The following is a 144179-nucleotide window of genomic DNA, read 5'->3' on the forward strand; positions in this document are numbered from 1 at the left end:
GCCAAGTCTCGTCAGGAAAGAAGGAAGCCCAAGAACGGCAAAACACGTACAGTATGTGTAGATGGGGAATCCATGCTTAGAAGTGGTGGAGATGTCCTAACAGCACCTAGGAAGGAGAAAAAATATGTAGAGGTTCTAAGGTAATTTAAAACGGAACCATTAAAGTATTAAAAGTCTGTATATTATGGTAACATTTGTAGCATTTTCCTATTTTATTTTCCTTTGTCGTCTCGTGCTTCATAACGAACTTGGCTACTTTGTGTTGTTTCTTCTTAAACTTGTTTTATAACCCGTGAAATGGGATTGTCTCCATGGGGCAGATTCACCAAGTGGACATTAGTGAAGGTGCTGTTCCACTTACAACATTAGTACCACCAGCACCAGACTGGGGATGACCAGGCGGCCCTAAGCACTTTGAGGCTCGCAGGAGCCAAACGATGTGTGGCCAACACTTTCTTTTAAGCTGCTGTTCCACCAGGGCTGCTAAATGTAAAGCTTTAGTAACTAAATACAGCATCGGGATTATCATTCTTAGTGCTGATGTATGCCCAAAACCTTCATAACCAATTTTGCTTCATTCGTCATTTTTTCAGGGAATATTTAATTGCCATGTGATACAAAGGCAGTTCCTCATAGGTTGTTTCCATGGAAATCAAACATATTTTTTTTTTGCGTTATTTTAATGCGACTAAACCATGACCAAGATGATCACAGACAGATCTGCTTAGGTTTATTTGCTTAAAGTGTGAAAGGGAACTCAATTAATGTTTTGTCTAAGTTTGACGGCTCCATAAAGCACGTCCATGTACCGGTTGTCACCGGATGCATGTGTATATGTGTGATGGTGTTGATGGGATTGGGGAGAGACTGGAAGGAAAACACATCGGGATGTTTCATTTCCTGCATCGGACATAAGAACCGTGTTGTTCTGTGTCACTCTAATGATGACACAGACCCTTTTGTGTGTCACCGCGTCCAAGTGACAGAGAGACCCACGTGTCAATGTCTCAGACTGGCTGTCTCACCCGTGCGAAGCAGCCTGTACGTTTTGTATTGACAGTCTGTTTCCCGGGGCTATAATTTACACTGCACCTTTCTCCGGGTGCATCTAGTGTCAGGCATGAATGGGACCTCCTTGCGACCTTGCCTGTGAGCTCACCTGGATTCGAAGTCTGGATGGCAACAAAGTATCTCAACGTGTGACATTTTCCTTGTACAGAACACATCAAGAAACTAATTACTTGTATCTGAGTCACTGGCTCGGGATCTGCGCTGGCAGTTGCCCAATTTTTTAGTGTTCCCACCCTGAAGAGAGGTGAGTGCCAATTGTTTGTGTAGGAAACACTGACCTAATACCACTTACACACCTCTGGGGGTTCCCCTCCCACAAGCCTCTGGAGGAACCCCTCCTGTATGCAATAAAAATACCCCTCCCATTTTAGGGAGCCCTCTTCCATAAAGTGCAAGGATTTCTTTCCTAGAAACCTCTGGGGATCACCGCTGATGAAGTCCAGGTGGCCTCTGCCATAACATGAATCCCTCGTCATGTATGAGAATTCGGTACATTTCTGGGGAGTCCTCTCAACATTTCTGGGGAGTCCTCTCGACATTTCAGGGGAGTCCTCTCGACAGGATACCTGGTTTTCGGAACTCCTTGAAGTTTGCAGGTGATGGCAGAAACAGGTAAGTCCCGAAAGCAGCCAAACTTCTCCTAAAACTGTTTGTCTGTAAAGTTGCTCTTCTAGAATCCGTTGGCTTATGAGAATTCCCTGCACGGCCCCCTGCAGTTTTTGGTTAAAGCGATCCTCTGAAGGAACACCCAAAATCTAGTATCTGAAGCATGCAGACTTGCTGGGATTTTGCACGGGATCCATGCTTGCAAGTTGGCGTACATAAAGGTTTAGAGGATACACCAAAATAAAACTTCTCTTGAATATTCATTTCAAGGTTGACCTTGGGCCAATAAGTGGCCAACAAGGCTGGCTACCAAATGTTATCACGATTAATGGGATATCTCAGAAGATACTTCTTGGGTTCTTAGGTGGAACCTAGGGAAACGCTTGGATGGGGAAATCCTTGGTGAGTGGCCACGCAAGCCTTTTTTTTTTTGTAAGTCTAGAAAGTTGTTTTATATTTTTTAAACTCAGAAATGGGATTTTATGAATAGTACGTGCGGCGATACACAGCACAGCACGCGAAGGGTTTACTGGAAGTTTTATGAATAAATGGTTCATGAAAACAGCAGAAGAACTCCTGCCAATGATTCTTGGCCTAAACAGTCCGAGCGGTAACAAAAACCGCCTTGAGAATCCCTCCAAACTTATCGGTTGGTGAGAAAAGCACTCCGGTGATGCTTCCAGAGGTATAAAAGTGTCCAGAATGTCTTTCCACTTGATGAATGGTCTCTAGGAATAAACGTAGAAGTTGGAGTGGAGAAGAGCGTTGGGACTTTCTTTTTCCCGCTGCTTGATAAATGTTTGATACGGACCATCGAGGTGGTGTCCCTTAATGTGTTCAGTAGGGGTGAAGATGCAGGCAAAGTGACATTCGTACTGGATCCAGAGTGTCTAGAAAGACATATTAAAATAAGTTATTTAGCTCATATAATGCCTCTTCTTACGAGCTGGGTGGACATTGGGCATTTGGCTTGAGCCCATGTTGGCTGCACTAGACTTCATCGCTAATGATGCCATGGGTTCATGATTTGTAATCACGTATCTGGTACACACAAAATCTCAAGATTACCATTTTATTATAAACTCTAGAGAACGTAAACTCTTCCACAACATACCCTAAGCTCCTCTCGTTTACAAACTGTGACAGAACTTTGGGGGCAAACCTCTCGCCAAAGAAATGCCCAGTGTTTCTCTAGAGGAATTGCCAGGGTCAAGAGTAGAGGGGGACACCAGCGAGTGTCCGCCATGTTTTTGAGGTTCATAGCATGTGGGATCATAACCTAGAGGACAGATCTATCAGGTGTGCATATGAATCAGTTCCACGCTGACACGTTTGTAATTTCAGATGACCAAGTCCAAGTCACGTGTGGTGACGGTTAGACCATGAACCATGCAGAGTTTCAGGGAGTTCATAGAGTCGTCTAATGCTTCTAGACATCGGCAAGTGGCCATCGGGCAACCTCCAACATACCTTCATTGGACAGCCTCCTTCAAGTACCTTCATCGCCGCTGGATTCTCATGGCCACGCGTTGCATAGTGTAAGATGCACGCATTATGACAGCCGTTGTATGTGATTTTTTTGGCCTCTGGCCTTAAAGCGCCACAATCCATTTTATTCCGCAGCCTGGCCCTGTGTCCTCATTACTTACCTTAGGTGTCTGCGTTCTTGGCATCACCAAAGTAGGTAATGCTTTAACTTATGCAAACCCCCGCCGAGTTGAATTTCAGACTGAAGCGCATGCACACCATCCAGGCCTTCATAGCTTCATAGCTGAGATGCTTCGTACATAGCTGCGTCTGGGTGGAGGTTATCTGCGGTGAGCTGTGACATTGTGTATATGGAATAAGTGTGTGTGAACGAGAAGCGTTGGGCCAGACGCGAGTGTTTGTTATAATGTTGGAGCTCTATGGAGTGCGAGCGTGTGAAGAAGTGCGATTTCCAGAATGTGTGTATTTTTGACGGCAGATCCCGTTTATGACGGCAGCGAAAGGAGACCGCGCCGCCTTCCGTGCGGAAGAAACTCACATCACTCTCAGCTACCTGCCCGAGAGCGGCGGACGGTCTATTCTCAACGACAGCCCGGTGGACGCAAAAGGGCCTGAAACTATTTTCCAAGCTTGAAGCAAACGAGCATTAATGCTCCTGAAAATTCAGTTTATTTGTTATTGCTTCTTGGCCAACGCTTTACCCATAAATCTGTCAGAATGAAATGTCTAAAAATTGCGATCTTTTGGTAATTTGATTCAGAGCAATGTTTGGGATTTGCGGTGAGTCTGAGTCCCGTTGCTGCCGTCCATAACATTTAATGGTCATTCCCTTTGATTTGTGAGGCTCTTTTTGCCTCCAATGCTTGTTCAAAAGGGCGCAGATGTTTCTTTTTTTTAGGAATTTTTGCCATAACGGAGATGTTTTCATTTCTTTTATTAGTATATCAGAGTTCCAAATCTGTTATTTTATGCCTCCTTAGTATTGTTCTGCTTCGGGTTTTTTTTTTAGAGAACGTTCCGTGCAGAAGGGTGTAGTTGTGATAACTAAAGTTGGTATCTCGGCATTTCCTTTCATTACCAACGCAGGGTCTGGGGCCGAGGGTAAGACGGGACAGAGGAGCGATTCAAGTTTGAGTCGTTAAAGTAGGAAAAATGGGCGACTCAATGGGATGAATGGTTCCCATCTATGTTTTCTATATGCGTTCATGGAAAAATAGGAATCAGATCGACAGATTTGTATATATATCCCCCAAAAAATTGGCAGAAATGGACATGGATAAGATTATAAACAGGTAGAGCTTGGTAAGTAGTGGAGACAGGATCTGAACTATGGAAGAGTAGATGGAGGGAGGTCTGGACCCGTGCCGGCAGCGCCATATTCTCGCCCCATCTTCGGTTCCAGTGGCATAACGGGTGTGGATAATGCCAGTCCAGCCTGGGTTGGAGGTAGGTTGCGTCACGAAATTTAGGGCAGGCAGGGGTAGAAAGGCCAAAGATCTCGGGGTATTAAGGCATAGCATACCCCCCCCCCATGTTGAGAGGGGGCATGGATTTATTTGGGAATCACGGCACGGCACTGAGTAATATATGTGTAGGATCATACCGGACGCATGAGTAATGCTGTTGAGGTTCAGTCTGGCACAGGTGACTCACACACCTCCCAAGTGTCCCTGATTAGGAGGGACAGTCCCTACTTGGGCCACAAATCCCCGTGTCCCACCTTCTCGCCCTATTATCTCGGAATAATGTCGGGAAGCACGGAGCCGGATAGGGGTGGTGTTACACCAAGACGCCGTCGTTTCTCATACATGCGGAGATGCATGTACGTGTAATTCTGCATTGTGACAGGCCCACGTGGACGACGCGGACGGCTTCTCTGTAACGCTTCCCAAAAAACAGGCGGCTTCTAAATAGAGGCTTGGATCTAATACAAGGAACATTTAATTTATTTTTTAACAGCTTTTTTATTGAGTTTTGCATATGCAGCCGGTTGAAGAGTAATGCCAGGTGTGTTCATTAATCATTAGCATTAATCATTAGCATTAATCATTAGCATTTGTATCGAGGAAGCAGGAAATTGCGTAACGAGATGAGTGCTGTAGGTGTAGTGATACACAATGCGGAAGTAATGCCCACGTGCTAAGCCAGTGCCATACTACACGTGTTTTCCAAAGGCGAATCTGAGAATAACATAAGCATCCATCCTCTTGTTGGCCTGATGGATAATGGGACTTGTATTCCTCAACAGCTTGAGTTTTAGTGAATGCCCAGAGCTGTAGAGCTATGTATGGTTGGGTGCGCCTACCATTAGTGATCGCTTAGCGCCAAGTGTAGGGCATCCCAGATACTTAAAACCAGACTCTGCGGTGTCAATGGACCCAGATGCTGGTCTGTTGGCCCTGGTTTCACTCATGATACTCTAGTGGGGACCAACTTAGGTTGGTCTGGTATAGAGGTGGGTGGGCAAGTAGGGTGTCTACTCCGCACACCTTCTTAGTCACCGGCGATAACATGACCTGTCTAGTCTGGCTTGTCTAACCAATTTTTAAGAGAAAAACTATGACCCTGTCCTCCTCCTGGCGATCACGGAGTTGATATAGTGCAATACCTACGGCTACGGCCAATATGGTGTGAAATAGAACTTTCTGAACTGTCTCATTGAGACTTTTTAGTATATTAATGTTTTTGATGTCACTTTCTAATGCCGATAGTAAAGAAAAAACACCATTTTAGAGGCTCAAGTACTTTCCAATCTGAGCAGAATATGACGGAGTCACCTCCAGGCGATACGACCCCTGAGAATCTGCCCTTCCACCCACAGAATGGGGTAAAAATCATGAGAAACATCCAGGATTTTGCAGGCGGAGGGACGGGAACGCGAACGAATCAAGCTGTATAAAAACCCATACCGCCAGCTTTTAGCTCCCTAAAATTTCTCCTGATCACGCTAAAAAATGCAGGCGCTAAGAGAGTTTGTGGTATATTGCTTCTAACATACTTTCTATTTTGGGAACGTGCTGTTTCCTGTTATAATTTATGGAGAATTTGAGTCAGTATCATATAAACCACACTTTAAAAAAAAAACCCAATAATTACTGCCTCTTTTAAGGAATTCTATAAGTGACAAATTTATTCATTTTAAATATATTTTTTGCCCAATTTTATGACATGAATGCACTCAACGAACCTCCCTCTGTCTCTAATGTTAAAAAAAAACATCACAAATAGGGTTTTTAATGAAATTTGACAATTTTAAGTCCAATTAATGGGATCGGATACAGTACAACCCATTGTTTTGCTGCTTAGAAAAGTAAGCCTGCGGAAATGATGTATTAATGGCCGTTGCCGAGGTCTCAAAGAGCTCGTCGTCAGTGAGAACCTTCCATATGTCCGCTATAATAAAATAGTTTTTGGGTACAGATTGACCCAAAGACAAGAAAATAAACCCATGAGATATCCATACATCTGCCCTGTGTTTTTCCTTGACGTCTATGTGTCTTTTCTACATGATTCTGTTGATATCTGCCAACTGTCCTGGGAACCAATCACAGCCTAGTTTTGATGCTGTTTTAAATCTCAGTCTCAGAATGTTCTACGTGTTCTTTTTCCCCGATCTACAGAATATTCACAGATCCTGCAAAATATTTATTTATATATATATATATTATATTCGGCTTTACTAAAACATCAAAGAAGGTCTGCCAGGGTAGGCATCACTACCTCCCCCTAGTGGCCAAGGCTCTTAATGGAGGCAAACCATGGGAAAAGTGGGATAAAAAAAAGTTTTCAGTGGGTGCTTTGGTTGGTTTGTGGCCGTTTTGGCATCAGAGAGAGGACCATTTGCCCTGTTAATGGCTATTCGTGTAGATGAGTAAAAGGCACTTAGAGAAAGAATACATAATATGCAAAATCATATATAAACCCATTTCCTGACATTTCTATACCCTCATACCCAGCAAACACTCCAAGCTCCTAGAAAAGAGGGGGTCAAATAGGGGAAAAGAGATTAGGGTCCCAATAATGGACACATTGGGAAATTAGGAATTAGCGATTCTCGAATAAGAAGTGCTCCGGGGGGCATCGGGAGAAAATCAAATCAAAAGGAAAAAGAACCAAACTCCTCGCTCTGTTCTAACCACATAAGCCCTCTCTTCATCGGGGGAAAGGTGTTCTCCGCGAGACGTTAACGGAAAAAAAAAAGCTGTTGAAAGTTTTAAAGAGGGAAAAAAAAAAAAAGAGGAACAACCCAAGTGAAATGGAGAATGTTGGAGATACGGTACATGGGACACGACGCTGAGTCATTGAAACCCTTTCTATACAATGTATCAGCGTTAATAATGCTCCTGTTAGCTGCCCAATTAAAGGGACACTCCAGCCATCACCTGCAGTTTAATGTATATGATAGGTGAGAGGTCCCTTCACATTTTTTGCAGAATCCCCCCCATATGCATTGACCCCTTCCCCGGGCAAACTTGTCCCCCGCTGCCTGCGCCCGCTTGGTATTCTCAATGCCAGTCAGCTCCAGTGCTGGCTTTGGCGAGGGTCCTGGGGGTCTTATTAGACTCTCCGATTCCCATGCACAGAAAGCTTGAGCGCAGGGAGTGTTTCCCCTTGTATCTCTAGAGCTGCAGCTTCTCCTAAAGGTAAGTGACCATTATTTTATTACTTTAATATGTCGTCTTGGGCACGGAGGCGGTCTGGGGGATGGAACGATTTTGTGAACATGTCTCACCGAAAAAGTCACCATTCTCAAACCAAAAGTCCAAAAGTTCCCAGTGTTACAAAAAAAATCCCCGCTATGGCAGAGTATGTTCTGTTCTTGGCATAGGATTTTAAAAAGCATTTTTCTGGGGAAAAAAAAGTTGCCAACTTTTTGAAGGTCCTCGGAGCTAGAAGGTCACACCACTCTCCACCGATGTTGTGTGTTACATTGCGACATCCCCCTGCCTACCTTATTTACTAATGTGGACTTCACAGTGGTCGGAATTTGGATACCTCCGAGGCGTGTAGGGGGTCCTCGGATTTTACGGACCTCCAACGTTTTTTGGGGCAAGAGTAGGCCCTTTGAGTCTCTAATCCGTAATATTAATTACTGGGTATTCACAAGGTGACATTGATTCATTGATATGTGAGCATTAATTTCACGTGTTCATTAACATGATCCACGACACAGCTATCTAAATCCAAAACAGTATATATAAGTGGGACGGGGCCCCTCAGCACAGCTTGCATGGGGGGACTCAGGAGCCCCTAGGCTGTCCCGATCCCTATGAGAGCTCTTGGCAAAAATATGTTGGCATCCCCAGAAAGCCGAGCTAGCCAATTGTAGAAAAATTTTCCGGATTTTTTCGAGGCAGGGTCACCTTTGAGGGAACTCAGCTGAGAATTAATCTTATTTTAAATTAGGACCGACCTAAAAAGAGAACGTTTGTTTGGAGGAGAGGGGGGGGGTGAGCAATGCCTTTGGCCAGATGAGCGATGTGTTTTGGCCACGTGGGCGAAATGTATAGAAAAGTTGTGTAAGTCTAGGTTTTGCGCAAGAAAGTATAAACAAAAGGAAGGTGTTAATTATGTGTAATATTGGGTTTTTATTGAGGGCAGGACAGGAACTGATCACTCGACTTGTTTAGTTTTTCACAACAGGTCTGCTACTCCTACTTAACTTCCATTCCTCTCTCCGCCGAGCTAATACATGCTTAGCAGATCCTCCGTGTGTTTTTCCTCTGACTATTTATTCAATCACCAAAAAAACAACAGTGGAAACCTTTTTTTTTTTTTTTCATGGCAACAACCAATCAGGACCCCCTGTTGTATCACGTGACAATTAAGTGTTCCTGGAAAAATGGTGAACGAGGCAAAATTTAACATGATTAAAGAATTCGTTCTAGGAAGGGTTTGGCCAATCAAGAGTACTCGGAATGGTGCTTCTAATGCCGGAATTCATTAGTAAACGTTAATGAATCAGCGGCTCGAAGCCCCAATGGGTGAAGGGACCCTTTGAGAACGAATGAGAACATAAAAGTTCATCTCTGTCTGTAGAATAAACGTCGCGGCCCTTAGTTCATCCTACTTCTTAGTTTAATTAATGGTGTGGACCCTGATAAATCATTTAGCACGGGGTCCTAGATGGTGATGCTTGTTCCCTCCGTCTGCCGACCTTACCTTTCGCCCTAAATCGGCTCTGAAGATCTCTCTCTTTCCTAAATGTTACATTTTGATACTTCCTGGAAAACCGTCGCTATTACCGCTTTTAGCGTAAATAAATGAACGGACTAAAACTACCTATAGCTTGTGCTTTTTCTTTGTCAATCTATAGCTCAATATTAACGGTAAGGGAGGCTAAAATCTGTGGCTAAAGGTGGCACAACTAACATTATTCCATCAGCTTCCAGCCCTGATGTTCTCTCCCTTCCTCTCGTCCTACTCTGCCAATGGCTAACCGAACCAATCACCAGCGATCAGCAACTTAACAATAGTTAATAGAGAGAGAGAGCTGGAAGAAATAGTAACGTCGTTCTGTACATCAGGAACTTAATATATTAAGATCTTTTCCATTATATATCCGTACTGCGGGTTTCTAATGGATACAACTTGATTATTTCATTTATAAGCAGGACTCCGTAGGTTTATTTCATGTACAGAACCTTAACATACTGAACCCACTTTAGTTAAGATGTGCAATGGTGCTTACAGAATAAATAAGCAGTATGGGAGCAGCCATCATAACTTTGTGTTGGGTAAAATTCTCCCTTTTTCACCATTTTAGGAAATAATTGGCACACATTATATAGACTGTAGAACTAAAGGTTTTGATGCAAATTTTTTTTTACCGTATCAGGCACCAAACAGCTTGTGAAGCTTTTGCCGATATACATTTACCCCAAAACACTTAAAATATATTTTAACTTTTTTTTTTAAATTATTTTTTTCAAGTCTTAAAAAAATTAAATAAAATATTATTTCAAGCAAAAAATTACTTTGAGAAATATGACCCGTATTATAATTTTTTGGGTGTAAATTCTGAATCTTTAGGATTACGCGAGTGCGTATTATAACCTAGAACGCAGTGCTTACCGTAAGCAGTGACAAAAAAACCTCACTTCTATACGTACCGAATGCAACCTTTTGCATCTTAATTTGTTCAAGGTCAGCGATTTAAAATAATAACAATATTGTACGGGAAAGGAAAAAAATAAATAAAAACGCTGGATTGAAAAGCACCGATTTTTTTCTTGCTACACAAGTAAAATTTCTGCTTATTAAGTTAACACAATTTCCACATACCATTTGGAAAAATAAACAGTATAAAGATGTTACTTTTTTTTTTTTTTTTTAAGGAAAAGAAAACAAGCCTTGAAGAATATTGGAAGCAGAAAGATCTTCAGAGTTTGGACTCGGTTTCCATGAGAAATTTCCCAACTCTCATCTCATTGTTTTTTTCGGTGGATTTTATTTCTTTTACCCAGTGTGGGAGTTTAACCCCTCGTACTCTGCTCTTGGAATTTTTTTATTATTTTTTTTCATTTTTATTTATTTATTTATTTTTTTGTGTGTGTATACGATAGGGTCAAACCCAGACAGAATGAGTCACGCTTATTAATGTTCTTACAAGGATTGGTAACACACCCAGTATCAACATCTCCAAATTTAAGAGAACCCATCTCCAATTTCTCCTCTTCTCCATGAATTTTTAGTCGAGGGGAAGGGAGGATGCTAATCCGGAAGCCATCTTAAATGTGGCCAATAAATCAAAACCGTTCTTGAACGCAAAGCCGCACATAAATATTATTTTTTTTATGTTTTTTTTTTTTTTTGTTTGTTTTGTTTAATTGGTAAACTGTTGTCAGGAAGGAACGTTGCACTTCGGGCTTAAAAAAAAGTTGTTAACAAAATTTGCTAAACATTTCCCTGTTGCTCCAACACCAGATTTTGGATCTCGGAATAAAAAAAAAAGCCAGTAATTGCATCCAAATGAATAAAACATGGTGCGTTTTTATATACAAAAGTTAAAAAGCGGGGATAAAAGCGGAGTTTGTGTTGTCAGATATCCTTTGATCTTCAATAGAAGCATCTTGGGAAAGATTCCCCACTATCAGGGGCAGAAGTGTTAGAGGGGGTTAGTCAATTTAGTTGTTTAAAAGGAGATTATTGGATGATCCAATCAACACTTGTAAATTCTGCATTGTTTTATAGTGGATAAATGCAGCCTATAGCTAGTGATATATTTACCTAGGGTATTGCCCAGATGCCCCTATCCGCACTGTTGAGTGCTAGGCTGTGGCAACATATGCCCCAGTGCTGGGGGTCTTAAACAGTATTTGTGGGAGTCCCCTCTTGTTGCTCGAGGGGTTTAGGGGTACAGCTCTACGCGCATTCTTTCACCTCAGCGCAGGAACAGACTGGGAATGAAAGCGAGAGAGTGAGGTGTGATGGAGCGAGTATGTTTTAGTGTGTGAAGTATGTATAAATGTGTGTTAGTGAGTGTGGGGGCTGGGAGAAGACTCAGCTTTTACCTGCTCCAGCTTTACCTGCCCCTAGGGCCAGAAGGTGTCTACCCTGCCCAGCAGTGTATGGCCACTTTGGTACATGATTATAAAACCAAAGCTTGTGGCCGCGCGCATCCAGCCGTTGGCCGCGCTTACGTCATCAAGCAGCTGCTGGCCTTAAAGTGCCAGGGCTGCTCCTTTATAACGAGTCGGGCCCTGGCCTAGGGCATCAGGCCCTTTGCCACTAAATCCACAGCTGCTGCTTAAGGGTCCGGTTACAAAGGAGATCTCTGATTTCCCCACTAGATGAACTGCAGTAGTTGGGGGGCTTCTTGTTGGATACTTTGCTTTGCTGCATATCTGAGAACTCACGGGGGATTTTTCCTGTGAAACTGGTTTAGTGAATCGACCCCTTGAAAGATTAAACGCATCTCTCGTATATATTTATATATATATATATATATATATATATATTCACTTCACATTTTATTTACGTAGTGGGGATTGTATACATTTTGGAAAAACAAACTCAAGCTGTCTGCGAGATATAACACAAATAAATCAAATAAACATTAAATTACTTTTTAATACAATGGTACGCTGCCAAAATTAACCACCGGCGGTGTATATTACTAAACACAAGACATAGTTTAACCAGAAATGTAATTTTCTTTTAAAATACAGTAAAAGCACTATGGTTAACTCGTTAAAAAAAAAAAAAAAACACCCTTCATTGGTAACTTACCATGTGCTGAATGCCGTGAGAATAATTGTACAGTGGACTTAATATGGGGTGGTCCTATACATTTAAAGGGGAACTTTCATATAAGAGGTTAAATCATGATTAATTGTTATTTTTTTCTTAATTTAATATTAGCCAATCAGTGGCGAAAATTTTAGGATCATGGAGGAGGAGGGCAGCTGCAGGACTACAGCTTATGCTTCAGGAAAAGTAATTTTTCTTCATCTGTATATGAATTTATTTTATTTGAATTTTATTTATTTGGATTTGAATTTTATAACATTTTTTTTATTAATTTTTTTTTTCTACCCGTCTTAGAAAAATGCATATTTCAGTACTCATAGACTTTTATTAATGTGGTATAAGCTTTTATATGTGTTTAGGTTCTTTTTTAATGGAGAGGAAAGGATGATTAAAAAACTAATTTAATATTCTATTATAAGCACTGGGATTTGATTATAAAAGAACATAATTATTCCTCTTTATTAATAGTTTCAAATGCATAAATAAAAAAATCTACATTTTAACCAATATGCTGAATTCTAATTAAGGTATAGACCAAAAGAGAGTTTTGATTTTGTGTTTTTGGCATCAATGTGGCTTCATATGCAAATAAAATAGTGAACATTAATTTGCATAAAAGTCAATATTAAGCAAGTAAAGCCAAGAAAAACAAATTCCTCTTCTTCTTCTATGAAGAATGAATTCATAGATCTATTTTGATCCGTATACACTAACAATCTAAACTCTGTGTACGTGATAGACACATTAACAGCTTTTACACTTCCTAATTTATGTTAATAATTCTTAATTGCCCTAACGGTAATTTTTCTTGGCTACGCACCAGTTCCAGAGACGTGAAGCCAAGCATCTACCCGGTAGCCATGTCATTTTATTTTAAATGTAGCCAAGTTTTCAATTTTTAGTTAAGCCCTGGTATTCCTGGGCTTTGTTTGGGATCAGAACTATTACACTTGGTTTCCGTGATGCATGCGCTCCGAAATTTCCGAGGGTCGGAAAGGGACGCTTTTGATTTAGGTGGTCTGGCTTTACCGCGATTGTGTGACCTATTTATATAATTAAGTAGGGAGGGGGGGTCAGAAGAAGAATAATGTATTTTATTTTAATTTCCAATAACATTCTATTTCTATACAAATTATTGTAACTTTTAGGGCTGTAGAACCGGGTGTAGAACCTTAATGTTCCAGTGCCACCATGAGCTCCTGGAAAAGAGGGGCATCAGGGAAGAGAGGGGGTAAAGCTACTAAAAGAAGGGACACATGGTATTAGGGTTTTGTTTCCCTTCTCATCCTTGAAGCCGGACATATTAAGATCACTTAGTCTTTCCTGATCATTTGTATCCCGCGAACCCTTTGCCCATCTTGGTAGCCCTCCAAAACTATCTCCAAAGTGTCAACATGCCTCTGGGGATGGGGGTCTCCAGAAATGTACATAATTCTCTAGCCGAGGTCTGACCAGAGATCCTAAAAGTTGTGTTGGCAGCGACACCAAGATTCCTAAACGCGCATTATTATTTTTTTTGGGGACGTTTGACATCCATGCCAGCAACGTGAATATAAAACGCAGTCCACAATAGGCAGTTAGAGCCGGCTAGCGCATAATTTATACAAATCGTTAGTCTATTTGTTGGGGAGCAGTTAAGCCCTCTTTTGGTTATATAATCCTGAAAGCAACACTGAATGTTAAACAGATATAGATGGGACTCCAACATACAGTGGAAAAAAAAGGTACTTTGTTTCCAATCGTCTCACACGCTTGGGTTAATTGTTAACCCCACAAAAGAATTCCAAAGTAATATGATTTTTTTTTATTATTATTCCTTTTTTAAAAAAATTTTTTTAACCAAAGCTTTCCAAGAAGGAAAAGTATATCAGTGGCAGTTTTTTTAAAGTATTTTCAGCGCCATCTCCTTTCCTGGTCATTTTTCTTAATGTCCATAAAATCTGCCAGTATGAACTTGCATGAAGCCAGTACGTTCATGAGACTTCCAGACACGGAAAGTGAGACAATGCACGTGGATACATAACATTTATTGTCATTTGTCACAGAAGAAATCATGTCACACGTTCAAAAATGAGTGTAATTCGACAGCCACTGGCAGAAGGCTCGCAATCCGAATGGTTTGGATGAGTAACCTCCCTTGTGTCTGGAATAGTGGTTAGTTGCAATGCACAAAGCTTGCTATTAGATGGTCTACAGAGTGTATACATCTCCTGAGTGTCCCTGTTTAGGTACGATAGTCCCTCATTGTCCCCCAAATCCCTCTTTCCTTGACTGATGACCCTCTTTTTCTGGGATCTCAGAATATTTGCTGGGTATGAATGTATCCTGGTGTTCTAAAGCTTTAAATCTCATAAAAATCATACCTTGGATCTCCCTACAGCCAGAGCCGGCCTTAGGTGTTCTGGCGCCCTGTGCGGACTACTCCTCTGGCGCCCCCCCATCCCAAAAAAAGAAAGGAATAAAAACTTGTAACAAAACCCCAATCACTATATACTACGCCAAACATTGTTGTGGTGTAGGCCTACCACTTAATTGTCTGGCTTAGTAGTAGGGATGCACCGAAACGAATTCTGGACTGAAACCGAAAGTGCAGCATTTACCTGGCCAAAACCGAATATGACCCCCCCCACATCATAAAAAAATCTAACACTTTTATTTAAAGTAAGTAACACACCAAAATAGGACAAAACAATTAAATAATATTATATATATATATATATATATATATATAAAGTCCAAAAATAGTTACCGGCACTCCAGGGACTTTCCAAATAACCACACAAACAACTTCGGTTTTCAAGTCTATATATATCAAATATATATATATGATTAACAGCAATCACATTCCTATCATGCCCAGGCATACCCAGATTCCAGGATTTACTCGCAGACTTGGCATGATAGGAGTATGATTGCCCTATCTACCCCTTCTCACTCTCTTCTGCCGTATCTACCCCTTCTCACTCCCTTCTCCCTATCTACCCCCTTTCCCCTGTCTCACTCCCTTCTCCCTATATACGCCCTCCTAACTATCTACCCTTTCCCTCTTTGAAGTTCACTTACCTTTCAGGAGTCCTGCGGTGGGGGTGCAAGGCCTCTGCCTCCCAGCTCTGCCACTGTATGGAACAGTATAGAGTGATGGGAGTTATGATGTACTTTTAGAGCATAATTAGATCATGAAAAAGACATTGGAAATGGTACAGCATAACACCCATCACTCTCACACACTTACCAATCCACACATATACTAATCCACACGCATACCAATCCACACGCATACATACCAATCCACACACATACCAATCCACATGTATACCAATCCACACGTATACTAATCCACACGTATACCAATCCACACATATATATACCAATCCACACATATATACCAATCCACACATATACACTAATCCACACACATACCAATCCACACATATATACCAATCCACACATATATACCAATCCACACATATATACCAATCCACACATATACACTAATCCACACACATACCAATCCACACATATATACCAATCCACACATATATACCAATCCACACATATATACCAATCCACACATATACACTAATCCACACATATATACCAATCCACACATATATACACTAATCCACACACATACCAATCCACTCTCACTGAATGCTTTCCTACCTTTCCTCTTTTCTCCTTACAGCTCCTTTTCCTCCTCTTCGTTCTTCTTCTTCAGTTCTTCTGTCTTCTTCCGGGTCAGAGGGCACGGACAGCGGTGGGCGCGGCTTCAGTGCTGTGCGCCAGGATCTGACAACAAACCCCGGCGCACAGCAGCTGTTGCCGCGCGGATCACAAGGGAGCGGTATCGGAGGTCTTTAACAGACCTCCGGCTCCCTTGAGTGATGTTAAGCCGGGTTCAAGGGAGATCCTTGAACCGGCTTAAAATCACTCAAGGGAGCCGGAGGTCTGTTAAAGACCTCCGATACCGCTCCCTTGCGAGCCTGCTCCTCCAGCGGCGGTACGCTACGGTGGCGGCGGCGCCCCCTGGAGTGTGGCGCCCTGTGCGGTCGCACAGGTCGCACACCCCAAAGGCCGGCCCTGCCTACAGCAACCAGCATGGGTCAAAGCTGAGTATTGGAAAGTAGACCCAACTAAGGTAGAGGTGGGACCATTGCTGGTGGAGAAGGATTAGAAGTAATAGGCGTATGAGTGTCCAGATCTACAACCATCATATAGAACTCTAAGGACTACTCCAGAAGTCCAGCAGGTAGCTTCATCTCAGATCCTTCATGGCAAGTTTGTGGAGTTCCTAGGTTTGGCAACATGTATAAATTTCCATCAAAGTATCGGGTGCATGAATGAATGAATCATAAAACTCCGCACAGCTCACAATGATGTGTATATGAATGGCTATTGTTCTAAATGTCTCACGGGTTACATGAGTAATCAGCAGGTAAAGTCCCATAGCCACAAAAATGTTCACCCATGGAGTTTTTGAAATATTGGAAAACAATAAAAATACCCCCCACTGACAGTATGAACAGTAGGTCTCTCCAACCTGAGAATTCTTCGAGTTAGCCTTGGAGGCTCCAACAAATTCTTCGGGGGAAGCTTTTATCCCAGGGTGTCCATGGGCAGTGATGGGTAAGAGCCCCCCCACCCGCAGTCCCATTCTGCCCACTTGCCCCCAGATGCCTGTAAGAAGCCCTGACCAAGTTGGGGCTCAGCCCAACTCCTTCCGCTCATCTACGTTGTATGGGGATGGGGTATGAGAATCAACCATGAGCAGAAGAGACTGTGAATTCTACAATAATAATAATAATAATAATAGTAAAAAGGAGAAGAAGAAGAAAAAGGAGAAGAAACATCATTATGAACGTAATAAAACTGTGATAGAAACCATGTTGTTGCTGTTTTGACCTTTTTATATAGTGTTTGGGTCAAAAAAGGGGCAGCTAGCCTCTTTTTCTTATAATAGAAGAGAGTCTTTTAATTATTGGCAATGAACGGGTTAATATACCCTTTAATCAAATCCAGTCCAGCAGCAGCCACTTTTAGTACGTTCATCATGTGTCATCTCGAGGATAATTTATTCGATTAGTCTTGTGTAACCTGTGTTTTGCTAGCTAGGCTGGTACCGGAGTAAACATCCCTTCAAGAAAGTGGTTTGGAGAATCGGTTGCCCGCTGTGGTTACTCCATAAAACATTTATCACAGCACCATCTATCCTGCGTCCCAACTTGTAACTCATCTGAGCTCTCCAGACTTACAGGTTCTGAGTACAATTCAAGACAAAAAAAAACAAAAAAAAAAACAAAAAAAAAAACGTTCCTGACCTTTTTTTTTTTGGAATTCCGACAGCGCTAACTTATGTTAGGAAAGTCTGAGTGCCGTACAGGGTCGTAAATTAGAACGAAGTCACAATTCAGAACCGGTTTGGAAAATATTTGGGATTTTTTTTTTGTTCCCCTGTTTTTACTTTTATGATGCAATCGACCTGCACTTAATGGTATTAACATTGGAATTTACTGCTTTCTGGGATTTTAGAATGTTCTAAATTGTTTAATGCCCTCTGTGAACTAGCGGCTCTATTTGTATCCAAAATTGTCGCAAAAAGAATGTTGGAAAGCATTGTTCAGCACACCTAGAATTCCTTTTTCAGATGTATATATTTTATATCTGGGTATAGGAAGGAATGCATCACTTCGTACTGAATCACGCCTTCCGATGCGACTACGACCAAACCTGCAGCACAACTCTGGAATATTCTGGATTGCGTTGACTACTACTGCTGCATATTCTACGACCTATATGTTCCGTATCAGAAATCACTAGGATATAATGTTTAAAAGAAGATGTAATAAATGCACGTTACCATAGAGTATCTGCTTGGAGAGGTTTTTAAAGGTTATCGTTAAAAGGAGGTTTTTTATAGCGGGTAGGAAAATGGGTAGATAATAGATATATTTCAGATAGTCCTCGTTTATTCTTAAATTCTAAATTTCTGTGTTTTATTCAACTTGTCCTGCATTGGCGGAGGGTTTTCTGCTGTCACTTGACTACATACAAGTGTGATGTTGAGTGACATTTCATAAATGTTCTCAATCTTTCTGCTGATCCATAATAATACAAATAATAATAATAATAATAATAATAAAAATAATAATAATAATAATAACACCATTGATTAGAAAGTATGCCAATATTACGAGGCATGAAGACCATTACCCCTTCTTTCAAATTCTATGTTACTGTTTTAATCCAGCTTTAGCATTTCCACCATTGTCCTGTGATGTTATGTGGCATACAGAAACATTTCATACGTGTTTTCTGATCCATACTACCACAACTCACTGTTAATAATAATATTATTAATAATAATAACATTATTAATAATAATAATAAAAATAATACAATAAAAATAAAAATAACATTTTATTATTATTAATAATAATAATAATAATAATAAAAATAATAATACAATAAAAATAAAAATAACATTTTATTATTAATAATAATAATAATATTAATAAAAATAATAATAAAAATTAAAAAAAATATATAATAAAAATAATAATACCACTCTTGATTGGTTAGTATGCCAAGATTTTCCGAGACGAGGCATGACGACCATTAACATTTCTCCTGGTATTTAATATGCACCTTATCATTTGGTTAGAGAAGACGGTGGTTCCTCTTATATTTATATCACCATAATGTACCTGGCTCATCGACAAACGTGGTTAATGTACTGTGTTCCTTCATTTTACTTAAATCTTTTGGTTTCGGGTCCCCGAAAACCTTTAGCCGCTATTGTGTATTTACGAAAAGTCTGAGGATTTGCGAGAAAGTACAGCATTCTTGGCAGTCGAGTTTGGATCTTCAGGTGATGACAGACACTAAGAAACCCTCTCGATTGGACAGCGGCTATTATATTACTACTTAGGTCCTACGTACAATCTAAGAGCATTTCCCTTCTTTAACTACGCTCCGATTAACAATCAAGTAATTCTATAAAGTTAAAAAGCTACCGGCCGCAGCATTCAATAAAACCAGGAGCTTAACATTAGTATTTTTGTCTTAAATACCACCACCGAGCTCCTGGCAGCCTCCGACTACTTTGGCACCATCTCAGATTAAACTCTTTTAAAAAACAAAATCATAAATAATTCCTATTTTTAACACATTTACGGTTTCCTTTGTGGAATTACCAAAAATAATGAATCTCTCTCCAACGGACCATGCTAAGAACATGTATCGATGATATATTGTAACGCAAACATATCATTTTGTCTTGGACTTTAGATAAATTCATCTGTTTTCCCTCTAATATGGCGTTCTGCACACACAAGTCTAGTCATTTTCTTCTTCGAAATGGGAAGTTTTCCACCAAAGGTGTCTTGATGAACCACAAAAGCAAATATAAAAGAACACTTGCTGCATCTACGCAAACTGACAAAATTCCCAAAAGTGATTTTGGCTCAAAATGCGATTTAAATGAATTAAACCTTCATCTGCCAAATCTCTTCATGGTCTCAGCTTCCAATCCCAATATAACAATTTAAGTGGTCTGATCTCGAAGGAGCGAGCTGCACAGATCTGAAAAAAAAATCAACATTTTCCTTTTTTTCTTTAGAATTACACCTTAAAACCCCCTAAAATTTAATATTTTAAATATAACATACTATTTTTATGGATTAAAATACATTAATAATTGATTTAACATATAACTGTACGTCAAGGTTCTAAATTAGAATATTGGATAACCAATAGGCAAGCTTTCCAAATGTTTTCTCTCCCAGAAAGCCAGTCAAATTTAATATTTTATGATATATACCTAAAATATTTGTGGTTTTTTTTGTAATAAAAAATATGTCTTCCAAATGGATACGACTTATGTGCGCCATACTGTAATGTTGAGTTGTAAGATCCATTGGTCTTTGTAATGGACCAGTCGGCTCGAGGTATATTATTTTTTTAATGTAATTTTTTAGTATTTAGGGATATCGTTATTGAAGCGCAAGTTGGAAAGTAGTAACAAGCGACACATTTATGTTTAAGCAAAAAATATATCCTTGGGCAATATAAGACGAATTATTCATGGGTTTGCACTGGCAATCTGGCACGCTGGGCATACACACCCGATCTACGTCTCCAGCGGCAAATCAGGTGCTACAGTAGGCAGGCACCGGCCGGATGTGCCAGGCCGCACACTACATGATCAGGCGACACCCCTCATTTCCACCTACATCATAGGCGTCCACCGGCCCTAAAGTGCCAGGGCCCTGGTTACTGTCCGTGGCTTATTCCGCAGTTCTGTCCTGTAAATTTCATACTCCAACATTTTCTGCCGCGGTATTTTCTGGACTTGCTCATAATAAACGTATTTCTCCCCATGATACATTCCCAATCGCTTGAATTCTGTTTTTCCCGTTGGTTTAGTTTATTGACCATCTGGACTGCAGTAATAATCTGACTTTGTACATTTATTGACCGTTATAAAATTGCAATACCTTGCATCTTATAGAAATGACCAAATACATAGAATGTGACAGCAGACAAGAACTTTTTGGCTCATCTAGTTACACCCTGTTTTTTTTGTTATCTATGAAATATGATTGCAGAATTATCAAAATTTGGCCATAAAATTTATGATGAAATAGCGGGGGAATCTACTACCCTTTTCAACAAACTACTGGTACTTGTAGCATGTAAATAGAGCTTACTAATGCACTTTTCTAAATGGCCAATTTCATATAAAATTATTAATTTGATTTATATAGCGCCCTCATATTCTGCAGCAATGTACAATGGGCATCACAACAACAATTTTAAGTCAAAGGAGCTTACAATCTATTTAAGCTCAAAAACTCAATGCGGGGTTCTTATCATCAACACATCAATCAACATCCATTGTGATTTGTAGACATACCTTATTGCTCCAAGAACAATTCTGTACCCAAAAATATGTTTAATGTGTTGGTCAGAGTTCTTTAACTCCGTGAAGGACTTGCCTACATCACGTTTTAAACGGTTCCCAGGTCCTCGCAACAGGACGGGCTCAGATCGAGGTTTATTTAGAACAGATGTGAAGGATATTCGCCGGCTGGTCCACACTGATGCAGAGTTTCTCAACTGAGGTCCTCCAAGTCCATGAAAACAGGTGGTATTTTAAACTAGCAGAGCGCTAACACACGCTGTTCAACCTGATCTCACCTGATCTGGAAGATTTGCAATCTTGGGGGAGAAGATCTCAGGATCTCCTTGACGAATAGATTTTTTTTTTGGGGGGGGGACCCTTCACTGGCACAAAATACTCTCTTACATCTGTGTGATCTACTAGAGATGGGCGTTGATTTCTTGCAGTTCTCACCTCCCACCAGCAGGTGTCTCTACTCATTAGGGCACTTCAGGCACTAATCACAATAGTGCGAATTTACACGCTTTCACTAACATTATATATATCAATTATATAAAATGATATATATGTATAATTTTAGTAAACGTGTGTAAGTTCTATACCTTTCATAGACTTTCAAAATGTCAAAAATTAAGCTCAAAGCCACCAAATATTTTTGGCCATATAATTTGAGACAGTTACGTTATACTGAGTAATGCTGCGACTAAGAACTTCTTCCTCCAAAAACATCATAATTTTGCCTTCATTTTGTTACATTTTTGGTTAGTTCTGAAAAATGAGGATATAGATTTTTTTACGGATAATGCTGTGGCGCCAATCAAAAAAAAATAAATCATTTTAGTGTTAAATTTGCATTTTTCTCTACCTGTCTCTTGTACTTATAACATCATTTTTTTTTATCGATTCAGAGCTCGTGGGTTGGTTGGCTGTCACTGTGTGTCTTTTGTAAAATATTTGAAAATTAGTTTTTTTCCTGTCTGGTGAGGAAATCAAAAGAAATGGAAAGAATTAGGTATAGGACCAAAATGCCCACAGGCTAATTAATGACTTGTTACACCCTCTAGGTATAAACCACTTTTTCCAAAATATCACAAACCACTTTAAATGGGAATTTCCCCAACATTTCTTATTACTAGTATCAGATTAAAAATATGTTTTCAAAAATATTGCGCTGTTGAAAGAGTTGTAGTTTTTGCCCCAAAATATTATGTTTTCAGGCAGCTGCATATGAGTTCTCACTCTGTTATCTGAGTCCGATCTACTAGACAAACCCCCCGACTCGCTTGTGGGGAAAAAGTAGAATGCCTCGGTCTTAATCACACAGCCAGACTATCTGACTAATAAAAGTCTATGGAGGAACGGACTTCATTAGCATTGCCATAAAGCATTAGCTCAGTGTGGTGTACTATAAAGTAAATTGTTTATTTTATTTTTTTTAACTGTATTTACTTTGTAATTTTTTTTTTTATTTTTTTTTTATTTCTACAAAGTGAATCTTTTCACAAACGGGTCCCATTTTGAGGACAAAGCAGGTGTTATTTAGATGTATTTGGTTTATTATCCCTTCAAATGGCTCTAAAAACTTCAACGGCACACTAAACTTTTCTGAGCGAATCTTGCCCACTTCTGAAATTTGTTAAAAAGCAGCACTTTCTGCCCCAGGAACCTTTCCTCTGCTGGTGTTTTTGAGGTAATTTGTTTGATTTTAGATCACGTGGCTTTTCGTGAATTACGCCATGAACATAAACCTATGTAATAAGTGCTTAGACATTAAATTAGGAAAGTCGTGGGAGGAGCCATCTTAACTTCCTGTTCTCAAGACCTGCATGATAACTCCTCCCCATAAAGTTATCTCTCCCAGTATAAAGTTGCTGATTGCTGTTGATTGGTTCAGGCAGCCATTGTAAGGGTGATGGGACAGGAAATTGATTAGATGACGCTAGTTATGCCACGTTTAGCCACACATTTCCCGAGGTTCATTTTTAAACGAAATCCCTTTTATTACATCAAAAGAAAGGACCTCTGAGGTCTTAAAAAAACCAACTCTGAGAATGTTTGTACCACAAACTTTTGGGGGGCAATAACTATATAACAAGCCGATTTTAATTACTGATAACCATTTCTAGACTACATACTTTTGGAGGCTGCGTTGGCTCATCCATAAAATTTGATAAGCGGAAATATATACATCCAAAGGGATTTTTTTTCTTCATTTTCATAGAATTTAGGGAAATTCCCATACTGACTGTTGAAAGTCTGTACATCGGGACCGTTCCATTAACTGGAAGACGGACCGTCTTATCTATGAACACGCAGTGTAGTCAGCGAAGTGCTGGTGATAATGATTTTGAAATAAGGGAATAATCAGTTTCACAGAATTTCATGTTTATGTAGAACAAATTATTTCATCATACAATTCGTGATTAATTATTTCGATCGTCTGACTACGTTTGTGCTGTGTCACTATAGGTGACATTAACCCTTTGCATGGTAACACCTTGACGCATTGTACCCAATTCTAAAATGGGGTATGCAGCTTCATGTGTGTGACAAATGTGTATGTTTAGTGGTGCGCTTGTTACCTGCTCTGCCTATAGGCAGGGGTGGCCCAAGAGGCACAGTTTGCCACCTTTGCCCCCAGGCAGAGCAGGTACGTGTACTTTCTTAATACAGATAACTTGGTGGTGGTACCCTCCGCCAGCGTAGCCCCTTAGAGATCAATATGGTAGATGTGGGTCAGCCATGAGCATCCCTGGAAACTTTCTAAATGAGCGGACCCTGAGATTTTTAAATATTTACCCTTTAATGGCCCGTCACGAAGATTCTACGTAACGACTCATCAAAGGCCCTACCCAAACAGCTCTGATACTGGTCGTCATGGAAACCTTGTCATTATTTAAGGATGCTGTTAATTGTGTCACTTGCATCAACTGTACACACTGGTAGCAAAAACACTAATTGGGAGTCCTAGGTATCATCCGATCAATGTAGAATAAGATTGGTTCAGCTCCGGACTGTTTGACCCTGAGAATCAGCCCCTTTACCCTGAGATTGGGGCAAAAACCCTGAGATTCCGGGTCAAACCCAGAGGGTTCCCAGGTATGATGATGAGTCCCTTATAGATAATGTACTCATGCTCTATACCGCAGCTTTGAAAGTTTTTCTCTAGGTCTAGGTCTGGATAAACGACCTAGAACGATGGTTGATACATTGAGTCCAGTTGGGTTAAACCTTATGCTGTACTTAATATGGTCCCCCCAACTCCCATGTCTAAAGATTTTGGGGGTATCCTTATTCCACCCATTCCCATCATCTCTGTCGAGCATCGTCTATCTAAACCCCGCTCATAAATCAGATATAAATCCCATTCCAAACTCTCATCTTTTGAGTGCGTAGACGTGCCCGACCCTGCCTTAATGCGGGACGATGACCTCCACTTTTATTATTCAATTACTCTAATTGTGTTGGACTTATTTCTTTTGGAAGTAAAGGACTATGTTATCTCAGGGAAGCTGAGATCCGGGGAAAGAAAAAAAAAAGCCTATTAATTTGTTTCCTGCCCTGAAGCCATTTCCCAATTCCCTCACCCAAACCCTTACAAAGGCTGCCCAGCTGCCACCAAAAAAGAGAGCCGTAATTTAACAAAAGGGAACAAATAATTTAACGGGGAGGGATAATCGTGCAGAAGCTGAGAACAGGAAGTTAAATGGCTGCCTGTTTTGTATAAACACAAATTAGGTTTCTAAGAAAAAAAAGTAAATAAGTAAATTATATATATATATATATATATTATAGATATTTTTTTAGTCTGTATACGTCATGACGTAGGTCTACATTGGGTCATAAGATGCATAATGTAAAAGATTTGTGAAAGTGACAAATCCACCTTTTTATTTCTTTGATTATCTTTTCTTCTTCTTGAGAGGTATATTCTATATCAGAGTGTTGCTTTCTAATGACATAGATTTGTTGTAACTTTATAAGGGACATAATCGTGTGTAATTAGCCAAATCAAGTTTTATCTAACTGAGAGAGTGGTAGATAAGTGGAATAGCCACTCAGCAGAGACGGTAGAGGCTAATACAGTGAGGGAATTTAAACATGCATGGGATAGGCATATGGCTGAGTCTCTAAAGCCGGAAAACGGCAGACTAGAGGGGCCGAACGGGTCCCAGATGCCATCACGTTCTATGTTCCTATGATAGAAAAGCATTACTAGTTCATCTTATTTGGATTCTTGTTTTGGGTCCAGATTAAACATTACCCAATTAAGTGCAAATTATTTATAGCCCTTTCCCTTAAACAACCCTCATTAGCGTTGTTTAAACGGATCTTGTTGCCGTCAATTTTAGCGGAACTAAATGTATTTATTAACTACTTTGTTTTGTAATCGGGGAAATTATTTTACAGATTTTTGGTTTCAAAGTTCACTCCAGGACAGTTGAGATTTGGGTCCGAATGCGGCCCAACCAGCATTATCAATTCCTGACGTTCTCTCCCTTCTCCTTCCTGCACCCTCCAGGCTGCCTGACCCAATCAACAACAATCAGCAACTTAACTAAAGGGAAGAGATAACTTCACGGGGAAGAATAAACATTTATCTGTGACTGTTACAATGGCTTAATGTATAAAACAGTAGAATGTAGGAAAAAGGGACAGATGGACTTAAAAGCCACGGCAAATCTCAAAGCACAAAGAACGCCTAGGAGATAAGACCAGGAAAATGCCAAGAGAAAGAACACATTTTAAAGAATGAAACAGAATTTTAATCATACTTGGAACTATATCAAACTGCATTTCGCTCCAATGGCAAAAGTAAATAGAATTCGAAGATTTGTTTATTGCAGAATTCCATTTAAATTATCTCGAACATTTTTTGTGTTTCTGAGTGTCTTTTGAAATAGGATGAGGCATTGGTTGTCTATTCCACTATTTTATATCCTTCGGATTTTGACGTTTCCCAGCTCGGCTTCCCTTCTGCAATTTATGATTTATTTTGACGTCGGTATGAGAAATGTCATTAATGCATTTTAGTATTTCTATTATTACTCAGACATTAATTTTTCAAAAGCGTGCCTGAACACCATGTACTAAGTAGATAAAAAGAAACATGTTGGTTTCTTTTTTTCGGGGGGAGGGGGGATGCAGTAAATATATACAGGTTTTTTTTCTTCTTTTATTTATGAAAATTGAAATTAAATTACCAACATAGTAGGCATCCTAAAATTTTATTTAATTTAATTTTTTATTGTTTATTAACAGTAAGATGTAACACAAAACAAAATCTATTTGAAAGACATATACCGGTATATATATATATATATATATATATTATATGTATTTTGTTCTTAAAATTAAGATGTAAAACAAAAAAAAATCTTTTTGAAAGACACAAAAATGAATGATTCACCAATTGTAAGCCACAAATGTTACATTTTCACAATTAAATATACATGATCGCTCTTCGGTAAATTGTCAATTAATGTCCAGGGATTAAAGCACTACTGGAATCCAGGAGCCATAAAAAGTGAATCTAAAAGACTCCAAAAGCTTCTCCCAGAAGATCAATTCCTAAAAAATCTAAATATTATATTTTTATAGAGGCTGAATACTGTATTATGGAACTGGCATGAAGATTATATAAAAGAGTGGTAGATAAGTAGAAAAGCCTTCCAGCAGAAGCAGTATACGGTAAGTGGGATTTAAACATGCATGGGGTAGACATACGGCTCCTGAATCTAAGATGAGACCAACGACTGATTAAGGTTTGAGTCTTTACAGCAGAAAAATAGACAAACTAGATGGGGCCTGATCTACGGGTCTGATCTACCATCAAATACCCAAGGCTGAGAAGAAGGGCAATGCATATATAGCACTTTAAAATATATAGCACTTTACAATATATAGCACTTTAAAAATGAAGAAAAACATGGAAATGCATATAAAATCTCGACAGAGTCTCTGATTACCAACATGGTCAATGGTACTTAAATGATGATGATGACCAACCTTACAATAATAGGTCTACCAAAATGTTATGGACCCGAGTCCGTCAATTTCAACCCTTCTACCTAACCTTTCTACTCTTGATCTAAAAGAAGGAAAGACAAGATTTTTATATGAAAAAATATTATTAAGTCTATCAGTTTGCATTGCGTTCCAAAGCTAATGATTCTGCTTGCATGGGGAGCTGATTGGCGTATTTTGTTTAAAGGACCCGTGACCTCACTCATTTCTGTAACAGGTTGAATTTAAAATATATATATATACATTTATATATATATATAAATATATATAAGGAGGCTGCGTTACTTACTCAAATTTCCAATTTTATGTATATTTATTTATTTCGTAAAACATGTTTCCTGGGATTCCGCAGATGAAGTCTCTGCCTTGCCCTATTTGTGATGTAATGGTTAGCATTTTGAAAGCTGCCAAAGAGTGTTATTGATAGCCTTGGCAATCTCCCATTCGGAAAACCAGATGTGAACTCGGGGGCGTTTCCGAAAAATGATGAGGTTTCAAAGATGGCATCTGCCTCCACAGGGTGGCTTAGATATCAATTTAGGATTCCTTGGGGTGATTGCTTTTAATGAAAAGGAAAATGTTCAGTGTTATTGGGTCACAGGTCCGCTTTCATCTTACATTGTGAGTATTTGTGACCATTTAAGGCAATGTTGGTGGTATTGATGATGTCATAAGCAAAAGACAAATAATGCCACTCTCAGGTGGATCTGATTACTGGAACAATTATTCCAAAATAGGGCTTTTCTGAAACAAGAAGTTGATATCAGATCTGAATTTAAAACCCGAACGGTGAAAACCAAAACACTGATATGTTCAACATGTATAGAAAATTATTCGGAAAATGTAAATAGGGTCATTAACCTTAATAAAGTAGCAACAGGGTGAATGGCATCAGGAGAATATAATACAGATACAATGAAGTCTACTCATGTAAGCTTGTGAGCCGGGACCTCTCTACCTAATGTATCGGTTTGTCTTAGTCTCGTAATTCTAGTCTTGTCTTAAAGCCTGAATATATGTATAGCAAGAAGCGCTGCGTAAATTGTTGGCACTATATAAATAAAAGATAATAATAATAATATTAAATAATATTATGTAATAAATGTTCACTGATAGTCAGCAAAATCTTTGGAACCATCATAATAAGCTGAGCCCTAGGTAATAAGTAGCTTTTGGGATGGTTGGCTGGAAATTGTAGCTCTAGAACAGCTAGAGAATCAGGTCCAGTAGTAGCACCAGATGCCCCAGGCAGTCAATGGGGAGAAGAGCATTGGGGTTTTCTTCCTATGGAGCCAGTTCCAAGGTCCAAGGTGGTGGTAGCTCTAGGTACTTTACCAGGGGTGGATTATTCGATTGGCCCCCAAATCCCTGGGCCCTTCTCGCTTCCTCTAAAGACCTTCTTGGAGCTCAGAATGTTTGCTTGGTATGAGGCTATCACAGTGTTCTACAGCCCTAGAAATCACAATAATTGCTGCAGAAATAGTACAAAATGGGTTTATATATTACATTTCGAAAGCATGCTGGCTTGGGGGGGCAGGAGGACAATCATCTCCTCCCAGGCACCTCTTCTTATACAGATTCCAAGAGTATAAAGAAGATTCCAAGTATGAATTTTAGAATATGCAACTTTATCCGTAACAGTCCTCCTTCTTTATTCTTGGATTCTCTTCTTAATTATTACCCAAATATTACTTTACAAAAATATGTTTCATATGGAAATAAAACAAACTTTGGGGCCAATATAGGATTTTAGGATATTATCGTATAGACAGGTGAATCGAGATCAAGGATATGAAAGTAAAGGTCATTCATATCCACCAATGTTCAGCTCATGTGGAGGTCCTCAAGATGTAAGGTAGACCTTCGATTTTTTCAGACTTCTCTTAAAACTTTTTGAACTTAACTTGGGAAGTTGTCCCCAGTGGGGTTTCGATGAGTTATGTCATCTTATTTCAGTGAGTCATCTTACTTTATCTTCATTGTAGACCTTTCTTCTGACTTGACAACCTCGTTATGTGTCACATTGCCTACAAAACATGTGGTCACCATCTGGCTCAATGGACTGCCTCCTTTTTTTCACTTGAACTCTTTCACGTCTTGTTAGCAAAATAGTCTATTAAATTCCGAACCCTAAGTTTAATCCCCTATTTAAAGTTTTGCACACCAAGCAGAAAAACACCTTTTTCAAGAAAAATGCAAAAACAGTTTAAATACTGTAACATAACATTTTTTTTTTACATAACCCGCCATAATCAGCATTTTCAGCAAAAATAATAATAAACAGATTTAAGGAAGTAGTATAGACGCATGTGTAATAAAGAGAACATTAATATTAATAGCAGTAATTATGACCAGTATGCTTTGGCTGTACCTTCTCCAAAGGTCACTGAAAGCTCTTTCTTGACAATAATGTTTTTTTAAAAACTTTTGCCAGCGTATTAGAGGAAAATACAATGATGTCCAATTAGAGGCTACAATGTCAGTTTACAATGGCTCCGGTTATCGGAGGCCAGAGATCCTGAGAGAGATGTGATTATATTTTTTGCACCTGTGCATTTTATATTAATAATCTGCCCTCAGATGAACCTACAAAGAAAGCCGAAAGAATTATTAGAGGACATGAAAACAATATATCTAAAGATTAATTATATTATTTAATCTAATTCTTGTTGTCCATAATTTTAAAATTGTTGGTTATCCTGTTACCATTTCTTCTTGAGGACACAGAGAGCAGAGCTGGGATGGTTGTCCCGTCAACAATGTTCCAGGTCAACCGGCTGTCCTGGCCAATGCCCTATGGATTGGGGCTGCTGGTGTGCCCAGAGCTGTGTGTGGGATGTAGGAGTGGGGCATTTTAAAGTTGGTAAGTATGCTGAGATGTGTGATACCAGGGAGGCATCTTGGATGGTGGATGGACTCAAGTTTTGAATGGACCCACCACCAATTCCATAGAGGGATGGACTGGGCAGGAGCAGTTGATGCTTAGGGTTTAAGGGTAAGAGGTGGTCTTAACTGGTCAGGGAGTGGGAAGAGCGTGCGAGCCTCTGGGACACGAATAGGTGTCCATAATTAAAAAAAAAACATATGGCAACCATGCTCATGATGCCAAGTGTCCAACCTGGGTGTACATGGATAGCGTTTTTTTAGCGTTACTCATGACCTCAAATTCCCATTGCCTAATTTCAAGATTCTACTTCATGATTCTTTTTATGTTTTTGTAAAGATGGATTATAACAGAGTAGGTTTGTACCAAGTAACCCACAATACAGGAGGTACCAAGAGGTGCAGAGAGGCTGGCCAGCTACCTGATTAGCCATGTTGGAGCTGCAATCGAGGTCTCCATTGATCAAAGGATCTCCCCAAGCAGCCCAAGCTCCCCACTGCCTGCAAAAATGGTATATTGCCCCAAAAATAGGGACTGTGTCAGGAAAACCGGGACTGTTGGGAGGTATGTATGAGCCATAGTCTACACATCATAGCACAAAACACACAAAAATGAGACGCGGAATAGATGAAACAACTAAGTGAGCCAGCCATGGGCAGAGGGCAGACACGCTGGAGGTTTCCCAACATTTTGGCCTAAACCGGCTTTCTCTGGGAATATTCTTGGAATATATTTACATTTTATTTGAGGTTGCAAAAAAATCCATCAAGGTCAACCATTTCTAAATTAATTTTCTGGTGTTATTGCATATTACGTCTGTTCAAAGACAGAGCACACCCTTTAACCCTTTCCAGCACTGCGCTAGAAACAAATTGTTTCCTTTCTTTTCCAACTTTTTCCAATAAGTGGATTTCAGTATGAAAAAGCGCAGGTCAGTTGGCATAAGCCGCTCCATAGTGTGCATTATGCATGGAGTTAACCCTTGTCTGGAGACCCTGGGACTGACAAACTCCTGCATTATATATCTCATGTCATACCTCAGAACTGTCCCAGTTAATGAGGGTCAGGCCCAATTCTTGTGGCTCCTTGGGTAAAGTGGATGACAGGGACAGGGCAAGTGCAGCATTTAGAAGAATAATGTATTATGTTTACACAGTTTAACATTTAACCCAATTTCTGCTGTTTCTATACACAATATAATGACTTTTGGGCTGTAGAACCTGTGATACCCTCAAACATTCCGAGCTCCTAGAAAACCTAGAACATCGGAGATTTGGGTCTGAAAGTGAGATTTACCTTCTGGAAATAGGGAGTCTTGGGACATATGATATAACTGGGCTTTATATTAAAGACATTTATCATCGGGCTTGGACAATATGCAGCACAACGACTGCTTTCTGCCTTCTAGTAGACTAGGCATCGGGGCAGTTGACGTTCACCAAGAACTGGAAGGTTACAAGTCGCCCCGTTTATAACATCCGAGCACCGGGTTCTGCATGTGCCCCGCTCCCGATGTTTGGACCATTTGGAGTCTGCGTTCCATGCCCGGCCCTCCCTTGCACCTCTCCTGTAGCTTCTGTCACCTGCGGCCACACACGAGGCGCTGGCAGCCCTGCTTTGCAGATGTTGTGCTCACATCTGTCTTTGCTTGGCTGGTGCAGGTTTGGGTAAAAGGAGGAGGGGGGGACTCAATGTATTACAGTCTGTGTTTCGGGACCGGCTGTGGGGGCTAAGTTTGGGGAGGGTGCCTCTGCGGGGGTTATAGATCGTGCTTTGCATATGTTTCCTTACTAATAAAACTCCTTCTGACCACACACAGCCCACAGCTTGGCATGAAAGAGCCCCAACCCCCCCTCACCCAAGCCTACATTAACCCTTAAACTATTTCACCCACCGTCCCAGTATGTCGAACCCTCCCAACAAATCAAACTGTGCCCACCATTCTGTATTAACTCTTACGCTCATTTTCTGCAACAATGTTATTAGCCTGGAGCCTCGCATCTGAATTTAGACTCGCGTCCCGCATTGGCCTCCCTGCTACAAGGGAATGTGCCAAAACCCCGCAAGACCTTGGTCTAATACGCGGATACCCATTAATACATGCTCTGTCCCCCCCTTCATTAACCCTTTTCTAGTACCCTGCCCCAACTCTGGCACCCACGGGGTGTAAAACCGCAACCTGGAACGCGGCTACTTTAAATATTTTCTGACTTTTTATACGGAATACATCAAGGCTCATTCAGATGTTATTACAAGTCAAAAATACATATTTGAGATATTCTGGGTGCAGCGTGTTTTGTGGCATTTCCGTTTTGCGGTGGCATTGCTGGCAAATGAGATCGTTTGTCAATGACAGACGTACTCAACAGCGCCGCCGCTAAGGTCGAAGGCTGCAAATGCTCACAGAACTCTGTATAAAATACTTTTTTAGGGTTAAAATATACATTTTTATGATGATGTTGCCCAATGGGGGGGTGGGCATCATTTTGTTTTAATTCAGTTCTGAAGAATATATACAAGTGAACTTGGGCTCTCTGCAACAGCGAAGTGATGCATAGGGATGGGGTTAGTGGTAAATAGACCTGAAAGGGGTGGCGAGGGGATGGGACCAGTTTTCACCACCAGAAGATCAAACTCTGCCCTGGTTTCTGGAGAAGAAGTCAGAAGGTTCTTGAGTATGGGCACAAGGCTTGCCCAATGAGCCTGCATGGTAGCCAAGCATCCTTGCCAACAAGCCTGGACTGGCCATCTGGCAATCTGGACAAATGTCCAGTGGGCCGACGTCAGATGGCTGAGGTCTCTTATCTTTGACCCAGTTCTTAAATATGTGGCTGTAGGTTAAATACATGTGGCCACACAATGACTGATTGTAACAGCGTAGCATGCAGCCACTCATATCCAGCCCATGGCCGCACATATGCCATTTGGTAGCCCTAGCTGGCCTTAATGTGCCCCAATCTGGCACTGCTTGGAAACACAAGAGGAAGAAGCTCTTGATCAACCATTGTCTCGCCTTCTGGCTTTCACTCATCCCATCCTGACCAAGCCAAGCATTGACCCGTAGCCCGAACCAAGCCTTCAATTATGCATTTATTAGAAACAACCCTGGCTGACGACGCCATGTAGTCACCCTACTGGAGAAAGATAAACAGGGCTCGGCTCTGCCTGTTACTTTTGATGAGCTGACGTTGGCTCAAGCTAACCCCAGAGTGCTTAGATATCCTACACAATAAGTAGGTGTCCCAAGTGACCGTAGGGGGCTCCGTAGGAGATGATTGATCATCATCATCATTTTAGAAATGATTGTCCAGGCGAATCTACCGACAATACCCCACACTCGCTCTTATACCTCAATGCACCGGCAAGGACTCTAAAAAGAACTTTAATCTACACGATGCCAGACTGCGATATGAACTTTTCAACTTCGCTTTCCGTACTCAGTATCTGTTTTATCGGTACCGCTCAGCAAGCAATCAGCGGATTAACCTGTCCCCTGCCAAGGACTACATATCTGTCCTAATCCCTCTTGCACCTTGTTAACCTCAACAGTAGTATGCACCAAAAAATTACTCATACTCTCCACTTTTTTTTTTTTTTTTTTTGTGCTGAGGTCATATTTCTAGGTTTTCCAGGTTTTTTTTTGATATTCTACCCAACGACACATGGCTCGCATTTCCCAATTTGCAGCAGTCTTGTGTAATGTGATTATGAAGTATCTCATAGACAGTGTGGCGGGTTTGGGAATTCAATGCAGGTGACTTGACAGACCTCACGTTGGCTGAACAAGGGTCTTTATTAAGTAGATGTGTTTACCCCCCTGACGCAGTTTCCGAAATACACCTGAGACCCGGTCAATTAGCTAGGAGCGCAGCTATGTCAGCCCTTAACCTCAATGACCATTTTCCTTCTTTACAATCCACACCTGATTCTTATAGGCTCCGAACTCCCCCCCCCACAACTTTTACTGGATTCTCCAATAAAACGGGGGCTAAAAGTAATGAAATTGTGTTTCATTAGGATGCAGAGAGCTCAGTCCATTAACTGGAAGAGGGCGACATGTGTCGCTTGGCTATATGGCACTGGAACCAAATATTAACTCCCTCTTTTTCTCTTTCCTCCCGTGAAGTTCCGCCAGTCAGGGCTGGAATTGTGTAAATAAATAGATATTAATAAGTTACAAAGTTACAAACAAAATGTCTTTGTAAAAACTAATGCCATCTAGTCTATCCCATTCATGTTTAAATCCCCTTACTGTATTAGCATCTACCACGTTCGCTGGGAGGCTGTTCCACTTATTTACCACCCTCTCAGCAAAATAAAACTTCATGTTCCATCTAAGCCTCTGGCCCTCTAGGCGGAATTTGATGGTGCTATATAAAGCAATAAATAATAATAATAATAATTATTATTATTATTATTATTATTATTATGGCCGCTTGTTGTGACATTTCTCCTTTGAAATAAACTTTTTAAAATCCCTTTATGAATTTAAACGTTTCTATCACATCCTCTCTCCTCCGAGCTGGACGTATTGTAAATGGCCCATCTTGTTTTTCTCCTTCTAGAGCAGGGGTTCTCAAACTGCGGCCCTCCAGCTGCTGCAGGACTACATCTCCCATAATGCTCCTTCAGCTAAGGGGCTGGCTGAGGAGTATGGGAGATGTAGTCCTGCAGCAGCTGGAGGTCCGCAGTTTGAGAACCCCTGCTCTAGAGTGTATTTAATGACTTTGTACATAGACGGGGATCAGACAGGTGAAACGGGCAGAACACATCCAAAGGCAACCGAAGACAGCCAGGTATGCTAAGTGCGTAACATACACCGGGACACAACGTCCACGTCTTCTTCATATACACCTGGGGGTGAAAATATACTTTCTTTCTTAAAAAGAAATAAATTTTCTTGATGACGGTCACATGAGCCGACTTGCACCTGAACATCCTGCCGTCTTTTTTGCATCATCACCTCTATCATTTTACTATCTAAAAACCATTGCTCTGTATCGCGCCTTTCCACATCATCTTCTTTCCTTTTCTTTTCTTTTTTCCGTTTAAATAAATTACCCAGCCTTCCGTTTTCTTGCTTAGCACACCCTGACGCATATTGAAGTTAATAGGTTTTATTATCTCGCTGACATTTTGTTTTCTGCGGGCCTCTGTGAATGTCTAATGGCCACACAGCTGACTTCAGTAGGTGGTCACTAAAGAGATTGTGCTACCTAAGCCGTCATGCTAGAGCGTGGATGCACAAAGCATTATCAGTATTATTATCATTATTATTATTATTAATAATATATTGGAAGAGGGAACTACATGTCCAACGGCTCTTATTCAAATTCTCTTCTTCTGATGGAATATGGACCTCTCAGGTCCTCAAAACTTGTGTAACTTTATATCTTTTATCTATGTTGATCCAATAAAATGTATCAACTCCAACTAAAGATTCCATATTCTCATACTAATACGTCATTTTTCATATTTGGATGCCTAAGTGTGACATCATCAGGAAGCGTTCCTGGAGAGGCCAGCTGCTAATGGTCCACCACCTGGCCGTTGGGCTTACAGGGCAATGGCGCTCAGCTTTGCGAGGTGGCCATGTAGGAGCTACCATGGAGGTCTGTACTCCAACAGCACTGACCTTCATTGATATTACAGCTCTCCCTGGGCCGGTCAGGGGAGATTGAAGGTTCTCCCCAAACTGGCCAATGATCCCCACTTCCCACAAAAGCGGGACAGAGGGAGATTGCCCAAAAATTGGGACTGTTGGAAGTTATGGGTACTGAGGGTGGAATAGGGGGAAGCTTGCTACAGAGCCTAAAGCTCAGAAATGAACTCGACCACCGCCCCATGCCTATGGTCACAACCCAACAGTTTTATTTCGGGATTTGTCATTTTCCTGGAATAGGCACTGCCTGAGACATACGAATCTCATGTAAACATACATACATTTAAAGAGGCATGTGTGTGTATCTCTCTGCCACTCCCTTACCCAACCATCTCGCTGAATGGCAAAGGTATTCTAGATCCGTGGATATCTGAGTCATCCATGACTCAGGGACAGAAGCTCATTAGTGATGTCATTTTCCACTTGTTACCTTACATTACAAAGTTAACTGACTCCAAAGCTATTTATTTTAAGAATAAAGCCATTTAAACCAGAATTTCATGTAAACCGGTACTGACATGACAAATAAATTACACTGCTTTTAAAGGCATGTAGGGTTTTTATGGTATATGTCATATTTCAGTTAATGAAATACTTTATTATTCTTATAATTTGTAGTTTTTCACCATAGGGTGACCAGATACCCCCATTTTAAGGGGACAGCCCCCAGATTTAGGCGTATGTTCCTTCTTTCTGTGTGTCCCCATGATTGTCCCCCTGAAACCCCCATATGCAAAATATGCATTTAAAGAGGTTCTGCATTCAATTCTACAAACACCCACCATCCATGTTACTTTATTAATTATTACCCGATATCAATTTATGCATAAATCAGGACACCTTTGTTAGGGGCGTGGTTAAAGGCGGGGCAGCCAGGTAAAGGACCACCCACCCACCATACTTGCGTTGCTCAGTTGAAATACTTGGTGGGCTGATCACTGAAGATCACAAGATCTCCCCAACCTGCCCATGATCCTCAATGTTCCCGACAGAGGGAAAGTGCCTGAAAATCAGGACTGCCCTGTGAAGAACATGATGGTTAGGATGTATGTGTATAAAACTCTACATTTGATATTGTCTGGACTTCTGTTTTGAGCCTGGGTTTTCTTTTAGATTCATTTATAAAGTCCTTACAGACGATATTCTCCGCGGCTTCACCAAAGTCCGGCATATCAAAGGTGACGACATGTCATAGTCCAGTATGTACTAAGGTCTGATAAGTGAGCGATAATCTTGTCATAATTAATACAGGGTGATTGTCTTATCATTTCGTTATCTGGTTGTTATGTCCTAGAGAAGGGAGCTTCTGGCAGACGGGGGGCCCAGGAAGGCTTTATCAGCTCCATGGGATGGATTCCATTTCCCATCATTTAAAGAGAGGCACTTGTGTTTTCGGTGGTGTGGTTAGAAGTGTTGCTAGAGGGCAGGGCTTTACCATAAATGAGGCATTTAGAATAAAAAATAATGTATTTTATTTATAAAGCCATTTCCTGCTGTTTTTTTACATATTATTAGGACTTTTAGGGCTGTAGAACCCTGAGATGCCCTCATACCCAGCAAACATTCCGAGCTCCCAGAGAAAAAGGGGCATCAGGAGAAGAAAGAGGGGCATCAGGGGAGGAAAGAGGGAGTTTGATCCCAAAGAGGGACTGCCTATCATAAGGATGGAAGCTTGGATGGTATGATACTCATTATTAGCAATGGAAATTCTGCCAACTTTTTTTTTTGCCAAACATCGGTAAAGTCTGCCTCTTTCTACTTGGGGTTTAAATGAAAAGCACAAGAGGGTGGTAGATACGTGGAACAGCCTCCCAGCAGAAGTTGTAGAGGCTAATATAGCGAGGGCATTTAACATGCATGGGATAGGCATATGGCTCCTGTACCATGTCATATAGCTTAAGATGGGACCAGTTCAGCTGGCTTATATTTGCGATTGTCACATACTTGTTAGCATTCTGAACAATGAGATACAATTACTTTGCTGGTTGTTGATCATCCTCTAGGCTATTGGTATTTTATATGTAAAACACATAAATTATCTATTGGGGAGAAAAAAAAGGCTATTATCATAGGCAGTCTATATTGGAATTACATTTACAGCAGGATTCCAAGAACTTCACCATGAAGAATTCCATTCTAGTTCCTACTAATACCTATTTGACTTAAGGCTTTGTTTAAACGTAAATAAGGTTTTGCAAAATTGCGTTGATAGATCCCGTATAACACTTAACGCATCTAGAAGAAAGATAAATGTCATTCCTCATTCAGAGCTTGGGAGAAAAATTACGCGCGGAATTAATTGGCCTCTCAAGACCGATTAATCACCGGCCGAAGTCGACCCTTCCTACTTCCTATGTATATCGGTATCACAAATAATTTAGATCTCAGACATGATCCGTAACGAAAGTTCAGAATAACGAAGTGGGGGTGAACGTTCTCAAATTTGTCTTCTTCTCGCGGAAGTCTCCCCCCCCCCCTTTCTTATTCTGGGAGATCTGTTCTTCGTCAGAGAGGAGCAATCCAGCAACGTCACGAGATGAGATTAATATGTCTTCTGAACGTACCATTTGAAAGAGCTGTCATCTGACTCACAGCTATGCTAATTAATAATAAATATTGTAGCTGCTTGTGTCTGACTGATAAGTCGCCCTCTCGTTAATTGGCTTCCTTTCTTTTGACGCCTTTGACTTGGCTGATTTGACATGTGGGGGTTATCGTGTGTCTTTGTCACACAATGAAGGAGCATCAGGACCATTCCACGCTCGTCAGGTCACACTCCGTAGACTTATGATATGAGACCTCCCAATAAAACCAGTCCAGTCCAGCGTAAAGAGCTTTAGATAAGTTACAAGAGCGAGGACTTCTTCTCCTTCTCTACCAGTATGTCTTAGGGGCCTTCACGCTATCGATTATTTTGTATGGTAACGCAATGGTTCTAATTGAGGGCCCTTGTGAAAGCAGATATTGTGAATTAAGTCACCTGTGTTCAAGCAGGGATTGGTGTAGCAGTGAGAAAAGCACCATTTGAGATCGGCAGATATCACGAAATCAGAGTAGATGTCAGCATGGGTAAAAAAATAGAAGAAGACCCCCTAGATCTCCCATACTCGGTTAAAAAGATTCCTTGATCTTTGTGCTACCAACTCAATTCCCCCTTTTATACTTTAACCGAGGCGTTTAATGTTTGACTCCGAGCCCGGCCTGTTTCCTGTCTTTGCCCATCTGCAGGCTCGGCTCTGGGTGATAACTAGACGCCCCGGTATCCGGAGTGGCACTGATTACCGTCACCCTCTTCATTCCTGGCATTTGCGTCCAGCAAGAGAAGTTGACCTTTGTCTACATTGCGCCGCGGCCCCCCCTGTCTGACGATGCTTCAGCTGACTCCCCCCCTCCCCACGTCTGTCTGTCTATACCCAGCCTCGACTCGGTGAGTCATCCCGATAAAATGCCCACTTTGATCCCACTCGCAGTTGGTGTGTTAGGTGACGTCCTGTAATTACCCCCCTTCTCCTGTCACCCTCTCCACCCCCCCTCCTTTCCGATGGCAGCAGAGCATGGCCGGCATTCCTCTCCTCATTGTTTTCGTGCCCACGTCGAGGCTTTCTGCGATCCGATACTTTGTCCTTTGAGGGGAAGCTGAGCGTGAAAGACCCCTGTTAAGTGCTCGATGATTGGCTTGTCTCTTTGAATTCACGCTCACTCCACCGAGACCGCGAGTCGCCTTCTAAAATTAGCGCATTGCTAATCTGCTATCGCGGCCCCGGCTTCCGCATCCCGCTTACAACAAGCGCGGGGAGAGGTGTTACGCGTCGTGACCCGTGACACGAACATTACCGCCGTGACATATCCTACAAACACCACGCTCCAGTTATAGCAAGTGCTGTAATGCGTCTGCGGCGGTCCGCGGGGATCAGCGCTCAGCCCGCGTATCTGTGGCTAACGACGCGTCCGTCGCTGGCTCCCACTTATAGGATACGTCAATTAAAATATTCTTCTTGAATCTGTCATCGCGGGGCAGGGCGCTGCCGCTCCGTGTATCTCAGCTCTCCTATCTGTCTCCGTGTCTTAGCCGGTCCTCGGCAGATCCGTCTCCACTTTGTCTTCTGATCACCGTGTCGTTCTGTCTTCCCTCCCCGCGATCCGTCCTCGGTAGCACTCTCTCTTGATAATATTACCAACAGCAATTTTTTTACTACATCTTCCAATTGTCCCTGTTTTTATCGGACAGTCCCTCTCTCCACCCTCAGTGTCGCTTTTTTTCTAGGAGCTCGGGGTGTTTGCTGGGTACGAGGGTATCGCAGGGTTCTACAGCCCTAAAAGAGAGAAGCACCAGGGAACAGGCTGATGAATTAAATCGTGCAAATAAAAGAGGGATAAGCAAAGCAGCCATTTTCTCTCTCCTTGGCGGCATACGATTTGTTATCCAAGGCTTGCGACATCTCGCATAGCTGCTAACAGTCCTGAATCTGCCAGGGTTATGCCCTCCGTATTGGTTCTCCCATATTTTCCCATGAAATAAATACTTGTGGTACTGTTTACTCCCTGGGTCATGGGGTTTCCTCACAATTTCAGGGTCGAGGGGGAAAATGGGCAGATTCTCAGGGCCGCGCAGCTTTCTTTCTGACTGCTTTATGTTCTACCAACAGCTAAAATCCCTGCTTGAACACAGGTGGCTTTATTTAGAATATCTTTAACTCCGGACAAGTCATGGTCTTCATATGAAATGGAATGCCCCCCCCCCCATTAGCAAGTCACTAAAACAGAATCTTTGTAATGTGCTCTCAAAGGGTTAATATTTGATTAATCTCAGGTTAATTTATCAAATTTCCAGGCATGTGTTTTTCTACATTAATATAAATATTAAAAACATTTAAAAGCTCCACCGAGTGCCGGCCCTCGAGGAACAAAATAGGTATCCATAGTCCAGCATACCTGGGAACCTGTGGGATGCGGGTAGGTCATCCCACTGATGTTGTGGGCGGTCCCGCTGACGTTGAGGGCGATTCTACTGACGTTGTGGGTGGTCCCGCTGACCTCGATGGCGGTCCTGCTGATGTTGTGGGCGGTACCGCTAGCCTTGATGGCGGTTCTGCTGACGTTGTGGGCGGTCCTGCTGGTGTTCAGGGCGGTTCTGCTGATGCTGTGGGCGGTCCCTCTGAGGTCACGGGACACGCGCTTTTGTTGGCAGGGAGCGGGGCGTGCCACATGGTGACCCGGAGACCCGGAGAAGCAGAGATTGACCCGGAGTTTCTGCGCGAAACCCGGGAGAGGTCCCATGTATTTACTCCAGTAATTAATCTGAATTATTTTCAGGGGATGGGTCCGTTTTTACCCCGTAGGATTAAACAGCCTTCGGCAGCATTAACAGTTCCTTTATTCTCCGTGTGGGAGCCATAAAATTGTTCCTCCGCTTTGGGTTTTTCTGCACACGATTTAAGGAAACCTTTCCATCCTCACGTCCTTCTAAGTGAATGTTTGGAAAGCGAAAAACAGAAATATTATTTCAAAGGCAACGTGCAAAAAAGGGGGGAAAATGACATTTATGAAATGAAAAAAACATCAGGACGCTCTGTGTTTATAGATAGTTTAAGTGTTCCTGGCTCGCAGCGAGTTATGTCTGCATTTAAAGTTCATTTATCCAAACGGCATCGCCGGCTCTCTGTATATGTGAGAGGTGAAGGACAGCAAGGGGAGGTGGGGAGAGTGAAGAGATGGAGGGAAGGAGGCAGGAGAGGGCGGGGGGATTAAATCATTTGAAGTCATAAGAAGTTTACAGCTTGTGAGGCAGGTTATTAGGAAGAGATATTAGGGGGGTCTCTTATAAAAATGACTGAAAGGGCAGCTGTCACGGCTTTTATCATAAATAAATTCACTTTCAGGGCGTCTTTGGTGTTTCTTAATTCACCTCAAGGCTGAGATCTGTGTCTGAAGGTAGCGTAACTTGCATTATCACATTAATCCCCCCCCTTACGAAGGCTACCTGAGCCAATCAACAACAGCCAGCAATTTAACATTAGGGAAGAGGTAACTTAATGAGGAAGAATAATCATGACGATCCCTAAGACGGGAAGTTAAGATGGCTACTCCCATTGTATACACAAAATACATACCTGGGAGCTTTCTGGCTTTGGCTTCCCGGAGCCCACCCTTGGCAGGAGGCCCCGCTGACCTCAGAGGTCAGTGGGCGGCCCTGCCGATGTCAGTAGGTGGTCCTGTCGATGTCAATGGGCGGTCCTACTGACATTGTGGGACACATGCAATTGTTGGAGGGGGAAGTGGGCGGGGAGTGGGGCATGCCGCAACGATGCTCCCGCGACCAAGAGATGCTGTGTAGTGACCCGGAGACTTGGAGATTCCATATAGTGACCCGGTGACTCCCTGTAGTGACCGGGAGATTCCCTATAGTGACCCGGAGATTCCCTGTAGTGAGCCAGAGACCCGGAGATTCCCTATAGTGACCCAGAGATTCCCTATGGTGACCCGGAGATTCCCTGTAGTGACCCGGAGACCTGGAGGAGCTTCACCCGGAGTCTCCGGACGAAATGCGGAGAGTTCCCAGGTATGTATATATAATTGTATATTAATATATTATGTAGTATGAGTTTGTTTAGTGAAAACAACCATAAAATACAGGATTTGGGAAAAGTGACAAACATAAAGAAAAAACACATAATAGATGATGGATTTACATGAACGTGTCACCTCAGCGGTTGACATTTGTCAAGATTTCATGTTTGTTTTTTGACCTTTTGACCTTAGAACATCCTTTCTACCAGCCTGCTCCCAACCTCTGATTACTGATTAGCCGCTCTTTCCGCATTTGGAAGAAAAAATGTGTATTTTAGTTTAATATATAAACCCATTTCCGTTGTCTTTCTATACACCTTATTCATGACTTGTCGGGCTGTAGAACATTGCGATACCCTCATACCCAGCAAACATTCTATTAGAAAGAGAGACACAAGGGGAGGAAAAGTTTGAGAGAGAGACTGGTTCTCCTAAAAAGGGACATTTTTAATATAGGACTCACACAAAATATGTTTTGCAAAGAAGCAGTGATTTTATACAGCACTGGAGGCACATTTTCTATAAGTATCCCCACTTAAAGGTGAAAGCTTCAGGAGATATTGTGAATGATAGGATGACCCTGGCAGCAGAAGTGACGGTGCGGAATATACGAGCGCCCGGGATGAGCACATATATGTCCTGAGTAGGAAGCGAAAATATTTAAGTCCCTGTTTTTCAATCAGGGAAAGGGCAGCCGAGATGAGCCGATGGCTTTTAATCTGCCGTCATGGTCTATGTTTATATACTGGTGACACATGGCATCAGGCGGAGCGAGTACAGAACATGTTCCTCGTAAACGCTTGGAATACTTCACGCAAGGTTCCATCGCGCAGCGTCTGTCAAGTTAGAAAAACTGCCGTCACTTCGAAGGCATCGCAAACGATCTTTCACCCCTAATTAATTGGCGGTCAGAGAAGGCATTCGGCATATTCCCATATGACCAAATCGCCCTTACCCAAGGGTAAGCCGGCCTGTGCCTCACAGCCGTGCCTACTCCATAAAGCATTGCGCAACAGAGTTTCACCTGCAAATGGCTACTATTGGGTAACGTGGTGGTTCTTTTCCTCTTCATTTTTTTGTTTGTTTTGGGGCAATAAATACAATAATCATCAGACAACCAGGCTGTCGTAAATATATGTATGGTACTTTACGTGTACAGGAGTTTTTGGACTACAATTCCTATTATCCGCCCTCAGTACAGGGTTCGCTGGGAGCGATAACTCACTCTTAGGATTTCAAAGCTTGGCAAATATCGTATCCTACATTTGAAACATAGAATGAGCTACAACTCCCATATTCCGAGGCCAGCCTGTTGAGGTGGGCCAATAAAAAAAAATAAAAAAAATTAAAAAATAAAATAAGGTAAAAAAAAACAAAAAACTTTTTTTTTTTTTAAACCACTTTGGAAAATAAATAGACTATGAATCTCCGAAAGCAGCCAGGCATCTTCAAAAAGTTGAATGTTACCTAACACGAAGAGAGGCTTACCTTGGGATATTTTGCCAAGAAATGACAGGTTTTGGAGCTGGGAGACGTCAATTCTGAAGAGGAATGAACCTTACACAATGAGTGCACTGTGGTTCCCATAACACACACGGAGCACATGCTGACATGTGTCCGGCTCTGATATCGCAGATAATTCTCAGAATTTCCTGCCTCCAGGGTTTGACATATAGCTGAAATAATATGTAATAGGACCCCAATGTTTATCAGACTCTTTGGCCCTAGAACTGTGGGGTCTTCTCCCACAAGGGCTTTTCATACATGTTTAATGGGAAGGATCCCACAGAGGGAGGTATAAACTCCTGCTAAGGAAAAGAGAAAGAACTTGTTCAGAGGTTTTTATTTTAAGGGGAAGAACCAGCATAGACAGAAAGGTGTATTGTAAATGGATGAGCGAGGGCGATGGGGACAAGAGGCGCAGATGGGTCCATGTCTGTACTTGGCAGTCAGCTTTCTCTACCTTCTGCAGGTCATTCTGAAGAGTCCGTCAGCCTGTACCTTCAGGGGATAGGGATTGTAGTTGGAAAACAGAAGGACGGTTATCATAGCTGGGAACTCTGAGGTTCTTTGCCCCATTCTCAGGGTCTCAAGTAGAAGGGGCAAATCTGAGCCTGTAGCTGTCTCCATTATATTCTACACAGCGCTGACCATACCTGAGCCTCCAAGTTAGTTCTTCTACTACCAGTATGTTATGGTTGATATACCTACTTGGATGCAGTTGACTCAAGTAATTGTATCTTTGAATAATGACAAGTCAAGGACAGGTATTAGAGCCATTTAGTTAACACATTTGGCAACTCGCGGCATATAATCTTCACTATGGGCTATTGAAGGGTTAATATTTAATGAGTCTCGGAGTCACCACATCTGGAAAGTTCCCAGGCCTGAGAATAACAGGATGGTGACTCTTACTTCATACACAACAGCCACACTGCCCCATCTTAACCAACGTGTACCTGGTAACCTCGGTGTACCTGATCCCCATCTCCTGTTCTTTCTAAGAGGCAGTCTGGGGGTGTGGCTGTGATATGGGGAGGGGCTTGCTGTGCTAGCCCTATTTAAACTTAGAATGGGTAGGAAGTGGGCCGGAAGTGGGCAGGAAGTTGGTGGGATGTGGCTGATCAAATGGTGTGACCAAATATCGCTTCCCCCATCTGGAGATTGTAGACGCCAACCGAGAGTCACAGGGAAGCAGTAGACTCCAAGTAAAACCTGGTAGGTTAACTTAGCTCATAGTCAACCCTCACATCCTACTGTATCAGCACCTTTCTGGTGGGCTGTGAGTTGGCTCACACTTTATGACCAAATCACAATAACCATTGACCGGATTTGCTTAAAGGGAACCCCCTCGTTCTGCAAATGCGTTCCAATCCCGTTTTTGTATCATACCCACCAGCAGCATGGCAAGTAACATTTAGTACAAAGTATAGTAAGGATAGCAATTTATTGGGAACGTCGAGAGCGCTAGGAAATTGCTGATAGGACAAATTGTTGGTTACTCCTTCCTAGAAGCTCCTTCTTCCAATGAACAGCCTTGAATTGGTCGTTGAACAAGTTTCTCCTTCCTCTACAGATCAGGATGTTCAATTGCTGGTTGACTGAACTCAGTACAACCTTCATTGTCATTGGTTAGTGAAGAAGTGGTGGTGTATTTTGGTCCAAGCCATTACCAGTGAGATATCGCAATATTGGGCAATTGGGGTTCCCCTTGAGCCACTTCTCATTGGGCCAACTGTTGAGCTCTTCATTATAACTGGCCCACTTAAACCAGACCTAGGGTGGCACCCTATTTAGATAAACCACTGTGAAGAAGGTCCTCCATTCACCATATGACATGATAGACAATGGCAGGGTGAGAAGCTTCTCCTTCCATCTTTACACGAAAATAAAAAGGGAGAGAGAAAAGGGATTGATCTTCATGGAGACAAGTAAGTGGAATGTTTTTATAAGGCTCACATCTGGCTTGAAGACAGTAAATTGTTGGACACCTGTTGAATGCATAATCAGAAATCACAAATCTCAATTTCACGATAATTTCCTGAAAACTCTGCATAACAATAATAGAAAGTCACATGCCGCATAAGTTAGCGATGCTGAAAATACACTGCTCGGTTAAAATTAGAAATAATATTTAAATAAGGAAAAGCTGCTGCAGTCCCAAAAATAGACTGAAAAATGTAAAAAATGTAAAATGTCCAATATGTTTATATTCACTGCTTTAATTGTTCATAAATAAAATTTTCCTAACAAAAGATGTCTACGCTGAGTTTAAGAATTCAATGCCTTACTTCCAGACCCAGATAAGGACTATTTTAGTAACAGAATTTGATGTAAGATAAGACTCTTTAGTGTCATCTTAGACTCAGGAGCCATATAGCTATCCCATGCATGTTTTATCAACATTAACCTGCAACTGCGACGCTCTCGATCATTCCTCTAATTTACGTAAAATAATTAGCCATTTGGCTTGTTCCGCCGGGAATGTCTTGTTGGAGAAGGACCACAAACGGTCTGCCATAAAGCAGAAGCACAGTGTGGTTTCTCAGCAGGATGTGATGTCCAAATATTGATAACCTAAAACCGAAAGTTGCCTGCAGATAAATTAAGTTTGTGTTACAATGACAAAAAAAAAAGACACTGAAGGAAAACATGAACAGTTTGGATCACTTGAACACAATCCACCCTTGGTAGGTGTTCTAGCGATCATAATTGTGACATACTTACAGGTCCTTAGGTATTCACTTTGCCCCATGTCTGTGTCTCACACCTTCTGACAAAAACAAATGACATAAGCGTATTATCCTGAGTGGGATGAAAAAGAAAAGAATTCAAAAAGTACAAAAAACTCCTATGAAGTCTTTGAGGACCCCGGATTTATAACCGCACTAAATTCTTTGTTCAGTCGTTAAAAACACCAAGTCTTGGAAACACTTCAAATCTAGAAAATTGTTGCAGGAGAAGAGAAGAAGTCACTTCAGCTCATCTTATAAAATCCATAACACATAATTACCTGTCTGCCGTGATATCCACTCATCTTCCTGACATGAAATGTTCTGAAAAGTATTACTCACAAGATCAAAGAAGCCATCTCACGAAAACAAATGACACCACCCACATCATCGCGAAGAAAAGGAACCTGTTGAAAGGCGGCTTCCTTTGGTGGGTTGTCAATCCCTTTCTGCTTTTTCATGTACCTTGAATAAAGGTATTATCCTCCTTAGCGGTAAGGTGACCCTTCTCTAGAGATCATTCCACAGCGCCCGGCGCAACACCTGTCGTGGAGCCAAACGGGGCTTTTTACGGAACTAAAGAAAAGATTGTATCAATTATTTCTACATCGATTGTTGGGATGTTCCGTCCTACTTATTAAAGGTGCGTTTTCATGTAATTCCTGGTACTTTTGAATGCCCATATCTTTCCTGGAAAGACTAAATTTGGCCTCAGTCATCATTTTTCTGGGAAGGTTTAATTGTCATGTGACAGAAAGGAAGGTGCTGATTGGTTGTTGACATATAAGCTGTTGTTACATAACAGGTGTGCTGTTTTTTGTTTTTTTTTGTTAATCCTTCAGAGGAAAGAAAAAAATGACAGGTCTGCTAAGGTTTATTCGCTTAACCCTTTAATGACATGTACATACTCAAAATGCATTGTTTTCAATGCGTTTTGGGACCGCCCATTGTCCTTAAGGGGTTAATGCTCTGGAAGTGGAACAGCATCTTTATTATCCAGGAATGTGGATAGCTCCCTTTTATTTAAAGAAAACCAAGCAAACTATTATTGTTTTTTTATTGGTTTATATAGCGCCTTCCTATTCTGCCCAACTGTACACTCATTAGAAGTGACATCATGGCTGGTGTGAGGCAACTCGTTGAGTGGATGTAATGACTCTTCACAAGGAGTCTTTGGAACTAGACTTTACGCTTGATTGTTTTCGTAAAGGAGACATTGTTTTGATGGTTCCCACGAATAATGACACCCAACCACAACAACGTCTCCTGCGTTTCACATAACCAGACCAACGTCTGCTCCACCACGCCAACCGCCGCTCAACCTCAACGTCTACTGCAGTGTGCCGAGAGCAGCGAGGTCGACACCGTATCATTAACACTGCCGAGCCGACACACATGGATCCACACCACCCGCCGTTGTCACAATTGTCTTGTGATTCCCGTTATTGTTTTATTATTTTGTCTCCCATTCACTTTTTCTGCCAGAATTGTGTTTTGGTGGGATGCCAGTTCTTTGAGCTTCCTAGCTATACAACTGTCTGTTTACTTTGGGCGATGTAACCCGAAGTACTAATTAGAAGCAATTTTAGCAGTTAGTGATATTTGTTATTTTGTAAATACTTTTGTTGCTGATCTCTAAGCATAGTTTTCTGCGTGGGTGGTTGATAAGTGGAACAGTTCCCCTGCAGAGTTGGTTGAGGATAGTACAATAAGGCCTGGGATAAGCATATGGCGATCCAGAATCTAAGACGAGACCAAGGACTGAGTCTTTATAGCGGGAATAATTGGCAAACCGGATTGGCTGAATGATTGTTATATATATATATATAATATATATATATATACTACATATACATGATTGTTATTGTTTATATATATATATATATATATATATATATATATATATATATACTACATATACATAGTATATAGGTGTAACACTTAAGAAAATATATGTTTTTTAAACTGTTAATTTTTTATCCAGTTCCCTAACAGTTTATTTAATATATATCCAGTACAAAATGCCGGAGGTATATATGATCAGCTGTTCTTTATGTATGCAACGTATAGTATGGCGCATCGTATACGTCTGCGGGGTATAGGAGCAGGTATGTTATATGCAGCCCGTTAGAAGGGAAAGGATTACTGAAGGTACTTTTTCTTTGCGCTGACTCGGATATTTCTCGGGTTCCCATAGAAAGCGGCGGTTCTGGGGCACATATTTTCAGAGAAAGCATGAGACCGATCCCTGTGTTTATATCTGAGTCTGCATCAAAGGGTTTATCTCTCCCTTTCCTCTGTGACCCAAGAGTCGAGTGATCTGACCCCCAAAAGCAATAAAGAAAAGTGCTCAGAAAACACAGCTTCGCCCGCTGTTTGCTCTCCAAACATTGCTCTGTGTTCAGGCCTTTGGTGCTGAGTCTGTTCCTGGACGGACTAAATCTGACCTCGCACACAGGGAACAGACTGCGCGCTCAGCTCACAAACACCTTAGCGTGTCACCTGCACCCGGGGGCAGCCCATGGCAAATGGGTTATTTTATCTGCTCCATCGGACGTGTCCGTGATGGATGTCAAGCCAACAGAGAACCACCTTCCGTCTGTCTTACCAGGGCAGTATCGTTGCCCCTCTGTCTGGGTTACCCAGCAGTGAGGGGGGCTGAGTTGTCCTCCATTGCCCCCCCCCTCCCGTGTCTATATTACCCAGCAGTGGAAGGGGCAAATTCATTTCCCATTTCTCCTCATCTGTTTGTGCTACCCTGCAGTGTTGCCCCCTCTCTATTTGCCATTTGCCAAGCTGGTCACCTGGTGGTCTCCCCCTCCGAGAAGGAGGGCTTAGGCCACAGTAGGTAGAAAAATGGCGCGGATGATCAGAGGAGCCAAGCCAGTATATCTGCAGTGCTATACAATGTGCCCAGCTTTCTTCTTCTGCCCCAGAGGATATGGGTATGACAGCTGGTTGGCGGACCTTTGTTCACTGGATGAAGGGAGATGGTTTACCTTCCTTCCCATCTCACCACATACCAATGCCCATGGCTAGACATCCCCCACTATGGTTGGCATTTCTTTCTTCCGGGCTAACTATGCCGCCTTATGGCTATCCCCCCCCCAGCCAATGCCCACCTCCTAATAAATCTATAGGCTCCCAAGAGAATAACCCCCTTCTCTTACCGTGTGTTCACATCATATTAATCATATTAATGTTATTGGTAACATTGTATCCTCCCCTATTGTAATAGCGCTACACAATGTGCTGAGGCTCTATAGATATAATATATTGTAAGATAACGTGGCAACGGTTACTCCTTCCTCATTCCTCTTTTCCTCAAGTTACAAGAAAAGACCCCTTTTTAAGATAATTTCACACAGATCTGTCATCCCATTCACACTTGCTTAGAAACGCTCACATTAGCATCAATCTTTACCTGGTTGCTAATTAGACGTTTCAGCTCCATGATATCAGCAACTTTTTCATTTTTCAATGAATGATTTGTTCCGGGAATGTAGGCGAACGCCATTCATCCGAAGGCCGTATTCCCAATTTACTCCATTTTTTGGAAAAATGTTTCCTCATCCACTTTCCATTTATACTGGTTTTCCTTCTCTGAAAAAAAAAAGATTAACGCATATATAAGCATATTTATCACTCAAGGTATATTTTCCTCTTTTCTCTGAAATAAAAGGCTCTTGTTTCATTTCTGAGAAAAAAATAATTACAACTTGAACCTAACCCAAATGGGATTGCCACCCACTTATTGTTTTTTTTATGTAAATAATTTCAGGTTCGGCATTTTAAACCCTTTACATTATCAAATAGAACATTCGTTAATTATTTTTTTTTTAATTCAATTTAAATTTCACGTTCAACCCAAATACTGGCTCGCAAAAACAAAAAAACTAGTATTTTCAGATGTTTTTGCACTTGGTTAGAGGCTCGTGCCGTCATAATGAGATCTTTTTATCGCTTTAAATGGAAAAAAAATGCTATATTTTGAGTCACACGACTTTCTGGAAATGCCTATAAATTGATTAATGGCTGATTAAATTAAAAGATATACCAATGGACGCTTCTGGATGCTTTGAACTTAGACTGCTCTGTGTTTTTTTTTTTAAACAGCTATGAGTCGTTCATGCCTGCCTCTTAACTTGCGTGTGATGTCATCACACACCATAAATATATAAGAAAACATTATACTGCTCTCATCAAAAGATCTACTGGTTTAGTCTCCAAGGCACCTTCTGGAAGAGGAACTGTGTCTCCTTGGGGCTCCTTGGTGTCCCTCGTTTCATGGGGCTCTTAATATTAAGGTGTCTATGCATGTATCGCATGGTCCTACACCAATTATACCATCATTAACCCCTTAAGGACAATGGGCGGTCCCAAAACCCATTGAAAACAATGCATTTTGAGCCCGTACATTAAGGGGCTAATATGCGTATGAACCAGTATTAGTTTGTATTAGTAAAAACGCTGTCATAGTAATTACAAAACAATCTATAAATTGATCAATTGGGCATGCGAGGCTTATAGCTCACTGTAAGTGCCTCATATGAGCAATTTTACACTTGGCCATGTGTAAGAAAGTGCTCAACAATTGATAATTGAGGACAGCGTTAATTCAAATATCTTGGATATCAAGGGGCTTCAGGTTGTGGGGATTTCTGTATGGGAAAAAAAATAATTAATCAATAAAATGTTGATTTTTTTTAATGGTGGTGGAAGTGCTTATACTGTAGGTATAGTAAAGTTTGAAGGAGAAGGGAATCTCCCACCATAGTATACCTTTATTAAAAATAAATGGATATTGCCATATCAGCCCAGGAAACAAAATGGTGGAAGTAGACACCTTTTACTGAGCCAACAGGTCTTTTCTTCAACTTCAGTGTCCATGTGAAGAAGAAACCTCTGAAGTCCCAAAAACATATGTAACGTTATTATGTTGGCCCACTAAAAGACATCAATTTTGTTGAAAGATTTAATTAAAAAAATATATTTTTTAATCAGAATGTAGAAATCTATTTAAATTGTTGCCTTACGTTAGGGTTAGTATTTGAATCTCATAGCAGTGTGTTGAGGCTTATAATTGCAACATTTAAACGGGCAGATTAAATGGGCCAAATGGTTCTTCTCTGCCTCCAAATTCTATATTTCTAATGTTCACCATAAAGCAAGATTCATCGTAAAAAAAAAATAAAAAAAAATTTCTACAATCAACGCCAGCCCTACCATGTGCATCTCACCGTTCTCACGGCGTTCACTTCAAACACGCGCCGTCCGACTTAAATTGGCAACTCTGCACCTGACAGATGTTCCATACCCTCGTGTTCTGCACCAAAAATCCTCAGTCAGCACCCTGAGCCTCACACCTGTGCCGCGCTCAGATCCGGTTACAGAACTTTATCTAACCCAAACTCAGCTGAGCCTTCTTCTGGATGAACGGAAGTGCCTCGCACAAAGAGAACAAAACAAATGAAATCCCGTGAAAAGAAATGGAAATAAACCGTCTATGCTTCTATGATGAAGAAGATTGTTTAGGGATGGAGAAAGTTGTATAAAAAAGATTGCAGAAAAGAGAATGAGATTAAGATGGAATTTTCATCCATGCTTCTTGTTTCTTCAAGATCCAGCAGGTGGCTTTTTGGTTCCTTTGCGAGTAGAACGTTCAAGAAAGGCTTTAAATTGTGTTAGAAGTGCATCCTTTTTGGCACACGCATGTTAAATGTGTGGATCGCTCCCGTGCCGTGTTCTTATACAGCTTAATGTTTAGAACAATGGTTGTGTAAGTCGTAAAACATGTATATATATCTATAGTGGGGTGGTCGGATGTACCAGAGCGGACAGTTCTGCAGCAAGGTGGTTAGTAGTCCACAGTCCAAGTTCACCGAGGATTACGCAAGTTACAGAAACACATATTGTTTCCACAGAAGTCACCAGGGTATGAATCAGAATTGGCTCCTTCCGTGTAATCTCAGGGAGCATTCCCACGTGAAAAGTACAAAAAAAAAAAAGAGGAACCCTTGCTAGAAATCATCAATCACTCGCCGTAACTGGTATATTCTTCCCGCACCGACCTTGAACCCGCCTGCTGTCCACATATCAATCCCAAAACAAAATTAAGGAAAATCAGTGGGCAATTCGGTATCATTAGCCAAACACAATTCACTTGTTTTCACAGATACTACAGACCCATAAGCCCTGTTCGTTTTTTCCCATGGCCCTTTCGGGTTGATGAGTTGGGTGCCAGACCTGTAAATGATCTATTTCTGCGTTGTTAAATTCCGAGAACGTTACTCTATTATTATATACTTGACCTGTCTGTAATCTTTGTTACTCTGGACCACCCAGCTCCACTTCACACTTTCCACTTCCCCGGTGATCAGAAAAAGAATCACTTGTCTGGCTCGATTCCTGAAGCCAAAGTTAATGTTTTTGTTGTTTCATCTTCATTCAATTAACTGTATGCCGGACCGCGAGAATGATAGGCAGGATCCGCTTAATCAGATTATCAACTGGCTGAAAGTATCAGAATTCACTCGGTATTGCTTCACCGCATTAGGAAAACACCAGTTAGATACATAAACGGCTAAGAGAAACATTGTATCTGCAAGGGACCAGTGCTGTCTTGAAGCCAAAGAGATGGTTTCCCAATGGATTCCTAATAATCTACTCTGTTGCTCTGTGAGGGGCTTCCAAACGCAGCCCATCAGACCGTGACATCATACCATGGCATCTTGCATCATTCAAGCCCACGCAGAACAAGCAAGCAGTGTACTGGTTGGGGCATTATGCTCATCTACACCTGTAATCTAGATCACAACTCCAGAAAAGGTTAACAAGTGGTAGGTGCCCCAAGGCCACTGAATTGCCAAAATATCTTTCCACGGCTCTGCTTTACCGTGTCAGCCATTGGTATGAACACCAATGTCCCAGATTTGTTAGAAGCGTTCTAATTTTTGACATGGATACCACCAACCTAGTTTGATTCTTGAGTTTCAATGTTTTTGAAGCATTCTCTCCTAGCGGTAATCGGCAGGAGGTTCTTTTTTCTTGCTCCATCACCGGTCAAGACTAGTGCTACGAGCGACGAGGGGTATGACATAATATTTTGTCATGGAGCAGAGAATCTACTTTTCTGCTGTCAAAAATCTAACACGAGGTAGCGGCCAAACAACCACTCCACCCTTTCAATGGAAAGACATGCAGTAGGATGGAGGAAAAACAGAAACATAGTGTCGATGGGGCCCCTGATATATGGATTAACCCCCCCTTCCATCGTCCCTCATTTTGCTGCTGACACCATGCCTCTACTACTTACATACAGACGCTACTCTCATGCTGAGAATAGAACAACGCTATTGTGTGTTGTTCACATTATGATTACATTTTTGGAATTTTCTCAAAACCTCAAAGTAATTTTTGTTGTAGAAAGAAAAAAAACCACAGAGGGAGACTGTGAACCAGAGACAGCGGAGGAGACAGGCGCTGGGCAATTTCATAAAGAAAAGTCCGTGGTGTAAAAGAAGGAAAAAGGCAGGAACAAGAACATTTCCCATTACAGAACGTTGGGAACTAGCCTACGGCTACTATGTGGGAGTTTCTGGCTACCAGCAGACACGTCTACAATGGCAAACGCATCCCATTTCCCATTGGGTGACTTAAAGTGATTTAAAGGACAGCAGAAACGTCTGTAGACACAAGGGAAGGTCTAGTCCTCAAGAGGTGTGAGGAGAGGCACCAAGTTAAATTTCCTTTAACCGGAAGCCCATTAAACAGCTGTTCCCATGAACTCCCAGGGATAAATATGTGTCGGCATTCTAAACCTTATAATACATTCTGTTGCCCCTGGAAGGGCCCTATGGTTGTCCAAGGGCCATAGGCAGTTCCCTAGGTTTCCTTAAGGATAATCTAGCAGTGTGTTGGGCACATTGTATGGCATTCAGTGGTATATTCTAGCCTAGGCTGACTAGGCCTAGGGTGGCACTTCCAGGGATGCGGCAGCCCTTCTGCCTCTTAAATGGGGCAGATTGTCCTATGTCCTTATGTCGATGACATAATGACATAAAGAATTCTATTACACTGTTCTGAGTCTTTGTGTGTTTGCGGCACCTGCTTTGTCTTTCAGTATCACTCTCGTTACCTATCCCCCTTGATGACCGCTTATTTTATTTCCATTCTTCAGCTGTCTGCGTGGAAAAAAATTTCAATATGGCGTCTTTCAGACGCTGCCATGATGTCATCGAACTAGAACGGATAAAACTTCCCCTTTAATGAAATCGCTTGCTCCCAAGTTGTTACGGGACATAGTCCCCTAAATAGGGATTCCCAGCTCGGAGGAAAGCCAGGAAAGGTGAAAGTATCAAATTTAATGACATTGAGATTCACAGCACAGCCAAAGGCATCATATTTTATACAAACTGGCACCGGCAGAAACAGAATGAACCTTGCAAATTTTAATGAGTTTGAATTGCCATAAAGTAGCACTTTGGTGTTCTCCGGAGGAGGTGGTAGAAAATCGACTTTTTTTAAAAAGACTAAATATATCTTTAAAAAACAGAGATTTCGGGCCAGTAAAACGTTACCAAAACATGAACCCGGCGCGGACAACATACACTTAAAGGTATAGCAGAAACACTTATATTTTAAAGTATTTCAGACAAGGCATTAACAGCGCAATCATTTTCTTAAACAATTTTAACTAATTAAACAGAGCAAACATGGAAAACAAAATATTAAAAAAAATTTTACATTATTTTTATTTTGTATGTATTATTAACCTTTTCCCCAAGTCTCAGCATTTTCACCCCAGTCTGATTTAATGATATCTGAGCATCTAGACTAGTGCTTTTCTCCTTGCAAATCACATCTCACATCCCCTGCTTGAATGCAGGTGATTTGCAGGTTGTTGGCCCCGTTGCAGTGTCATCTGTGACATGTCACTTTCTCGTCCCTCTCGGCACTCAGGTTGGATTTTCATTGCCCTCCTAGTGCCCTCTCTTCTCTTTTTGTACCATACAACATCGCTCTCACACACCACCTCCACCTATTAACTGCCACTCAACCTATTACCTTACATACCCCCCCCCATCCTTCATTCCCCTTCGGAACTCAATGCCCATTCATTCTAAACCTTGTAACGTTGCCCCCTACTTCTCGGATTAGCTTGTTAAGAAGGGTTGATCCAGGTATAGAGAGGATTGTCTTCTAGTTAAGCCCCTCTTTTCCTGAAGTCTCTCCTCTCCTGTCCCCTTTTTGCCCTCTTTTTCTCTTTCTATGTCACTCTGTTGGGTCTCTCTCCACTTCGTCTCTCTCTCTCTCTCTCTCTCTGTCTCTCTCTCTCCCTGCCCGGTGGTCCTAAAGATTTGCACATCCGGACAGAGCACAAACACTCGCGGCTCCCAGAAAAAACTCTTTCTCGGCCCAAGAGAGAGAAATTCCTCAGAAGTGATTCCAGGCATAGCCAGAAAGTGGAAAAAGCCAGGAGAAGAACAAGCAGCCTTTCTGTACATGTACAGACGGGAGGGAGCCGGGGGCCGCGCTGGAAGTCTGTGTGGGAGATGGTCCCCAAATCTGCGCGCAGAATACCCCGACACCCTAACGCAACGTGAAGAGCTTCGGGCTCCTTACGCTTAATAAATAAAGAGCGCAACCTCACAATACTGTGTCCAGAATACTAAAACATTCCGATACACGGAACGTGACACCCCAGAGATCCCCCAATCAGCTTAACCTCAAACATTCTATACATGACTATACGGAACACTGATGACTAATACTAAAATACATTATTCTCAATATACTGGACACGGGGACTCTAATGACTACACGCACCACACAGAGGAACAGAGTGTCTAATACTCTGACAGAGACGCGCAGAGACAGTCCGGCCATCCTATGCACTTTAATGTAGATGAGCGCTGATGTCCCTTTAAATTTGAATCAGAATCCCCCATATCCATTGGTTCCTTTCCCTAATCAATCGGCTAGTCAGGTTGGCCTTGGAGCTGCAGCTTCTCTCTAAGGAAAGTATTATTTTTCATTTTTCAGTAGGTTAAATGAATGCTTATGAAGGTACTTCCAAAGTTCATTGATTGTTAAGGAGGTCCCCTGGGGCACTTAATTGCCCCTTTAAATAGAGTCCCTACATTATTCTGTTCGGCCTATGCACAGGATTGCGTCGAGCTTCCTTCTTGCAGTAGAGCGTCTGGGGCTCCTGATCCACATGGGGCCTCAAGATTCCAGAACTGTTGGTAGCCATACGACGCCCAAATCCCCCACAAAAAATATTGCGTGTCCTGTGATATCGGCGGGACCACCGACGTCAGAGGGACCTCCTACCCCCCGTCCCGCAAAGAGGGTCTCCAGGTAGCTGGGCCCAGAAGGTTCCCAGGTATGGACCTGCTGCCTTACGCCTGGGCCTGGTCAGCCTGCTATACGTAGCTTTATCACTCTTGAGATGTCAGGAAGAGTTAGGGTTAACGCATATCATTACGTTACGCCAGAGAGTGATGTCATAGCCCAAATAAGCTTTTACGAGAAAAACCCCTCCGACGTGCAGATTTCCGCAGAGACATTTCAGAGCGATTGGCACACCGATCTGTGAAGATCACTGTTAAGTAGGTTAATCAATAGCAATTAGAATCAATTTATCAGACAATGGAGACAGACGTTAATGAATCCAGCGAGTGTGACAACCACACCATCCCATGCTGTCACGCAAAAGGTCAGACATTAGCACACATTAATGTCACCGAGGGACTGACTTTAGGCAGTAAGATGACAAGGCCCTGTGCTATTTGAAGCTCTGACGCCAGAACCCCTAACATTCCCAGGTCCGTGTGAGATCTGTATGTCAATTTCGGTCTGTGCTTAATTCGCCGCGTGCATTTACACGCCATGTAATGTGTTATTTCAGCCGTACACGATATATGCCAACATTTCCGACCGCTTATTTGAAGTTATTATATTTTGTTGTTACATTTTACTTTGTATTTCAGAGCTTAATATCACACCGACAAGCCTTTTATTCTGCTGTAGGCACCAAAACTGTGCGGCGAGGTATAAACTGTTTGCGTTACAATTTTCCGGATTGCGACAGTCATACCAAATAGTAAAATTATGAATGAAAAGGCATACAAAATCTCCATATTTAGTGGATATACAAGGTGTAGATATTTATCAGGTTTTGGCACCAAAAATATCCACCAAGAATAAGCACCGCATCCAAAGTGGTGTTGTGGAAGTATCTGCGAAGACTATTAATTTACTTTATACTTATCATTATCATGTGTTGTCCCCTATAATGATGTGTGGTGAATGAAGGAAGTTTGCATCACCCTTATTCCACCAAAGCATGCTAGACAATGTGTTCCTCAGAAGAAAAGACACGCGTGCTTTGGTGGAATAAATGTGTCAGGACTTGGTGTCCAACTTCAAGGCTGGAAGTTAGAAGAATGTTGACAGCACTGGTGTCCATGTAATATTCCTTCAGTCTAATTGAAAATTCCATAACTTCAATAGTTTCCATAGATACATCACTGATCTAGAAGGTCTTAGCACCCAAGTCCATGCCCGTCTTTGTATGGTCCTTGCCTTCAAAGAGCTGAAGAACACCGTTCCCCACATCCCCTCTGCCAAAGATGTTCTTCCTTGTTTGGTGGAAGATCAACTATCTCTTTTCCAAATTCCTGGGATTGTCTTCTGTATCCAGAATCAAGATTTTTAAATCAGCTTATTTATCAAGATTTTTCAATGTGAGCTTGAGGATAACCCCCAACATTTTAGTTCTTCGATAAAGGCTTGTTAGGACAAGCTTGACGTATAAGTCAACTAGGGTACATCACAAACATGGACCTTGATGAGTTCAATGCAAACTGGCTAAAGCTGACCAGTGAGTTGTTAATTTGCCAAGTGGCCCTGATATTTTTGGGCTTTCCTTATCTACTAGTTAGTCTCCTGATCCTGCTCTCAATTTTTACCAGATCCTCTATTTCTCTTGCGTTGTCTACTTTAACTTCTTCTTAACCATAGTTCTCATCTGTCTTGCTCTTTGCTAGGAACGTCCTTATGTATTTTCCTCTGGTTTCATCCAACGTGTTTCCAGGAATTCTTCTTTGTCCCATGCAACCTAAAATCCCCACCAGCCTTCTGTCCAGTTTTTTAAGGAGCATGGGCCATACCACTTTTGTTCGGCATATAATAAGAGACGTGGCATGAAGTGTTACAATTTAGAGGAATGTTCAATAGAACTGTGGTGACGCCTTGGAGAGTGGAATGCCCACAATTAATTCCGCAATGAGATGAAGCCACGCAAGTAAAATATACGAATCCATTACAGAAGGACCATCTATTACAAGAGGACGGGTTTATAAATGAAAGGGACGCTCTTTAATGCATATGATAGCTGGCCTAATATCTAGGGGGGGGGGATGGGGTGCAGCAATAAAGCTGAATAAACCAAAGCTGCCATATTAATTAAAAGATGATCTACTGATGCTATTAATGGATCCCATGAGCGATAAATATGGCCCTACAGCCAATAATCGATTAAACTCCCAGAAACATTAAAAGTGTTTAAGATTCCAATGAAACATTATTTCATTTGTTGGAAGACATAGCGTTCTTGCGTTTCAAAACATACTTTGCTCTTAAATGGTTTTCTCCTAGACGTTTGAGTTGACTGCCATTAATGTAAACGCATAATCGCACGTTAGACTGCTATAAGTTTGATGACCTGGAGGAACGAATCATTGAGTTATAAATTATCCTGGAAAAAAACCAGTGGAGCGTAAATAGCAAAGACAAAATGCTTCTTTACAAATTGAGAGATCTATGAGTCGCAGCCGACTGTCTGCTATGGCTGGTCCGGGATAACTTGCATGTTCAGGATTTTTCTCGAGGTTATTGTATAGGCGAGGGCTTTGTTGACTATATGTAGCCCGGTATCTTCAGAGTTCAGAGCTGGCCTATGAATTGGTGTTAGTTGGAAAACAGATTGGGCAAGACGCAAGGTGATTATTGACTTAGTGAGAGTTTTTCTAATTAATTAATCAAGCTTAGTATGGTTTAATTGCATGATAGACAGGGGCACTGTGTGTGTTGGACTCTGGCATGTTATGTATTGAAGTCCTCAGTTGGGCTTCCAGGATCATGGCTCGAAAAGCAACGTTAACCATAAATAAAGGTTACTTTCTAAATTTTCAGAGCTTGGATCAGCCAAGTGCTGCAGCGGGAGAAGATTAATCCAGGTCACCGCGTGTGCTTTGACTGCTAAGTGGATTTAGGGTGTTAGGGCGCGCTTACTGGTTCTAGTCCTATTCACGCCTTCCACAAAAGCAAGTGTAACTCAGCAGGATAATGCAGCTAAGCTATTGACAGTGATGTTATATGGATATAAAGAACTGATTGTTTCGGAGCCAGAAGCTCATTCACCGAAGCTATCGAGTTTTTCTCAAGTTTTCCAGCACCTGTTAATTCCTGTAGTATTGTGCATGCTGTCAAGGATCTTGACGGTAATCCCAGAAGCTCAGATCTCTTCGCCACTCCTTAGCCAAGGCATGTTCACGGAGAGCATCAAAGATGGCATCATGTCTTGAGTTCCATGCCTGGTCCTGCCCCGTAGACACAAGACGTTAGACACTTTGGGTCCATTGATGTCGACTCACCCTTTAGTCGTTAAAGTATACACATACAAATACACACATATGGATATATATATATGCATACAAATACACACACACACTCATGCACACATACACACAATGCTTACAGCATCTTCACTCCCTTCCTGTATGGTCCTTGAGTCCAGCAGGTCCCTCACTAAGCAGCTATCACTCACTGTCTCTGTGTGTCCATAAATGACATCACATGGCACGGGACCCAATCGGACATGTCAGAGGTATGGACCCTTCAGAACATCGGGGCCCTTGAAGATTTGGGGCCACCAATAATCCTGCCTTGGGTACCCCAGGCTAGCAACGACACGATGACACGTCAAATCAGCACGGGTTCGGTCCACCACTTTTGGCATGAGATGACTTTGGTCTAGTCTTCAGGCAGTGTCCCTAATGGGGACACCTCTGCATAACCATGTGATGGTTTGATGGATCTCCACTATAAATGCAGCCTGTCCCTTCCGCTGTGCTTAGTTGTCAGCGTTACATTGTTGCACGTAGCGTTTTTTGGCCTTTGTACTGACTGATCTTCTGGAACTCGACCTACACTGCGTAACCATTCTGGCTGCCAGCCCTGAACTCTTACCTGTCTCGTTATGCTTTCTGGTTTCACCCCTCGTTACCGAAATCTCTGCCTTAATCCTGCAATCTGGGCTTCAAACCCCAAAGAGCATTAAACCACACCCTTGAATATATATTATATATATATATATATATATATATATATATATATATAATCATTTGTGTTAATGGAGACACTCACAGAATATTTAGACAGAGCCGAAGTTGAGGTGTAACTCACCCGGAAATACTGTTATGACTAGAGGCGAGTATATAACTTACAACAGGACATTCTAATAAATCTATCTATATATATATATATACTTAACATTTCATTCTAGAGGCTGCTTGTATATAAAGTGTTACTGCTACACCAAGTTACTGTCTCTTCCGCTCATAAACGTTATCGACAAAATCACATTCTCTAGTATAAAAATCTGCAATAAAATGAACGTTTACATAGCTGTCATGATAAAAGCGTTAATGTTTCTGAATATTATTGAGTTGCTTAGCGACCAAATAGATATAAGATAAAAGTTGAATGTTATATATATATATATATATATATATATATATATATAAAAACATAACTATAGGGGTTTTTGAGTTTTAGAATCTTGCATCTATGTCGCTCTTTATAAGTCTATATGACATCATTGTCCACTGTTTAGGAGGGTCAGACCCTCTTTGAGACCCAAATCCATTTTGTCTTTCTTTCCTCGCCCCAATGTCCCGCTTTTCTAGAGTCTCAGAACATATCTCATGAATGAGTACAACCTAAAAGTCACACTTATGGAACATGAGAAACTAGGTTAATAAACTCAATTATGATAATAAAACACATTGTGCTGCCAAGCGTCTCACACAGTTACATAAATTACTAATCATTAATTCACAAAGTCACAATAAAAGTACTGGTAAAGCGCTGTTCCTAGCCCACTCCTCCCTAATAAGAACGGTCCTTCTTTGGTTTGCTTTGATTAGTGAGATATGGCCCTGTCTCATGTATCAAACGTAACAAATAACAACTAAGTCCTAGCTGGTGTTCTTTTAATATCTGTTCCCAAGCCATAACATTTCGTATGGCCTTCATCAGGACCAACTGTTCTTTTCGTTATAACGAATGGCTGATGGCTGGAGTTACCCTTGTGGAATGGAAATACATTTATTTATTTACTACAGCCACTCTTGGCCTTGAAAAGGTTAAATTGCCGTCACAAACGGGAATCTCAGATCAAGCACGTTCAGCCACCGTCAACACCAATGAAAGTTGAGATGGGTCGTTAACTTCAGCCCTTTCTATGTAAGCGAGGACTTCACAAGTGAGTTATGAAGCGTTTTTTTCTCGCCAAGAATGTCCAACAATGGCAAGGTGTTTACGTCTGAATGTATTAAATGCTAAGCTCCACTGTCAGAAGATACAGACATTCCAAGAAACATCTGTAAAGTCTCGTCTGGGTTGGCCGTAGCCTCAAGCCAAAGACCTGTTTCTCGTGGATAAGGACGATGCCAAGGAGACAGAGATGAAAGATACGGCGTTAACTCCAAAGGGATCCTCTGTCTATGTAGGATGGAGAAGTTACCAGTGCAGGACTAACCCTACAAACACGGTCACGGTCTGCTGTCAGGTAGCTGGAAGGTCTTGGAGTGCAGTCTTGCTAAACTCGCAGAAAATTATGCAATATTAATAAAACCAAATTTAAAGATTTTTTGTAATATTAAAATACAAACAAATATGTTCAGATTTACCACCAAAAAAAGCATACTCTGATACAGAATGAATGAAATGCTATCTGACATAGGTCGGAGTGGACCTTCGTAGAAGTCAACAATGGGAACCCAGCAGCACATGGGCATGGTCTCCAATGTAACTCAAATACAACATATATCTTATTTTATCCAGTTGCACAAATATAAACATATTTTAGAGTTTTATTTAACCAAAATATGGTGTAGAAGCCTAAATTGTCAGTAAAGAACCCATCAGACTTCAGAGAAGGTCCAAAGGGTCCATCCAAGTTGTCAATTTTCCTATTGACCGGCAATTTTACTTCTGCTGGAGGTTTATTCATGGTATCTCTGCGCTCTTTCTGGTTCTGCAAATTAAATGAATGCTTTATTTCATCTCATAGCCTCTTGAGCAATGTATTGAGTTATACAATTAAATAAGTATTTCTTTAAACATACTTTAAGAGGGTACGTCAAAGCACGCATTTTTCAAGCGTTTGTAATATAATAAGAGCTCGGTATATGGGCACACTTTGGATTTGGATGTGTCAACGCACAAAGGGAACAGTGCCACGTACATTTCAGTAGTAATATATTTCAGGAATAATATGCTTCAGGCCAGGATGGTGTAATCTGTCCCATTAATCCCTTTAACAGGATTTTGGCAAATGCAACAAGAAGGAGCCAATGAACTTGAGACAGTTTGAAGGAAGTGGTCAGTCTTGTCACTGTATTCCATTCGGTCTTTCCGACCAATCACGTAACCCGATCTTCTTCTTAAGGAATTAACGGATTGTCGGCATCGGCCAGACCTTGAAGTTGTTTAAGTGCCATCTATGAGGCCCAACGCCAACCTCAATCCTTCTACTTTCATCAAACTGCGATGGCGGTGTAATGAAAGCGCTTCGACGCTCGGAATCTTGGTTATAATTTTCCAGGTTTCGATGTTGGGATGTTTTTCAGATTAAGGTATTTTAGATATTTTCAGATTCTAGAGTGGCCATAGCTGGTTGGAGTCCATGGTGGTGGTGGGGGGAGTTTGAAGGCTATACCCATCAAAAGAACACAACAGATATTCCATAGAGCAGGATTGGCGTTGCCATAGAGCCAACTTTTTAAGGGTTCCACACAATGACGTTGGCACAGCCTTTGTAGTACCCCTCCCCCGCGCGCTCCACGGACTCCATGCAGCTATGGCCACTCTAGTCAAGTCTATATGGGGGCAAAATAGTAGGACGCCCTAGAGCTTGGTCTCATACCCGGTTCATTAGGGTATTGTCCTACTCAGGCTCCACTCACTTGTTGAAGCAATTATATTAGTTTCCTGACGTCACGTACAATCTTTCATCGTGGTGGATACCATTTGAAGCAAATAGAAGTGCTTAAAGCTTCATGAGTCTGTAGTGGGGGGGGGGGGGGACCAGCAGTTAGCTAGTTAGCTATCCAGCTCCTGTTAAAGTGCATCTCACATGACTCTCAGCCAGCCTTAAAGGGACACTAGAGCCATCCTATGCGCTTTAATGTACATGACAGCTGAGAGGTCCCTTTAAATTCCCGTGGTATCATGAGGGGAAAATGCATGGGGGAATTCTGTATACATTTGCCCCTTCCTCTGATTTGCTTTACGGCCGGTCAGCTTCAGTGCTGTCGCAGTGAACGATGCAGGTGGGGGGGTCTATTGAGAGCCGCGTGCGCATGCATAGCGTTCCATTGTTGAATAAGGGATGCTGTAGCTTCTACTTAAGGTAACTCATTACATTTATATTGTTTATTTTTAAAGAATGCATATTAAAGTACTCAGGGCTGTCGGTGACATAAAATGGTCCCTTTAAGGGTGCAGGTCTGGTTATACTCGGTCACTCTAATAGAACCGACAAAATGAAACAAAGTATCACCTGGAAAGGTACACGTGTCCAACCGATAATGTTTTATGGCGGGACGGACCTAGACATAGAGGTTTTGGGGGCATCTAATGGGAGACGTTTTAAAGCGCAGGCAGGAGAGCTACCTGCCGGCCACCCCTGATCTAAAGCAATTTCAGGAGGCCCATGCAAAATGCCTAATTTATCATCGCATGCACGTGCTAAATATCCACCTTCAATACGAAGCAGAGTTTTGGAACATCTCCATAAAAAGCCAGCGTGTCACGAGACAGATAAAAGCCTCCCAATTAATATAGAGGGTGGATGTTTTGACTCACAAAGAGCATTTACCCAAATTAGGATCGCTTACTCGGATTCACCCGGACAAGCGAAAAAGCGCAGGGTTTTTCGAGCTTCCAAACATCTGCATTCTATGTGATCAATTCAGTCTATTTGGATGGGTGCGTATTTTTAGTATGGATTGGTCGCTGTACGTAACTGTGTCTAGGTGAGCTTATTACCATACTCATCCACTGATACATACTTACACCATTGTGCACTACCTTTAACAGTGTATATAGGTGTGTGCTGAAATTACCTTCAGTATAAGCATGTAAGGTATTGTTACCGTAGTACATTGGGGTTCTTTTACTTGAGTGGGAGTTGGCAGACGAGTTTGCAGAAGACTTGCGCTTCCAACTCATTGAATTCAGCATGCTAACGGCTCATTTCTGTGCAAGAAGGGCTGGCCCACCATGATGCTGAGTTCAAAAGGCGAGAAGACTGAAATGTGTTTTACTGATTTAACTATACATTATACAGGGCCCACCAGGGTCTTTCTGCAGAAGGTCACTGGGGTTGGTACTTCATAATATAAAGTAAATTGAGCTGAAACTCTCCTGCCAAATCCATGTTTAGTGAATAAGCCCTTTTAAACAGATTGTACCTAGAATATTTGGCATCCTGTATGGATCCTATATTTGGAACCTCCATCCCCCACACATTTTGAAGTGTAAAAACACCTACAATCTCACTCACTCTTACTCATGCTCATTACTCACTCACTCTCTCTCTCAATGTGTCAATACCTTCTCCATCGATCACTTCCGTATCCCTGTCTCCTTTCGTGCACCTCTATTTCTTTTCTTGCCTCATCTTCTTCTGCCTTCTTTCTTCGTCCGGTCCCCCCCCCCCCCGGTATCAGCTCCACTGAACTGGCCTCAAGGAGCACTACCTCAAAAGGGCAGAGCCTCCACACACATCCCCCCCCCCCGTTTGGAGGAAAGTGGTGCATGGGATGGCTCCACCCTTTTGAGGAAGCACTCCAGGAGGCCTGGTCACCGGAGCTGATGCTGGGGAAAAGAGGCAAGAGAAGAAGAGGAGCTACATCAAATTCTATGCTTCAAATGAAATTCTATGAAGAACCACCAAACCCAAACCAATGAAGAAGGTAACAGCAGACATTTACTGATAAAATTAACATATTTGCCAGAATCCACCTCAAAGGCTAATTTTACTGAAGAGTACACTTGGTTCCAAAATTCGGTAGACCTTTACAACAAAAAGAGGAAGTTTGGGAACCAGGTGAGACACTTGTCTACCGAGGTCCGAGAAAGTTTGGTCAAAACTTCGACAGTTCCTATTATATATAAGCTATATTTACCTTCTTCACAAAGATACTCAAGTCTAGATAATTTTTGTGCCGCCTGATTTTGGATTCATCGGGATTAACTGATATAGTCCATTGCCTTGGAGGATCTGGGTCTACATGGCGTTACCTATCAGAGATTATGATGTTCGTGAATATGAGATAAATATCTAACTGGGGCTCGTAGCCATTGGATTGCCTTTGACCAAACCGTCCATCTTGCAAAAGAAAAAGTTCACGCCAACCCTTTTGGACTTCAGCACAGCGTACGCACGATAATGGTATGGTCCATGTAGCATCTGAAGACCTAGATGTGTATCGCCAGCAATGAAACGCGTTTACACATCGTGCCCAATTTTTCCATGTTTTTGTGCCTTACGACATAATGTCATCGACGCGAAGCGGCTGTAAAGAGCAAGCTATGCAGAGGGATGACTTTAAAAGGAGATCAGTCCCTTCCCACCGACGGTCTGGGGTATCTGCCGGCTTCATCTTGAACATTCCAAGGATGCGGCATCACTTCCAGGCAGCCTCCTTTGGCCGAGTGAGAGATAGCTTTTTGCTATCTTCAGCGTCTGACTTCCCATCATTGGCGAACGCCTGCTCGATCCTGGCTCTCCTCTCCTCCAGGCTCACTCTCCGATCTCATTCTTGCCATAACTCGGATGCACAAACTCGCTTATAAAATCCACATTTTCCGGATTCTTTCCGCCACCCCCCCCCAGGATTAAAATATACAAAGACGGAACGTGGAGTAAACAACATTTTTTTTTTCCTACTAATCTGGCTTTATTTTTGTCTTTCTTTCTGGTCATGGAATTTACAGTCCGGACTTTGAACTACAGTTACAAAAAAAAAAAAAATAAGATAGATCGCCGGGTCTCTCAAGAGAATCTGAAAACAGATCAAGCGTGGAACATCCTCTGGAAATAAAAAAAAAAAAAGAAACATTTTTTACACCGCCTTCCGAAAGTCTCGAGGATGTTATGTCTGCTGCTTCATACATGCGCAGCGCGGGGTGGATTTCATTCTTGCACCTGTTACTGGCTGTTACCTGTTACCTGTTACCAGTTCACGGCTTATCTGCAAGGTCACCGGTTAAAGCTCAAATAAAGGGTGGAGGAATGACACGATACGCCGAAGACACGCGTCGGTGTCCCATGGCACCAATATATTAAACCATGGTGCGTGAGCAATTCCCATTATGGACACCGCAGAGAAGTGGAAGCTTCGCGGCTCCTGATTTGCTTGTGTCGTATGATAGCGTGTGATGAAAGGGACAACACGATGAGCCAATAATCTGTTACTTTACTCCTTTGTCACCGGGCCAAGACATTGTGTTCTGTAGCAAACTATGTCTGGGGTGCTTACGCCATTTGTTGAGACAAAGTTTGTGTGCCTGTCCGCGTATTTATTCTAAAAAAATTTATATACACATAGTTTTTTTTTCCCTAGGTTTCCATATAAATTAAACAAAAATATATAAATATATAAATTTATATATATATATTTTTATATATATTTTTATATCTGTTTTTTTAAAAGTTTTCAGGAAAAAAAAAAAAAAACATTTTAGGAAAAAAGTATCTGGCATAGAGTTTCGCAGCGAGCGGTCAGCTGTCTGTGTGTGATCCTGCCGGCGTAAAAGGCAGACAGCAGTCCTGTGTGCGAGCGTGAGTGAGTGTGTGTGTGTGTGTGTGTGAATGAATGTATTACAAGAACATTCAGGCTGAAAGCTGGACATAAGGATTATTAAAATCACACATTTCACTATTTTTTTTTGTCTGCTGAATGTGTGCGGTCTCCGGTGTAAATAAAAGTCGAGTTAGAAAGATGGATGTGTTCGGTTTCTTGGTTTCATAAAGAGCAAAGTTCTAAATGAGAATTATTCACTGTTATCCGCCACCTTTTAATGTGACTACTGATAGCATTTTATGTTGTTAAATAAGGAATTAATTAGAAGAATGAATTTTGTTTATATGGTTTCATTTATAAACCCTTTTTTTTTGCTTTTTGGGGTTTTTTTTAGGGCTGTAGAACCTTGTGATGTCCTCATCATACCCAACAAACATTCTGAGCTCCACCAGCCTTGGTTAAACAAGACCGTAATCGTGGTGCGAAAGGTTCTGAATGCGGAGCAGTCCGCAGTAAGGTTCCTTTGGTTTCCATGGCGATTGCTCCACATTCGGAAGTAGAATCGCTGGTTTTTATTAACCGCCATGTCTGGGATGAGTCGTTTTGGAGATATTTTCTTATCTGTCTAACAGGTGCCTGGAATCTGGAGAATTCCAATGAAAAAGATAAGAGAGGAATCTGGAAATTGACATATCTAAAGAAATTTCACATATTTCTTGTGTTTATATATAAAAATCAAACTTCCTAAATGCATTAGTTAGGGTGTAAACATCTTGTGTGTCTTCCCAAGCCAGAAGTGCCTCAACATGCCTCCGTCGATGCAGAGATCTGATAAGTTAATGGATAGAGCGGTACTAACCTGCCTTCGGTTGAAGTTGATACATTTTATTGGGTCAAATAGGGCCAGACTGGGGATGGCAAAGCGGTCGTGGCACTTTAAGGCCAGAAGCCGCCAAATGACATCCATCTGGCCACTGACTGGATGCACGGGGTTCTCCTGTCAGTGCGCGGCCGCGCATACCCAGCCAGTGGCCGTACACTGCAGGACCTGATCTGCTGAGTGGCAGTGTTGGGTGAGTGTGAGTGGAGTAATATGCACAACTAACACAAGCTGAGGGCTATATACACAGTGTACACTGGCAGAGGATACAGGGTTCTATACACAGTCCGCGGATACAGGGTTTTATACACAGTCCGGGGATACAGAGTTATATACACAGTCCGCGGATACAGGGTTATATACACAGTCCGCGGATGCAGGGTTTTTACACAGTCCACGGATGCAGGGTTATATACACAGTCCGGAGATACAGGGTTATATACACAGTCCGAGGATACAGGGTTATATACACAGTCCGCGGATACAGGGTTATATACATAGGTATATGATACGGGGTTATATACACAGTCCGGGGATACAGGGTTATATACACAGGTATAGGATAAAGGGTTATATACACAGCCCGCGAATACAGGGTTATATACACAGGTATAGGATACAGGGTTATATACACAGTCCGGGGATACAGGGTTATATACACAGGTATAGGATACAGGGTTATATACACAGTCCGCGGATACAGGGTTACATACACAGTCGGCAGATACAGGGTTATATACACAGTCTGAGAACACAGGGTTATATACACAGTCCGTGGATACAGGGTTTTATATACACAGTCCGCGGATACAGGGTTTTATATACACAGTCCGCTGATACAGGGTTATATACGCAGTCTGAGGATACAGGGTTATATACACAGTCTGCGGATACAGGGTTATATACACAGTCCGCGGATACAGGGTTATATACACAGGTATAGGATACAGGGTTATATACACAGGTATAGGATACAGGGTTATATACACAGGTATAGGATATAGTCCGCGGATACAGGGTTATATACACAGTCCGGGGATACAGGGTTATATACACAGTCCGTGGATACAGGGTTATATACACAGTCTGCGGATACAGGGTTATATACACAGTCCAGGGATACAGGGTTATATACACAGGTGCAGGATACAGGGTTTTATATACAGTCCGCGGATACAGGGTTATATACACAGTCCGGGGATACAGGGTTATATATACACAGTCCGCGGATACAGGGTTATATACACAGTCCGGGGTTACAGGGTTATATACACAGTCCGGGGATACAGGGTTATATACACAGACTGGGGATTCCTGGCTGTGCAGTGTGTGTGTGTGTGTGACAGTATACCACGGCTGTGCAGTGTGTGTGTGTGACAGTATCCCCTGGCTGTGTAGTGTGTGTGTGTGTGACAGTATACCCTGGCTGTGCAGTGTGTGTGTGACAGTATACCCTGGCTGTGCAGTGTGTGTGTGTATGACAGTATAACCTGGCTGTGCAGTGTGTGTGTGTGGCAGTATACCCCGGCTGTGCAGTGTGTGTGTGACAGTATACCCCGGCTGTGTACTCGTGTGTCGCTCTGTATATATCTGCGATGTGCTGATCCGTGCTCTCTCGCTTTCTGCCGCACTGTTTGTTCTGGATGGCTGGTCTTGGCACACATGCCTGTGAGTGATGAGAGGTAAAACTGTGTCCAACATACACCTGGGGAGGAGAAAAGACAACACGAGACAGCTGCCAGGAGCCAGGAATAGAATCTATAAATAGGGGCGAGCCCCCCTCCCCGCACACTGTATACACAGCGCTATTTATCGTGCGCAGTGAGGTCACCCTTGGGAGGGGACATTATAAATCACACAGAACGGGATTTCCTGAAGGTTCTGCTCTGATTTCCTCCAGCGCTGGATGCCATATTACCCCCCCCCGCAATTCAAAAGACACCCTGCCATTTATTTCACCTAAAACCATGCTGTGGACATAGAAACAAAGAATTAGACAGCAGATAAAAAAAACATTTTATTAAAATCATGACTTTTTTCACCATCATTTGCTTTACTCAGACGGCGGTGGATAAGTGGAACAGCCGTCCAGCAGAGGTGGTAGAGGGAATTTAAACACGCATGGGATAGACATAAGGCTTCTGAATCTAAGACGAGACCAATGACTGATTAAGGTTTGAGTCTTTGCAGACCAGACTGGCCATTCACACCAGACTTTTTACCGGAGAGAACAGATTTTGTTGCAGGAAACTTCAAAAAAAAAAAAAACCTCTAAAAAAAACACTTTATGAGGATTCTTCACACTGTTAAAAAAAACCACTTTTTCTGCCAATCCGTGATCTTTTTATTTTATTTTAACGAGATCCAATAAAAAGTCCGTTCCCCCCGGAAATACCCAAGAATGCTTCTTTCTTTCTCGATACCTCGACACGAATAGCTTTATAGCTGGGGTTCTAATGGCATTTATTTAATTAACCATTTAATGGCATTACTTCTCGTATGGGATGATTCATTTACAGGAAAATTAGTTAAAATTAGATGTTTTTAAATCATTTTTGGGGCATTATAATAAGATATTTATTTTTTACGAGTTACGATCCAGTCTCTAAATGACTTCTCTCCCAACACCAGAATCCTAGACTCTTGGAAACGCATTAATAAGATAATGCTGGCTCTGCCACAGGCTGCCACCAGTCTCCACTTAACCATGACTATAAATACCCCCATTAAGTTATATGCCCCTTCGTTTAACCCCTTTTGGTCCATTTAAATGTTTCCATCATATCCACTACAGTTTGTTGTGCCCATTCATTTCCAAAGGTTCACCTGTGGTTAAGCAGGGTTAAAGGGACGGGGATTAAGAAGCAGTGTTAAAATAAAAAAAATAAAAAAATAAGAGATCATTTCGGAGGAAAATAAAGAAAATTGCAGAGTGTGGTCTTTAACACTTCGAAACGTTGGTTGACGTTCATAGTTTTTAAACCAGATGATTCGGTTTCATCCCCGCTGCCAGGTGGGTGGAATACGTTAGCGCTTTATAAATAAGTGGCAATTATGTCTAAAGCTCCCATTGAGTTATCCTGGGGTGAAAAAAAATCCATCCAGGAAAACAGGAAAAAAAAAAAATATATATCATTTTCTTCAGCTAGAAGTCAGGTCGAAGAAAGTTGGTCAACACTTGGCCGGGGGGGGGGTGGTTTTGGTGATGGGGGGGCAGGAGAAGCGGGTATCTTTGGGGTTGACTGTAGAGGGGCTCTTGTATGTTTTCTGAATGTTTTATCAGCACATTTTGGGCGCTCGGGATAGGAGCCGTCGAACAGCGTCAGGTACTATTCTATTTCCCGAGAAGAAACCGTGGAAAAATAAATGAGAAACTCTAGAGTGAAACCAGAGAGCGCAGGAGAGCGGCCACATCAGAGAGGAGCGAGCGTCAGCGGAGAGGGAGACCCCACGGCACCGCTGACAGCGTTCTGCGCTCGCCGAATCCTGCCAGGGGGGTACAACAAGGCTGTACTTGTTAAGAGAACTGAGCCCTGAGCCATCATAATCATGTACTGGGGCTGGAAGAGCTGAGATGTGCATTCACGGCAAACTCGGGGGCCTCAAGTAATGATAGTCAACCCTCCGGGGGCGCCAGGTATTCCGGGCTGCAATTCCCACCACGCTCATCCATCCTCCCGCTCAAGTCCTACCCATAAGGACGTAGGAGACTAGGGCTGCTTGAGCGTGATAGGGCTGAGCGTGATTAGGGTTTCACAAACTTCATTGAAGGTCATAGACCTTCAGAGGAGGTCAGAGACCAAAGAGAGGTCCTAATTGTCGGCCAAAAAATAATCCGGATGAGGGTGATGGGAGTTACATGCCTCTAGGTTAGTGGATAATCAACACACACCCCATTCCGCGGCATGAGCTGGCTTTTATTAAACGCATTTTTCTATTTCTATTTTTTTTTTTTCACCCCAAAAAAAGCCTGTAAAAGGTAAACTTTGAAGCTGGCTATGAGTACATATATGAAGCGTGTGCACCGGTGCGTCAGAGGCTGACTCTGTGTACATGAGTAATTGTCTGTGTTTTTCTTTGTGTTGGTGAGTTACCGTCTGAGTGAATGAATGTATGACCACGCCTTCCCGTGAGCGTGCGTGTGGGAATGTATGACTGTCTGAATGCATGTAGGTGTATTAATATGACGGGATGTATGGCAGATCACAGCTATAATATATGTGTAAAGCGCACTCTAAGTTTCTTAATGCATATGATAGCTGAGAGGTCCCTTTAAACATATGGGGTATCTCGCTTCCAAATGCATAATCCCCCCATATGTATTTGACCCTTTCCCCTCCCCCCAACTATTTGGCGTGCCGAACATATCTACCGCCATGTAATATATTTACCACCAGTGTCGGCTCGCCTAAAATACCCCAATGTGTGTTAAACTCTCCCACTGGTTTCAATGAGAGCACGTTCCTGCCGCTGATTGGCTGCTTCAAGCAGCCAATCTGTGGCGAGAAGCATCAGACCACAGAAGAGATGGCGAGCTGCAGCTTCTCCCCAAGCTAAGGACTTCATTTTTTTTTAAACGTGACATTGAAAAATGCATTTTAAAGGACTCACACGGCCTTTCTTTATGCATTCTTTTTTTGGTGGCGCTGTCGGGGACGCGAATATCGCTGCCGGAGTATTTCTGGATTTCTTCGCTGTGTGTTGAAACACATCTGGCAGGGGTTGTGTAAGTGTTAACACCGGCGCGCTTGTGTAAACATCTGGCTGTATTTTGGTTCTAAAGATTTAATTTGTTTATTAGGTTGTGATACAATTTGAACAGCCAGCGTCGGGACGGTCTCGATGAGCCGCTCCGGTGAGTGTGTGTATGCATGCGTGTGCGAGCGTGTGTTGGCAGCGCTCTCTCTTCTCACATCTCACATCCTCTGCCCGTGACCTGCTCCCAGATCTCTTTTTCCAGGCCCCATCACTCTCCCTCGTCGGGTTTGGCTCAGATCCACTTCAGATGCAAAGACACAAGAAGTGCCTTATTGTCCAGCTTGCAAATTTTACCTGTTTTTTTTTTTGTTTTGTTTGTTTGGTTTTTTTTAGCTGTAATTGAAAAATTGAGGTTGCGAAGGCCAAAGCACACACGAGATGCACAGAGGGCCGGGCATGCTGGCTCAGCAACTGGTACTCCGTGGCTAAGTATCGGGTACAATCTGTCACTCCGAGGATTGAGAGTAGGGCCCCCTACACTTCGGCTCCGTCGGCAGGTACTGCCAGTACCAAACTGTGTGCCTACTCTGTCACTCCAGCTCCGCAATGTGCATGCTGTCATTTCCTCGATTAGTACTCTGCGCTGTACGCCTGGTTACGCCATGAAACATCTGGATTCTTTGAACTGGAAGTTCAAGATATTAACCTGCAGCCCCCCACACTGGCAGGACAGTTTAAGAGCCGATATAATCCATCCCTTGCCCGGCAGAGGGCACAATAGGGCACTTCTTAGTAGCCCGGCGGCTCGCAAAACTTGCCTCGTTCCTGGAGGTCTGTCAGTGCCCCACCTATCCAACAGCAAAGTCTATGAAGGGACAGGGGCAAGAGCTGGAACATAAGCAGTTTTCTTTCATACATGTGTGTCTCTGGTAGTACAGATACCCCACTCGTTACGTGTGTCCCCTGGTCAGGGTATGAGAAGGGTCCCCTTAGGCTCAGCTTTTTAGTGGTGACCCTAGACGATCCGGCTGTCCCTTGACTTCGGACTGGGAGGTAACGAAGGGCCTGCATATCCCCTTAGGGAGAGTGCAGCCCAGAATGAAAAAGGTTGGGGACCTGCTTTCCCTGTGGCCCTAAAGCCACTTGGAGGACTCATCACCTTTCTTCTTCACAGCGACAGAGGGAGCTTCATGGAAAAGACCAGAGATACCCCTTGGCACCTATTGGCAATAACTGGCTGAGCAGGAGCCCTTCCTGTGGGGTCTTTGGGCACCGATTGGTCCCACCTGGTCACTACGGATCTTCAGCTACCTTATCAGGTCTCCTACAGCCTGGGTGGAATGATCTATCTAGAAGACCTAGCCATGGACACTCTCAGCTGAGCCTGAGTTAGGAAAGGGGGTGAAGTGCCACAGTTCCTGGAGCGGCCCCAAGGGCCATTTCTCTGCAGGCCTTCTAGAACTTCCTCATTAAAGTTCTGTTGTCTCTCGGGTTTACGGTGGTCTCTCCGCAGAGGACGCTCTGCCAGTCACCGCTGGTTTTGCTAATGGTCTCCTGTTGGTTTGTTGGAACGTTCAGGAGCTGCTTTCTGCTTGTAGCCGAGTGTTTTGAGAGCTTTCTCGGAGGTTTTTGGAGTTTTGCATCGACACACAAACTCCTTGACCCGTCTCCCCCAGGAATGTCAGCCCGTCTCCTGCTGGGATACACAGAACAAGCCCTCCACCTCCTTTCTCTCTTGTAGAAAGGATTCACTTATTGCTCCTTGGCACCCCTTCTATAAACCTGGGCAACGTTCGGCCATTTCTGCTCATTCCTGCTCATAAATCCAGCGCTTTGGGCCACTCCTTTCGGGTCTGACGCCCTCCCAAGAAGACGAGCGAGTGAAAGTTGGCAAAACATCACCTGTAAATCCAGCTCTGCTGATCACCTCTCCTCTTACTCCTCTGGGAGTCCAGGACTCAGACCTCTCAGAAGCCACCGTGTGAGCTCAAAGTCCTGATACATAAATTCTCCATACGTGTGAAATGATTCTTTTCATCCAATTCCTGGTCATTTTTTTTCTCCCCTCCGCATGTTCTGAAAAGCAGCCATTGATAAAACGTTAATTTGAGGGCAGCGGGAGTTGTGTATGTGTGTGGGGGGGCCCCCCACCTAAAACACAGTTCTTTATCCCCCCGATCCGTTCACCTGCCTGATCACCTTGTCCGCCCCCCCCCCCCGCTGCCGACCTGCCGCCTGGGTCATGTGACTTCCAGACATGGAATGAAATGTTTCACTATTAATGTGAAAGAGGGCTTCCAGCGCTCGAAGGAACAAACAAATGGCAAATATTTCGGCTTTTAAACATTTCGAGCAAATAGCTAAAGCCCAGTTATAAAATATCTTTCCAGTCATTAAAAAGCAGCTTCAGCCCATGTGTCCTTTAGCAAAACCTAAAAGTATGATGTCTGTGTATTAGGAGGGGGTGAGAGATGCCTTGATGTCTGTGTATTAGGAGGGGGTGAGAGATGCCTTGATGTCTGTGTATTAGGAGGGGTGAGGGGTAGGTGTCCTGATGTCTGTGTATTAGGAGGGGGTGAGAGGTGGGTGTTCTGATGTCTGTGTATTAGGAGGGGTGAGGGGTAGGTGTTCTGATGTCTGTGTATTAGGAGGGGTAAGGGGTAGGTGTTCTGATGTCTGTATTAGGAGGGGTGAGAGGTAGGGGTCCTGGTGTCTGTGTATTAGGAGGGGGTGAGAGATGCCTTGATGTCTGTGTATTAGGAGGGGTGAGCGGTAGGTGTCCTGATGTCTGTGTATTAGGAGGGGTGAGAGGTAGGTGTTCTGATGTCTGTGTATTAGGAGGGGTGAGACGTAGGTGTCCTGATGTCTGTGTATTAGGAGGAGGTGAGCGGTAGGTGTTCTGATGTCTGTGTATTAGGAGGGGTGAGGGGTAGGTGTCCTGATGTCTGTGTATTAGGAGGAGGGGAGTGGTAGGTGTTCTGATGTCTGTGTATTAGGAGGAGGTGAGCGGTAGGTGTTCTGATGTCTGTGTATTAGGAGGGGTGAGGGGTAGGTGTTCTGATGTCTGTGTATTAGGAGGGTAGAGGTAGGTGTTCTGGTGTTTGTGTATTAGGAGTGGAGAGGTAGTTATCCTGGTGTCTGTATATTAGGAGGGTGAGAGGTGCCCTGATGTCTGTGTATTAGGAGAAGGTTGCTATATAAAGGATCAGAGAGAGCTCCAGGGAGGAGCATCCCCTTTTCCTGTGGAGTCTTCTCACGTTACTGAAACATCACATATCTTGATACAATTAATCATTTTCTTTGAATGGTCACTCCGCTTTTTTGGTGGAAATTCTGAGGGAAAAGGTCCACCCCATGGGCAACGTTAAAACCCACCGTGGGGTGCTTTATTAATAAGCTGCCTTCAGTAAAGGTACGGTGTGACCTGCGCACAGCAGTATCGTCTTCCATGCCAAGGTCAAGAGCTTTGACCTCTCTGACCCAGCTTTGGAACCAGCTGTGAATCTCAGCCAAGTTCAGGAACCCCCAGCAAGAAGCTGCCTCCCAGAGAGATAAGCCCTGATTACAAAGAAGGATTGTGCTCCCAATCACAGGTGCGTCGGTGCCAGCCCTTCCTCGCAGTTTTGGCTTTGTGCCCCATATCCCACACTAAACCTCAGGTGTGTGGAACATGGTTAGACTGCCTTGAACTTCAAAACTATAAAGAGAAGGACTTCCTACCCGTAAAGTGAAGTCATTTTACTAGAACAAAAAATGCTATCGAGACAACGTGACCACAGTGTCCCCTAAAACACTGCTAGGTCCCTAGCGGGGGTGCATTTAACGCTGGGCTTTAATCTGAATCACCAGCTCACTTAGTCACTTACCTTCTCTTGAACCCAACTTGGGATCTTCAACAGGTCCCTCACAAGTTCAACATCACTCCTAAGCGAAACTTTCCAGCAATTCACTAAACCGCTCAGAAAAAGGCCCCTGGGAATCAGCGTAGCTAAATGGACAGGGAGCATGTATGTGTGTGGGTTAGTGCATGCTCAGGGCATGTCCGTGTTTTGATTGGGGTATGTTAATTGAGGGGTGGGAGACCCTAGGTGATATAAGGTGCCCTCTGGGTGACCCCGGTCACTGTCCTTTTTTACAGGCACGGCCAACAGTCTTACCTGCTTCCCACCCTCCCTCCCTATTTCTTGTGTACTACCTTTCTTTCTTTTGTCACAGCTGGCGGTTTGTGTGTCCTTGCCGGTCTGGTTTTGGTAAGTGATGGAGTTTGGATGCTGGTGTAATGGAAGGCTCAATCCTCCCCTAACCTCTGGTGTTTTATTGGACGTGCCCACCGAGCTTGTTGGACGGCTGGTGGTTAGCATTGGTGGTGGGGCAGCGAAAGGTAGCTGTCAATTTTGTTTGGACGAGGGGGGAGGTGAGTACCTGTGGTCTGGATTGTGCAGTGTGAGAGGCCGGCAAGGACGGGGTTAATTCGGTTCCTGTGTTGGTTATGTTTTGAATATGTTACGGTAATGTGTTATGTATATTTGTATATTTGTATTTATTATTTATCGGTTATTGTATATTATTCTTATTGGTTTATGGTGTTTTGGGCCAACACAGTGTTTTATGGTTTTATAATAAAATTGTGCTGTGGCCTGCTTTATCCAATTTCGGTCTCCGTGTCGTTATTTGGTGGGTTAAACTGGTTTTGGGTTTACAATGCACGATACACACTACCTACATACATGGTAAACTTGGGTTTTTAACCGATTGCGAGCAGAACGAACTTAAGTTGCACTCCAAGCTTTTAGATCCTAATAATTTGTGTCGTAAAAAGTCTGTGTTTAATGAATAAAATCGTACCTAGAATTCAAAGAAAGAGAACTTTTTTTTTATATATAGTTATCCAGTGATGTAATTTTTTATTGAAAAAATTCAATTTTTCTTCCCTATCTTGGCCACTTTTGTGCAACAATTCCCAAGGATTTCCAGCTCCTTAAAGGCGGCTAATTCAGGGTTAATTTTGAGCCCATGAGCTGTTTTTATCGCGTGTTTATGGAAGAGCGATAGAAGAGTTATCGCTGCGACCTTTACAGGGAGACAATGCCAGACTGGGGACCTGGGGTTAAATCCTTGGGGATTAGAAAAATGCTTTACCTAATCTGTCTACAAAAGGTGATTAATAATGGGAGAGAAACGCAGACGAATACAAATGTATCACAAGAGGTTAACACTCAGATCACAGAGTGCATTAAGCGTCTGTAACGTAACGGGAAATCCACTCTCAACAATATCAGGCAGGCTGGCTGAGCGTTAGAGCCGCTGTATGCTTCTCCTGGAGGAACTTGCTTGCTAACATGGAAAATGACCTCACCGCAGTGTCCCCTGCCAGTTTAGCTGGTGGTTCCCAACCCCCCTCTTGAAGGCACACCAACGGTCCAGGTTTTTTTCATCTCTCTAGTGGAATAGAATGTGGTAATGGCTGAATCCTGCCCTGTTAGTGTGCCTTGAGGACTACGTTGGGAACCACTGACCTCAACCAACGACGTCTACTGGCCTCGGACATCGACATCGACTGCCAAGTTCAAGGGTGATCCGTTATCTTCTCAACCAGCCCAATTACACTATGGGAGGCTGAGTCAAATCAGCATAGCCACCATTGACTGGATTAAAAGGCTATGCATGCCTTTAAAACAAGAAGCAAGGGTGGCTACGGAAGGGGCAGCTGGGGGACTTCCCTAAGCCCTTGGCTATGGTGCTAGACGTGGCAGGCACAGTTTGTGGCAGCTCATCCATCCCAATTGTCCACAAGATGTACGAGGTACGTAGACAAAGAGTACCCCTCCAGAGATACCACACACAATATGAAAATTAGGAACGCGTTTATCAATCACCTGGCCAACGTTTCGTCCATGTGGTCTTCATCAGGAATACGGACAAGAAATACAGGACACTCCTCTTCAGTAGCACTTAAGACATGACTTCAGTGGAACACCCTTGAGTTGCCTTACCTGGAACATCAGGGGCAAATCCAGAGATGTCTCCAGTATGTGCCTGATGGGTGGCACTAGCATATAAGGAGCTGTTTGGCTCGCCATTACCTCCTGGTAAAAATGAAATTTGACTTATACTAACAAATCATAATGGATTTGGATTTATCATCCCTGGACCCTTCAAGGGAACTCTACAATAAGTCTACGTTCAACGTGAAGTGTACAAAGAGTCCCGGACTCCACCAGGAATCAGCAGAAGTCACCACCGCCAAGACTGCCAAGGTCTTACCAAACAAAGCTAAAAACACGAGTCCAAAGTGAAGTCGCTAAGAGCTGAAATCATCCAGGCTCTCAGTAATTGAATGGGTTCTAACTAATGTGAGCCAAGCAGCTCCTACCTAAGCCTACCTAATTTGCAGCTTAGTGAATACGACCCATTAAACCAATTACCCCATCTGAAAGCACTGAGTAACCCTTTATTCCAAAATCCGATATTGGTTCATGGAAAAAAGAAACCACAAGTTACACTCGAGCAGCACAAAGAGTTAGGGGGAAAAAGGTCAGAAGTTTACATAAAACACAGCGTTCTGTTACCTCCGGCCAGGAAAATCAGAAGAGAAAGGTTGTGGTTGGGTTGATATTCTGCAGAACAGGTTTATTATAAATTACAGTTACTTCCACTTACTGCCTATCTCGCGGCGCAGAGTAAGTGTCTCCACCATCATCAGCTGGGACAAAGAGCCCAGTGTGTCCAGAGCCAAACACGAGACAGTCTCGATGCCGACGTGAATCTCCTGGCCGAGGACCAGCGATGGTGCAGGGAGCAGCGGACTTACAGCAGGGAGCAGTAAGGATTACAAGGAGAGGTTATGGAACAATAGGAAGATCTATAGGGAGAGGTCACATGGGTATGAAGGGGTTATATGGATAAGCTATACTGAGCTGAAGCATAGCTGGCAAGAGTCCCAGGTTTCCTAATTTACGCTCCAGCAAACATCCTATCGGGACTGCCTGCAGCTATGGATGTCTGAATCGCATACGACACGCGCAGAAAGATAGCGATCTGGGGTGTTCTCAGGGCAGACAACACCCCAAAAACACACTCCGTATAACGTAGGCATGCTTGCGTATGTCCCGAGCCTTTGGGTGTCCCATTAAAGGGACACTCAAAAGGGGTAAGCATGTTAAATCTATCGAGATGGAGTAGCAGGAGGGTTATTTTTAAGTGGAGCTAGCGGAAGGAACCTGCGCTAAGATCTGTATCTCTCAACCGTCCAATTTTTCACGAGAAAGTCCTGAGTTTTGGGTATTGTCGCATTGTCCCACCAACCACTATCATGGTCCTGCTTTTGTGTTGTATTGGGGCTTTTAAGCGTGTAGAACACCGTTATTTACTCCCATCCAGCGAACATTCTGAGCTCACGAGGGGCATCAGAGGAGGGCAGAGAAATCTGGATCCCGAAGAGGGACTGACCCACCTAGGTTGAGGTATTTGGAAGTTACCGTTATCGAGACTTATGTCTAGCAAAGGAAGGGTTATGGGAACATATTAACTAACTTGTGAGATAAAACATTACATACCACTACATGAAGACACGCTAACCCCAGAGAAGGTCAAACCGGCCCTGAACATAGCATAAACTGAGAGATTAAAGATTTCATCTCACGATTTAGTGTATAACCTCCCATAGAAAAAAGGTGCTATAGAGAGGTTGGCGTGGAACACCGAGAACAGTTCTAGGGGGCAAATGGAATTATGGGAGAAGAAGAAGGAGTAGATAAAGCAACAGAACCCAACCGATGTATCAATTGAAATAACCGTGGAGTTAACGCGTGAAGCAAGCGGAGGAGTTATATTAAAATGCTAAGGGCAGGGCTAGAACTATACCCGACAGTATCAGATAAGACTCATCGTAAAGAAAAGGTACGCGGATAAATACACAGGTTCCCTGGCAGTACGGGGCTCCTGTCGCCGCTTTAGCCTCCTGGGGCTGTGGGCTGCCGGCTCTGAGGTGAAGGCAGCTCCTGACCACGCACCACAAGTGGTTACAAGGGAAAGAGGCAAAAATCCACAAGTATCTGCAGCTCTTACCAGAGACTGAGAAACCCAAACACAGAATGACCGCAGCAAGCGCCACTAAACCCCGAGTGTGTGTATCCTACACAGGAGTTCCATACACTAAAGCGTACGCAACCACCGCAAAGTGCACGTGTAACGATCGACAAACATTCGTTTGCTAATTACGAACCAGCCGAGAAACATCTGCCCAGCGCCAGACGGCTTTCCCACCGATTAACCCTCGCGCGGTGCAATACACCGTAGGCCGTTCCTGATGTTGAATCTAGAGCGTTCCAGAATTATTAACCCTGGAAGCGCCGCTGGGTACGGACTTGGCGTTCCGAGTTTTACTCCGGAGCGGAGCGTTTTTTTAAAAAAAATCTGGTATTGGGATACAACATTTTACGAAAAAAATATGTAGATTTGGTATACAGCTTACTTTTCGCATCAATAAACTAGAAATGTGCAGAGAACTGTACACATACCTCCCAAGTGTCTCTGTTTAGATGGGACAGTCCCACTTTCGGAGGGTATGAAGGTGTCACGGGGTTCTACAAACCTAAAAACCCTGATAATGTGCATAGCCTACAGAGTATCTCCGGTGTCCACTTCCATATGCAGCGCATTCCACAACTTTACAGCCCTTACTGCCGAGAGCGTCCTCCTCTGTTAATCACATAATGGGGTCTCTCGGTACCCGCTTGGTCCGTTTGGTTCAGAATCCCCCCTGTGAGGAACCTTTATGGACCTTCAATTACGTTTATATATCCAGTTTAGCTAAACACAGCCCGGAACCAAAATCATTCATTCCAGATTAACTTTGTGACCGATCTCAGTCTAAAACAGATCTAATTTCAACTGAAGAAGCAATTTTTTATCAAAAATAAGCAACAGGATTAAATAAAATCAGGAAAACCCTATAGAACGTTAAACACTCCGTTCAACTTACCCGTTAAGACAATACCATTTCTTCCTAATGTCACAGAATATAGAGGTACTCACCTTACTGTGCATCATTACTACCCTGAAAAGTAGATATTTTGGGAAAGGGAATGTCGGATATGTGAAGATCTTTTTGATCATATACTTAACAGTGTCGCTAACAATCCTATTATTAAAGTCACTACACAGTTGATACCCCGTGTGCTGGGGTATACAGCGGGCAATCATGTTTCAGGAGGCAGACTCTGCCCCCTAGTGGATGGCTTTGCTCATTACCTGAACTAAAAAAATCCATTGAAACGCTCATCCAGGAATCGGAAGAGGCCACGGGTCGCACTCCTTATAGACTCACAATAGTTAGCCAAGCTGGAACAGGATGACTGGTGCTTGGTGGGTGAATGGACATGTACAACTAAACACCTCAATTGCTTTAAATTTAGCCAGAGTACCTGAAGGAGAGCCACAGAGCCGAGCAGGTCCCTCTGCTTCGGGAGCTGGATTCTATGATGAAGGCGAGTCCGAAATAACGCCGGCGTGACTTGCGTCACACCTGGGCTAGTTTAAGCAGTCTAGCTTTTAAAAGAAATATTAACATATCAGGCTATTTGGCTAAAGCCCAACGTCTGAGTTTCCCTGGCTCAGCAGAGGAGAAGCATGAAGCCGAGGGCATCAAAGTTTTCTGGCCCAGCCGCTCACTCGGATGCAGGTAGTGGGCGTGGTGGCCATTCGGCTTCCCTACCAAAGCAGGTTACCCTATAAGACGATCACACCTTCCATTGGTACTCAATGGGTCACTTGGCAAAATCAAAGATCTCCTTGTAACAGACTCTGTAGTACCTCTTCCACCATATATCCTTCCAAGGCACAGCGTGTAGACATGACGCACAACGATGGTACGACCTGGGCAGGTGATGCTGTCCTAGGTGGGTCCTACAGTAGCAATCGTCAGAGACGTCACCGGCTGGAGGTCCCCCTCTACACCATCATTGGATCTGGAAGGAAGGTAGAGACCTCCTGTGTACCCAAAAGGTCTGGCCTGCGCTTCTTTACGTTAAGGGGGTATTTTATGCATACGGTTCCTTCGCAGAGGGAGGGCGTTCATCTTTTATCTGCAGAACTGGACTTGGGAATATTACGTCGAGTTCTCTTTGTGCAGAAGAGCTTGACATCTAAACAGTGAAGGCATAAGGGGCTGCAGCCAAACCACTTGAGGGTTTGAGCTGCCACTTTTTTATTTTTCTGTTTCCTGAAAAATGGCCATCTTTTGTATGTTTGTACGAGTCAGGGGGAAATAGGGCATGACTGACAGATGAACATTTGGAAAATCTATATATAGTTAAACGTATAAACACATATAGTACGCCACACAGCACCGTGGCTTGCACAGATGTAGCCGGATTTCGGCTCCATGTGGTCGGCGACAGCAAAAGAAAAATGAAAGATAATATAAGTGCGGACTGTGTAAGAGAGCAGGAAACCTTTGCAAATGTTAGCGTGTCTGCCGGGCGGAGGAGAAAAACTACACAAGGTTAAGGTTTGTGGGAGAAGACGGCACACATGATCTGCACTCACAAGGCCGAACTTGTAAAATATTTGGGAACGTTTATTATAATAAAAGTCATTCAGAGTGGATCGGGCTGGGGGGGCTCCGACACAAAGTTGTTGGATGAAATTCTAGCCATGGGCCCATCCTGGAAAATAAATAAAAGAAAAAATAGTTACTTAGGGTTGAAAAAAAGCAACAGAGGAGAGATAGTTTTAGTACTTGGATGGATTATCACTGTATAAAGACTAAAATGAAACAAAGAAATCCTAAAACGTTAACTAAAGGACATGAATGGAATATAAGGTTAGGTTCCATGCGTCACTCACTTCATGACGTCTGTAAACTCCGAGCCTGAAACGGCAACAGAAAATGTCCACGAAAAATTCCGCCAATCCGTGAATCATTCCTGCGGGCAGAAGACACGTGAGCAGATGCCACACGCGACAAACACGCCAGCGTCCGAAAAGGGAAACTCGCGCTCACCTGTGGTAGTGAAGATACCCCCGATTATACCGCACAGTCTGACCAGAAACTTCCAAAAAGGCATGTGATCCTCCGTGACCGTCACCATCAAGGAGCTTATGTCGTATTTCATGAAGATGCCGGACACGCCGTGGCTGCCGGTGGCGTGATTTATCACACGTTCCTGAATGGAGGTAAAAACATTGTGACAACATGTTCCGAACGTCATTCAAATGAAACATTATTGAAATTATTAAATTTAACTTTAGCCAAACATATAGATATATTTATAATTACTGTTTGGAACGTTATCCGACTCACCCGTTCTGACACAGAAAACTGATGCGTGTCGCAGTGAACCTTCCGTGTGTTTAGCTTTGTAGGGACGATAGTGATGAAATACTGATACATGTGGTTACCTGCAAGACAAACGACAGGTTAAGCAAATGCTGCCGGTAAAAGTCACCGAACAAGGGGCAGAAAAATGGCAAACAGCCGTAACCTACATACAGAAAGCCAGAAGCAGCGGTAGAGAAGATGTAGATGGATAACGCATGGGCCCCGCAAGATACATTAAGGAACAAAAGTAGCCTCTGATTTCCAATAGAGATGGTTGCTATATACTCACTGTCCACTGCAATTTTTTCAGTCCCATCCAAGGGGTTAATAATCCCGGGCAAGAGCTCCCCAAAAGATAAATGATCAATCCGATGGGAGAAATTATAACCTGCAGATAAGCAACACGTGAATAGCACATCTATTTAGGGATAATGTAGCTCAAAAAACACATGCGTTTTAGTCTGTATAAAAAGATTACATTACATTTAAGGCTATAAGACACTTGCTGCTGTGCATTAAAATTACCAAATTCTGCAAAGACGCGCAGACTTCTAGCGCTGGATTTAGGAGGAGCCGTCTATGAAAAGGTACTGAATTAATATTGGGCACCGTACATCTAGACTCGAGTCTGATACTATTCATCTAACGTGTTTGCCCTGGACTGTATGAAAACGGAACGCTTCCACGGATGATAATGAGATCCCATAAACCGAGGGCCGTCTATCCAGACAGTATAATATAGGAGGGCCAAGAACACGCCGTTATGCGCTTTGGAAATCACGGTGGGCTCGGCATATATTTTTTACTAAGTGATCGTGCATTTGGCCAATTGCCCCATCTGGTGGAGAGCAGGGCCAGCGTTCCCCGCGCAGACACTGCATCGTGCTGTGAAGGATGCGTTATATGCTTCACGAAAGGCAGTAACGCATAAAAAGGAATGAATGTACGTAGAAAGATAACAGGAGGAAAAAAAAAAATAAAAAATCGGGCGTGAATGCGAGAGACGGAAGCTGGTTTCTGATCGGATGGAGAAGACCTGTCTTGGTAGACATTTGATCGCCTCGCGAGTGATGAGTTAAAAAAAGGGAGAGTCCTACTTACTGTCGTGGCTCACAAGAGCTGCTAAATGTGCGTGGCCCCGAGGGTGAGGAATGGCTCTGTAAGAAGGGAAAGACAATATTAGGCCAAAACACATTTTATGGGTCATTCTTCTAACAAACTATACTCAATCCCTGCCCGGCTATTGATGCGATCCCCATTGGTAAAGTTGACCCCTGAGAGGACATACTTGCCCACAGTGATGTGAAAATTCCCAGCCACTTTGTTGATGTCAAGATGTCCGTGTATCCTGCAAGCACCAGGCGGCTCGGCGGGGGAGTCTTCCCTGAGTGAGGGGGACAATAGTGAACGTCAAGACATGTAACCCCTTTAAAAAATCTTTGGTCCGGTACAGCTTGTTGGGTCAGGTGACTAAAGCAAAGATCTGGTCGTAGGCCACCTGAACAACCCCATTCATATGCCGAGGCCAGTTTTGGGGCCGATTCCTCACCTGGGTGGCAGGGCAGTGACCGAACTCTTCATCGCGCTTTTAAACAGGAGATCCTGGAGTGATATCTCCTCTTGTAGCCGGTTCTGGATCTTCTGCAGCATCCTGAGAACAAGAAAAGACCCTCAATAGAATTGTCCCCAGAGCCAAAGCCCTGATCGTTTACATACCCTCCAGTCTTACCTCTGCCACTGCCTCTGCTGAGGGGAGAGATCGAACACCACCTGCAGAGAAAGGACCATCTATCAGTATTGAGTATATTCACAAATTATGCCACCGGTCTGCATAAAACCTGCCCCCAAATAGATGCTATGCTCATTTTACTCATGTACGAAAGTTCAAGCCTACAATTCTCGCATACGCCTCTTCTACTGTTATTGATAAAGGTGAAAATAGCAATGCGGACCCCCAACATTGCTATTGTGTCCTCTCTGCTCCGCATCCAAGCCAGGAGCCTATTAAAGGGGGAAGCCCCATCTGATATTTTGGTATATTACTTTCCAACGAGCTAATTAGTTAGGGCAATTCTCATAGGTCTGTTCCTCCATAGACTTTCATTAGTCACAGTGTCCACCTGGGTGATTAAAACTGAGCCATTCTGTTTGGCACAGGCAGTGTGATAAGTAGCCAGGTTACTTGTATCGTAGACTGAGCTAGAACATATTTTGCAAAAACGGCACAATATTTTTGAAAACAATTATTTTTTTGGATACCAGTAATAAAAATAAAAATGTGGGAGTTCCCCTTTAATTAATAAAATACAGCTGGATAACATTCCTTCCTAGCCCATCAACAGATCCAACACCTGAGGCTCCCTTCTACATCAACTACCCTTTGGAGTTAAGCTATGGAAGAGATCTCCGACGGAGCAGATTCTCACCGGCTCATACACCAGCCCCTCGGTTGACGTGACCATTGTCTCCGCTAAATCCAACACGTCAGCGCCAACATCTGGAGAGAAGAAAACATGGTTATAAAACGCAGAGACCCACGAAAAGAAATGCAAGAAACGCCATGAAGATGAGGTACCTACACTGGCATCGCATCGCCACCGTTATATCTATGTTTAGTCGTAATTTACTGCAAGAGAGAAGAAAACCAATCATAGCAAAAAAGACCTAATAAAATGCACGGATTATTATTAAAAATGATTCCAATACTAAAAAGATCTGCGCGAGTTATAAAAACGGCGTGCCGAGGAATCGGTGGGTTTGTTAATGTTTTGTATCAATGGATATTTCAAAGATAAAAGCGACGGGCACATGGAACGAGTGTGTCAGTACCTTCAAAGTATTAGACAGCTTATTAGTTTAGCGAGTGCATCATACCATTCACTCCATAGAAAAAAGTAAGTCTGATGGGGTTTTTGTTTTTTTGTGGTCTGGCTCAATACAGACAAGCTTAGGCACGACTGGCGAACTCTATTTCTTTCCAAATGTGAGCAATGTCAGCCCTGGCCCGTCGAGGCAGGGACTCCACTAGACCTGTGAAGCTGTGCACCGTGAGACGTTAGCAGCAGATCTTTTAAGTCCTGTAAGTTGCGAGGTGCGGCCTCCATGGATCGGACTTGTTTGTCCAGCACATCCTTTGGAGGCCAAGTCAGAACCTTGAACTTGTCGTTGTTCCGGAACCATTTTTTGCTTTGCGGCAGCTTTGGATCATCCGGCTGAAAGAGGCCGATGCCATCAGGGAAGTGTCCATGTAAGGGTGTCTATGGTCTGCAACAATGCTTGGGTAGGTGGTATATGTCAAAGTAACATCCACACGAATGGCCAAGGCCAAGGTTTCCCAGCAGAATATTACCCAAAGCATCACACTGCCTCCGCCGGCTTGCCTTCTTCCCATAGTGCATCCTGGTAAACGATGCACCCGGCCACCCACGTGATGTAAAAGAAAATGTGATTCATCAGACCGGCCACCTTCTTCCATTGCTCCGTGGTCCAGTTCTAATGCTCTTGTGCCCATTGTAGGCAGTAGATAGGGGTAAGCATGGGTACCCTGACCGGTCTGTGGCTACCCGGCCCCATACGCAAGAAACTGCAATGCTCTGCGTGTTCTGACTCCTTTCTATCAGAACCAGCAGGAACCTTTTCGGCAATTTGAGCTCCAGTAGCTCGTCTGTTGGAATTGACCAAACAGGCCGGCCTTCGCCCCCCACGTGCATCAATCACCCTGTCACCGGTTCACCGCTTTTCCTTCCTTGGATCACTTTTGACCACTACAGACCGGGAACCCCGCAAGAGCTGCGGTTTTGGAGATGCTCTGACCCGGTCGTCTCACCATCACAATTTGACCCTTGTCAGAGTCGCTCAGATCCTTACGCTGCCCATTTTTCCTGCTTCTAACGCATCAACTTTGAGGACAAAATGTTCACTCGCTGCCTAATATACCCCCCCCCGGACAGGTGCCACGGTAACAAGATTATCCGTGTTATTCACGTCACCTGTCAGTGGCCATAATGTTACGGCTGATCGGTATATAAAGAGGAGGTTATACCAGGTGCTCAAAATTACACGGGAGATACTCTGTACAAGGAGAATATCCCAGAACTGATTGGGGGGGTAAAGTAACTGCAAGTGAGAGGATAGGATTACCTTGAGAAGTCTTTGTCAACCTCATACTCGTATCTCATCCACGTGTCGCGATAGACCAGGAATTCCATAACCGTGAGCAGCCCCATGATGGAAAAGGCAAGCAGGGACACTAAAGAAAGTGCAGAAGAAGAAAGAGAATGGAGAAACGGATCGATGGGAAAACACGGAGAGACGGGCAGCAGGAACGTGCGGATCACAGAGACAATAAAAGGGATGCAGGCACTGAGCGGATTCTTTATGGCAACGCTACTAAAATATGTTCCTCTGCAGACTTTCATAAGTCAGAGGACCCTTCATGGTGATTAAGACCAAGCCATTCTATAATTTACCATAAGGCAATATGATAGTCGGGGGGGTTTTGCTAGAACACATACAAATGGCTAATACGCAGCTGTCTGAAAAATAGTATTGTTTTAAAATGTTAAACTAGAGAGTTCTCTTTAAAGTTTTGTATGAGATGCTCCGGTCAACCGGCCAAGGATGACCGAATCTTCCATCGTTCTCCGCCTTCCACGTCTACCCCACCTCCCGCCCGCCCAGCTCTTTTACCCCGATGACTACCATGTCCTCCCCCTCACCGGTCCCCCTGCTTGCTGATGTCTCAACGTAGCTCTCTGGCACCTTGGGGAAAGCATCCAGCTCCTTCACCAGGCTCAGCGTCTTCTTGCGATTGAGACGTCTCATGTTTCCAATCTCTCCTGGAGGAGTCAACCAAAACCTCGGGGTCTTTGCGTGCGGAAGACCCACGGAGAGATCTGCAAAAATAAGGAAATATACATATATATATCACACATAGAATGTGACGGCAGATCAGTCCCATATTAGCCTCTACCACTTCTGCTGGGAGACTGCTCCACTTTTCTACCACCCTCTCGCCAAAGCAGAAGTTCCTCGTGTTAGATCTAAAGCACTGACCCTATAATTTTAGATTAGGGCCTTTTGTTCTAACGTTTCTCATCCCTTTATGTATTGAAATGTTTCTATCATCACATTAATATTCATCGCTTAATGTTAGCCTATTGCTTTCAGAACACAAAATTGCTCATCGAGTGATATATAGTAGTTTAGATTTTAGTGCGATGTATTATCTCCTAATTAAATGAACATTTATCATTTTAACTTGTCGATTGTTATATATATTATATACTACTCATTATGTTTTCCCATTGTACAGCGCTGCGGAATATGATGGCGCTATACAGAACAATAACTAATAATAACGAATGATATCATTGATGTAAAGCACATCCGCATGTTTTATACATTAATCTATACAGTTTACAGTATCTATAGGTATAGTGCACACAGCACACTGTCTATAAGCGCTGTATGGTATACAATGAGAGACATGTATTCAGTACAGATAGCTGTGCACACCCGACATACAACGCATGTAGCTGTAAACATGGACTACATGTCACATGATCTCACACATGACACCTACCGGGCTCGGTTTTCGGGGTTCACCCCCCTTTCCTTAGGTAAAAAGAGGAGCTACACAGCAGGTCAGGGGTCATAGCCTGTAGAAACGCCACTTCCGGGATCGTCAGCACTACTGCGCACACACTGAAAGGAACGGCGGTCTTCCGGGTCACGTGGGCGTGTGTAGCGGGCGCCATGTTTGACGAGGGCACGCAATCCATTAGCTTCATTACCGCACACAAGCGACATCTCACGTTAATAATGAATGATACAAAGTATTCCCATTACAATATTATATTGTAATGATAAATAAAGCATATCAAAGCTGTTCACTTATGGTTTTTTCCCAGTATAGATGAGGGGTAGCCTGTAGGTAGTTATCCAGTGGATGTACAACACCCATGACTGTAAGCCAGCCACTGTCCATAAAATGTTTTAGCATAACGTTGGCTGTGGTTACTAGTAGACTACATTTTTGTCACCCGTGCAGTCAGGGCCACTATAACAAGTACAGGGGTATGAGGCCTGGGTAAAAAAAAAAAAAAAAAAGTACTCCACACTGGCCCTCAATGCCCGTTATTACCCATGCATGGACTGTTATTGACTTTGGGGCCCCATTGCGAGGATGTGAGACCCCACAACATGGCAGCGGTGTGTAATCCCACCAGTAATCACCAGTTTCACTCCCTAACAATACCAGCGGCCAACCAGCAAAACGCGCGGGAACCAGTACAAAATGAGACGGGGATCGGGTCGGGGGTTTCTGACCGTAGAACCGAAGTCCTATAAGTTCTCTCCTACGCTTCCGACGGCCATCATCTCTCAAAAGTCTTGGCAGCCGGATCCTTGATCGTTGCAAAAGAAGCTGCACTTTGTTGTGTGTTTTAAAAACAAATTTTAAAAAGCCACAATTGTTTGTTTTTTTTGTTTGACGGAGAGTTTCGTCCCAAAGGAGTTGTGTTTGAAGAATCCCTAATCCATCGTGGACTGTATTTTAGTACCAGTGTAATGCCAAGCAGCTCCCGGAAAATCAGTATCTATGTTCGGACAAATGAAATGGGGAGGAATAAATGTGTTGATCCGACATGCTTAGGGACATCATGGGGGGGGGGGGGGGGTTGTGAATAAACACTAGCTCCAGACAGTCACTCCTGACCCCAGCCCTTTAAATTATCGATAGATTTTCAGCAAAAAGGAGCGAGGAGGCCTTCTGTCTTACGCATAGCACCCAAGAACAGTCCATCTCTTAAAGAGACTTATGAGGTTTCGTTATTTTGTAGTAACCACGCAAACAGTTAAAGGCTGAATTAATTTTATTAAAACCCGGTGTATTGAAACATCCAGCCCCTGTAGGCGGTGATCATGGTGTACACGGCCGGCGTCTTCTGTTCACACTTATCGCTGCCCCAGCTCACCACGCCGACCAGCGTATAACGGTTCCTAACCTTACAGATCAGCGGCCCCCCGGAATCCCCCTGTAAAAAAATAAATAAATAAATAATCCCATGGCCTACGCGTCACCCCCATGCCTCGTTCCTCCCCAGGGGTCCCTCCTATATTGCCTTTCGTGCTTTTTACGAGAGGTAATAGCCCACCCTCAACATCTCAGTTATCCAAACATCTGTATTGGGGGGTGGCTTTAGGCAGTGCCACAGGTGAAATGACGGGGGCCCCCCCCGACAGCCTACCTTACCTGAAGCGCTACCCAGTGGCGCTCAACTTTAGAGCTTCACGACGATGGCCGTGGAGCAGTTTGGAAAGCACCTAAAATCTGGACTGGCCCGTAAAAAAAGGGACAGATGGTATGTATGCCATGGGGCCAATCAGGGGAGGTGGTCGTATCACGTGCTCATTGGACCATTCCAATAGCGATAAGATCACTTGAAACTTTTGCCCTTATCTTTAAACCCGGATGTGCGGAGTTTAAGAGCGACCTGGGTCGACACGGCGCAATCCCCATGGAAACCAGTAGAATGTTAATTGCTCTGAGGTACCATGCAAGACGAGGCTCCTGCGGCTCCGGCGCATATGTTGGTATCGGTTACGTCCGTGCCCCAATAGCTCTTGCAGGTGGCCATCGACACCATTGGCACGCGGGCTTGCTGAAGTACATCTGGGATTTGTAAACCTAGAAGAAATATAAGCAGGGAATGATCGGATAAGGTCAGGGTTAGTGGGTATGGATGGACTGTGGCCTGGACCACCATGGCGCATTTCCAGTTCCTACGCAATAGTCCAGGGGTGTCCAACCTGCGGCCCTCCAGCTGCTGCAGGACTACATATCTCCCATACCCCTCAGCCAGCCCCTTAGCTGAAGAGCATTATGGGAGATGTAGTCCTGCAGCAGCTGAAGGGCTGCAGGTTGGACGCCCCTTCTCCAGTCCAGATTAATTCCTCCAGATTATTATGTTGTTTGTAACCTTAAACTTCCGTAGACCATTTCCGGACAGACCCTACAACTGCTTTGTTTTGTGTTTAGCGGCGAATCTGAGATATAGGATATTTGTCCCGAAAAGCACCAGAATCTCCCAACAATGAAGCCAAGCCAAAGACGCCCAACGTGTATCTTAATGAAGCGGCTTGAGGTCAGCCGTAGCCGAGCGGGGAACAGCTGGATAGGAAGCGTATGAACAAACCCTTTCCTCCTCTCCATTACCAATGTTCTTCCTAAGTAAACAACGAGTTCCAACTGGGCCAAGCCCAAGCCAAGCCCCGCTTCACACGATTTAACACGCAGGGAAATCCTTTCACACGGCTATGCTTGGACAGAGAAGAACATTAGTAATCCCCGGCACAGCGTTAGATCCGCCTGAACCCTTTGTGACATACAGTATGGCACACACGGGGTAGGAGACGCAGGTCGACGAAGAAGCAGCCTTCCAAGTTCTCCCAGCAACCACTCGGCAACCGGGATCAGATTCCAGATCATCCCCAATCCTAATTCTTAGACCAACAAGAGACACATTTTGTAAATGAAGCCAGGAAAAAAATCCTACTGCAATCAATGGGAGCACTTGCTGCGCATGGTGGACCTTAGATTCCCCCCCGGTAGTTTGGGCAATTGGGCAAAGACATGTGTTCCAATAGCTGTATATAGGTCACCCATTGGAAGCCGTTTCCTTTCAGGACAAGTTAAAGTCTACTTTAAGTCAATCCTCTAAATTGCATCACATGCTATAATGGGCCAAACAAATAAAAAAAAAAATCCCTAAAAATGAGTAATTTAATCTAAATGTGTCCAGAGGCAAGGATCAGGCTAAAAAAAAAAAAAAGCACGACAGGAAGGGATTGGCCTTCTGGAGCCACGTGGCCAACCACATTACCTGTATTCAATGAACCAAACATGTCTGGTGTAGCATTTTCAATAAAAAGAAAAAAAAAATGTGAGAAAAAGAAAAAAGCCAACCAAGAACTTTTGGGGACTTGTTCCGCATTACATTTGGCATGGATCGGTCAACGTGCAGCAACTTCTCCCGATTTGCCAACCAGTCTGATCCTGAACCGAGTAGCTATAATCCCTAATAGCACCTGTGGCAAGGCAGGCAATGCCCGGAGCTGAATCATAGCTGGCCGTCGGTAACGCGCTCCGCGAGCGACATCAACGGCCGAGAAATTGTTTCCAACATAAGTAACCTTGAAAAGAAAAAAAAGAAAAAAACATGCATTCCACGCCATACAAAAACCAATATATATGAAATATAATACCGACACCCACACAAAAAAAGAAAATATATCAAAGTACTCTGATTAACCCTTTCCCTCCGATTACTGCATTTTTCAAAAATCGGGGGGGGGGGGGATTGGGAATTATCAGAGTTAGAAGCTGCAACCTTGAAGCTGCCCCTCTCTTTGCTCCAATGGATGCTTTGGATCTGAACAGATCTTCGCCTGCAGCAGTCGCCAAGCCTGCTCTGGATGCGAATGGAGGAGAGTATATGGGGTTTTTTTTTTGGGGGGGGGGGTATTCTGCAGAATCCGTCACAAGGGGGATGCCACGAAAATTTAAAGGGACCGCACAGCTGGGAGGAGAGAGTCCCTTTAACGCGGTAACGCAGACAGACAATGTCCTACAATACAGACCTGTAACGGCTGATGTATATTAAATTACAGATTTAACCCTTTGTGCGAGATTACATTCATTCACTGCCGCCACACAATCAAAAAGTTCTTGGGCTGCTGCAACTTACGTATTCCGTAAAACAGAAACTATTATTAACACTAATGGGGGGGAAACGCGACACTTTGTAGTTTTAATAAACTTCAATTATGTTGCAAGCTGTAGAGGCGACACGTAGGGAACATGCATAAAACATTATTGCTCACAAAGCCAGGTATACTCAGCGGTGCCGGACGGCGGTGTTTCTGAACAGCAGGAGGCAGCAACAATTCAACGTATTCTCTAAACTTCTTTTGCACGTGAGTCGTCTAGTCTATTGATGTATTAACCTTTACCACTTCTGCTGGGAAACTGTTCCACTTATCTACCACCTTCCCAGTAAAGCAAAACTTCTGTACAGGACACTCAAGTCTCCGACCCTCTTGTTTTAGACCTCTTTTTCTGAAATAAACTGTTAAATCCCTTTTAGTATTAGCAATTAGGTTTGCCAGGATAGAAAGGAGTAGTATGGTTCCCATACGTTTAACGTGTAACGTGTAACATGTAACATTTGCAAGTCCCTGGAAGGTCAGAGATATTTGAACCATACTTACTGGTAGTACTGGTGCTTCCCCAGCCCGCGGTTATGCAGTCGGTATACGCGACGTCTGTTTTCTCAGACAAGCAAATAACTGCAACGGAGCTGTCTGAAAACGCATGATTTCAGATTAATTCACACCCAGACAATATATATGAATATATAACGATTTTATAAGCAGAAAATGGCCATTTCAGTCCTTTATAAAGAAATTTTATAGACGGCGAGCGACACAATAGAAAAAAAAATATGGTAATATATAAATATATATATATACACATACACATACACCACTTTGCATCATTTCCTACCAAGGACCAGTGGGCTCTCCAGTTCCAGAAGAACGATGTCATACTTGGGAGGGAATAAGTCTGGATCATATTTTTCATGGACGTAGGATTTTTTCACCAAAACTTCGGTTCTTTTCCCCAGCGACAAGTCGGTTTGACCCACGAATACCTTGTCTGAGCCAACGCTAGTTGCGAGATGATGATCAAATATCAATATCGTTAAAAGTCGATGACGATATCCAGCAAAACCGTGACCCGTTTTTATAAAATAGGGAGAGAGTGATTTGGATCCCAAAAGGGAGGCAGTTGGGAGGTATGGTGTTGCTGCACATATTCTAGCAGTGTCGAGGCCCCACCCCTGAGGAACATCCAAAGTTCTTGGTTTAAATGGCTGCGGCTTTGAATGCACAGGTGATGACAGTTAGATGTAGTTATAATATGTACCAGTTCTGCACAAAAATAAGAATAAGTTATATTCTCTTCCCCCATTACATGGCTCTTAAACAGCCCTGCCATATAGGTATCATAGGGTATCCCTGTGAGCAAGCAGGGGCATGCAGTGTGGGCACTATTGACACAGATTGCCCAAGGTACTTGGAAACGCAAAGCTGATTTGATTGACAAATAGTTCCCGTTCTTGGAACATGGAAAGGAACGTTGCTGGTCCTCCGATTTTAACTTTCTGTGGCCCTTCTATGAAGTGAGACCCCAATTAGACAAGAGCGACCAGGTAGCACAATGGGTTTTCCACACCAGTTCCACTCAGTTCTGGCAAAGTCCTAAAAGTGGTGCGGTCACCATAACCGGTGGAATGTTTCAGCTTCTTGCTACACTTTTCCTTGTAGTTCCTTTAATATTCCAAATTAGCAAAAATTAAGTTTTTACCTGAATTCGCAGTGAGCCGCGGTGAGAATCCACTTCTTGTCAATGATCGTTCCCCCGCAGTAGTGGCGGCGGTCTTGGGTCTGGAGGCTAACAATCCAAGGCCATGACTTCGAAGGGGCAGGGTGTCCTCCCACTACACGAAATAGCCCCTTTTCATTCCTGATAACTGTGGCTTCTCCGATGGACCTTCCAAAGGCAATGGGGTCTACAGAGGTTACCCCACACGCCCCTGCTTGGGCAAGACAAGTTTATGGTAATGTTCTCAAATTTGGTGTATATTCAGCTTTAAGCCAGCATTATCTCAAAAAGCCAACAACATGCATGATCTCAGCTACCTTAAAAGCAAAATCTATCATGGTCTGCCGATACATATATGAGAAGTATCGTACAGCTTATGGACGGAACCACCTATGATTTTGGGGTAATATTCTTGCTGATCCACTACAATTCCTATCATGCTGGGACTTTAGCTTGGGCTCTGCCTACTAACCAGCCAACAAACTCCTGGAACATACCTTCATCGTTGAGACCTTCCATGCTCTTCCTTGCCTGACCAGAAGCTTCTGTCACTTCTTCATAATGAAGCCGGAATCCTCTATTCACGATCGACTTATCGGTATGGAAATGCAAAGTCACGAAGCTGCCGCTGGACTGTAGGGTGAGAGCCGGCTTGTGACCACAAAGGGTAACTGGGATACAAAAGGGGTATCAATTGGTCCTTACTGGTCACTGATAGACTGCAATTCAAATACAATTATCCAATGGCTGCAAGTGAACATCAATGGTGAAAAACAGGCATTTATGCAAATATTTTCATGTTTTTGTTGAATTCCGTACGTGCTATAAACTGGCAGAAACTTGGACATTTAAATATTTACTTTGGAAGAACCATAAAATATGGTAGCCGACTGCTCCTGGCAAGCGACTAGTTTGCCGTAACAGGGAAAAAGTTTACCCTGCTTGAACATTTCTGGAAAAGAACATTCAATAATGGTCAATTGTTCTCTTTTCATCAGTTTCGGTGCAAAGTTTGCATGCACAAGGACCAAATTCCAGAATTTTATTGGAGACGTGCCATCTCCAGATACCTAAGGACAAAAGGTTTGCCTCAACTCAACCGTTCCCCCTTTAAAAGGAGCAAGTCCATTTAATTTCATCCAATCTATCCTACAAAAAAAAGTAATTTTTTTTTATATCAAAACAAAACACCTTTTGGTCACCAGAATCAACATTTTACATTCTGTAGTAAGAACCAACCTAATATTTTAGAAACATTGTTGGGGCCATCAAGGATCTCCAGGAAGTCCCAGGTACAGTTTTTGGAGTCTTCTAAGGCAAATTCATGGATCTGAAGCTTCAGCCTTTTCCCTGAGATGGAGTAGACGATCCACCGGCAATCTATTCCATTTGGGTAGCTTTTTGGATAGAAAGGGGACTTAATCTCTCCTGATCCAGCTGGCAGAAGGTCCAATACGGGGCAAGCTGAAAAAATGTAAACAAAAAAAAAAAAAACAAGCACAAAATATTTTTTTAAGGGAATTTAATTTACTGCAATAGTCAACCACCTAGGTTGTATGGAGGGATTTCTTTGTAAGTTATGGAAGTAAAGATCCATCCTTCTTTGTGGCTTGGTGTTAGGATATAGTCTCACCTGTAGCTGCAACTTTTCCTAATGTATACGTGGAACCTAAAATAGACAACCATATCACTCATATGTCCAGGTATTAATTGGCATAAAGACATCAAACCTATGCAGTCAGACCCAAATTCCCCATAAAGCTTTTAGGAAATAGTCTTTTGGGATAATAACTTAAGTCCAACTAGAAAGCAAAATCTCCATCATTTCATGATGCTTTAAGTAAAAGCCACAACGAGGAGAAAGCTGCTGTCATCTTTAATCCCACTTAACCAATGCATGTGTTGCGCTTGCTGCCAACCAAGCTCGAGTCCACAACGCGCCCCAACGAAAGCCGTATTGCAACATCAAGAATCATAGGAAATGTTAAAAACCCAAACAATGATATATATGTAAGAAGACAACTCCATACATCTTAAAGTTTCCAGAATGTTGATATGCCTGGTCTACAGAAACTAGCCGTGTACCTGGCTGTTGAATCTGCCAGAAGTTGTATCTCAGGGTAAATCCACTCATGGTCACTTTGGAATTAGTGGTGAAGATTATAGTCACCTCTGGTCCATCCGACTTGATCGAGTAACGTAACTCTCCACAGAAAGAACCTGTCATAAATAGACAAAGGAGTCAATACATTAAGTGTGGAGGGATAAGATCCCAAGAAAGGCATAACTTAAGTTACACGGATGTTGGCATTGTGCATGTTAGGACCACCAGCTTATTCCCTACAGCAACCAATGAAATGTCCCGCTGAGAATTGCTTGCATCTTCTTGTTCTTTATCTTCACGTTAGAGCAAAATGGCGGCGCTTCCATTGACGTTCTCTCCACTGATCCTCCAATCGGGGGAGAGGTCATCAACGAAAGCATCACCATTTTGCCCAAATCAGACGAAGAGAGAAGATAAAAGACAAAGGAGAGAAGATGAAAGAAAGAAGGTAAAAGAGAAAGTGAACAAGAAGATGCGGAAGTGGTCGGCAGAGAAAGTGGGGAAACATCTAGAGAGCGTGTGCGGAAGAGAGCCCGGACACAGGGTAACAAATTTCGTTCCCGGATAAAAACATTGTCCCTGATTTTCGTCCAAACCGAATGAGCAGGGAACAAAATTCATTGCTGTTTTTAGAATAATTTTTGGCCCATTCACACATAGCTATTAATTATTCCACTTTAATACTTTTACCCAATAAAAGTTTGTTCCTCCCGGTTCCTTCGTATATCCGAAGCAGGTCCTGGCAGCTCGACCCTTCTTTTTCGGTCTTCAAATCCAGCAACTCCAGTTCAATTACATTTCCAAGAGGAGCAATGATCCGCCACTGGCAACTAATGTTTAACAATGGATTATTCCTTTTAAACTAGTAGGTCAATTTGAAATACCACCAACACTGGTCAATATACCATTTCTGATCAAACAAACTTTATATAATATAAAATATAAATATATATATATAATATATACACACACACACACACACACACACACACACACATACATACATACACACATTAAGGCATTTAAAATACTACTGTATAAACATTTTCATTTCCAACTATTTTCTGCCGTTTCCATACACATTATTGTGACTTTTAGGGCAAACATTCTGAACTCCCGGAAAAGAGGGAAAAATAATAAAATAAAAAAAAAGAAATGGGGTTTTGGGGCCCAAAAGACGGACCGTCTCTCCTAGAACAGGGACATTTGAAAGAAATATTTTGGACAGAAAAATAACAGTTCATGATGCCAACTAAAGTAGACGGATCTGCTCGATACAGCCTTGACTTAAATTGTATGGAACAACACAAAGAAAAAAGTATAAAATTCTATCACAGTCCCGTCGAGAGAAAAATAAATAAATAAAAAGATATATTTAATTTCTCCCGATCTTAATTTTAATCACCTGAGGTCATTGGGGTAGCCCAGAGGGTACCCAGGAGATGAAATAACCCCACTGTCCGAGGTTAGAATGACATCATTACAAGCCTTCTGGGACTTGTTTATGGCGGCATCTAGACTTCTGTGGGAAGGCTTTGAAACTACAAAATTAAAAGAATGAAAAGCAAACTACCACAAAATGTCACGATAAATGGTGTTACGGGGTCGCCCCGATATATCGAGTCTACCATATGAGAGAGAGTTTGATCTTTTCTAGGATACTATTGGCCATGTGCCAATATTCGCCATATCCTCCATATTACCTTGTCCTCCGTATATTTTGTAGAATATTAGAAAGCCATGTAGGCTGTCAGAGCCCTCAGTGCTGGTGTGAAAAGTCACCCTGATAACGGGCCCGTTACTCGTGTAAATCTCCGGAGACGACGAGAACCCACATGTTTTTACTGTAAGAACAAAAATGCACGTCAAAGACACGTTGTGTGCGTGTGCATCACCCGCACACGCTATCTCAAATGCAACAGTCCCTTGGGAGCATTCATGGAAAGTAGGGAGAGCATTGAGATTAATGTGCAAGATATAATAATCATGCCTCCCAACTGTCTCGCTTTGCACAGGACAGTCACGATTTTACCACCCCATCCCACCGAGCTCTACCTCTGTCCCGTTTTTCAGGACAGTTATTGTAATTAAGCAGGGAGATCCGAAAATCAAGTCTTGTGGTATACTCAAGAACGGGACAACCTTGGTTTAAAAAGCCAGCGCCTTGGTTTGAGCTTGGAACAGTATCTGTATAAAGGCGCACACAAAACGTACCCAAGAGCTTACGCTCATTATTGTTCTCCTGGTATAGAGACAGCGAGTCTGTGGTGCAATTTGGAGATTCCTCAATGGACAGCTGATCCAGAAGCAGTTTAATGACGCTGGAAGAGGAAATGTTAATCACCCACGAGCAGTTTAGGCCTCTGGAATATCCGTACGGAAAGCCTGGAGACGCGATGGAGCCAACCGACCCCTTCAAGACCAACTCGGGCCGGCATACTGCGAGTAAAAGAGAAACGCAAGTCAGCGCAGGATTCATCTCTTCGGCTCGTCTTAAGGGACTCAATAGGTCTACATTTCATTGCGACCCGAAAACTGGTGGACTTGAATGTGTACAAAACCAAGGAACTCTATTCAGATGCATGCATGTATATTATAGACAGCCCAATTCAATAAGCCTGCCATATAACCTTTTTAACATGTCTAGTAATAAGCAATTACGAAATCCATTAGCTAGAGATGTCATTAGTGTGTCAGTATCAACGAACCCACTTGTGCACCAAGAAGCCTTTGAGGTCCCCCGAGGGCCTGGAGGTCCCCTGTACCAGTGGGGCTGCAGGGGCCAACATTGCACCCCTGTGAGGAGGAGGCTTTACATGAACTTCTTGTTTTCACATACTGCGATATACCAACTGCTGACATCCAAATTAAAGCTTATTAATAAATTGTGATACATTTGGCTGGAAAAAGTACAGTTTAATGTCCCCATTGTTACCATGATGGACTGTCTTTTCTTCAAGGTAAAAGGGCAACGACAAGTTTTTCTTCTGCTCGGGATGCTGTGGGCTGCCCTGTCCTGCAATAGATTAACCACAATGGAGACATCAACGCAACATACAAGAACAATCACCCTCTCAAACGGAAGTTCATGACCGTACCTTACCTTGCTTTGCGGCTTCTATCCAACCCAAGAACCCTTGGACCTTGGAGTAAACACCAGGTTTCATAGCCCTTGCACAGCCTAATCCCCAACTATTGATTCCATACAGAACAAAGGATTTATTCCGGCCAGGACATACCAACGGTCCACCCGAATCACCCTAAAAATATTTGGGGGGGGGGGGTCAGAAAAAAGTTTCGAGCCATCAAATTTTGCCAAATCTAAAACCAAATCTAGAAGACAAAAAAACACCATTTAAAAAAAGTAATTCATTTATAATTCAGTCATTAATGCAAGCCGACGTTTGGACCACAAGCTAGGGTCTTCATCAGAGCTCATCTCCAGGACCGAGAAAACCATTTTTGCTTTGTAGTCCAGGGTGTGACAGGCTCATAAATAATGTATCTATTGCGTGTGTAACAGACATCTAAAACCAACCTTTGACCTTCCAGTTAATTAAATTTCCAAACATTCTTCCTTAGCCAGACAGGGATCAGCTACAATGGGAGATGGAGCACAAGAACAGGTAGAAGACAACCCATCGGCCAACTTTCTTGAAGGAGGTCAGATTTCCCCATCTTGCTTGGCTTACCTGACAAGAGTCTTTTCCATCAGCAGAAGGAAATCCTGCGCAAAACATGCGATCCGTGATCCTCCCGTGGTAATAGGTTTTGTTACAGACCGTGTTCTCCAGAATTGGAACTTGTAGTTGCTGCAGACGGGCGGCCAGCTGTCCACCTAAAAATTAAGAACACCAACTGGTGAAGAGGCTACATTGGGTTAAGTTTTAACAAAAATGCTCGACTCCTACACATCACTTACAAGAAGGTCACATACAGAAATTTTATATACTGGAATCTCCATGAGGATGTGGCACTCTCTACTAGACAAACATCCAGACCCTTTATCACACTGCCTGGTGTAAACAATAGAAAGTCTATGGAGGAATGGACTTCATTAACATTGCCATAAAGCATCAGCTCAGTGTGGTGTTTGACCCGGGAAAGTCACCCTAAATATCACATGACTGACTGCAATGGCCGCCTCCAGGTCTGTAGATAAAGGGAGGTTTTTTGGGGTTTTTTTTTTTTTTTTTTTAGAACAGGAGATCAAACATTTGTCAGTGACTTCCTACCTTACTGTATACAGTGCTAGGGGGGTATTACTGTAAACAGCACATAAAATAGAATTATCTTTGACACCTTATGGACTCAACATTTAAAAAAAAAAAAAATGCAGAGTTCTATATGTTTCCTGGATCTTAGGAAGTCTCTTCTTTGGTTGTCTACAGCTGACAAAGAGCCCTCTGAGGTCCTGATTGTACATTTTTTCTATGTTGATCATTAGGCAAGTCTCCATCTCACAGGCAGGGCAATACATTGGCTAGTTACCTTCTTGTGTGTTCCCCCAACCAGTGACCACACAAACGGAAGATGGGGCAAGAGTATCAGCAGCACTGGGCATACAGACCGGACGCACAAAGTCATTAAGTTCTAGTGGCTCCTCCAGCCGTAGCAAAGCGATATCATAATCGTATCGGAGAAGCTCGAACTCCTCGTGGAGGACAATCATTCCAACTGCAACCTTCTGCGTAGAACCAAAAGACAGGACGTCGCTCATCATAATCACATCCAATACAAGGATCCAAGTCTGAGCCTCACAGGTTTTAGGTTACCAATGAAAGCCTTACAGTTACCGGTAATTACGAAGCATGTCACCACTTTGAACATAGCCAACGTGTTTCAGGGGTACCTGCTCTGTGGGTTCCGTCAGGAGCCGGTCATGTTTTCCAGCAACTACCATCCAGTGAACCGGATTAAGGGATCTGCAAACCGAAGCATAAAAGGTGACCTCCATGGACTAGAAGGTTCCAAACATTATGAAAGTCAACTTATGTTCTTGAGCAATATCTAAACTCAAGGTGGACACTCAAGGTGGACACCCAAGCCTGGACTGGCCATCTGGCACACCAAATCCCTGGTGGGCTGCTGGCCGACAGCGTCCCAATCTGCATCTGCAGGCTGGAACTGCCCAGCCGGCGCTACATGAGCATAAAAACAGTGACCGCCGTGATAAGTAAAGCTATTTAAAAAAAATAATAATAATAATAAATATATATATATATATATATATATTGTGACAGAAAGCAGGGGATGATAATGGAGGGAGTGTATATATCCCCTTATATTTTGCAGGGTGGTTACCCACAATGGTTTTACTAGCCCCAGGGAGATGCACTGTTAATATTTATTAACGTCTGTTGTTGTTATTTGTGTGTTTTGGGTCCCTGGGGTGGAGCATTTGGAGAGTAGGGCGGGCCAGTGCTCCACTCCACAGTTTATGAGCAGCCGAAGACCAGCAGGTGGGGATCCAGTCCGGAGATTATCGGATACTCTCCTAGTACTCACCTGATTCCACTAATGAATGGGAGAGGCAGTTAAGTAGCCTCCTGGTCTCAGTGCAAGAGAGATCATTTGGCTCCCTGAGAGAGAGGGAGAGAGCTGCCAAAAACACTGACTGCTGCAATTATTGCATATATTGTGTTGTTTTGTTTTGTTGGAACGGATAAGCTGTCCAACTGCAGTTAGGTTGAAGAAACTTGTATTAGTTAGTGCTCACAAGAGCGAGGCTTTTTGTTTTTGATTTATTTATTTTCTGTTACGCCTGTGACGAAAAATAAAAACAGGCCCAGCCTTTTATTTTACCCTCCTCGTGTCTGAGCCGTCTCTGCAGCCTGGAAGACTGTGTGTGAGTAAAGATTCCCGGACAGAGTACCAAAGTGAAGGGGTATTCTGTCACAATATATATATATATATATATATATATATATATATATATATATATATATATATATTAGAACACTTCCATTAACAGACACTTTTCTAATACCTAATTTTAGATGAACAGGAAAAAAAATAAGTAGAAGTATCAGTAACTTACTCTATACAATGAGCTGCCGTCAGGACCACCTGGGATGAAATGATTACACCTCCACATTGATGCACCCCCAAAAAGAGTATTTCAACTTGCCATGGCCAACAGTTTGGGCAAGCCTCCTCACCCCCAACAATACGAGGCAATACCCACTGAGCAGATAATGGCGCAACCCCGCAGACATCTGGTAGGAAGGTAGAAAATACATTTTGGAATCAAGAATACAGAAATCACACAGTGACAGGAGAAGACCCAGATACAAAGAACGAGGTGGGATTCCAACCCAAGATACCCTCCAGAGGATAAAAAGCCAGACATTTAAAAAAAAATATATAAAATCTGGTTAATAAAACCGGATTAAGGCATCCAAATGGCGTTCCAACATTCTAACGCCCTTGAAGTAGACTTGCTCATCACCCTTACACCGAGTGCTTACAAGAAGAAGTTTGGACCTTATGGGCCTGGTAAAAACCTACAGTTTATCTTAACCAGTACATCTCGAACAACACTTTTCTTTTGAAATATGGAAAAAAACATTAGATTTCCGACTAAATATCCCAAATTATAGGAATTAATATCATTGTCACATTAAGACTTATGGCAGTAACTGATCTCTGGATCCATTAAAGTATCACAACGATCTTTCAATTACTCGCCTAGAGGAACTGCTTTTGATGTAGTTTCAGTAACAGGAGAATTGCCGCCTCTATCTCTAAAGACGCCGCCTGTGGAAATAAAGTATATCATAAATTATAAAAATAAATTAAAAAGTCACCTCCCGACCTAGCGCTATATCTCATCTTACTGTATGAAATACGGAAAATGTTTGCCCCAAAAAACTTACTCGACGGTAAAAAGACAAAACTGGCTTTGAAACCGGGGTAATTGTTCTCCTGATCGCTGTTGAAGTGGATGAGCATCGTGTTGCTCGGGCTGAAGACGGGGTCAGGTAGCGTAAATCCACAAAGCTTGGCTGCGTACAGAATCCAGACAGAAATCTGGGTTAGCGAATCAGCCGCTCCGGTATAAACTAAATGCCTCTACCACTTCTGCTGGGAGGCGGTTTAATTCATCCACCATCCTCTACATTAAGTAAAACTCCCTTGGACCTAGCAGTTCTCCCTCCTGAATGTCGTTACTGGCGTTTCGTATTTTAACCATAACCTTGATCTATTTTAAATGGAAGAAATTATTACCGAGTAATTGAGTTTCCTCCGGGTCTTCATAAATAGACACATGGTCATATACACAATCCTTATGGAACTCCAATGCGAAATCTTCAAACGTGAGCTAATGGGGGGGAAAGGTACGATTAAAAAGGTCTATAATAAAAAAAAATCTTTGAAGGGTCAGACGCATTAAAATGAGTGGAAAATGTGGCACAAAACCCAATATTAGAGCTTTTTGTCTTCTTTTACTGTCCTGAAAATATGGTTCTGCTTGCAAATCTTTCTTCTCCTAGAGCCTAATCCAGCCCGGAGTAGAATACTTTACGAAGACAGATCTTGAGCAGAGCATCTTGGACATACAACCCCCAAAAGCGGAACTTCACCCAAAGTTCTGCTGCTGCCGTATCCCTCAAGGCGCTAGACTACAACTGCAGTCTCACACATGATGGGCTTCATCCCATAATCCCACCAGCCGATGAAAGGTTCACCACCCGTTTAGGATAGACTTTCATTCTCACTTTGATTATCTTGCCCTTTGGTGCTTCGATGATCCAGTGACAGGCGGTCATACTGGGGTAGAGGTTGGGGTAATTAGCACTGTAGATCTTTCCTTCATCCGTCAAAACCGCAAAACTCCCGCAGCCAGACCCTGTTCGGTATAAAAACAAGCAGAGAACATTAAACCAACGCTAAGGATTCACAGCTTTGTGATGGTTTCACAGAAGGTCCTAGGAACACAACAACGGACAATATCCATCCTTTATGTGTTTCTTCAACAGTTATATAGCGCTGAAGTAGCCTAGTGGTTTGAAACTAGTCATATGGAGGTTGTCTATCTGCCCAACTAATACGTGGTCCACCACCTCGACCAGCCACTGACCTGCCGCGGTTATGTCAGGAACTGCAGAATAATGGAGCTCAAACCCAAGTCCATTAACAAGGTCATCAGAGAAGAAAGTGATGGTCACCCGATTGGACGGAATCAACAAAGGAGATGGCGTCACAGATCCACACACTTTGCCTTAAGAAGAAAAAAAAAGAAAAAGAAATATAGAAGAATGATTTCTGGTAGCAACATAAAAAAAACAGAAGCGTCCAAACTTTTGGTTTCTGCAAAACTACAATACGTGTGGATGAAGATCCAGGGGCAGAAGGGGCGCTTTGCCCAGTGGCTCCTAGCTAGATACTCACTGATCATTTTTTCAGTCACAGAGAAAGACAGGTAGTCATAAATACAAGTAGGGTGGTACTCAATGTCCATTTGAACAATGTTGATCTGGATCATCATGTTTTCTTTCACTTGGAGCTTCCAACGGCAAAGACTGCATAAACCATAAAGAGTATCAGTGGCCGATTAAATACGCTTGCTAAAAGGAAACAAGAAAATAAGACCCTCTGGCTCTCTGGACATAGACAACACAGATCCGCATGTTCCCAACGCAGGTCCTTTGAAGAATCCAAGATGTAGAATTTTGCCCAATATATTTTCACAAGACATTTTAGATTTGTCCTTGAATGCTAGGAGGTATCTAAATTTCTTACCTGTTATCGGAATAGTTGGTCCTTGTTCCAAGTGGGTATCTTATTGTTCCAGTTTGACCTCCAACGTCTAGACCTCTGGAAGAACAACCTTCTGGAAGAGAAAAAAACGTTACAGTAATGTACACAAAATGAAGACAAAACATAATGACATCTACATTCTAGATTAAAATCAACTTTGGTGGCACAGCAATGAAATTACTTCCTTCTAAAAACAGCTAGGCGACATCGAGACCATTGAAGAACCAAAAAAATATACATCAGCTGATTTGGCTTTTTTTAAATTTACTTTTGGGGGAAAAAAACCTTGTGAACAAAAGAGGTAGAAGGTATTTGTTACAATCACATCGGACAGGTTTGTTCTCTCACCACGTGTAGGGGACATTTTCCTTCTTAGGAAGCCCAAGACAGTGGAAACCTTGGAGAAGATGGCCGGGGAACCCCTTTCATGCTCGTTTAAATTTGATCGACCCCATGCTCTACCGCAGCCAAGTCCCCAAGATGCACATCCGGCCAAAAACCAGCTCCCAGTGCGCCGTCGGCAAACCAAGGGACCCCCCGAATCACCCTGGAACGTTTTAAAATAATAACAGAGGCGTCGATACGAGAACAGAAGCCCTTTCTGCATCAGATTTTCAGGTCACAAAAACTCGTGTAATTTGATCTTTTTTTTTTGGACATCAGACCAATAAAAATGTCAATTAAAGATCTATTTTAGGGCAAGCTATTTCTCCAATTAATGTGTCGCCTAGTTTATCAGAATCTTAAAGTGGCTTAAGAAGCTAGAAAACAAGATGACATTCTACACGAGGACTAGCCTCTGGATGTATAGAGTAATATATAATAATATAAATATAGAACCATCCTAGAGATGTCCATCAAGCTTGTGTTGGTCCATCACAGAAGGCTGCTTAAGGTCTAAGGTCACCATTAAATTACACCAACTTTCGCTTTATTTTCCAGAGTACGCCAACATCTTTGGCCTCACCTGACATGCGTCTTTCCCACCATCCGGGAATCCGGCACACAGCATGGTCTCATGGAGAGTCGGAAGCCCCTCTGAAGCCAGAATAGAGCTGCAGGTTATGTTGTCAATGATTGGAAGCTTCACCTCCTGCAAGACGTTTGACATATCTCCACCTATGGAGACAATAGAGTTTTAATTACATTTTTGAAACTCTTTTTCTAACCTATTAAAACGGAAAGCATTCATCGAGCACAGAAGGTCATGTAGAACGTACCCTCAATCAGCCTCCCCCATCCACTCGAGATGCACAGCGTTCCAGGCTCCACTTTCTCTCCCTCCTGAGGAAGGCAGACTGGCTGTACCTGCGAACCTAAAAGAAGCCCCACGCACAAGAAAAGTAGCCCAAAATTTAATAACCTTGAATGGAGCATCTTTAGATATTATTAGGTATATTGTTTTGTTGTAGACGCTTGCATCATTCAAGCAACTTGGCATGTCTGGAAACCACATATGGTTACACTTCTCTGTGACATTAACTCATCAAATCTCATCCCTTTAGAAGGAGGCTCTTAAACCCTTAACAGTCAGGAAAAGATTATAAAATTATAAAAAGTCCTATAGTCCGAATATAGCCGGAAAAAAACTAGAGTTTCTGATGTGATTTATGCCAAGTCTGGGCCTTATCCTCCAATTGCTACCCAACAGAAAAAGGAGGACCCGTTTTATTAGTTGCACTCACCATAGTTTATCTTTTCAGAAAGGTAAAGCAGAGCGATATCGTAGCTCATACTCCCATCGTGTTTATACTTTGGGTGCATCACTACCTCGGACACTGAAACGGATTGTTCTTCAGGATCAATGACTTCTTGATTATAATCTCCAACGATCACCGTCATGCGATTCAGTCTGGTCCTGAAGGAGACCAAGAGGTGGTCGGGGGTAGAAACGTAGAATGAGATGGCAGATCAGACCCATCAGGCCATCTAGTCTGCCCGTTATTCCTGATGTAAAGAATCCTGATCTCAAATAGCTGAAGAGATGTGGCCAGAAGTGGCCAAGGGAGGTATACAGAAACGTTCTAGGACCTAGAGAACCATATTATACGCCTACCCACTGACAATTCTGAGTAAGAACGATCTGAGTCCCCAGAATTGTCCCTCCAAAACATAACTCATGCGGTAAATAATAGTTAAGAGGGTAGAACATACTTATCTCCTGGATAGACGCAATGAGCAGCTGTCACCACCATCTTCCTTTGTATAATGCTACCTCCACAGATATGTTTACCATCCAACTGCAGGGATACCTATAGATGTGGACATTGAATTGTACATTTAGCACACCTGCCAACAGCCTTGGATTTCCCTTGGGTGACATTTTTGTTGTTCCAGCACTTATCAGAGTGAAATCTTTGCAGTTTATATACAAAATTAAACTGGGCTGTCCATTCTATCTCTTCTGTTACCTTCAAAATTTAATTCACTAACCGTCCACGGTTGGCCTCCAACATCAGAATCAGTCCCGCCAACAATCCGCATGATGAAGTCCATGGGGCGGTTTGTGGTTTTCTTCAGCGGTCTTGCCCCACACTTCGTCCCTGGACATGACAGACATCCATAAATTGGGGGGGGGGGGGGTTTATAACAAATGACCTTACTTTGAATATTTTGGTGGCCATAATCCTCATCTAAACCTTGTCTGATCTTGAGGTTTCCTAAAATGTACCCTCCATTACTTAGTGAAAGAGCCAGGAGATCTTTGCCCCAGTGGCCGAAGTCACACCATCTTGCTGGTTTGCCATTCCAAGTGTATAGACATTGGGGGGGGGGCAGCGTTATGATGTCATAGCGGGTTAACGTTTACCATACCCTTGTCCCATATAGTTTTACGTACTCCATGCAACCTTTTAATGTAATTAAGATACAAGCAAACTATTTTAGTGAATATAAACATATTCCAATTCTAATTTATGACATTTGTTTCAGGCTACAAATGTAACACCAAAAAGTCTAAGGTTTTCCAAGTCAGCACCGCCAAGGATTTTAACAGGTTGAGCAGATATATTGGTGGACATACCTCGTCTGTTGGTAGTTTGGTTGCCCGTGTCAGAAACTCGCAGGGGATTTGAAGTCCTTTCTAGGCTCCCACCGGGCGCAGCTGCATCAATAGAACAATGTTTTAGATCAGGAATTGAAGACATAAAGTAACCACACTTCATTGAAAGAAGGTTGTATAGAACAACATTTGCTGGGGTGATACTCAAACCCCTCTTAAAGGAGAAGGAAGGACACCATACAGCTCGAGAAGGAAGGACACCATACAGCTCGAGAAGGAATGGAAACCTGCCATGGCGGTATACTAAATCCAAACAGTGCCCAACTCTCAGCACTACATGGGTAGAACGTCATTAACATTGTTAAGGTAGTCATATCAATGGATAGACCTTTAAGGAACGTTGTGAAACCTACAGATGGATAGACCTTTAAAGAATGTTCTGAAACACATAAGCATCAGATGAATGAAGCGCAGCTACACTTATTAACATTAATTACCATGGTTTATGGTGTAAACGTTCTGCTCCAAGTTAAAAAGAAAAAGAAAAGAAACGCTTAACCAGAAATAGGAGAAGAAACGACCACACGCGCTCCCACATCATTATGTCTGAGACACTACAGCCTGAGAGGTCTTTTTCATGGCAGGGCAGGTGATTGCATTGGTGGAAAATGTGTAGGAATGACAGCTATTCTGATATAAAGTGGCTTATCCCCTAAATGGAGCGTTGTGGTGTATGCTCACCACATAACAGAAGCAGAGCCGCCCATATTAACACCCAACCAGCCATGCTCTCTGGGGTTGTAGATCTCTGAGATGAGGCTCTGCTCCCTCCTTAAATCACCTCTGGCTTGGTGGGGATTGTAACCAGGTGCGGCGAGTAGGAGGGGATGATGGGTTAATAATATATTCCGATTATATCGATGTAACTATATGCGTTGTCGAGGGGGTTAAGTCTATGATGTGGCGTTACCTGGAGGGTAATATTCTTATGCAGCCTAGGGGTTGGAGAAGTTGGGACATTCTGCCCTGAAGTCCTGGTGTTTAACTCCGTATGCACCTGATATATTTAGGGTCAGCCTGCTTTGAAATATTAACCATTGAGATCCTATATTAATATTATTGTTTTATATAGCGCCATCATATTCTGCAGTGCTGTACAACGTTATAGTGTAACTAATGCATCGGCTGCTATGTAAAGCGAGTGTCAGGGCTAAAAGATGCCTTTGGGCCACCTGTGTGCATGCAGGCTTAGCCGACCAGAAGTTCTCCAGCGTTTGTTGCTCTACGTCTCCTTTTGTCTTAATGTCTCCTTTTGTAGCTTTCTCACGGATAATTATGTTTTAAGAGATTTATGGGGGTTCTAAAGGGGTTACGGCGAATTTGGATTGCATGTTTTCCTTTACCTGTCTAAGTGAGTCTTGGGGGACGAGTGAAAAATCTACGATGCTAAGAAGCCTCGTTGTGAAGCTGAAGGAGTGGAATCTTAAAGTAACGCAGGGCAGGGGTAACCTGCTGAGAAGTTCAGCTAATATACTGAACCATTGTTATTCTGGGGCTTATTCACTAAAGCGGGAGTTGGGTTGTGGTTTCAACTCAATTCCTTATGCATTATAAGGGGCCTCCCTGGAAAGTTGCCCACCCAAGAAGGGCTTGCATACTGCATAGTTTATGATTCTATCAGCAGCCCAGGAATCTGAATGTTTAAGCGTTTTATATTGTGCGCTCCTCAATTTTGGTATATTTCTATTGTATATTGGCAGGTTATGACCAAGCCGTAGGGTTAAGCAGCCCCATAAATGGTGTCCAGAAGGGCTTCACATCGCTTGAGAGTCTCCTTTGGGTTAAAATGCGGTGATTTCGCTTTTTGGTAAGTAATATAGCCATGGAAAATTAGACAGGACCCCCCAAAACTTTTGTCACTTTAACGTAGTGGCGGGCGAAGCGATATATGGCCTTATAGTGTTACGGGATCCCCAATATTTATGCCTTGGGTGTCTCTTAAATGCTATCCGCTGGGGATGCACTGAATTCTTTCTTTGTCATAATGTATGGGTTACTCTGTAATGCAACTAAAAGAATCTTACTTCTTTACCTATACATTATACAGGGCCAGCCAAGCTCTTCCTGCAGCAGAAGCTCACCAGGGTTGGACCTTCATGCTGTATAGGTGAAATCACGCCTCTCCTACCAAGTCACTTCCACTTTAGTGAATAAACCCCAATGTGTGAAGATCACTGTGTGTTTTAAAGCCTACAACAGGGGCAGTAATGTTTAAGGTTAACAGGGAATCGTTGGCGATGAAGTTGAAGGGTTCTTCTTGTCCGCCTAATCCCGGCGTAAAGGTTCCTCTAGAAACTTTTAACCTGTGGGGATCTAGAGTTGCCAGCAGGTGTGATCATCAGGACAGTTGGGACCTATGCACACGCGTCAAGACTTCTCTGGCAAATGTGGGGTTGTTGGTAGCTATATGATAAAAATAGGGGAACCGGTGTAAAAAAGATGAGACCTTCAGAGCTTCCGCGTAAATCTCTCATTCTCTTCCATGTAATAACATTCGCTTTTTAGTAACTTTAGGCGTAGCGGGGTTAAAAAAATACAATTACAAAATACTTTAACGGACACATTTTATTTACAATCTATTAACATCAGATAAGCAGCGCCATGCAATACGCTAACAATGCCGCGCATCTGTATGCATCTTCCATACATGGTCTCGCTCCTGGGTTAAAGCGAAAGTCCTGTCGTCGTATGCGGAAAAGTATTTTGGAGAGCTTTTCTCCCTGCTTCAACCCTTCTTCTGTGCCTTTACTTTAAATCAGGTTTACATCGCAGAACATACACACAGTAACGTAATATACCTTTAAATGAATTATACGGATGTCGATGCCCAGCAGTAACCCTTCCGGGATCTCCCGGAGTAACATGTATGAAATAAAACCCTAGTATGCGAGCCTCTCATTGGCTGGAGTTATAAAGCCCTTTCGTACATTTAATATACACGCTTTTGCGTAAAATACCTGTTATCAACTCGCTGTTTCCGATAAATATAGATCGCGATACAAAAATATGTTTGATTCTCCTGTACAGGTACATTCCTCTCCCCACGAATTAAACAAATATATCTTTATATATTACATTCTATAGAATATACATTCCTGGGTTGAATAATATAATAAGTGGAATATTTACGTAGCCACATGCCACCTGCCACGGATCGCAACTCCTATCATGCTCAGCCACCTTTTGCATTGTGGACCATGGCACCTGGAAAGCTCCACTATCTTTGCTGATGCCAGACATTAATATTTATATATATATATATATATATATACCATTCTATTATCAATAGGTCCTATAATCATTTAAAGTGACAGTATCATTAAAAATGTGCTTTCCTACTCAAACAAAACCTTTTTTTTGGGTAACGCCCCTTGAAACGTCATCTTGTGCAGTAAAAGACATTTCTTTTGCATAATGTTCCTTTCTGATATAAATAACCATGGGATTCGGTTCCTCTTTTTATCTCCCCAGCCCACCGCTAGAAACTTTTGTGAGCCTCATGTTGTTTTGAGAAATAGCGAGTCTCTGCGACAATATTAATGACTGACGGAACATAATCAAAGAGCACAGTGTGTATGCATACCTCCCAACAGTCCTGTTTTTTTGTGGCGCAGTCCTGATTTCCAGGTACTGTCCGGCTTTTGTGGGCAGTGGGGGTCATGGGCCAGTTGGGGAGACCCTCTGATCTCCCCTGACCAGCCCAATGGAGATGCCAAATTGACACTAAACACATTTATTAATCAGACCCCCATACGTGCCAAATATTCAAAATATCTGCCCCATCATGCGCCATACGTGCCAATGACTGTAACGGTATCACCCATTTAACTACACATATAACCATGCGCAATAACGCTCATCACATTTACACCAACACTCATTTCTAGCATATTCATTTCCATTTTTCTTTTAAGCTGACATTCTCTTGGCCCCAAACATGCAGCGAAAGGAAGAATCAACCACCTTCCACCAGCAGGGGGCAGTAACTGAACAACAGGGGAAATATATGGGGAGGACTAATCATGCAGATCCTGAGAACAAGAAGTTACGACGGCTGCTCCCATGGTTTACAAATAGGTTGGTGTTTACATTGATTTTACTGGACTGTAATATGTAGGATTTGATTTAAAATCACATTCTCATATGATTGTGCAGCAGTCAATGGAAAGAAACAGAAAATGAAAGAAAGAAAGAAAGAGAAAGAAAGAAGGAAGAAAGCGAAGAAAGAAGAAAGGAAGAAAAGGAAGACAGAAGGAAAAGAAAGTTCATTCTCATCTTTTAAGAAATGAGAATGACATGTTGTGCCAACGTCTTACTTTATTTCAATGTCATTCTCTACTAACGACATTGTGAGAAGGAATTGTGATTGACAGCTTTGGTTCCCAAGCAACACGTGTGTGACGCCTGCCATGGCACGAGTAATGGATGCTTGGCCATTAGTTTATTTAACGTATTAAGTTATTTAAGTTAATATCAGAGACTTTGGTATATGTGCCTTTCTTTATAGACCTTCTGTTAGTCTTCTCTAGCATGAACCATATGATCTCCGTCATTCTTAAATGTGCTCGTGAGCGTACACTCCCTGCGGCTACAGGTGTATGAACTCCTCTTTATGTGTTTATCTTTCTGTTTACCTTGTGCCGTATAAAAATAAGTTTTACTCCAGTTTTTTGGGGGGGCAGAATGGCTTTAGTTGGATCCTATTTATTGAAAAAATGTCCAAGTTATACCAATGGAGAAATGGCGACCACGAGCAGGACTTTGTGAATAACAAAGGTCTGTTGGATATGGGGGTTGGCAGCAGAACTGCTCAGAATAAGGACTCTTTGTGGCATGAGCTGATTTTTCAGATCCCTCCTGACGAGCGAAGCGCGGTCAGCACAGAGGACTTCAGGTGGACTTCAGGTGAAAGAGGCTGTTCCCTGAGCTGCTTCACTTCGCTGGTCTGTTGCACCGTCCACAAGAACATCTCCTCAAGTCTTTCCTGAATGGCACCCAACCTGCTGCACTCCCCGTCTGTGATTTATTCTTTGTTCCGCTCATTTCAGGTGGATTATTTCACACCCCCTGCTTCTCCTCTGTGGATAATTCTGTACTCTCCTCTTCTCTCCTTCCATCCCATGCTCTCCACTTCTCTCCTGTGAATAATTCCTTGCTCCCCGCTCCCCTCCTGTGCATTGTAATCCAATCCCATTTCTCTCTGGCGAGTTGTACTGCTCTACCATTTACTCCTCAACCCCTGTTTCTCTCCAATGAAGTATTCCTCACTCTGTCCTCATGTGCATTCATTCTAGCTCTGCACTTCTCTCTTGTGAATTTTTCCTCTCCCCTTTTCCTTATTTCTCTCTTCCCTTTTCTCTCGTGACGATTCTTCCTTGGTCCTCGCTTCTTTCCTCTGGATTATTTGGCTCTCCTGGCTTCTCTCTGTTACCTGTCTCTGCTTCTCCTACGGCTCCCCGGTTAATCTGTGTTTTTCTTGCCTCCGTTCCTTCGGTCCCAGGTCTTCCAGTTGCTTTGCTCTGCTCCCTTTCATCTCGTCCCTTTGCTCCCTGTATTCTGCTTTCGAGGCGCTGTAGTTTGGCCAGGTTTTCTTTCAGTAGTTTGCTGTTAGGGTCGAGCTGTGCTGCTTTTTGATAGAACGTCCGAGCGGAGGTATAATCACCCTGCATCCAAAAAATACACGTTTTATTTACACCATATCTCATCCAATTGCCCCATACAGCTCCTCTCTAGAACTCCTTGCCATTTAAACCATACCTCAACTCCTCCTGTGTTGACCCACACATTGTCTACTGGAATCCCTATTAAAATATACATTATACAGTGTTGCCAGAAATGAAAGGGTTATGCAGAAAAAAAGCAATTAAATCATAGACATAAAAGTGGATACCTGGATATGTTTAATTCCACCCATGTTCATCCAGGCCTGGGCTTGGCTCGGGTTCAGATCCGCCACGAGCCGATAACTCTGCAAAATATAAAAAAAAAGGGCTTGATTCCAGACGCATAACTACTAAACACCGCAGGACACGCTGAGATATTCGAAAACTGCTATTTCCATTAAGGAAAACTTGGGTTGGCGCTTTTTAGTTATGTAGGTCAGATGAATTGGGATTTAACTTTGAGTCCACGGTGCCCCCCCCCCCCCCCCGTTACCTGGAAGGCTTCCTCTAAACGGTTCAGTTCCCTTAACTGGTTGCCTTTGGTGAAATGAAGTTCGGACGTTATTTTGGAATCCTGTGGGTTCATCTTCAGGGCTATGTCAATCATCTCCAATGCCTGTCACGGGGAGAGAGAGTTTGTTGGAAGAGCCACAGCGTATAAATGGGAGGACGGGGAGGCGCACGTTTTGAGGTTAAAGATGGCACAAAGTGTGAGAAGCGACACCACACTCAAAAATTGTAACGTTGAGTGGGGGCTCACACTTAGTAATAATGTAAGACAAGACATGAGGTCACCATATCAGAAGAGAACGTCACATTGATGGAGCAATGAGTGACCCAAACGCCTGGACGTGTTATACAGGTACTGGAATGACCGTTACAAGAGGCAGCCACCTTGAGGTAGTTATCCTTCTTGTTGTAGATGGCTGACAGAAGTCGGAAGCATTCAATACAACCCGGAACATCCAGCGCTACTCGATGAATAAGGGCTTCCGCCTCTGCTGTTTGACCCATCACAGCCAGGACTTGTGCCTGTGGTCGAAAAAAAGGGGAAGCAAAGAAATGAAGTAAGTGGGTAAAGAGGTGTGAATGAATGAACGATGGGAAAGAAGACAAGACAATAGGAGAGGAGAGTGCGAGTAAGAAAGGCAACAATAAAGCATTAGTGGCTGAAGTCAACATGACAAAGAGCTAAAATTGCATGAAACAATATAAAAATAAAAAGACATGCAGAAGCTATCAAGATACAGGTTATCCCCCCCAAAAAAACTAATGGGCATTATGACTTGTTGCTCACCAGCGATAGGCGTATCAGCACGTTGTCTGGGTGCAGCGTCACCCCCTCTTGGTAAAGCTGCAGTGCCTCCTCGTATTTTCCAGTGTTATAATAAAGAGCTCCAAGAGGGGTGATGATATCCGCGTCTCGAGAGATCTGCAATGCCCTGATACCAAAGAACACAAATCTTAACCCCTTAATGACAAAGCCTGTACATTTACGGGCTCAAAATGCATTCTTTTCAACGGTCCGCCCATTGTCCTTAAGGGCAATCATGGCATTTGGCTGCTAAAAGGAGCCAGAAGACAAATACCCTACAGGGTAATTAACAAAGCCTTCTGTACCAGAGGGGTCCATTACTGACCGAAGGTAATAGAAGGTGAGGTCTGTATCAGTCTTTTAGTGGCCAAAGTCACATTCTGCCATGGAAAAGGTTAAATCCCATAGCTTTTGTCATCCCTAATTCCCTTTCAAGCTCTTTTTGTCACTTGATGCTTTTCTCACCTTTTGTACCACATCTCAGCCTCCGCGTTCTGACCCAGAGAGCGATACAGGCGTCCCAGGTTAAGCATGGCCACGTGGTGTTCAGGGTTCAGCCGCAATGCATGTAGGTAATGAGACACGGCTTTCTGGGGAGCCCCTGCAAGAGACAATTGGTAACGTCGGGTCACACGAACAAGGCCGCCACCTCATTAGACTATCTTTTGGATGTCAGTGATCCCTCGGATAATGATCGGGGGTCATTTTCAGGACTATCTTTTAGATATTTCATAGCTATTTCACTTACCTATATCCACGAGAAAAACCCCATAATTATTCTGCAAGTCTGAACTTTCGGGACAGTTTCTGATTCCGGTCCGATAAACCTCATCAGCTTCCTTTTGTCGCTTCTAAAACATGGGGAAAAAAGAGAAATGTTTACAAAAACGTCCAATTATCAGACAGGAGAACGTAATGTTAAAAGGTGCTGCTCCACCTAACGGCTCAATTTATTACTTTTGTAACAAAATGTAGCATTAAAAAGATGCTGAATGTCCCAACCCTTCTCAGAATCAATTCATTAACAGCGTAAATTTGTCCTTGTCAAGCGGCCATTGGTACGGCATTGCCATAGAAACAGGAAAAGCTTTCTAAATGGCTATATTCTGTCTGTATACGATTAACCCTTCAGAGGAAATAATAAGATAAAAGATCTGCTAAAGTTTACTAGGTTTTGTCTAAATGGGACCAGGAACAGTAACATGCTGGGGATGCACCAAAAAGAACGTAAGGGTTAAAGTGGGAGATGACCGTGGCCTGGGGGCTCAGCCGGGAATGGCGGGCCAACAATAGAACAACCGAGTATTAGGTCCAGTGGGATAACATCTGGTATCGAATAGCTGGGTGGGAATCGATACGATCAGAACTGGATCATACATCGAAAGATCACCTGATCAGCTAGAAGAGAGCCAAGACTGGAGTACGCGTCCGAGAAATAAGGTCCATGAAGAAGCGACTCTCGTAACAGCAATTCGGCTTCTTCGTTTCGACCCTGAGTTCTGAAAAGAAAGAATTTCCAAATACGAGAAGAATTCTGCTTTTTATATTCACCAGAAGCCTATAGCTGACTGAGGGGGTGTTCTCTTTTCTTAAAGCAAAGGAATATCTCCACACTTTGAATCCTGAGCGTCTGTCACTCACCTTAGAAGGTTTCCCAGGTTGAAGAGAGCTCGGCTGTGCTCAGGGCTGATGGCCAGAGCCCTACGGTAATAGTCCTCCGCGGCACTTGCGTTGGCGGTTAGGGTTCCTAGGTTGTTGAGGGCGCTGGGGTGCTGAGGGTACAATCTGTATATAACAAAGTACAATAATATAACCCCTTAACGGCAATGGGTTGTCCAAAACACATTAAAAACAATGTATTTGTGAGCCCGGGCTTTGTCATGAAGGGGTTAAAGAGCAATTCTGGTGCCCGGTTTGAAAAGCGGTCTTATGGTCATAGCAACATGAATTGGTCTCATCAGAAGAACATTGTCTTTGGTCACTATGGTGACAAGACCGCTCTTTAAACTTTGCACTGGAACTTTTCTTTATGATGGGGGGGGGGCCTAAAACTGCAAACATAACTGCCCATATTTAACAAGTGGATGGGTATTCCCTTGAACCACATTCTACCCTCCCCAATGCATTTTTAATGTTTGCACTAAAACCATTGCTTGCGAATATAATTTAAACATTCGACTTCTTAAACCTGGTCGTGATGCGACTCTCTAAGACGTTGCAGGTTGACAGGGGCTTGAAAGCCATAAACAGAACCGTAGGATTTATAACGTATGTTAAAATTCCGTCCTTTTATTCTGTTTACACGTAGAGCCTCTCGGTTCCGTCTGCTCCTAGGTCTTATATTAAGATGAGGAGCGGTTATTCTACGCCATCCGGAAGCATTTCCGACACGGCGTTAAGGGGTCACCTAACACATACATTGAGGAGGAACCTGCTGATCCTGTTAAATATACCAAAGTGTAGATTTGAGGATTATCGTCACGACCTCCCACTCGCTGAGGTCTTACCTTAAGACTGTCTTGTAGTGGCTAATAGCTTCCTCCTTGCGGTTTTGGTCCTTCAGGAAATTGGCATAGTTATAGTGGACTTTGGCATTGTGTGGAAGGGTTTGGACGCCTGATCTGTCGTAAAAAAAAAACATTCATTATGATAAACCCAAAGGACGAGCTGGCAGAGTAGAAGATCGTCGGCGGTGCGCTTACCTGAAAAGAGCTTCTCTCGATCTCCAGCACTCGGTCTGGGAAACGGATTTACAGGAGAAGAGGAGCAGCAAGAACGGGAAGCAGAGGGTGATGGTGCGGGATCCGCGAGGTCCGGCGCGGGAGTACAGTATCTTCAACCCGTGCACGCAAAGGATGCAGAATCCCATGCTAAAAAAACGGCAAAAAGGGTTAAAAGCCACAAAAGACCCTATCTTATGGTCTCTTTAGAAGACACCATCCAACAATGAAGAACACAAAATGTTAAAACCTCATCATATGTTCTGCAGGATCATTCCTCCCCATTAAGTTTGGCAGAAGCTAGAAACACCACTAAAATAGGTCATTTTTATAGATACCTATAGTATGTAACAGATCCATCTTCGTATAATTAGGTTGTCACCTAGCGGCTGAGAAAAATGGGAGTCTGTCCAACATTAACAATAATATAGCGGCAGTAGGATGGAGCGTGTTTATTTTAACAGCAGATGGCGGTAGCCCTGACAGTAAAACAACCCTAACCACCCACTAAGTAACAGCGAGTGCCGAGTGATTGTGAAGAAGAAGAAGCAAACAAACAAAACAAATCCCAGGGATTTACGGACTTGGAAATGAATGGTTTGTTGGAAAGCGTTCCTCGGCCCGGGGGGGGGCTAAACATATCCTTATTTCCTGCCCCCCACCCCGTGATTACCCTGCTAAAACATTGTTCGGTTTATTTCTGGGATCTGGCACGAGTTCCGAGCCCTCCACCCAAACCAACAGCAGAACCCAGATCTCCGGCTGAATTCCATCCAAAACAAGCGTATCCGTCAATTGAGAGGATGTTTGCTTTGGCCGGGTTGCGGCTCCCGTTCCAGTGTTATTGTGGAGGCTGGAGATACGGTTCCTGACGGCTCCTGACATTTCGTTGACATCGCTTAGGCAAGCTGACGATCTTCACACGAAGAAAAACTCTCAAAGGGATTACAGGTTGTGACGGTACATAAATACATGCAGAAGAAAGGTGTGCGGGGCGGAAATAACGCCCGAAACGGTCAATAACGAATGTTTTGACCTATGGTGTCCATAATCAGTTGCGGGAAAGGACTCCCGTTGAAATAAATGGCAGTGCTTTCTGCGCATGCACGTGGCGGGGTCTCATCGGACCCCTCTGGAACGCTTGGTGTTAATGCAGGGGGGGGTTCTATTTAATCCAAGTTTAAGAAGAGCCTAGGGGCCTCTAGCGTCTTAGATCATCATGGATCACGCCTCTCCTGGGTTTGCTGCAGAAGTAGTTGAAGATGCTCAGATCTAACGAAGCGCGTTGGGCAATTCACTTTTTTTTTTATCGTGACCGATGTATGTGGTCCTGCTTTTTTATTTATTTTTTTTTTAAGCTCCGAAGATCATTAAACGATAACGCGCACGTACCTGGGCATATAGAGGACGCGCTCAGCCACCACAAAGCCCACCCTGAAGAAGAGGTTACTCGCTGGTATGAAGGGAAAAACCAGAAACAGGAGCCCAACCAGAAGTTCACGATGCTCCATTCTCTGAAAGACAAAACATGCCAGGGGCGACAGAACCTTTAAAGCAAATACCCAGTTAGGGTTGGACATCATGGTCAGATGGTCAGACACGGGCAGGTGGAGATCAGGGGGCAACCTGCAGAAACACCTCGAATACTTCACTGTATATTATGAAGGTCTGACACTACAGGGCACAGCTGGCCCTGTATAATGTATAATTCAATGAATGATACATCATCGCTGCATTCCTGATCTGCTCACCAGGGGCCCTAAGGAAATTGCCCTTTTGCCCTCGCCTTAGGCTCACTTACATCCCAGATCGTCCTCAACACCGTGAGTAGCACCCAAATTCACTTATGTGTCATCGCGTCTATCTAAAGTAAGAACTAAGAACTGCCTCGGCCTCGGGATTTCCAACGTCGGGAGGTAATTCTTGACTCTGTGATGTCATATGTTAGTTTTCTATAATGTTTTTGTTACAATAAAACTTTACAGCCAGCGAGCCAAACTGCACCTGAGTTGGAGAGTCTGGGAAAGTTCTCTCGGCCAGACGGAACAATAAAGTCTCTTGTAGCACTTCAGCCGTGCGGTTTTAGATACAATGCCTGTCTGTGAGATGACTAACGCCAGACAGATTTTCTCCCAGAAATCCCTTCAGGTTTGTTTACCAGGTAAATGGCGCTGAGCCCACAGGGAAACCATGTGACCCCTAACCGAGCGAGACTACAGAACTGGATATATATTGTGCCGTGCATACCAGAGTGTGATGTCATACTGCCACTAAGCGTGACATGTGACCGAAGGCCCGGACTGGCCGTCTGGCACACCAAGCCGCCGGCACTGCCACACGCTCACGCGATATCCAGCCACTAGCCGCCCGAGTATCAGGGCCGCTTGGTCATCGCCAGTCCCATGCCTGCCAACTTCTACCCCCCGGGGAATCGGGACGCTGGGGGCAGAGCTTGGGAGGTAGAACGTCACAGACGCTGGGGAATGAGATTGGGATTGTGACCCCGAAAAAAAACAGGACAGTGGTAGAGCTCAGTGGGATAGAGTAGTGAAATTGGGACTGTCTCGCACAAGCGGGACAGTTGGGAGGCACGCACTCCTGCCCTGATCCACAGACATTTTTAGGTGGTATAGGGGGCAAAGCCAAGATCAGGCTGCCCCGCCACCAGCACATGTTTTCATTTATTATAACTTCATATTTAATGCTCATTCATGTCCTGTGTTCCCAGCTTAGAAATGTACTTCTTTTCACTGTATACGTCCCAATACCGAGAAGCGAGGGAGCCTTCGATGCTCGGAATGCCAAGCAAATGCTTCAAATTCTTCTCAACATTCCCCAGAAACACGGAATTTTTTTATGTCAGATTCTGCTGACTGCTGGACTCTCCCTTATCACAGAGAGGATTTCGCTGGAATAAATAATGTTACGAGTGAGGCTCCTGTGCGTGAAAAAAAATCATCATTTTCAGATGTGCTATAAATGAGGATTATTCAGCGTTTGCATATATTTTGGGAGCAGGGCATCTGTGTTGGGGGTGTGGCCAGAGGCAGGGTCGGAAACAGAAGTGGGCAGTGCCAAAGACATAAATGGGAGGGGTGATAAGCGTGGCCACACCAACCTTATACAAAGAGCCTCCAATGCGCTCATGGCGCATGGGACCCACGTCCTTCTAGCCGTTTGAGAGTTTTGGGAGCCGTAATCCTGAACTCTTAGGCAGGTTTCGGTTCCTCATCCCAAGCATTGGTGGTTAAACCTTCAAACGTAAATCAAACGTGTCTGTCGTTTAGCAGTAAGAGCATTACCTTGGAAGAGGCCAAACAGTGGAATCCCAAAGCCAACAGCATCCACAGCAGGAGCAGCGTCCCTAAATTCCTCTCATCCCACAGAGACTGCACCAGAGGGATGCTGCCCACCTGCCAGTCATAACATAGGGTGATGGGAGCCAGAAGGAGCCAGGCATTGAAAGCCAACAGGTACGAGAAGGTCAGAATCCTATAACAGAGAGACAGAAGCTTCAGCTGGGCTGGAAACCTTCCTGCAGAAGAGCGGTGCAATTCCGGAAGCATACACCAGGGGGCTCTCGACTTTTATTTACAGATACCAACAAAAGGTCTGCTTTTCACCTCCACCCATAGCAATAGAGAAGACAATCTTGATGGACTGAAAGTGAACTTGCTATTTATTAAAAGAAGAGTAAAACAATGTAATTAATTAATGGAGCACAGAAAGGATTCCGCATTCTATCTGCCATGGAGCTGATAACGCTGAGATATACCTTTAAAACTAAACCTCTATCCTGATTCCAGGCAAAATACTTAAATATATATACATACAAATTACGAAGGAAATCAGTGAGATGTCGGGATTTCTTACGAGCTAAACACAAGAGACAGGAATTCATTTACAGTCCTGTTCTCGTCTTAGTATTCGTTGATTCTGAAACCCAGCAAAGCCGGCCTGCGGAATCTCCCCAGATTTAAATGATGTTCTCCTTCACATGACGGCAAGTGTCGACATGATCACGGCTTCGTCCCCGCCAGCCCAACACAAAAGACGGCAATTGGGATCCCTGCCATATCTCCGTTCATTCAATACCTGGTCAGGATGTAAGGTGAGAAGGAAGCGGGATTGTCTTGCTCGGAAAACAAGGGCATTGAACCTCCCATGATACGGAGACGGAAATATAAAACTAGAGCCACCTGTGAATGGAAAGAAAAAAAGAAAAGATATTTCTAAAGAGTCGAAGGCTAAGGTGTACTGTAAGGAGGTTTTACTTTACTGAGAGAATGGTAGATAAGTGGAACAGCCTCCCAGCAGAAGTGGCCGTGGTCACTACAGAGTGGGAATAAATTATAGTTGGAAAAAAAGGGCTTTCAAAAGAGAATACGATGAGTGAAGGGCGTTGATTGTAAGACAAGTCGGGTGTCAGTTTCTTGTCTCAGGACAAAGGCTAAGATGAAACAAATACCTCGAGTAAAAATATGGGGTCATTATTGTAAAGAGCGAGAGGGTATTCAAACCATTGGCTGAATGCTCCATTCATAATATTTGAGGCCCTGTAGTATGCATCCTTTATATCAGGAACACTATAAATCACCTGAGACTCTTCCAATAATTACCATTTAATGATCCATCAGAAAAGATCTGATTGTCGTGACTCACTAATGGTGACACACAAAGCATTGAATAACAAAAAACTTAATTGTCAGTTCTGAATACAGTAGCCACCTGTATTCAAGCAGCAATTTGAGCTGTGATGTACCAGTGAGAAAACGCTTAGGCATCTTTAAATCAACTCCAGTAGATTTTACCTTGAGAATCTGCCTATTCTCCCTGAAGCTCTAAGATTCGGGGTAAAAATCCTGAATTTGGGGGGCAAAACCTAAGAGCTCTCTCCAAAATACATGACTTTCCATACCCCATCCTTTTGTGGATCTGCAGCGCCATTAATAATTCCTCCAGAAGTTCAAAAACTGGAACGCTCACTTTAAGACATATCTTATAAGAGTTATCGGCGGAGGTCTTGCGGTCACCGACTATTAAAGAAACCATAGAGAGGATCTATTATGCTCTTGAGTGACCCCACTCTATGGTGATTTCTGAGTACCGGGGACAGCTAGACCTCCTACGCCTGACTCTTCAGTCATTTATTTTTAAAGGAGAAAAAGATCCCTAAGTTTTAATCAATCGAAAAATCTTTATGGACTTTACAACAGGGTTTGTAAAAGGGCGTCTCCATTTTTGTGAAGCGGGCTGTCAGGGAGCCCCGCGGATCTCCGTTTGCGTAAGATTAATGACCGCATAGAATAAAAAAACAATCCCTGAATGGAAACCAATATTCCGCATTCCACTTACATGGCAGGAAACCAAAGCCACTCTCTTCAGGAAGGGACCGGCCGCATACCAAATATTCACAGGGTGTTCTGGAGACGGGGACCTTAAGGTCAAACAAGAAAGGGAGAGGTCAATCGTAAAGGTCAAGGCTTCTCTGGTAGGATGAGCAGAAGAAGGAAATCAAATTCGCAATTTTAAAAAGTGGGATAGTGAATATGCGGCTTTAACAGGGCGTACGATGTCTTCTAGTAGAATAATTCTGGATCTTCATACAAGAGATTTAAAGAAACAAAAATATGATGGTCAGAAGACTATTAGTCCTTTCGAGTCCATCTAGAAATGGCTAATCATTTCTTGGGCTTTGGACTTCAGTGTGGCTCTGCAATGGAGAACGTGTCTCCTAGGAGGGCCAGATTAATAGTCCACAAGAACGGGGCATGTTTGTATGGGTAATAGCTTGTAAATTTGATAAAAACATGAGAAAACTCGAAAAGGATGAGAATTCTTTCTGTATTATGGACAATATGTAGAAGAATATGGGTCAATGGGGTGTGTTTCCCACCCCTACTGGAGCTGCTGACGAGAATCCTTCACGTCTACCAAGAGCAAGATATCTGATCTTCTGTTGGGCTTCTGTGACACTAAGGTCTCCTCTTATGAACATACTAGGGAAATCTCACAGGTTTCTGTTAGTTAAAGGAGAAAGTGGGAATGGAGAGGGTTTTGGTGAAGGGGTCGGTGAATGCCACAGGTTAAGAGTGGGAGCCATGGTGGAGTAGGAGGAGGAAGGATTTAGTAGAAGACCGGTGAGAGTGATGGTTAGCCAAGAATGTTCATTCTATAGATATGGTTGCACCTGAGGACCACAGAAGTAAAAACAAAGCTTGGGTTGATCCACCAGCTCCCAAAACACATATTCATGATATTATAGAAGCCACAGTTAAGAAGCACAAGGCAAACCTTTTGACTCTTCTCTGGCACAGAACCAGGAGGTCATATACCAAACAGACTCCAAACACCGTCAGGCCTGTCTCTTTCACCAGCATCGCGCAGGTCCCGAGGACCAGACTTAGCATTAAGAAGAAAGGAGATTTAGTAGATGGCAACCTGTCTGAAGCTGGCTCTGCCTCCACGCTCCTGCAAGGAATATAAAGACACAGTCCAGTCTTAAACTGTTCTCCCGCAGAACCGATCCCCACAAGAGCCTTCAGAAAACGAGCCAGCACTTCCCAGATCAGCTTATTCCCATCATCCATTCTTCTTCCTACAGGCTTTTATAAGACAATCGTACCTAATATAGGACAGGAAAGCCAAGAGGAACAGCAAGCATGACATGACATCTGCTCTTCCAACAATTCCTGCAACCTGGAAGAGAAAAAAAAAACACATGGCTAATGACGCAACAATACGCACTGCACACAATCCAGTCCTGTCCAAGACATACTTGCCACTGAGAAGGAGCATGCAAAGGATATAGTCAGGATGCAAATGCTGCATATAGTCTTTGTTACTCTTGACACCCTAGTGGCTTTATGTTGAACTGCACGTAAATAAAACACCTAGAAAAGGCTTCTTTAAATCAGAGCAGCCCAGGAGGCAATTGATTCCCCACCCCCTGGTGTAGACCCCTTTGGTGAATAGTAGTTATGTCCGAAGTTACAGGGTTCTTACGGCCTCAGTGTGGACGGGATGGCAAGAGAAGAGAAGCGACGTGGCGAGGGCTTGTCTTCTGTCATTAAAGACCACTTTAGTGCAGGTGACCATCAGCAAGGTGCATACGGTACAATGTAACACCACGTTCACAGCGTGGAAATAAAACGGCTCCAAACCGCCCAAGAACACGTTTATCCTGAAAAACGACAGAGAGAGAGACGCAGTTATAACGTATACATACGGCAAACAATGTGATACTAACGGTAAATTAATGGCGTGTTACATAAAGCAGAGGGTGGCAATGGGGGGGGTATGTATTGGTAGCCCCTGGGTTGACTGTATTAGACCACAAATCGTTATAAATAGAATAAGCTCGTTTAAGCCGGGCCCTCTTACCACTTGTTATAACATATATTAGTTTTTATGTCCTGTTTACCCATTGTACAGCACTGTGGAATATGATGGCGCTATATAAAACAATAAATAATAATAATCATATTTTTTAAACTAGCAATTCCATGAACGGCCACAGAGGGCGCCAAGAATTACAGGTACCATTTATTTCCAACACCGGATCCTTTTTTGAGCCGTACGCCTGTCCCATTCATGTTTAAACTCTACTATGCTTCTATTAAAATACATTGAAAGAGCGCACTGGTCAGCATTTATGAAATATGCCAAATTTGACTACACAAATCGGTTAAAAAAAAAACAACAAAAAAAAGTCACCAAGAAAACCAACCTTAATCTAATTATTATTTAAAAGGGCAATAAATGGAAAGTGCAATCGCTACAACTCGGAGAACTCGTCTGATGCATCTTTGAAACTCATCCTTTAGGTTGCCGGGAAGCCAAACATCCGAGACGGCTTTAAATGTAACCCTTTAGTTACCTTCAGCTTTGAGACGGACAAACCGTAATACTGATTTAAGAAAAAAAATCTGAACAATGTGGGCCACGCAGGTACCCTGCAACCCAACGACTTCAATAAATACCGAAAAAGTCACAAAAGTACCATTTTTTAGGGTGCAATTTTGAGTCTTTCTCTTCACACGCACAGAATACCTTTCACAGGAGTGATGGGAGTGATAAAGCAGTGATGGGAGTGATAAAGCGCCATTGGAACACAGGAGTGATGGGAGTGATAAAGGGCCATTGGAACACAGGAGTGATGGGAGTGATAAAGGAGACATTGGAACACAGGAGTGATGGGAGTGATAAAGGGCCATTGGAAAACAGGAGTGATGGGAGTGATAAAGGGCCATTGGAACACAGGAGTGATGGGAGTGATAAAGGGCCATTGGAACACAGGAGCGATGGGGGTGATAAAGGGCCTCTGCATGACTATGAAGAGATTCCATTAAAAATCAGCCGTTTCCAGCTACACTAGTCATTTATGACATTAACCCCGTCTGCCCTGGATTTCTGATCCATTTCATGTTATTTTAATGGACAAAATTAGCTTTTCTTTAAAAAACAAGACATTTCTAAGTGACCCCAAACCTTTGAAGGGTAGTGTATTTATGTAATGATGCCCACGGGGGGGCCAGCATGGGCTATAGTGGGCCTTGACTGTTGTGCGGAGGAGGGGTAGGCTTTTTGGCGGGGGTGGAGTTGGGGGAAGATTATATAAGTGGCTGCTTTCTCGGGCTCAGGAACCATTTTTTGTGGTTAGCTTACCTGGTTGCGTGTCCCACCCTCCCTCCCTTTTTCTTTTGTTTGTTGGTTTGTGTCGTTTGTCACAGTCTGTGGGGCGGCAGCTTGCCAGGTATCCAGGGGGTTAATGTGGTGGTAAGTGAATGGTTGGTAACGTCTGGTGGGAGGTTATTGGCTGTCAGTGCTGGGAACCTCAGGTCAGGGTGGGGGCATCTCGGTATGTCCCTTCCTTAAGTGGCATTTGGTTCTGGTACCTGGATTGCTTGGCAAGCTTGGGTGTTTATTGTGTATATTTACATGTTGGTGTTTGAGTCGTTGTCCTTGTTAACGCACCGATGTTTATTGTTTCAGGTTTTGGCGTGACAATGACTCTAATAAATAAAATTGGCTGTGGCCCTTTCTCATCCATATTTATGGTGTGCGGTGTCATTATTGGGGGGTTTTTAATGGGGAGTTAAGCCTAGCCCGGAGAATCGAAGCTACAAGAGTCAAGCCCGTGACACTTTGACCTCCTTCCTAATGATGGTCATGGCTACAAATGAAATACTTGGTGAAATGTGAAGTGGTTTCTATGGTGATCAATATGTGCAGCTTGGAGGGGAGAGGAGAGAGAGGATGTGATAGAAACATTTAAATACATTGAGGGGTTAACTAAGTACAGGAAGGAAGTTTATTTCAAAGGAGGAGAATCGGTTGTAATCTTAAAAATAGGTGTAAAAAAGTTCTACTTTACTGGGAGGGTGGTAGATAAGTGAAACAGCCTCCCAGCAGAAGTTGTAGAGGCTAATACAGGGAGGGGATTTAAACATGCATGGGCTCCTGAATCTAAGATGAGATCTAGAAATGATTAACAGGCGGGGGGCCGAACGGCTCTGATTCTCCGTTTCTTTGATAGGAGCACAATATCTCTGTGCCCACCGCCATGACATTCCTTCCGTGAGCTGAAGGGTTAATGTCCTGTTTTGCGTGCGCCCCTCGGAAGGCGCCATCAGCAGCAGGATCCCAGATGCGTTGGTATTTGGAGATGCTGCAGATCCTTCGTGGGTTCCTGGGGCTGCTATAAAAACCTCTCTTCTATCACACCCCCATCACTCACAGCCGACAGCCGTCGGGGGCCCTGAAGCCAACAGGGAGGCTTCCTACGCCAAATCCTTAACGGAGCCATTTAAGGCAACCCCCTGATCAAGGAACCGTTCAGCCTCCACGTCCAGCTTCATGCGTGTTTTTAGCATGTGAAGCCCACGTGACAAGAGACTCAGTCCCTTAAAAATCAGTGAGGACCTTCACAGCGTACCTACCAACAATCCCAAATTCCCCGGGGTACAAACATACTGCCTATGCACAGAGCATGACCCCGTGTACAGGCAGCACTGCCTCGTAACCGTGAATGTCTACGACACACGGCCTATGAGCTACCTGGTATCTGTGCTCGGCAGCCTAGAGCTCAACGCTGCAGGGTCATGCAAAGTGTGGCCCCGCCCCCCTTACACTCCACCCCCTTTACACTCCGCCCCCTTTGCCGCAGGAGTCCTCATATATATAAAGGTGGCCAATGGTCCTGTTAAAGGACATCGATGTCCATTACGAGATACCAGGAGGCTCCGGTCCTGCGGATGTTCCTAGACAGCCAAGGCCCGATAGGAGATGGCACTTTAAGACCAGCGACCACCTGGTGATGTCAGTGCATGTGGTGATGCCGGCCAGTGGCCCACCGGGCATTAGTCTTGTGTGCCAGATGGCCAGTCTGTTCCTGTAGACAGCTCAATGACTCTCGTCATAGGGGTCTATTCAATAAGCCATGAAGTTTAGCCTTGCATGACATGAGTCCACTTCTCCTCGGCCCCAGCAGGACTCAACTTTACAGCTGACCCCAAGGGGAAGGAAACCACAGGGACCTCAGGGGCAGGAGGAAGTTTATCTGTTGGGGCAGATCCTAGAGATAGTACACTGGCACTGCTCACACTCATCGGGTCCGTGAGTCCAGGATGGACCTGGTTCCATGGAAACCCGTGGACTCTCCATGTGACCCAACACGGCACTCAATGGTTTCTTCACGTCTCCATCACTGCTGTGCAACAACGGACGGGTCAACTAAATTCATTGACATCAACCCCCGGATTAGACGTGTGCTGTGAGAGCGCCCAACATGAAAGCCTAACCCTCTCGCACGCAAAGGGTCACCAAACATACATTGCATGCAGTCAAGAACTTCTCCACAACTGGACATTGAGTATGATGTCATACGTGACTCCAACCACAAGCAAAATTCTGCCATAACGCCCACCTTGGGGTCTCTAGAGTTCTATCTTATGCAATAACATCTCAAGCTTTATGACACCCCTATACTATATAACCCATATACCCCCCATTACCTGAAGCTTATATAACCCATATACCCCCCCGTTACCTGAAGCTCAGCACACACAGGGGCCGGTAGGACTTGTGGCTGGTGTTATCGCTCATAGCTTTGCCCCAAAAGTCGTTGATGAAGATGTTCCTGAGAGGCGTCTCCCCCCGGCTGTCGGGGTTGTTTAGTATGGCCCAGACGTCATCATGAACGAACTCTCCCAGCAGAGAGTGGCCAAAGCACAAGGCGGCCAGGAGAGCCGGGGCAACGGCCAGGAGAGCCGGGGCAGCGGCCCAGAACCGGAGCTTCCTCTCACTTTGGGGGGTCCCTCCAAGCCGCCTGCACCCCATTCTGTGGCTGCCATTTTGTTTCAAGCCTGAGAAGGAACTGTCTCCTTCGCCATGAGCGGCATCCCTTGACATGTCTCTGACGGTGCTGTGGCCACCAGACAGGTTCCTGGGTGTCTCGCTGATGAAGCCGGTGCCCGCACCGTTGGATGTGGCCCTTGGGAGCGCTCTGACGGTGTTCTGTTGACCCCCATTAGCCTGTCCTTTCTGTGTCTCCCCGAGAGTCTTCTTCCCTGCATTACTCGGTATGTCTCGCGTGATGCTCTGTCCCGGACCATTAGCCAAGTCTCTGGGTGTCTCTTTTATGGTTTGGCCCAAAGAGCTCATACTCTCCTCGGCTGGCTTCACATTTTGCATTTAATGAGTGCTGTCTTCTTATGTCCACAGGAGCAGCAGGGCTATGTCTCTTTTCTCAGTCCCATGTTTTGCGCCTGTCTCCATTTACACAGATGTCTCTCAGTATATCAGGTCTCCTGCGTGTCTATACAGCATGCTGCGCTCTCCAGCAGTCTCTCTGCATCGTGCACAGGTTACACCCCTAGCTGCATTCGTCAATAAATACGCAACAGTCACAATCTGGCAGCGGTCTCGCTGTATACCAACAGACCAGTGCTTTCATTAAGTCAGGGCAGTCTCTCTGTGTGACAGCTGGAACTGTCAGGGCAGTCTCTCTGTGTGACAGCTGGAACTGTCAGGGCAGTCTCTCTGTGTGACAGCTGGAACTGTCAGGGCAGTCTCTCTGTGTGACAGCTGGAATTGTAGTCTCTCTTGCAGCTGTCAACGCAGCCCCTCTGCACATGGGGACCGTCTCTCACCACAGTAAAGTACCCGGAGCTGTCTCTCCGCAGTACCGGGAGCTGTCTCTCGGAGGATGCTGTCTCTTCGCAGTACCGGGAGCTGTCTCTCGGAGGATGCTGTCTCTTCGCAGTACCGGGAGCTGTCTCTCGGAGGATGCTGTCTCTTCGCAGTACCGGGAGCGGTCTCTCGGAGGATGCCGTCTCTCTGTAGCCGCGATAAACAGCAGCCGCCCCCTCCGCGCGCATCCTCAGTGCGGAGATCAGCCCGACAGCCCGTGCATACAGACCTATAGCGGGACTGCACCGCCGGGAGCGGAGCAGGCACATTGCAGGGCTTATATATATATATATACAGGGAGCAGAGAGACCTATACATATACACATATACAGGCATAGAGAGGGGATTATACATTTACACATATAGCAGGGCTCACACATATATTTTCATACATATGGATTCTCTCTGATTTGCCCCGCTAGGGGCTGCTAATGTGGCAACAAAACTCAGCGCTGTATTCGAAAGGGCCTTATCGCCATAGCAACCAATAGAATGTTCTTGCTCACGGTTTCGTTTCATTCCATTGGTTGCTATGGCGATAAAACCACTTTAAACCTCGCACCAGTGTTACGCTTCACCTACTCTCTGCGCTGGCTGCAGTGGGCCAGGGGTGGCTGAGCGTGATGGGAGTTGAAATCTCAAGGCGGCAGTGCAGACTGACTCTGACCGTAGGGCACTTTACGTGTGTCTACCACTTCTGCTGGGAGGCTGCTCCACTTATCCACCACCCTCTCAGTAAGGGAAAACATCCATACAATACATCTGACCCCCATATCGCATGTAGATTACTACAATAGATTATTTTATAGACGGCAGTCAGTAGCCGCAGGGCTAGACAGTGGAATGACGACACGAATCAGTGGCGTTTTCTTTTCACATGTTTATTTGGTAACTACACACGCTATTTACAGACTAAGGTGCTACATTTAGCGATCGGGTGTTCATCGCCGGGAGATCCGGCGCGTTTCGGCTTCGTTATCCTTGTGCTTGAAGAAAGGATTCTGTTAATATTGGCCCAGAGTCCGGAGCATCATCCGCTCCACGCCTGTCATCTGGTAGCCGTTCTTGTTAGCTACAAAAATAAAAATAGTCATTTTTAATAATCCTTTTAGATTAGAACAGGAACGCAAGCAAACTTTTTTTATCACGTTTTTAATTTTAAATTTTCCATCCAAAGAGCCGCTTCTGCCATTAAAATATATTAAGTGTCCTACAGGCAGATGACAAGGGGTTAAATTAAATGTACCAGAAACCCATTAACCACTATAGGAATTTTTTTTAAAAAAATTGGAGGGTTACTATGGCAACTGCATCCAGCAACCACTGTCTTTACATCCTGATGGAGGACACTAATGCATAGTATGTTTATTACACAGCAGCGCTGCGTGGATCTCTTACCATAGGCGTAGCTCGAAAATCCCCACCTATTGGGAAGAAACAGAGACAGAGACAGTAAATGAATCCATAAGTGACATTGCCTGTGATCTGACAACATACCGTGTTTATTTAGAGCCCCTATGGGGTAGAATTTTAACAGTGGAGCAATCACCATGGAAACCAGATGCTTCATATTCGACACAGAAATGCTCTTATTAAATATGCCCCATAGTGTCATAGCATGATGAATAAGACACATTACATGATATGGAATTGATATATTATCAGGTATTATATATATATATATATATATATATATATATATATATAAACTGTATGTATATGTATATATATAGAGAGAGACTATTTGTATATATATATATCGCAGGGCACTTACGTGTATATATATATACACACCTATGTTTATGGAAAATGTAGTATTAGTCATTATTTTATTACTTGTATTATTAATATATATATATAATATGGATAGGGCAGTATTGGTCATTATTTTATTATATGTATTTAATCATTATTTTATATATCTATATAAATATATATATCATTTATATCAGTCCTTATTATTTTTACGTTAGGATACAATATAACAAGCCACAGTCTGGAACATGAATATATTAAAGGTTACTTACCAGTCCCAGCATCCGTTGAGGTTCGACATATTGGATTTGGCTTGTGGGTACAGGATGATGAGGTTGTTCAGATCAGCCACCTGATTGTACCCGGCGTATCTGGCAAAACGATCCCCAACTTTCTCTCTGCAAGAAATAAAACTCTCAGTATGGATGGACCCACGCCGTTACGGAGAAGAAGGTCGCCATATCATAGGGTGAAGGATACCTAACCGTAAAATAATGGATGGGAAATGAGCTGGGTTATTCGCTTAGGGGCCAGTGTGGTGGAAGAACTAGACTGGTGGTGACTAGACAGCGCTGGCACTTTAAGGCCAGTTGCCCCCAGATGACTTCTGTGTGGTCTCCATGGCTGGATCCATGTTCTGTTTCATACTCATGCAGTGTGCTTCCTTGCGTATTGAGTGGATGGCCGCACGATGCAGAATATGGACCCCCGCTAGAGCAGCCCTATGGGCTACTGGCCTACCAGGCATCTGCCCAGTAAGCCAGATGGCCACCTTGGGCTTGCCAACAACGTTCAGTGTAATTCGATTTATCAACACTACCTACAGTTTGTGCTTTTTGTTTTTTAGTTTGTTTTGGAGATATTTTGTTAATGTATAATGTATATAAAATTATAACACTAATATATAAAATGAGTTTCCTTTTCTGATGTTACCTCCCTTTTTTTCACTCCATACCCTCACAAAGGTGGGCCCGAAGCAACAAAAATATTTTAAAGGGAAATTGTTGCTAGGGGAACCAATATTCTGTTGCTCTTGTAGTTAAGAGCACTTTCTGGTGGCATATTGAGCAGGAAGTGGCTGCTAGGCACAGCAGGAAGTTAAGTGTGCAAAGAAAAAATAATTCCCCCAGGCTGCTGATGATAGAACATTGTTACCTGTCTGTATATAAATGTTAATATATATATATATATATATATATATTATTTTCATCTGTGAGCATTATAGAGATATTACCTTCCCTGGAGACAGCCATGGAAAGCAATGTGAAGTCTGCATCCTGGAAACAAACATTAGAGTAACTTTTTAGCTCACGGCTATCAAGAATATATTAAAGGAACATCGACCCCTCATAACTCCCTTTAAAATAAAAAAAATATAAGTCGCAGAAATGATTTATTTTCATAGCAATACTACTGACCATGAAATATGTTTTTAGGGGCTGCATGGTAAATGGGTGGAAACCCAACGTCAGGGGCTAAGTGACTCTTTTGTACGGTACCTGGGCTCGCGTAACGTGAGGCCGGGCATATCCAGCCGCTGCCGAGGAACGAGGTCATGCCGGCCAAAAGCCCCCCCCCCAGCATTGGCAGTTCAATATAAACACGGCCCTAGGCTGTCTCGGTTTCAGTGATAATAAGACTGATGGATTCAGTTTTCATTGGCTGATGGTTAATGTAAAGTTCTTATAGGTTTCAGGTCCCCGTTAAAAACCCCCTAGTGATCGGACACCGAAGTGTATTAAAATCAAGGACTGATTAAGGTCTGAGTCTTTTAATCGGGAGAAACGGGCAGACCAGATGGGGTGATCTGCCAGACAAATCCCACGATTCTAGAACTAAGCCTTCACTTACTTGTCCCGCTCTGGCAGGAGGAAGGAATGTATACGTATCCCGCTGTATCCATCCCGTACGTAGATGGGGCAGCCAGCTTGAAATACTCTGTCTGGTCAAACAGGATCAACTGCAGATATAAAATACACCAAAAAAAATTCAGCCCACCAATTATATTGTTTATCCTTCGTCGGAGAAATCTACGGAGAATGGCGGTATTGGCTGATTTCGTTTTTCTTTATGAAACTCTACTACGTAATATTTATTTCGATTTATAACATTCTACTGTAAGTACCGGTAATTATATTGGTGGTCACTGGTCAGGTCTACAGCCCAGGACATAAATCTGATACGTTGTATCTGCGGAGCACAATAGCCTTGAAACTTCAGAATGTTATATATGACTATGTTAGAGTTTGGCGTTGATATGGCCTTCTTTACTGTGTAGATACATAAGGAAGTTGTTCTCGGCTTGGTGGAACCATGGCTACCAGAAGCCGCCTTTGAAACATAAATGAATTACTTTATTTATTTATGGACACTAATCTCTAAATTCTCTCGTTTCGCATTACATAGAATTAAAACGATGGGTTTTTCCTGTGATGTCTTTGTCACGGAACCACTCTTCAAAGGTCAACCATGACTTTTTGACCAGACGTGCAGAGCATGGATGATGGTAGCTCTGACGCCTTGTCAATAGAGGTTGAGAAGAACCCCGGGTTCTAAAATTATTTCTGAGTTTTAGTTTTCTCTTAAGGGTTATTGCAAAAAAAAAATAAAAGAGAACCCTATTGCTCCTTGACGTGTCTCTTACCTGTCCAGTAAATCCAGAAGAACTGCTTGGCCTCTGAAAGTAGAACAGATTGGCATTTTCAGTGACATATTTAATGAATATATCACTTAGTTACTATGTATCGGCTCCCTGGGATTCTGCTTACACTCAGTCCTCCGTAGATGTGGTTCAGAGCCTCGTATGCACCATTGTAATTACAGTTGTTGATGTAGTTGGTGTTGGTGGCTCCACAAGTCCCTCCGTAGCTGTCCGTGGGCTACAGCGACGACAGTAATAATAATTCACTTAATGTTTTAATTTAAAAAAAAAAAAAAAAAAAAATTCAGCTAATAAAAATACCATTTTGCCAACAGTTTTCTATTTTTTTAGATCGCCCAAACATTTTACCCACCATTCCATGTTCTGCTGGGACATCATACACTGTTTTGATGTTTCCGGAGTTAACGTAGGAGAGGTAATATTCTTCCAATTTCTTCACTACCCCTAAGATAATGTACAGAATAAGAGAGATTTGTACTTTTGTAGGTTATCTTTTTTTGTAAATGTAAACACATGATGTAGAAGTAGTTGGTCCAAGACTCGTATCCTCTGGGAGGATTTCACCGACTTCGCTATATGTTACGAAGGGTCATCGTCATGCATCATAGATATGTGACGTGACTTGCGTGGAACCCCCCCCCCCCCGGGTTTAGTGAATATACTATCCATTCCTCAGGGTTGTAACCGACCAGGACTGTTAATGATAGCCCTTGGAAGGACATAATGGAAGACAGCTTTTGGTTGCTAGAGGAGTGAGATGTGAGAGACTGGCTCCTACATCCAAGACCAGACCAACGACTGATTAAGGTCTGAGTCTTTATATCAAGAAAAACAGGCAAACGAGATGAGCAGAAGGAGAAGAAGTCTTATCTCCTGTCAAATTCTGTTTGTTTGTTTCTAGCTGAGCTCATATGAGAAGATGAGGCAGAAGTTATCATTGACACCATTCATGACGGGCAGACCTACACTCTGGATTTATTGGATCAACATTCAACGCACTAGATTTCCGTCTAATACAAATGTATCCAATGCCTAGGTACCTACTGTGTGACCTACCGTCACATTCCATAGCTTTTTGGGACCTACCTGGAACTACAACGCTGTCTCTGGATCCCGAGAAGATGAAAACCCTATCATTCGCGAGGTTGGATACGGGATCGATCAGCCCGCTGTTGGCGTAACTCTGGGTTTGCGACTTTAGAGAACTGACGTTGATGCTTGAAGGCATTTTCATACACGCGTTTGTTGCGGTTAGCATGCTTCCGCTGGCGCAGTAATAAGGTCCTGGAACAAAATAGAAGACGTTACATGCTTTCTGTCTTCCAGACTGTGTTCTACTCGTTGGAGAGAAGACTTCTACCTTCGTTATGTAAGTGGCTGTGAAGGTCGTTAGGTGTCTCTGACACCAAATTTCAGCAGAAATGGAACATTCAAGGTTTTTGTGCTTCTCCTGTTTCTTTTGCGGTGAAGATGCATTTGCCCCCCCACCTTTTTATTGGCTGATTTTTTAAGTCTTTTGTATTATGATTGGTACATCAAACAGGAAGTAGTGCCGAAGTGTGCCCGTAGTGGCCACAAGAAACCGGGTTTTCACAATGGGTATTCTTACATAAATAATAAAACTTGCTGTATAATGTTAAGACAATGTATTAGTTTATGGGACGTCAATCATTTTTTGGGGGTTCATAGGTAGCCCCCTACCTTCTAGGCAGCCGTGGTAAATGCTTGAACAAGAGTATGAAACTAGAGGATCCGAGGAGAGCATCATGCATAAATGGAACAGCCTCCCAGGAGAGGTGGTAGAGGGTAATACAGTGAGGGTATTAAACATGCATGGGATAGGCATACGGCTCCTGAATCTAAGATGAGACCGACGACTGATTAAGGTTCGAGTCTTTACAGCAGGAGAAACAGACAGAGTAGACGGGGGCCGAATGGGGCCGATCTGCCCCATGTTATTTAATGTAACAATAATAAAAAAAAATGTTGTTCTCAGTACCTCCAGCGAACAAGGCAGCACCGATAACCTTTCTGGACTGAGCGACGTGGAATTGATTGGCCATGTAAGATCCGGACGACAAACCAGATACCGAGATTGTGCTTTCGAGATTGTACGAGCCTGTAGGGAAGACATTCTAAATTTCTATACTTTCAATAATTCTGGATCTAATTTAACATAATCTATACACAAAAACTTAAAGAATTCAAAGGATATATCTCAGAAATGCTTATATTTGCATACAGTCATGATTATTATCATTTAATTTAAGAATGTAAAAAAATAGGAGCGATCCAGAGGGAAGATTTTTGGAATCTATAAGGACAATTAAGACAATTAATGTAAAGAAAACAATGTATGGATACACAAGGTGGGACATGGCAGAGAATGCAGGACCAAAAGGAACAGACATGCCAAAGGTCTGATGGATCATGACGGGGCGGCCCTGCCTAATGGCATAAGCACGGCCAACAGCTGGATACGACGGCCGACGGCTGGTCTACACTTTACATTTTTATACTTGAGTAGTGTGTATGGTCGGCCATCTCCAGCCAGAGGTCACACATTACAGCACCCAATCCGCCCCTGGAGTGGCAGATTGGGTAGGTATGGGGTGAAGTCTACCAAGACCCGCGGGGCATTTGCCCGGTGTGCCAGGTGGCCGGCGTGATTGCTTTACTGGTCCAAAATAAAAAAAGATACAGTACAATAGGAAGGTGGAAAACTTGAATAAATCGTCTATAACCAATATAAAAGGTTCTGCACTATATTTAAAATTTGATCTATACATTGCTATAGCTCCTTAAAAACATTTTTTACAAAAATCAAAAGATATGGTCTCCTACAACCAATGTTTTTTCCTTACGGAAAGATAGTCTTGAGTTTAGAAGACCAGCGTTCCAAGATCTCAGAGGGCACTTCATCAGACGCAAAGGGTTACTAAGGGTTTTTAATTGCTCTGTTACGTTTAAATCCAGGATTCCATCTGAAGAAGATACCTCTGAGGTCCCAAAAGCCACAGTATGCGTCTAGTATCTACCTCTTCTTCTTTGTTGGCCCAATTAAAGGTACCACAGGCGACTGTCTCCTCTTGGACCATTATGGCTATCTCTGTTTTTAATAATGCTTGAACCCCAAAGCTTAGATGTAATGTAAAAGGGATGACATTTTCATAAAAAAAGACTTTAATATAACCCAGTTGCTTACCCAGCCGGGACTGTCCATGGCAGAGCCCAACGAGGGCAAGGAGAAGAACGTAGCCCTTCATGATTCAAGGCGATGTTTCAAATTGTGAGGAGGGTTCCTGACTCTGAGTCGGAAAGGTCCCCTATTTATACGTATATATGTATGCGTTTAAATTGTTTAAGTCTGCCCATAACCTTGCTGGGTAGATAAGCAGGTGGCTAAAGCACCATGTGAAATCCCACTGCGGAACAGCTTCACTCACTGCTATCTCCGGTGATAATTGCCGCTAAATAAATAAATAAATGGAATAATTCTGAGATATTAAAACGGGATTTAGCTAAAAAAAAATAAATAAAAAAAACCCACCATCCATTATGTCAAAGATTGCAAAAATCCTGGTAAAAAAAATAATATATTATTGGTTTCATTCTTAAAGGTAATCGTGTATGTGTGAATGAACAGGGAAATTTCACCTTCAGAAATTATTGAATTAGATTGTAAGCTCATTTGAGCAGCGCCCTCCTCGCCTGTTGTCTCTGTAAGTCAAATTGTTATTTTATATACTACTTGTTATATCCTGTCTGCCCATTGTACAGCGCTACGGAATATGATGGTGCCATATAAAACAATAAATTATATAAGAAATAGAAATTAAAGTATGGCTTAAACAAATATAAATAAATAAATAAATAACTTTTAGTTTTTCGGGTTAAAAGTTTAATTTCTGGTCGAAAGTTAACTGATCACCAGATTTTGTGTTGTTTCGATAACTCAGGTCCAAGGAGACTCTTACGGATGGTCTGTGGTCTAAGGTGCAGGTCTTTCAAGAAGTTAAAATAAAATAAAAAAAATCTATTTATATTGTACCAGAGCATGTGATCAGAAGACCTTATGTAACCGCAAACACTTATAATTGTTTTGGGCTCCAAATCGACCTTTCTAATGATTGGAAATATCAAACACCCACAACGGTTTCCAATAATAGCCACAAGGTTCCGTGTTCCGTAACTAAGAGCAGCCATGTCCCCACGAGGTTTAATTAAGGGAGACGCACGTTCATTTGTCTAAGCTTTTGTTGGTTTATTGATATAAGGATTTTCTTAAAGGTGAACGTGGAAAAGATCCCAAGACAAATTAATCCTGATGCTAAACAAGAGACTCCCCACGGATTCCCCATTTTTTAATGATTGGCCAAGGAATTGACCAAGACACAACCAAGATGATCGACTCAAGCATGTCTGGATTTGTCTTAAGGAAGACTAAGGACCTTCATCTATAGAGGTGAGAAAAGGAGTCTGACAAGGTCCATGCTCCCATGCTTCTCTGTTCTCGGCCAATGCTGAGCTGATGGCACTCCTGGACGTCTTATGACTGCGAAGGGATGGAAGCATGACAAAGTCACTAAGTCTCCTTGGCTGCCACTGCATCTACGGTCCTCAACATTGCCCGTTTCTTTGTGCTTTTACAAAAGAGCTTTAAAAAAAAAAAACCTCGAACCCCTCGAAATTTCAGCCTGGCAGAGACCGTGCTGAGGCGGTGTAGCTACCTTGTGTGTTGTTGCTGTGCTCGGTCTTGCCATGGTGTCTTCAGCAACCTCTCCTTGTTAGTGAGTTTGGGTGTTCCTCACCACGTTTTATTCCTCCTACAAACCTGTTTCTGTTTCAGTTAATGATTACGTTTCTACCTACATATTAAATTGATGAACACCCAACTTTATGCCTACATAATCCCTGACTTTGTGAAAATGTACCTAGACTAAACTATTAGCATGTCTATTTTTTTTTTTTTATCACCTTAAGACTTTTGCACAGTACTGTATATATATATATATATATATATATATATATATATACATAACTTGGTCCAGGACTTTGTGGTTTTCTTTATTTGATGTTTTCCCATCGCAGCAGGTGGGATGAGTTATCTGGAATTCACGAGCTATAATAAAACCGTCTTTTATCTTGAAAACGTAAAACACCACAGCAAATACTCGTTATAGACCTGATTGTTTTTAATATCTACGTCTGAAGGCCACTTTCCAACTACATAACATGTTTACATAGCAACATTTAGGCACGCTGATTGGCTTAAGAACGTCCAATAAGATTATTTGCAATGAACACACCTCTGATGAAAAAAAAAAGGTAATGATAATTATTAATTGGTAGAAAACCTGTAAGGAGGGATGAAAATTCTCACATAAAAAATATTTCATATACAATAACTTTGAAAATGTAGAATCGTATTAGAAGTTGGGGTTCTTCCACCCAGGTTATGTTTCCACTGTCTATTACATAGTATTGGTGTGCGTGTCGTGTTATTAGAATGAGTCAATGGTTCCAGATTCTCTTAATTAGAAATATTTTTTTTGATCTAGAATCCAAAATAAATACTTCAACCTCCAATCTTTCCATCATGCATGGAGGCTGTGGTGATGCCTCGGAGCTAGAATACAAGGGTGAAGTCCTTTCGTTGGGACCAAAGTGCATGAGAGTGCGTAGGGTACAGAGACCGCTGACAGGCTGTCTCTCAAGTCATAGTCAATGAGTTGTCGGATAAGGACAGGATACCAGCAGTTTGCGGACAATGTAGGTAAGAATCAATGTGGAGTCATGCTAGCCAAGGTCGGGGACAATGCAGATAGGTCATGAAACACAGTCAAGACAGGAACATGAGGACCAAGGAAGATCAGAAGACAAGGGTACGGTTACTGGAACCCAATAGACATACAGGAGGTGCTGGAATACAAGACACATTGGGACCCGAGAGCAAGGGACGCAAGATCATCACCACCAGGAGCCTTAATGACCTGGCAAGGGAGTGTGGGAAGGGCAGCCTTACAAAGCCAGATAACGACCTGGCTGATGGGATAACGACCGGGGTGGGAACCCAATGAAACCTAATATTCAAACATCTGCCGGAAGGCTCAGCCATGCTGAAGCCAGCAGGGGATCCTGGATGGATAGGGGCCAAAGTCCTGGGTGACCCGGATGCTGCCAAAATAAAAGTCAGAAGTGGTAAGGACATCGAGGGACAGAGGAATATTGGTGGCCGTCAGAACTGTTGACTCCCAACTCCAACGTTTCTGCATTGTTTGTGCGATTAAACAGTTGGTGTAAATAATAAAATCACAGATCTGCTCGATTTACTTGAACATGCTAGAGACTGCAAATAGAAACACGGGTGTTGAGGGCAGATAAAAACCTAGTCTTTTAAACAGACTCAAACCTTAATGAGTCCACGGTGTCATTTTAGACTCAGGAGCCATATGCCTATTGAGCGCATGTTTCAATTCCCTCGCTGTATTAACCTCCACCACATCTGTAGGCTGTTCCATTTATCTACCACCTCTCAATAAGGGTAACACCTCCTTATATTACATCTACACCTCTGTAGGTGAAGGATCTATGCTCTTCTTATTGACCCTGAAACATGTCCCTGGCTCCACAGAAAGAATAACGCTGTGCTGATTAAAGATATAGTTCCACTTACCCAGCCATGACTGTCCATCGCAGATACCAGGGATTAAGAGAATAACGGGTCGCTGGCATACGGTGAGATGCCTCTGTGCTACCGGTACACGGCTCCTGCTAACACTGAAGATCACGCTTTTATATCTGGGCACAGACGACGTTTATCTTTCGTTCGTTTCATTTGCAGGTGGCGAAGTATCATGTGAAAGCCAAAACGCGCAACAGCTGGTGCCATGTCCAGAAACGAGTGGAATTCCATGAAAACTGAGATCATTATGAAAACTGTAGTTAAAAAGGTACCTTGAAAAAGGAAAAAGTACCGCGGTCTTAAGAATTACGCGCTTCATATATGCTACTTAAATGTGTCATATCTGGGATAAGAAAGCAACCGGATCCAGCATCAAATCCCCTATAGCTTTAAACTGATTATCAGAGACATGGAGGAGGGATTCCATAGGCTAAATAGCGATTACAGAAAATTCTGTTATACGGTCAGCCCGGAATAATATGATTATATCCTAATTTAGGTCATAACCAGTTTCTCTCTCTTTAACTTCTTTGGATAGAAGATATAACCGTCCTCCTCTTTCTCTTTAAGTGCCGTATTGGAGCATTAGCTCTTCCCAATCACTAGTTCCTAACTAACCTATAGATTCCGTCTGAAGGGAGCCCTGGTTGGCTTTTGCCGCCTTGCGCTGCATGTTTTTAATATCCTACTTTATTTATTCTATTAAATATATGTATTTTTGTAAAATAAATAAAAATGAAAAAATACCATCACTTATTACATCTTATTTTTTATAGACTGTTCGTGATTCTGATTATATATATATTATATATATTATGTTTTATGAAAATTCACTTTAATTCCCAACGATCCCCCCAGTAAATACCACTTTGGAATCCTACCGTTAGCCCACGTAGGACATATCCCACTGGATTTTTACACAGCCATTAATCTAATTAGTACAAATGACCATATTTGACTCAATAATCTAATATCCTTATTTACAAAGAGTCTGGTTCAAAGAACTAAATGTGGACCAACATACCATGGGTTTCATGGGGACCAGTCCGCATTATAAACATGCCGAGTACTTCTAAGCCATATATAAGTATATATAAGTATATATATGTATATA

The 144179-nt window shown here is 43.1% G+C and overlaps 3 protein-coding genes across 3 annotated transcripts; all 3 read right to left on the minus strand.

The window, feature by feature from the left end:
* Positions 1-40109: 40109 nt before the first annotated feature.
* On the minus strand, positions 40110-89520 carry LOC149287235 (endoplasmic reticulum-Golgi intermediate compartment protein 2-like). The gene is made up of 18 exons (XM_089492979.1): positions 89415-89520; positions 88837-88945; positions 87276-87322; positions 87123-87193; positions 86426-86466; positions 86246-86347; positions 85985-86080; positions 85798-85853; positions 84986-85084; positions 84679-84776; positions 84379-84541; positions 84222-84301; positions 80759-80826; positions 80034-80179; positions 79367-79459; positions 77240-77361; positions 40825-41142; positions 40110-40205 (listed from the first exon to the last, which is right to left on the minus strand). Exons 1-18 carry the CDS (start codon positions 89518-89520, stop codon positions 40110-40112), a joined length of 1911 nt encoding a protein of 636 aa, XP_089349105.1.
* A 2714-nt stretch (positions 89521-92234) lies between these two features.
* On the minus strand, positions 92235-109508 carry LOC149287236 (ovochymase-2-like). The gene is made up of 24 exons (XM_089492980.1): positions 109446-109508; positions 109167-109264; positions 108698-108870; positions 108233-108328; positions 107980-108131; positions 107364-107559; positions 106995-107085; positions 106644-106774; positions 106333-106473; positions 105971-106101; positions 105480-105573; positions 105128-105256; positions 103320-103390; positions 103102-103209; positions 102820-102936; positions 101942-102087; positions 100464-100570; positions 99953-100093; positions 98231-98365; positions 97385-97609; positions 96643-96816; positions 96128-96356; positions 95264-95427; positions 92235-92386 (listed from the first exon to the last, which is right to left on the minus strand). Exons 1-24 carry the CDS (start codon positions 109506-109508, stop codon positions 92235-92237), a joined length of 3264 nt encoding a protein of 1087 aa, XP_089349106.1.
* Positions 109509-113982: 4474 nt separating this feature from the next.
* LOC149287237 (protein O-mannosyl-transferase TMTC1-like) lies at positions 113983-131015 on the minus strand. Its single transcript, XM_089492981.1, has 20 exons — positions 130822-131015; positions 126777-126954; positions 126397-126470; positions 126066-126242; positions 125127-125208; positions 123867-123970; positions 123074-123263; positions 121164-121285; positions 119754-119921; positions 119559-119672; positions 118693-118836; positions 118442-118550; positions 117800-117902; positions 117517-117652; positions 117034-117178; positions 116631-116768; positions 116230-116352; positions 115964-116041; positions 115505-115736; positions 113983-114059 (listed from the first exon to the last, which is right to left on the minus strand). Exons 1-20 carry the CDS (start codon positions 130875-130877, stop codon positions 113983-113985), a joined length of 2550 nt encoding a protein of 849 aa, XP_089349107.1. The 5' UTR covers positions 130878-131015.
* Positions 131016-144179: the final 13164 nt, after the last annotated feature.

The sequence above is a fragment of the Sceloporus occidentalis genome, unplaced genomic scaffold (assembly GCF_023333645.1).
Source record: "Sceloporus occidentalis isolate IW3139 unplaced genomic scaffold, rSceOcc1.0.p SCAF_62, whole genome shotgun sequence".
Classification (NCBI taxonomy): domain Eukaryota; kingdom Metazoa; phylum Chordata; class Lepidosauria; order Squamata; family Phrynosomatidae; genus Sceloporus; species Sceloporus occidentalis.

Bases quoted from the DNA above. Each gene is read 5' to 3' on its own strand.
- LOC149287237 (XM_089492981.1), bottom strand. From the start codon at position 130,877: ATGAGCGATAACACCAGCCACAAGTCCTACCGGCCCCTGTGTGTGCTG. The intron at 123,264-123,866 runs GTATTGAATGAA...TCTCTGTTATAG, and splicing joins TCACCTTACATCCTGACCAG to GATTCTGACCTTCTCGTACC. The intron at 117,179-117,516 runs GTGAGAAAAGCA...CTTTGGTATCAG, and splicing joins GCTGAGATGTGGTACAAAAG to GGCATTGCAGATCTCTCGAG.
- LOC149287236 (XM_089492980.1), bottom strand. From the start codon at position 109,508: ATGGACTTCATCATGCGGATTGTTGGCGGGACTGATTCTGATGTTGGA. The intron at 108,871-109,166 runs GTATGTTCTACC...GGTCTCCTTCAG, and splicing joins TGCGTCTATCCAGGAGATAA to GACCAGACTGAATCGCATGA. The intron at 92,387-95,263 runs GTAGGAAATGAT...TATTTCTTCTAG, and splicing joins GGAGAGCCCACTGGTCCTTG to GTTTACAAATCCCAGATGTA.
- LOC149287235 (XM_089492979.1), bottom strand. From the start codon at position 89,520: ATGAGACGTCTCAATCGCAAGAAGACGCTGAGCCTGGTGAAGGAGCTG. The intron at 86,348-86,425 runs GTAAGACTGGAG...TCTTGTTCTCAG, and splicing joins CAGCAGAGGCAGTGGCAGAG to GATGCTGCAGAAGATCCAGA. The intron at 84,777-84,985 runs GTGAGTATATAG...TTTGTCTTGCAG, and splicing joins TGAAAAAATTGCAGTGGACA to GTAACCACATGTATCAGTAT.